We start from the raw sequence: 128,949 nt of genomic DNA, 5'->3' as shown, positions 1-128,949 counted from the left end.
ACTTGTCTCTTCTCTGCCTTTATAACCCAAGGATATTATAAAGATCCTTCTGAAACTTATATTTCTCTAAGAAACCTCCTACAGAGTAGTTTATAACATCGAACTTTAACAGTTTAGCAACGTTTTTCGAAATAAAATATAAGATTGTGAAGTAAAGTGTAGGCTCCAGTATAATACATGTATAATCTGAATATTAATGTGAAGTAAAGTGTAGGCTCCAGTATAATACATGTATAATCTGAATATTAATGTGAAGTAAAGTGTAGGCCCCAGTATAATACATGTATAATCCGAATATTATTTTCACTCAAATACTCATTAAGGGTCAAATATTCTTTTTATCACTTTTAGAATATATGAAATATTATTTGATGTGATCTTATGGATGAACTCTGTTCATTAACAACTATTTAATAGATTATAGATCGGCTTTCCACCATGTAACATGATTTGAACTGTTACAAATGTCTAAAATTTACAATGATAAAATCAGGGATTCGATTCTCCTTAGTGGACTCAGCAGATAGCCCGATGTGGCTTTGCTATAAGAAAACACACACATAGTATTACAAAGGTTTCACAAAGTTAAAACCAACAATATCTTCACGTAACTAATAATAATTTAAAGTATGCCAGGTAAGAATTGTTACCCCTCTTCGTTGATTGTTATCTGTAGATTCTCGTTTTAATTATTCTAGATAAATAGCAGCTAAGTACGAACATAACAAAAACTAACACATTTAACTAGTGTAAATGTAAATAAATCAAAGGTACAATTCACCTGTATAAATAACACGGATCCGTAAATTTTACACTATTATATATACATATTACAATATTATACATACATACAATATATCTATATCCAAAATATGTTATTATTTTATCCAAAACCTGTAATAAACTGGAAGAATAATAACAGTAGCATCAGATCATTGATTTTATGAAAGTGATTTGTTTCTATTATGCAAAAGATTGCAGTTTAGGTACAAATTTGAGATGGGACACAGTAGAAGTAATGAAAACTTGCTGTATCGGTGTGTATCTGTAGTTGCTGAATCCTAGTTTTCTACGTATCCTAAATTTAGTTTTGAGAGCTCTTCATATCCAAAGGATTCTGTTTTTTGTCATTAGTTTAGTTCTGAGTCATCACAGAATAATAAAGGAGAACATAAGGAAGTTTGAAACTACTTTTATGCACTTTTTAAACAAACATAAAAATCGGATTTGTATAAACCCCGTCGACTGCTCAGCCGTCAGTGCAAGAAGTTATGACACTGACAGCGTACATAGGAAAACACGGATAAGTCATTGTATCGCTTTACGTCTAACAATAAACGAACAAATAAGCAAAGTTATAAAGCAAACATTCGTTTTTGTATGTCACACCTTCAAATTAACAACTTAACAACTATTCAGTTTTGTTTTTTAAGCTTGGATAAGCTTGTTTCAAACAATGGAGGCGCATATAAAATGATACAAATTATTCTTTATATTATATCTGGCGTAAAAGGTAGGTCCAGTTACTGTGATCACTACACAAAACTAAATATTTTCTTCCATTTTTTGTACATTTTATTTTTATTTCAGATAATGTAAGAATATACGATAAATCTTATACAAAATTGTATAGCTTATATTATGCAGCAATCTGTTTATGCACGGTAAAATTCATACATTCACAATGCACAGAACAGAAATACAAATTGTCAGAGAAAAACTGTCTTGTGACTAATTTTGGCATTAACATGAGTTGCCATCCAGATATATCATTTACCATTGTTTTAATTGTCGTTTAAAAAAAACGACACAAAACAGTTTAAATAACACACTAACAAATATTATAAAATCACTATTCTGGAATCCTAATGGTATGGGCACAAGAAACCTTTAGGTTAGAAGCTGAACAGAATACAATAGATGTTAGAACGTTTTTAGTTTTGTTTTTTCTATATTTATAAACCAAGCAGTTTTCGACTGTAACTTTATTGTGTTACAATCCAGCTTAAAGATAAAATAAGTACAGATAAAAACTAAAGCTACAAATATATACGATTAGTGTTGATCTCTCTCAAATATACAACCATTATGGTTGAGTTATAGCTTTTTCACTTGTCATCAGCTTGTCATTAGGTTGGCTAATATTGCAAAACTATACAACGAGCTCTCTGCATTCTGTCCACCGCGAGGACCTGAACCTCGGATATTTTTCATTGTAGGTCCGTAGACTTGTTACTGATCGACCAGGTAACTTTGGTTCGCATGTAAAGATAATTTATTTAAAATATTTGGGTTAAGTGATTCACAGTTTTAATGTTGTTGGGTTATGATGATTTATAAATTAAATTTTAGTGTGAAGATAGCATATAGGTTTTAAATAAAAATCAGTATAGATTAATATACATGTTTACCTATCTTTTATAGTATTTTTTGTTTAAATCTGTTTTGAGTACAAGTGCAAAGCCACGGTAATGGTTGTTATATTTGCATATTGTTAAGAACAAAGCTACACATTGAGCTACCAGTGTTCTGCTCACCGTAAGTATCAAAACCCGATTTTTAGTGTTATAAATCTTTAAACTTCCGGCTGAGCCACTAGAAGGTCAGAGTAATTGTATAGAAGGAAAAGTCTACACCCTTCTTGTTGTTTTTTTTGTGATGTCTATTAAAGTAAATTTTAGTCAATGAAAAAATAAAAAGTGCCACAAAAAGAAATTATACGTTTTCTAAATTGCATATTTACACACAAAACCATTTGAAGGGAAAATGCTCGTTTATAGTCTTGTTAGCTTGTATATCGTTGTTTACAGAACTGTAGATGCATAACTGGCGTAAAATGTAGAACCAACCAAAGCTCTTTCCATTTTTACACTCTTTATTTCTATTTTAGACAGTAGTTAACCTATTGCCTTTATATACTGTTTACACAAGTAAATATAACAAATTTGTACGTCGCAAGTATCCACCCTTCCTGTCACGTGACCAAACATTGAGGTATGCCAAATTCTATCTTTTTTCTTTAATTCTGCTACAATATTATACTATAAGCACATGCCCGAGAGTCACATAACGACAGAGAAACGCTAGCTATAAATAATCTGTGGAAACTCATAGGTATTATTTTTAATATGTTGTGTACCTTCATTTAACTTATGGTTTTTCTAAAATTACTTGAAATAAAGTAAATCCACGCTATACTATAACAACCGAAAAATCAAACAATATTAATTTTTAAACTTAGGTTTTTCCTTGGGTTTATCTGTAGGACCTCAACGTGTTATCGTAGAGATAGTTTTCCTTTGCCATGCTGCTACTGAGCGTTAAGCTTTAAAGTTAATAACGACAAAAATAAAGGCTCTATTCCTGCAAAGATATATATGGTAGCTAACCTATATACAGCTTTGCACTTATGAATAAAACTATTTTTTGTATTTAAAAATAACTGATAACTATCTGTCACTGTTTGCACACGTTTCTTATAATTATTAATCAGTTGTCAGTTGCAAACAAAAAACAAACCTACTCAGCGAATTGAATATGACCGTGGACTTCTTTCGAGTAAAATGGTAAACAGTATGAATAATTTATATATAAGATTCAGCTGGTAATGTTTTCTTCATGGAGTTTCCTTAAATGGTAGTTTACATGTGAATTCTATAGAACAGAAATACTCACCTTGAATACAAAAGTTTACTTTTAAAAAAAATGTGAGGAAAACTGTCTGAGCACAGAGATTGAAACAAGGGGAGCGTAAAGAAACACCGCCGAGCAAACTATCAGGTTACTCAGAAAACGTGACTCCTAGTCCTTAATTCGCTTGTTGATACACACCTTATGAATGAAAAATAGTATCCTACTATATAATAAATGGAAACAAGAAATACCGATTTTCTTATAAGTATAAAATACGGACATGGGACAGCCAAGATGGGGGATGCTATTAGTTATTGAACATCATCAATAACAAAAGCTTTAATTAACCTGATATGTAAACATGTGGAATATTTTATTAAAGAGTTACTTTTGTTTGCTTTCTTCTAATTGTCTTGAATACTTTCCTGGTGTTAAAAGTCCTGGTCTAATAACACCCTGAAAGTCTGCTCTCAAAAATATCAGTTTATAATTTTGAAAACACTTACATCATTCACTTGTGTGATCACGAGCTACACAACTTTTTCTTTTGTTCTCTATGTATATATATATACCTAGATACTGTTAGTAAAAAGTACAATTTTATGCCTAAAGTAAATGGAAAAAAAAACTATTTTTCTCTTCAAACTTTGCTTTTGTGACCTGGGATCGTATAATATAAACATGATGGGAGGCTATATTTGTGGTTTGATAGATGAAAGTATTTACATTACAGTCGCGAATCTCGAAAAACTACTTACTTCTAAACATTTTTGTATAACTTTAGTATAAATACATGTAGATCTTGATTCATATGTTGTTTTATTCAGACCTTATGTAAATGAAAATGTGCAAATTTGTCTATTTTTACACAGAAAATAGGTTAATTTCTAAATTTCGTTATCCAAATCACAAAAGCAAATTTTGAAGGAAATAATGGCCATTTTCTGTACTTTTACAACATAAGCAATTAAAAAATAACACATACTATCCAGGAACAAAATTTGTGTTACATAGTGTTATAGGCAATGACTGAAATCAAACTGCATTTGAAGCAAGTGTGGTCCACGGTGCCAAACTGTAGAACTGAAAAGCTGGTAATTCTTAAACTTCTCCTTCCATATTATACTCATGCTATTTGCTATTAGTGTCGTAACTTTAGAGAGTCTGAAAATTCTAAATAATAGTATTCATAAACTGTGTGTGTGTGTGTGTGTTGGTGACGTCACTATCTCCAAGCTTTACTTTAAATGTTGTCACGAATAACTGTCTATATTGAAGACATCAGATACGGGTTTTGGAGTTTTATGAACTTAGAAATGACATATAGATATTTGTATCTGTGATAAATAGTCTAAAAGTTCTGGTATTTTAAATTTTAATTGACAATAACTCATTCACTTAGCTGTATGGTGATTATTGGTTAGGTATGATTTGTGAAACAATGTCCTAAAGAACATCAAAAGAAGCTATGAACAGTTTAGAAATGCATTCCATACTTTCACAAGTGTTTGGTGTGTGTTTAGAGGTGGTCAATGGTTATATAGAAAATGGATGAATACGGTATCTTAATCATTTATTATTAGTGGTAAATATAATGATTTTTAACATAATTAAATCTAGACATTCATGACTGTTTCTCTCAGTGTATATTTGCTAAATTCTTATGGTATTTATAGTGATTACTATATGTGAAAGTCCGCCTTTGTAAAACATGAAATAAATTATTTTATTACGAATTAGAAAATTTTTTATTGAATAATAAAATTTTTATTAAAGACGTAAAATATTGTATAAAATATAGTATTTAATTATTGTATGATATTGCTTCTTTAGGGCGATCTAAGCGTATATTCATGTATTGTATTTGTCAGGCTAAGTAAGATATAGTTCTTTGAAGATAGGAATTGTAATAATTTAATGTTGAAATATTTAATCACTCGATTGAGTAGGTTTTAATTATTGTTCTAGTATTAATTAATGATAAAGAAATATAATGTCCTTTTTAGGGATCTGTCTTTGAAAAACATGAGATAAAGTAACACATATAACCTATTTTTTCACAAATTAGTAATAGTGTTATTTCTCAATAAACGTTTTATTCACGATCTAAATTATTGTTTAAAGTCAAATTAATAAAACTATAAGTTTTAATTATTGTATTATATTGCTCTTTTTAAGGTGATTTAAACATATAGTCGTGTGTTGTATGTGTGGTAGAAATGTAATTAGGTGAGGTTAGATAATGTATCAAATAATTGAAAAACACTTGCTTGATAAATAAAACAGTATGTCTTAATTAAGATATCATTCTTCTAGGACAGGAAATTTAATTAGCTAATTAATTTGTGTTGAGATTCCTTTTTAACGAATTAATTATAATTGATTTAGTTATAAATAATTAGCATTAAAAATCCTTTTGAGGACGAACTAATTATACATGAATTAGTTTTAACTGTCATTTTTATGATGATTAAGTTATAAATGACTTACGCAACTACTGAATTGGTTATTAATTATATTGTTGTAAGACTTGTACTATATGAGTTATGGTTGCCTAGAAACTTGTGCTCTACTTTGTGATAGGATGATTTAATTATTAATTAAGTAATGAATTAGCGTTCAATATCATTTATACGTCTATTTAATTATAAATGAATGAATTAATTAATTGTAAATTATTTAGCATTAAGCTTCCTTTTTAAGACGAATTAATGTTAAATATACTTTTAAAAAAATATTACAAATGAGTTAATGTTAAAACATCCACTTTAGGATAATTTAATTAATTAATTATCTATATGATAAGACATGCATTACTATGAGTCATGGCTTCCTAAACAACACGTTCTCTACTTAGTGATGTAATCATCCATCATGGCCAGCAGTCATGACAGACTAGCAATAGATCTCAGTGTGACTCACACTCTGTTAACATCGTTTAGAACTATGGCCTCTTCATAACTGATGACATCACTCCTCTACTCCCCTCCTCTGAGGCAGCCAATCAGTGCGTATGTCTGAAGTGCATCCCTCATTACTAATATTTGCCTTCCTTCTAGTCCAGCTTATCCCAAACCTCCTCAGTTTATGACATCCTTAGTGTCTCAGCAGTTTTTTCACGGAGCTCCTAGGCAAAAAAAAAACCTAACAGTTCCATTTATAAAGTAGTTAGTCCAAACAACTTAATACTTAATAAGTATTTATGTTCTCACAACTTAGTAGTCATTTGAAAAAATAATATACGTATATTAAAAGTAAAAACAACATTTCAATTTTTTTAAATAACCACAATTACTGATGAGATGTGTACACTTGTTAGGTACTGCAAAGCTTCTTAAACCTTGGAATCAGATTGGACACTGCCACCCTTATTTCCTGTTCCACATTGATTTTTGCGTGGAACTTGGTTTTTATTGCAGCAGCCACCGAAAACCCAGCAGCACAGAGATATGACGTCGGAAATGGAATTAGGATTCACTGAACTTTAGCTCTTAGCAGTGCTTAGCTTTTACTGATATTCTAAACTCAGATAGCTCCATGTTGCCAAATTTAGTTTTTAAAGTCTTGTCACAAGACAGCTCAATAAGATGTTCTTTTTCTGCAGAGGTAAATTCAGAGGGGCCTTATCCTTGAATGGGTCTTCGATCCATGCAAACTTCTCCATAACTTCTGGAAAGCAATTTTCGTACCAATCACTGAGCTGTGTCAGGTGGTCCTCAAAAACAGATTTTAGTTCGTGGGTCAAATAAACTTCATTGGATGTAACAAACTGCTGCCACAGGAGGAAACAGTCTTTGCCACTATCTTCATTCATTTTTTTCTCCATACTAGTAACTTTTTCTCAAGGCTGAAACCTTCTATGCAAGTTTCGGAATGTGCGTGTTGCTTCCATGCAGAGAGAGATTCAACACATTCAGTTTTTCGAAGAGATCACACAAGTGTGCTAATTTTCACAAAAAAAGTCAGTATCTAAGAAGTTATTAGCACATTCCTATTTTTCTTCTTCAAGATAAGAATAGAGTTCCTGTCGTAATTTAAAGACACGTGGCAGTAGATCCCCACGGGAAAGCCATCTCGAGCTACAGTAGTACAACAAAGATGTGTGCTCCAATCCCATATCCTCACACAGTTTTTTGAAAACTCTCACCCTCTGTGACCGAGTTTCAACATACTTTTCAGAACTAGGTTCAGTGAAGAACTCAGGTGCTTTGATGCAAGAGCTTCCCTGTGGATTATGCAGTGGATCTACAGTTCATCAAGAGCTTTGCTTCGTATGAATGTCTGCAATCCTCTGTAACAGCCGGATAGAGAGCGACCACCATCGGTACAGACGCCAATGCACTTAGTCCAGTCTAACTTGTTTTCACATAAAGTGTTAAGAATCTCAAACAAGTCTTGAGCTTCTGTACCTGCAGTGATACTTTTACAAAAGAGAAGGTTTTCCACAATTTTGTCACCATCCACGAACCGTATGTAGCAAATCAAATGAGTATTACTATCCATCGCCTCATCTAACTGTAACCCAAATTCCTTCCCTTTCTTTTATTCAGTCAACTGATCGTTGAGATCATCGGTCATGTGTTGGGTTCTACAACTGATAGTATTGTTGGATAAAGGCACTTTGAAAGCAATCTTCTTGCAAATTCACCAACAATAATGTTCACATTATCCACTGCAGCCTGTAAAATCAGTTCTTCTGCGATAGTGTGAGGCTTTTCACATTTCACAACTCTATATGCCACCTACTAGGATGTTAACAAAGCATTGCTTGGTATTGATGCTTGTTTCAAAAATGTACCTTTTTGTTCTTTCATTTCTTTTAACTTTCTGGTAAAACAATCACTGGATTTACTAGCCATGTTAGGATGATTGGTCTCTAAGTGGTGTTTTAGTTTACTTGAAAGCATGCATTCTGGAGCCAAAACATTTATACACAATACACACTGCGGACACACTTTATGATTGTCATCTACCGAAGTAAAACCAAAATCTAAATAACTATCGTCATATTTTTAATATCTCCGTTTTATCACAACATTGCCACTGGTCTGTGGTTCACCATTCTTTTCTTCACTCCCACACTTCTTACTAATGTTCAAAAATCTTTCTATTTTTGTGCATAAGGACTAAAATCAAGAAAATAATTCACTGAACTTCGCTTGACCTCGCAGACACTTGATCACAACACCTTTCAGTTATTTCAATTACTGACGGGCCTAGAGATGTTTATATACAAAATCTAAAAAACGAGAAAGTTTGAGAAGTTATTGGCGTAGCTGAAATTACAAGTGAACAAAATCATATTTCAAACATTTAAGAACGTCAACGAAAGGAATGTAGCGCGAACTGATGATAAAACTGTGAACTACTTCGAGCTAGTAGTTCGTGCGGTGTACGACAGATGTCGATATCTCTGTAATTCCCTTGAAAATTTTAAATTTCCCGCGGCATACAATTTGGGAACCACTGTTCTAGTCTATTAATTTATAATTTCTTGACGACTTAGGAAATCCCTCTTGTAGTTTTGAGCGACGTCCGGCAATCCAAACAACTTTCCTTTTGTTCCTGTTATTTTAAAATTTTGTTATATAAAACTAAGTGTGGGAATTTCTCACAATTTGTCTTCTACTGACGAAGTTAAAACTATGTCGAATACCTTAAGTATTAATTAGCTTCAAAGAACTTAAGTAAGAGTATTTCCTTAAATTAGAATCGCTGAATTTATTAAATTTTAGACCATATTGCTTTAATGATGCAATATATAAAATTTTAATAAGAACAACTTCTCACAAATTGGGCCAGCGAGGTGTACATGCTCTCTCTACGTAAATTTACGTACAAATGAAACATATACTAGAGATAACAACAATTTTCAACCCAAATTGAAATACTTAATTGAATCTCTTGTAGCTAGTTGAAAATGAATGTGCAATGATAAACCTCTTTCTGTAATAAAAGAGGAAGATGCATCAATATTCTAACGATTTTTCAGACAAGCGTGAAATGCAAATGTTTCTTCAACATGATGTGTTTCATCACAGATAAAATGCATTGGGCAGGCGATTCCTAATAAGACATATATGAAAAGATTTCATATCTTTTCGATTCTTATGAAGTCTCATACAATTAGTTTCAAATGTTAAACAAGTTTGTCTTTTATTTGTAATTTAATAATACACTTATTTTGCAATATTCTTATATTTCACATTAAAGTAATTATTATATTTCTGGTTTTAGACAATATGTTCATTCTACGAAATTTTGGACAAAACTTTTTAACCAGCTTTTAAGATAGTAAAGTAACCACTCAAAGTGTGAGTGAAAATAATTCTTCCAGTACCCTTTATTATAGATATTAAATTATTGTTGTTATCACTCTAACATTTCTACAACAAGATACCTCAGATGTTCGTTTGCGAAAATGTTATTAGATGAAAATCTACACCGTGTTAAAGATTATTATATAACCAGATTGATACTTTATTCAATTACAGTTGTCTTCCGTTCTTGTTTAATCTATAACGTTTCATATAAGTTAATTTTTAGAATAATAATCATGCTATTCCATACATAATCTAGTTTTCTTTTTGAAACAACAATAATCAACTAATTTAATGTAACATAATGAGTGACAAAAATAAAGTGTTTGAATTTCATTTACAAGAATAAATACTCTGTGTATTGGTTAGGACTCTCTTTGATAAAGAACAAAAGCCGTTTATGTATTCACTACAGTAACAAGAAAAATCAACTTTTCCAGATAACATTAAAATTTCATACACTTATTTCTTACTGTAGAATTAAGCTAGAATTATAATGTTAAAGTTTGATCACTTTTGGAACTTGAAGAATGACTAAACAAACTTAGATTTGATGACTTTTGTAACTTGAAGAATGACTAAACAAACTGTTAGATTTGATGACTTTTGTAACTTGAAGAATGACTAAAAAAATGTTAGATTAGATTACTTTTGTAACTTGAAGAATGACTAAACAAACTGTTAGATTTTATAACTTTAACAACGACTAAACAAACTGTTACATTTTGACTTTTGTAAGTTGAAGAATGACTAAACAAACTGTTAGATTTTATAACATTTGTAAATTGGGGAATGAATAAAACCAGTTTGATTTCATTACTTTTGTAACTTGAAGAATGACTAAACAAAATGTTAGATTTTATAAATTTTGTAACTTGTAGAATGATTAAAAAACTGTTAGATATTGTAACTTGGGGAATGACTAAACAAACTGTTTGATTTGATGACTTTTGTAACTTGAAAAATGACTAAACAAACTGTTAGATTTTATAAATTTTGTAACTTGAAGAATGACTAAACAAACTGTTAGATATAATGACTTTTGCAACTTGAGGTATGACTAAACAAACTGTTAGATATTATGGATTTTGTAACTTGAAGAATGACTAAACAAACTGTTACATTTTATAAATTTTGTAACTTGAGAAATGACGAAACAAAGTGTTAGATTTGATGACTTTTGTAACTTAAAGAACGACTAAGAAAACTGTTACATTTTGATTTTGTAAATTAAAGAATGACTAAACAAACTGTTATATTTTATTACTTTTGTAACTTGAAAAATGACTAAACAAACTGTTAAATTTTATAAACTTTGTAACTTGAGAAATGACTAAACATACTGTTAGATTTTATAAATTTTGTAACTTGAGAAATGACTAAAAAAAGTGTTAGATTTGATGACTTTTCTAACTTGAAGAACGACTAAACAAACTTTTATATTTTGACTTTTGTAAATTGAAGAATGACTAAAAAAAGTGTTAGATTTAATGACTTTTCTAACTTGAAGAACGACTAAACAAACTTTTATATTTTGACTTTTGTAAATTGAAGAATGACTAAACAAACTGGTAGATTTTATAACTTTTGTAACTTGAAGAATGATTAAACCAACTGTTAAATTTCATAACTTTTGAATTTGAAGAATGACTAAACAAACTGTTAAATTTTATAAATTTTGTAACTTGAAGAATGATTAAACAAACTGTTACGTTTAATAAATTTTGTAACTTGAAGAATGACTAAACAAACTGTTAGATATAATGACTTTTGCAACTTGAGGAATGACTAAACAAACTGTTAGATATTGTGGTTTTTGTAACTTGAAGAATGACTAAACAAACTGTTACATTTTATAAATTTTGTAACTTGAGAAATGACTAAACAAAGTGTTAGATTTGATAACTTTTGTAACTTAAAGAACGACTAAGAAAACTGTTACATTTTGATTTTGTAACTTCAAAAATGACTAAACAAACTGTTAAATTTTATAAACTTTGTAACTTGAAGAACGACTAAACAAATTTTTATATTTTGACTTTTGTAACTTGAAGAATGACTAAAAAAAGTAATAGATTTGATGACTTTTCTAACTTGAAGAACGACTAAACAAACTTTTATATTTTGACTTTTGTAAATTGAAGAATGACTAAACAAACTGTTAAGTTTTATTACTTTTGTAACGTGAAGAATGACTAAACAAACTGGTAGATTTTATAACTTTTGTAACTTGAAGAATGATTAAACCAACTGTTAAATTTCCTAACTTTTGAATTTAAGAATGACTAAACAAACTGTTAAATTTTATAAATTTTGTAACTTGAAGAATGATTAAACAAACTGTTAGATTTTATAAATTTTGTAACTTGAGGAATAACTAAACAAACTGTTAGATTTTGACTTTTCTAAATTGGAGAATGACTCATCAAACTGTTAGGTTTTATTACTTTTGTAATTTGAAGAAAGACTAAACAAACTGTTAGGTTTTATTACTTTTGAACTTGACAAATGACTAAACAAACTGTTAGATTTGATGACTTTTGTAACTTGAAGAATGACTAAACAAACTGTTACGTTTTATAAATTTTGTAACTTCAAAAATGATTAAACAAACTGTTAGGTTTTATAATTTTTGTAACTTAGAGAATGACTAAACAACCTGTTTGATTAGATGACTTTTGTGACTTGAAGAATGACTAAACAAACTCTTCTATATTATGACTTTTGTAACTTGAAGAACGTCTAAATAAAGTGTTATTTATTATGATTTTTGTAATTTAAAGAATGACTAAACAAACTGTTAGATATTATGACTATTGTAACTAGAAGAATGACTAAACAACCTGTTAGATTTTATGACTTTTGTATCTTGAAGAATAACTAAACAAACTGTTACATTTTAACTTTTGTAACTTGAAGAATGACTAAACAAACTGTTAGGTTTTATTACTTTTGTAACTTGAAGAATTACTAAACAACCTGTTTGATTTCATTACTTTTGTAACTTGAAGAATGACTAAACAAACTGTTAGATTTTATAAATTTTGTAACTTGTAGAATGATTAAAAAATTGTTAGATTTTGTAACTTGAAGAATGACTAAACAAACTGTTGTATATTATGACTTTTGTAACTTGAAGAATGTCTAAATAAAGTGTTAGATTTTATAAGTTTTGTAACTTGAAGAATGACTAAACAAACTGTTATATATTATGACTTTTGTAACTTGAAGAATGTCTAAATAAAGTGTTATTTATTATGATTTTTGTAATTTAAAGAATGACTAAACAAACTGTTAGATATTATGACTATTGTACCCTGAAGAATGACTAAACAACCTGTTAGATTTTATGACTTTTGTATCTTGAAGAATGACTAAACAAACTGTTTTATATTATGACTTTTGTAACTTGAAGAATGACTAAACAAACTGTTTGATTTTATAAGTTTTGTAACTTGAAGAATGACTAAACAAACTGTTTGATTTTATAAGTTTTGTAACTAGAAGAATGACTAAACAAACTGTTTGATTTTATAAGTTTTGTAACTTGAAAATGACTAAACAAACTGTTAGATATTATAAATTTTGTAACTTGTAGAATGATTAAAAACTGTTAGATTTTGTAACTTAGGGAATGACTAAACAAACTGTTTGATTTGATGACTTTTGAAACTTGAAGAATGACCAAACAAACTGTTAGATAAAATAAATTTTGTAACTTGTAAAATGATTAAACAAACTGTTTGATTTTGTAACTTGAAGAATGACTAAACAAACTGTAAGATATTATAACTTTTTTAACTTAAAGAATGACTAAACAAATTGTTAGAATTTATAAATTTTGTATCTTGAGGAATGACTAAACAAAGTGTTAGATTTGATGACTTTGTAACTTGAAGAGCGACTAAACAAACTTTTATATTTTGACTTTTGTAAATTGAAGAATGACTAAAGAAACTACTAAGTTATATTACATTTTAACGTGAAGAATGACTAAACAAACTGGTAGATTTTATAACTTTTGTAACTTGAAGAATGATTAAACCAACTGTTAAATTTCATAACTTTTGAATTTGAAGAATGACTAAACAAACTGTTAAATTTTATAAATTTTGTAACTTGAGGAATAACTAAACAAATTGTTAGATATTATGATTTTTGTAACTTAAAGAATGACTTAACAAACTGTTACATTTTGACTTTTCTAAATTGGAGAATAACTCATCAAACTGTTAGATTTTATTACTTTTAAAACTTGAAGAATGACTCAAAAAACTGTTAGATTTTAAAAATTTTGTAACTTGTAGAATGATTAAAAAACTGTTAGATTTTGTAACTTGGGGAATGACTAAACAAACTGTTTGATTTGATGACCTTGTAACTTGAAGAATGACTTAACAAACTGTAAGATATTATGACCTTTGTAACTTGAGGAATGACTAAACAAACTGTTAGATATTATGGCTTTTGTAACTCGAAGAATGACTAAACAAACTGTTAGATTTTATGACTTTTGTATATTGAAGAATGACTAAACAAACTGTTATATATTATGACTTTTGTAACTTGAAAAATTACTAAACAAACTGTTAAATTTTGACATTTGTAACTTGAGGAATGACTAAACAAACGGTTTTATTTTATAAGTTTTGTAACTTGAAGAATGACTAAACAAACTGTTTGATTTTATCAGATTTGTAACTTGAAGAATGACTAAACAAACTGTTAGATTTTATAACTTTAATAACTTGAAGAACGACTAAATAAACTGTTGCATTTAGACTTTTGTAACTTGAAGAATGACTAAACAAACTGTTAAGTTTTATTACTTTTGTAACGTGAAGAATGACTAAACAAACTGGTAGATTTTATAACTTTTGTAACTTGAAGAATGATTAAACCAACTGTTAAATTTCGTAACTTTTGAATTTGAAGAATGACTAAACAAACTGTTAAATTTTATAAATTTTGTAACTTGAAGAATGATTAAACAAACTGTTAGATTTTATAAATTTTGTAACTTGAGGAATAACTAAACAAACTGTTAGATTTTGACTTTTCTAAATTGGAGAATGACTCATCAAACTGTTAGGTTTTATTACTTTTGTAATTTGAAGAAAGACTAAACAAACTGTTAGGTTTTATTACTTTTGAACTTGAAAAATGACTAAACAAACTGTTAGATTTGATGACTTTTGTAACTTGAAGAATGACTAAACAAACTGTTACGTTTTATAAATTTTGTAACTTGAAAATGATTAAACAAACTGTTAGGTTTTATAATTTTTGTAACTTAGAGAATGACTAAACAACCTGTTTGATTTGATGACTTTTGTGACTTGAAGAATGACTAAACAAACTCTTCTATATTATGACTTTTGTAACTTGAAGAACGTCTAAATAAAGTGTTATTTATTATGATTTTTGTAATTTAAAGAATGACTAAACAAACTGTTAGATATTATGACTATTGTAACTTGAAGAATGACTAAACAACCTGTTAGATTTTATGACTTTGTATCTTGAAGAATAACTAAACAAACTGTTACATTTTAACTTTTGTAACTTGAAGAATGACTAAACAAACTGTTAGGTTTTATCACTTTTGTAACTTGAAGAATTACTAAACAACCTGTTTGATTTCATTACTTTTGTAACTTGAAGAATGACTAAACAAACTGTTAGATTTTATAAATTTTGTAACTTGTAGAATGATTAAAAAATTGTTAGATTTTGTAACTTGAAGAATGACTAAACAAACTGTTGTATATTATGACTTTTGTAACTTGAAGAATGTCTAAATAAAGTGTTAGATTTTATAAGTTTTGTAACTTGAAGAATGACTAAACAAACTGTTATATATTATGACTTTTGTAACTTGAAGAATGTCTAAATAAAGTGTTATTTATTATGATTTTTGTAATTTAAAGAATGACTAAACAAACTGTTAGATATTATGACTATTGTACCCTGAAGAATGACTAAACAACCTGTTAGATTTTATGACTTTTGTATCTTGAAGAATGACTAAACAAACTGTTTTATATTATGACTTTTGTAACTTGAAGAATGACTAAACAAACTGTTTGATTTTATAAGTTTTGTAACTTGAAGAATGACTAAACAAACTGTTTGATTTTATAAGTTTTGTAACTAGAAGAATGACTAAACAAACTGTTTGATTTTATAAGTTTTGTAACTTGAAAAATGACTAAACAAACTGTTAGATATTATAAATTTTGTAACTTGTAGAATGATTAAAAACTGTTAGATTTTGTAACTTGGGAATGACTAAACAAACTGTTTGATTTGATGACTTTTGAAACTTGAAGAATGACCAAACAAACTGTTAGATAAAATAAATTTTGTAACTTGTAAAATGATTAAACAAACTGTTTGATTTTGTAACTTGAAGAATGACTAAACAAACTGTAAGATATTATAACTTTTTTAACTTAAAGAATGACTAAACAAATTGTTAGAATTTATAAATTTTGTATCTTGAGGAATGACTAAACAAAGTGTTAGATTTGATGACTTTTGTAACTTGAAGAGCGACTAAACAAACTTTTATATTTTGACTTTTGTAAATTGAAGAATGACTAAAGAAACTACTAAGTTATATTACATTTTAACGTGAAGAATGACTAAACAAACTGGTAGATTTTATAACTTTTGTAACTTGAAGAATGATTAAACCAACTGTTAAATTTCATAACTTTTGAATTTGAAGAATGACTAAACAAACTGTTAAATTTTATAAATTTTGTAACTTGAGGAATAACTAAACAAATTGTTAGATATTATGATTTTTGTAACTTAAAGAATGACTTAACAAACTGTTACATTTTGACTTTTCTAAATTGGAGAATAACTCATCAAACTGTTAGATTTTATTACTTTTAAAACTTGAAGAATGACTCAAAAACTGTTAGATTTTAAAAATTTTGTAACTTGTAGAATGATTAAAAAACTGTTAGATTTTGTAACTTGGGGAATGACTAAACAAACTGTTTGATTTGATGACCTTTGTAACTTGAAGAATGACTTAACAAACTGTAAGATATTATGACCTTTGTAACTTGAGGAATGACTAAACAAACTGTTAGATATTATGGCTTTTGTAACTCGAAGAATGACTAAACAAACTGTTAGATTTTATGACTTTTGTATATTGAAGAATGACTAAACAAACTGTTATATATTATGACTTTGTAACTTGAAAAATTACTAAACAAACTGTTAAATTTTGACATTTGTAACTTGAGGAATGACTAAACAAACGGTTTTATTTTATAAGTTTTGTAACTTGAAGAATGACTAAACAAACTGTTTGATTTTATCAGATTTGTAACTTGAAGAATGACTAAACAAACTGTTAGATTTTATAACTTTAATAACTTGAAGAACGACTAAATAAACTGTTGCATTTAGACTTTTGTAACTTGAAGAATGACTAAACAAACTGTTAAGTTTTATTACTTTTGTAACGTGAAGAATGACTAAACAAACTGGTAGATTTTATAACTTTTGTAACTTGAAGAATGATTAAACCAACTGTTAAATTTCGTAACTTTTGAATTTGAAGAATGACTAAACAAACTGTTAAATTTTATAAATTTTGTAACTTGAAGAATGATTAAACAAACTGTTAGATTTTATAAATTTTGTAACTTGAGGAATAACTAAACAAACTGTTAGATTTTGACTTTTCTAAATTGGAGAATGACTCATCAAACTGTTAGGTTTTATTACTTTTGTAATTTGAAGAAAGACTAAACAAACTGTTAGGTTTTATTACTTTTGAACTTGAAAAATGACTAAACAAACTGTTAGATTTGATGACTTTTGTAACTTGAAGAATGACTAAACAAACTGTTACGTTTTATAAATTTTGTAACTTGAAAAATGATTAAACAAACTGTTAGGTTTTATAATTTTTGTAACTTAGAGAATGACTAAACAACCTGTTTGATTTGATGACTTTGTGACTTGAAGAATGACTAAACAAACTCTTCTATATTATGACTTTTGTAACTTGAAGAACGTCTAAATAAAGTGTTATTTATTATGATTTTTGTAATTTAAAGAATGACTAAACAAACTGTTAGATATTATGACTATTGTAACTTGAAGAATGACTAAACAACCTGTTAGATTTTATGACTTTTGTATCTTGAAGAATAACTAAACAAACTGTTACATTTTAACTTTTGTAACTTGAAGAATGACTAAACAAACTGTTAGGTTTTATCACTTTTGTAACTTGAAGAATTACTAAACAACCTGTTTGATTTCATTACTTTTGTAACTTGAAGAATGACTAAACAAACTGTTAGATTTTATAAATTTTGTAACTTGTAGAATGATTAAACAAATTGTTAGATATTATGGCTTTTGTAACTTGAAGAATGACTAAACAAACTGTTGTATATTATGACTTTTGTAACTTGAAGAATGTCTAAATAAAGTGTTAGATTTTATAAGTTTTGTAACTTGAAGAATGACTAAACAAACTGTTATATATTATGACTTTTGTAACTTGAAGAATGTCTAAATAAAGTGTTATTTATTATGATTTTTGTAATTTAAAGAATGACTAAACAAACTGTTAGATATTATGACTATTGTACCCTGAAGAATGACTAAACAACCTGTTAGATTTTATGACTTTGTATCTTGAAGAATGACTAAACAAACTGTTTTATATTATGACTTTTGTAACTTGAAGAATGACTAAACAAACTGTTTGATTTTATAAGTTTTGTAACTTGAAGAATGACTAAACAAACTGTTTGATTTTATAAGTTTTGTAACTAGAAGAATGACTAAACAAACTGTTTGATTTTATAAGTTTTGTAACTTGAAAAATGACTAAACAAACTGTTAGATATTATAAATTTTGTAACTTGTAGAATGATTAAAACTGTTAGATTTTGTAACTTGGGAATGACTAAACAAACTGTTTGATTTGATGACTTTGAAACTTGAAGAATGACCAAACAAACTGTTAGATAAAATAAATTTTGTAACTTGTAAAATGATTAAACAAACTGTTTGATTTTGTAACTTGAAGAATGACTAAACAAACTGTAAGATATTATAACTTTTTTAACTTAAAGAATGACTAAACAAATTGTTAGAATTTATAAATTTTGTATCTTGAGGAATGACTAAACAAAGTGTTAGATTTGATGACTTTTGTAACTTGAAGAGCGACTAAACAAACTTTTATATTTTGACTTTTGTAAATTGAAGAATGACTAAAGAAACTACTAAGTTATATTACATTTTAACGTGAAGAATGACTAAACAAACTGGTAGATTTTATAACTTTTGTAACTTGAAGAATGATTAAACCAACTGTTAAATTTCATAACTTTTGAATTTGAAGAATGACTAAACAAACTGTTAAATTTTATAAATTTTGTAACTTGAGGAATAACTAAACAAATTGTTAGATATTATGATTTTTGTAACTTAAAGAATGACTTAACAAACTGTTACATTTTGACTTTTCTAAATTGGAGAATAACTCATCAAACTGTTAGATTTTATTACTTTTAAAACTTGAAGAATGACTCAAAAAACTGTTAGATTTTAAAAATTTTGTAACTTGTAGAATGATTAAAAAACTGTTAGATTTTGTAACTTGGGGAATGACTAAACAAACTGTTTGATTTGATGACCTTTGTAACTTGAAGAATGACTTAACAAACTGTAAGATATTATGACCTTTGTAACTTGAGGAATGACTAAACAAACTGTTAGATATTATGGCTTTTGTAACTCGAAGAATGACTAAACAAACTGTTAGATTTTATGACTTTTGTATATTGAAGAATGACTAAACAAACTGTTATATATTATGACTTTTGTAACTTGAAAAATTACTAAACAAACTGTTAAATTTTGACTTTGTAACTTGAGGAATGACTAAACAAACGGTTTTATTTTATAAGTTTTGTAACTTGAAGAATGACTAAACAAACTGTTTGATTTTATCAGTTTTGTAACTTGAAGAATGACTAAACAAACTGTTAGATTTTATAACTTTAATAACTTGAAGAACGACTAAATAAACTGTTGCATTTAGACTTTTGTAACTTGAAGAATGACTAAACAAACTGTTAAGTTTTATTACTTTTGTAACGTGAAGAATGACTAAACAAACTGGTAGATTTTATAACTTTTGTAACTTGAAGAATGATTAAACCAACTGTTAAATTTCGTAACTTTTGAATTTGAAGAATGACTAAACAAACTGTTAAATTTTATAAATTTTGTAACTTGAAGAATGATTAAACAAACTGTTAGATTTTATAAATTTTGTAACTTGAGGAATAACTAAACAAACTGTTAGATTTTGACTTTTCTAAATTGGAGAATGACTCATCAAACTGTTAGGTTTTATTACTTTTGTAATTTGAAGAAAGACTAAACAAACTGTTAGGTTTTATTACTTTTGAACTTGAAAAATGACTAAACAAACTGTTAGATTTGATGACTTTTGTAACTTGAAGAATGACTAAACAAACTGTTACGTTTTATAAATTTTGTAACTTGAAAATGATTAAACAAACTGTTAGGTTTTATAACTTTTGTAACTTAGAGAATGACTAAACAACCTGTTTGATTTGATGACTTTTGTGACTTGAAGAATGACTAAACAAACTGTTCTATATTGTGACTTTTGTAACTTGAAGAACGTCTAAATAAAGTGTTATTTATTATGATTTTTGTAATTTAAAGAATGACTAAACAAACTGTTAGATATTATGACTATTGTAACTTGAAGAATGACTAAACAACCTGTTAGATTTTATGACTTTTGTATCTTGAAGAATGACTAAACAAACTGTTACATTTTGACTTTTGTAACTTGAAGAATGATTAAACAAACTGTTAGGTTTTATTACTTTTGTAACTTGAAGAATTACTAAACAACCTGTTTGATTTCATTACTTTTGTAACTTGAAGAATGACTAAACAAACTGTTAGATTTTATAAATTTTGTAACTTGTAGAATGATTAAAAAACTGTTAGATTTTGTAACTTCAAGAATGACTAAACAAACTGTTAGATATTATAAGTTTTGTAACTTGAAGAATGACTAAACAAACTGTTGTATATTATGACTTTTGTAACTTGAAGAATGTCTAAATAAAGTGTTAGATGTTATAAGTTTTGTAACTTGAAGAATGACTAAACAAACTGTTATATATTATGACTTTTGTAACTTGAAGAATGTCTAAATAAAGTGTTATTTATTATGATTTTTGTAATTTAAAGAATGACTAAACAAACTGTTAGATATTATGACTATTGTACCCTGAAGAATGACTAAACAACCTCTTAGATTTTATGACTTTTGTATCTTGAAGAATGACTAAACAAACTGTTATATATTATGACTTTTGTAACTTGAAGAATGACTAAACAAACTGTTTGATTTTATAAGTTTTGTAACTAGAAGAATGACTAAACAAACTGTTAGATTTTCTAAGTTTTCTAACTTGGGGAATGACTAAACAACCTGTTTGATTTGATTACTTTTGTAACTTGAAGAATGACCAAACAAACTGTTAGATTTTATAAATTTTGTAACTTGTAGAATGATTAAAAAACTGTTAGATTTTGTAACTTGGGGAATGACTAAACAAACTGTTTGATTTGATGACTTTTGAAACTTGAACAATGACCAAACAAACTGTTAGATAAAATAAATTTTGTAACTTGTAAAATGATTAAACAAACTGTTTGATTTTGTAACTTGAAGAATGACTAAACAAACTGTAAGATATTGTAACTTTTTTAACTTAAAGAATGACTAAACAAATTGTTAGAATTTATAAATTTTGTATCTTGAGAAATGACTAAACAAAGTGTTAGATTTGATGACTTTTGTAACTTGAAGAACGACTAAACAAACTTTTATATTTTGACTTTTGTAAATTGAAGAATGACTAAACAAACTACTAAGTTATATTACATTTTAACGTGAAGAATGACTAAACAAACTGGTAGATTTTATAACTCTTGTAACTTGAAGAATGATTAAACCAACTGTTAAATTTCATAACTTTTGAATTTGAAGAATGACTAAACAAACTGTTAAATTTTATAAATTTTGTAACTTGAGGAATAGCTAAACAAACTGTTAGATATTATGATTTTTGTAACTTGAAGAATGACTTAACAAACTGTTACATTTTGACTTTTCTAAATTGGAGAATAACTCATCAAACTGTTAGATTTTATTACTTTTAAAACTTGAAGAATGACTCAAAAAACTGTTAGATTTTAAAAATTTTGTAACTTGTAGAATGATTAAAAAAACTGTTAGATTTTGTAACTTGGGGAATGACTAAACAAACTGTTTGATTTGATGACCTTTGTAACTTGAAGAATGACTTAACAAACTGTAAGATATTATCACCTTTGTAACTTGAGGAATGACTAAACAAACTGTTAGATATTATGGCTTTTGTAAGTCGAAGAATGACTAAACAAACTGTTAGATTTTATGACTTTTGTATATTGAAGAATGACTAAACAAACTGTTATATATTATGACTTTTGTAACTTGAAGAATTACTAAACAAACTGTTAAATTTTGACTTTTGTAACTTGAGGAATGACTAAACAAACGGTTTTATTTTATAAGTTTTGTAACTTGAAGAATGACTAAACAAACTGTTTGATTTTATAAGTTTTGTAACTTGAAGAATGACTAAACAAACTGTTAGATTTTATAACTTTAATAACTTGAAGAACGACTAAATAAACTGTTGCATTTAGACTTTGTAACTTGAAGAATGACTAAACAAACTGTTAAGTTTTATTACTTTTGTAACGTGAAGAATGACTAAACACACTGGTAGATTTTATAACTTTTGTAACTTGAAGAATGATTAAACCATCTGTTAAATTTCATAACTTTTGAATTTGAAGAATGACTAAACAAACTGTTAAATTTTATAAATTTTGTAACTTGAAGAATGATTAAACAAACTGTTAGATTTTATAAATTTTGTAACTTGAGGAATAACTAAACAAACTGTTAGATTTTGACTTTTCTAAATTGGAGAATGACTCATCAAACTGTTAGGTTTTATTACTTTTGTAATTTGAAGAAAGACTAAACAAACTGTTAGGTTTTATTACTTTTGAACTTGACAAATGACTAAACAAACTGTTAGATTTGATGACTTTTGTAACTTGAAGAATGACTAAACAAACTGTTACGTTTTATAAATTTTGTAACTTGAAAAATGATTAAACAAACTGTTAGATTTTATAACTTTTGTAACTTAGAGAATGACTAAACAACCTGTTTGATTTGATGACTTTTGTAACTTGAAGAATGACTAAACAAACTGTTACGTTTTATAAATTTTGTAACTTGAAAAATGATTAAACAAACTGTTAGGTTTTATCACTTTTGTAACTTGAAGAATTACTAAACAACCTGTTTGATTTCATTACTTTTGTAACTTGAAGAATGACTAAACAAACTGTTAGATTTTATAAATTTTGTAACTTGTAGAATGATTAAAAAATTGTTAGATTTTGTAACTTGAAGAATGACTAAACAAACTGTTGTATATTATGACTTTTGTAACTTGAAGAATGTCTAAATAAAGTGTTAGATTTTATAAGTTTTGTAACTTGAAGAATGACTAAACAAACTGTTATATATTATGACTTTTGTAACTTGAAGAATGTCTAAATAAAGTGTTATTTATTATGATTTTTGTAATTTAAAGAATGACTAAACAAACTGTTAGATATTATGACTATTGTACCCTGAAGAATGACTAAACAACCTGTTAGATTTTATGACTTTTGTATCTTGAAGAATGACTAAACAAACTGTTTTATATTATGACTTTTGTAACTTGAAGAATGACTAAACAAACTGTTTGATTTTATAAGTTTTGTAACTTGAAGAATGACTAAACAAACTGTTTGATTTTATAAGTTTTGTAACTAGAAGAATGACTAAACAAACTGTTTGATTTTATAAGTTTTGTAACTTGAAAAATGACTAAACAAACTGTTAGATATTATAAATTTTGTAACTTGTAGAATGATTAAAAACTGTTAGATTTTGTAACTTGGGGAATGACTAAACAAACTGTTTGATTTGATGACTTTTGAAACTTGAAGAATGACCAAACAAACTGTTAGATAAAATAAATTTTGTAACTTGTAAAATGATTAAACAAACTGTTTGATTTTGTAACTTGAAGAATGACTAAACAAACTGTAAGATATTATAACTTTTTTAACTTAAAGAATGACTAAACAAATTGTTAGAATTTATAAATTTTGTATCTTGAGGAATGACTAAACAAAGTGTTAGATTTGATGACTTTTGTAACTTGAAGAGCGACTAAACAAACTTTTATATTTTGACTTTTGTAAATTGAAGAATGACTAAAGAAACTACTAAGTTATATTACATTTTAACGTGAAGAATGACTAAACAAACTGGTAGATTTTATAACTTTTGTAACTTGAAGAATGATTAAACCAACTGTTAAATTTCATAACTTTTGAATTTGAAGAATGACTAAACAAACTGTTAAATTTTATAAATTTTGTAACTTGAGGAATAACTAAACAAATTGTTAGATATTATGATTTTTGTAACTTAAAGAATGACTTAACAAACTGTTACATTTTGACTTTTCTAAATTGGAGAATAACTCATCAAACTGTTAGATTTTATTACTTTTAAAACTTGAAGAATGACTCAAAAAACTGTTAGATTTTAAAAATTTTGTAACTTGTAGAATGATTAAAAAACTGTTAGATTTTGTAACTTGGGGAATGACTAAACAAACTGTTTGATTTGATGACCTTTGTAACTTGAAGAATGACTTAACAAACTGTAAGATATTATGACCTTTGTAACTTGAGGAATGACTAAACAAACTGTTAGATATTATGGCTTTTGTAACTCGAAGAATGACTAAACAAACTGTTAGATTTTATGACTTTTGTATATTGAAGAATGACTAAACAAACTGTTATATATTATGACTTTTGTAACTTGAAAAATTACTAAACAAACTGTTAAATTTTGACTTTTGTAACTTGAGGAATGACTAAACAAACGGTTTTATTTTATAAGTTTTGTAACTTGAAGAATGACTAAACAAACTGTTTGATTTTATCAGTTTTGTAACTTGAAGAATGACTAAACAAACTGTTAGATTTTATAACTTTAATAACTTGAAGAACGACTAAATAAACTGTTGCATTTAGACTTTTGTAACTTGAAGAATGACTAAACAAACTGTTAAGTTTTATTACTTTTGTAACGTGAAGAATGACTAAACAAACTGGTAGATTTTATAACTTTTGTAACTTGAAGAATGATTAAACCAACTGTTAAATTTCGTAACTTTTGAATTTGAAGAATGACTAAACAAACTGTTAAATTTTATAAATTTTGTAACTTGAAGAATGATTAAACAAACTGTTAGATTTTATAAATTTTGTAACTTGAGGAATAACTAAACAAACTGTTAGATTTTGACTTTTCTAAATTGGAGAATGACTCATCAAACTGTTAGGTTTTATTACTTTTGTAATTTGAAGAAAGACTAAACAAACTGTTAGGTTTTATTACTTTTGAACTTGAAAAATGACTAAACAAACTGTTAGATTTGATGACTTTTGTAACTTGAAGAATGACTAAACAAACTGTTACGTTTTATAAATTTTGTAACTTGAAAAATGATTAAACAAACTGTTAGGTTTTATAACTTTTGTAACTTAGAGAATGACTAAACAACCTGTTTGATTTGATGACTTTTGTGACTTGAAGAATGACTAAACAAACTGTTCTATATTGTGACTTTTGTAACTTGAAGAACGTCTAAATAAAGTGTTATTTATTATGATTTTTGTAATTTAAAGAATGACTAAACAAACTGTTAGATATTATGACTATTGTAACTTGAAGAATGACTAAACAACCTGTTAGATTTTATGACTTTTGTATCTTGAAGAATGACTAAACAAACTGTTACATTTTGACTTTTGTAACTTGAAGAATGACTAAACAAACTGTTAGGTTTTATTACTTTTGTAACTTGAAGAATTACTAAACAACCTGTTTGATTTCATTACTTTTGTAACTTGAAGAATGACTAAACAAACTGTTAGATTTTATAAATTTTGTAACATGTAGAATGATTAAAAAACTGTTAGATTTTGTAACTTCAAGAATGACTAAACAAACTGTTAGATATTATAAGTTTTGTAACTTGAAGAATGACTAAACAAACTGTTGTATATTATGACTTTGTAACTTGAAGAATGTCTAAATAAAGTGTTAGATGTTATAAGTTTTGTAACTTGAAGAATGACTAAACAAACTGTTATATATTATGACTTTTGTAACTTGAAGAATGTCTAAATAAAGTGTTATTTATTATGATTTTTGTAATTTAAAGAATGACTAAACAAACTGTTAGATATTATGACTATTGTACCCTGAAGAATGACTAAACAACCTCTTAGATTTTATGACTTTTGTATCTTGAAGAATGACTAAACAAACTGTTATATATTATGACTTTTGTAACTTGAAGAATGACTAAACAAACTGTTTGATTTTATAAGTTTTGTAACTAGAAGAATGACTAAACAAACTGTTAGATTTTCTAAGTTTTCTTACTTGGGGAATGACTAAACAACCTGTTTGATTTGATTACTTTTGTAACTTGAAGAATGACCAAACAAACTGTTAGATTTTATAAATTTTGTAACTTGTAGAATGATTAAAAAACTGTTAGATTTTGTAACTTGGGGAATGACTAAACAAACTGTTTGATTTGATGACTTTTGAAACTTGAACAATGACCAAACAAACTGTTATATAAAATAAATTTTGTAACTTGTAAAATGATTAAACAAACTGTTTGATTTTGTAACTTGAAGAATGACTAAACAAACTGTAAGATATTGTAACTTTTTTAACTTAAAGAATGACTAAACAAATTGTTAGAATTTATAAATTTTGTATCTTGAGAAATGACTAAACAAAGTGTTAGATTTGATGACTTTTGTAACTTGAAGAACGACTAAACAAACTTTTATATTTTGACTTTTGTAAATTGAAGAATGACTAAAGAAACTACTAAGTTATATTACATTTTAACGTGAAGAATGACTAAACAAACTGGTAGATTTTATAACTTTTGTAACTTGAAGAATGATTAAACCAACTGTTAAATTTCATAACTTTTGAATTTGAAGAATGACTAAACAAACTGTTAAATTTTATAAATTTTGTAACTTGAGGAATAACTAAACAAACTGTTAGATATTATGATTTTTGTAACTTGAAGAATGACTTAACAAACTGTTACATTTTGACTTTTCTAAATTGGAGAATAACTCATCAAACTGTTAGATTTTATTACTTTTAAAACTTGAAGAATGACTCAAAAAACTGTTAGATTTTAAAAATTTTGTAACTTGTAGAATGATTAAAAAACTGTTAGATTTTGTAACTTGGGGAATGACTAAACAAACTGTTTGATTTGATGACCTTTGTAACTTGAAGAATGACTTAACAAACTGTAAGATATTATCACCTTTGTAACTTGAGGAATGACTAAACAAACTGTTAGATATTATGGCTTTTGTAACTCGAAGAATGACTAAACAAACTGTTAGATTTTATGACTTTTGTATATTGAAGAATGACTAAACAAACTGTTATATATTATGACTTTTGTAACTTGAAGAATTACTAAACAAACTGTTAAATTTTGACTTTTGTAACTTGAGGAATGACTAAACAAACGGTTTTATTTTATAAGTTTTGTAACTTGAAGAATGACTAAACAAACTGTTTGATTTTATAAGTTTTGTAACTTGAAGAATGACTAAACAAACTGTTAGATTTTATAACTTTAATAACTTGAAGAACGACTAAATAAACTGTTGCATTTAGACTTTTGTAACTTGAAGAATGACTAAACAAACTGTTAAGTTTAATTACTTTTGTAACGTGAAGAATGACTAAACACACTGGTAGATTTTATAACTTTTGTAACTTGAAGAATGATTAAACCATCTGTTAAATTTCATAACTTTTGAATTTGAAGAATGACTAAACAAACTGTTAAATTTTATAAATTTTGTAACTTGAAGAATGATTAAACAAACTGTTAGATTTTATAAATTTTGTAACTTGAGGAATAACTAAACAAACTGTTAGATTTTGACTTTTCTAAATTGGAGAATGACTCATCAAACTGTTAGGTTTTATTACTTTTGTAATTTGAAGAAAGACTAAACAAACTGTTAGGTTTTATTACTTTTGAACTTGACAAATGACTAAACAAACTGTTAGATTTGATGACTTTTGTAACTTGAAGAATGACTAAACAAACTGTTACGTTTTATAAATTTTGTAACTTGAAAAATGATTAAACAAACTGTTAGATTTTATAACTTTTGTAACTTAGAGAATGACTAAACAACCTGTTTGATTTGATGACTTTTGTAACTTGAAGAATGACTAAACAAACTGTTACGTTTTATAAATTTTGTAACTTGAAAAATGTTTAAACAAACTGTTAGGTTTTATAACTTTTGTAACTTAGAGAATGACTAAACAACCTGTTTGATTAGAAGACTTTTGTGACTTGAAGAATGACTAAACAAACTGTTCTATATTGTGACTTTTGTAACTTGAAGAACGTCTAAATAAAGTGTTATTTATTATGATTTTTGTAATTTAAAGAATGACTAAACAAACTGTTAGATATTATGACTATTGTTACTTGAAGAATGACTAAACAACCTGTTAGATTTTATGACTTTTGTATCTTGAAGAATGACTAAACAAACTGTTACATTTTGACTTTTGTAACTTGAAGAATGACTAAACAAACTGTTAGGTTTTATTACTTTTGTAACTTGAAGAATGACTAAACAAACTGTTTGATTTGATTACTTTTGTAACTTGAAGAATGACCAAACAAACTGTTAGATTTTATAAATTTTGTAACTTGTAGAATGATTAAAAAACTGTTAGATTTTGTAACTTGGGGAATGACTAAACAAACTGTTTGATTTGATGACTTTTGAAACTTGAACAATGACCAAACAAACTGTTAGATAAAATAAATTTTGTAACTTGTAAAATGATTAAACAAACTGTTTGATTTTGTAACTTGAAGAATGACTAAACAAACTGTAAGATATTATAACTTTTTTAACTTAAAGAATGACTAAACAAATTGTTAGAATTTATAAATTTTGTATCTTGAGAAATGACTAAACAAAGTGTTAGATTTGATGACTTTTGTAACTTGAAGAACGACTAAACAAACTTTTATATTTTGACTTTGTAAATTGAAGAATGACTAAAGAAACTACTAAGTTATATTACATTTTAACGTGAAGAATGACTAAACAAACTGGTAGATTTTATAACTTTTGTAACTTGAAGAATGATTAAACCAACTGTTAAATTTCATAACTTTTGAATTTGAAGAATGACTAAACAACCTGTTTGATTTCATTACTTTTGTAACTTGAAGAATGATTAAACCAACTGTTAAATTTCATAACTTTTGAATTTGAAGAATGACTAAACAAACTGTTAAATTTTATAAATTTTGTAACTTGAGGAATAACTAAACAAACTGTTACATTTTGACTTTTCTAAATTGGAGAATAACTCATCAAACTGTTTGATTTTATTACTTTTAAAACTTGAAGAATGACTCAAAAAAACTGTTAGATTTTAAAATTTTGTAACTTGTAGAATGATTAAAAAACTGTTAGATTTTGTAACTTGGGAATGACTAAACAAACTGTTTGATTTGATGACCTTTAACTTGAAGAATGACTAAACAAACTGTTAGATTTTATAAATTTTGTAACTTGTAGAATGATTAAAACTGTTAGATTTTGGCACTTGAAGAATGACTAAACAAACTGTAAGATATTATGACCTTTGTAACTTGAGGAATGACTAAACAAACTGTTAGATATTATGGCTTTTGTAACACGAAGAATAACTAAACAAACTGTTAGATTTTATGACTTTTGTATATTGAGGAATGACTAAACAAACTGTTATATATTATGACTTTTGTAACTTGAAGAATTATTAAACAAACTGTTAAATTTTGACTTTTGTAACTTGAGGAATGACTAAACAAACTGTTTTATTTTATAAGTTTTGTAACTTGAAGAATGACTAAACAAACTGTTTGATTTTATAAGTTTTGTAACTTGAAGAATGACTAAACAAACTGTTAGATTTTATAACTTTAATAACTTGAAGAACGACTAAATAAACTGTTGCATTTAGACTTTTGTAACTTGAAGAATGACCAAACAAACTGTTATATTTTATAAATTTTGTAACTTGTAGAATGATTAAAAAACTGTTAGGTTTTGTAACTTGGGTAATGACTAAACAAACTGTTTGATTTGATGACTTTTGAAACTTGAAGAATGACTAAACAAACTGTTAGATTTTATAAATTTTGTAACTTGTAGAATGATTAAAAACTGTTAGATTTTGGCACTTGAAGAATGACTAAACAAACTGTAAGATATTATAACTTTTGTAACTTGAAGAATGACTAAACAAACTGTTAGATATAATGACTTTTGTAACTTGAAGAATGACTAAACTAACTGTCAGATATTAGACTTTTGTAACTTGAAGAATGACTAAACAAACTGTTAAGTTTAATTACTTTTGTAACGTGAAGAATGACTAAACACACTGGTAGATTTTATAACTTTTGTAACTTGAAGAATGATTAAACCATCTGTTAAATTTCATAACTTTTGAATTTGAAGAATGACTAAACAAACTGTTAAATTTTATAAATTTTGTAACTTGAAGAATGATTAAACAAACTGTTAGATTTTATAAATTTTGTAACTTGAGGAATAACTAAACAAACTGTTAGATTTTGACTTTTCTAAATTGGAGAATGACTCATCAAACTGTTAGGTTTTATTACTTTTGTAATTTGAAGAAAGACTAAACAAACTGTTAGGTTTTATTACTTTTGAACTTGACAAATGACTAAACAAACTGTTAGATTTGATGACTTTTGTAACTTGAAGAATGACTAAACAAACTGTTACGTTTTATAAATTTTGTAACTTGAAAAATGATTAAACAAACTGTTAGATTTTATAACTTTTGTAACTTAGAGAATGACTAAACAACCTGTTTGATTTGATGACTTTTGTAACTTGAAGAATGACTAAACAAACTGTTACGTTTTATAAATTTTGTAACTTGAAAAATGTTTAAACAAACTGTTAGGTTTTATAACTTTTGTAACTTAGAGAATGACTAAACAACCTGTTTGATTAGAAGACTTTTGTGACTTGAAGAATGACTAAACAAACTGTTCTATATTGTGACTTTTGTAACTTGAAGAACGTCTAAATAAAGTGTTATTTATTATGATTTTTGTAATTTAAAGAATGACTAAACAAACTGTTAGATATTATGACTATTGTTACTTGAAGAATGACTAAACAACCTGTTAGATTTTATGACTTTTGTATCTTGAAGAATGACTAAACAAACTGTTACATTTTGACTTTTGTAACTTGAAGAATGACTAAACAAACTGTTAGGTTTTATTACTTTTGTAACTTGAAGAATGACTAAACAAACTGTTTGATTTGATTACTTTTGTAACTTGAAGAATGACCAAACAAACTGTTAGATTTTATAAATTTTGTAACTTGTAGAATGATTAAAAAACTGTTAGATTTTGTAACTTGGGGAATGACTAAACAAACTGTTTGATTTGATGACTTTTGAAACTTGAACAATGACCAAACAAACTGTTAGATAAAATAAATTTTGTAACTTGTAAAATGATTAAACAAACTGTTTGATTTTGTAACTTGAAGAATGACTAAACAAACTGTAAGATATTATAACTTTTTAACTTAAAGAATGACTAAACAAATTGTTAGAATTTATAAATTTTGTATCTTGAGAAATGACTAAACAAAGTGTTAGATTTGATGACTTTTGTAACTTGAAGAACGACTAAACAAACTTTTATATTTTGACTTTTGTAAATTGAAGAATGACTAAAGAAACTACTAAGTTATATTACATTTTAACGTGAAGAATGACTAAACAAACTGGTAGATTTTATAACTTTTGTAACTTGAAGAATGATTAAACCAACTGTTAAATTTCATAACTTTTGAATTTGAAGAATGACTAAACAACCTGTTTGATTTCATTACTTTTGTAACTTGAAGAATGATTAAACCAACTGTTAAATTTCATAACTTTTGAATTTGAAGAATGACTAAACAAACTGTTAAATTTTATAAATTTTGTAACTTGAGGAATAACTAAACAAACTGTTACATTTTGACTTTTCTAAATTGGAGAATAACTCATCAAACTGTTTGATTTTATTACTTTTAAAACTTGAAGAATGACTCAAAAAACTGTTAGATTTTAAAAATTTTGTAACTTGTAGAATGATTAAAAAAACTGTTAGATTTTGTAACTTGGGGAATGACTAAACAAACTGTTTGATTTGATGACCTTTGTAACTTGAAGAATGACTAAACAAACTGTTAGATTTTATAAATTTTGTAACTTGTAGAATGATTAAAAACTGTTAGATTTTGGCACTTGAAGAATGACTAAACAAACTGTAAGATATTATGACCTTTGTAACTTGAGGAATGACTAAACAAACTGTTAGATATTATGGCTTTTGTAACACGAAGAATAACTAAACAAACTGTTAGATTTTATGACTTTTGTATATTGAGGAATGACTAAACAAACTGTTATATATTATGACTTTTGTAACTTGAAGAATTATTAAACAAACTGTTAAATTTTGACTTTTGTAACTTGAGGAATGACTAAACAAACTGTTTTATTTTATAAGTTTTGTAACTTGAAGAATGACTAAACAAACTGTTTGATTTTATAAGTTTTGTAACTTGAAGAATGACTAAACAAACTGTTAGATTTTATAACTTTAATAACTTGAAGAACGACTAAATAAACTGTTGCATTTAGACTTTTGTAACTTGAAGAATGACCAAACAAACTGTTATATTTTATAAATTTTGTAACTTGTAGAATGATTAAAAAACTGTTAGGTTTTGTAACTTGGGTAATGACTAAACAAACTGTTTGATTTGATGACTTTTGAAACTTGAAGAATGACTAAACAAACTGTTAGATTTTATAAATTTTGTAACTTGTAGAATGATTAAAAACTGTTAGATTTTGGCACTTGAAGAATGACTAAACAAACTGTAAGATATTATAACTTTTGTAACTTGAAGAATGACTAAACAAACTGTTAGTTATAATGACTTTTGTAACTTGAAGAATGACTAAACTAACTGTCAGATATTATGGCTTTTGTAACTTGAAGAATGACTGAACAAATTGTTAGAATTTATAAATTTTGTAACTTGAGAAATGACTAAACAAAGTGTTAGATTTAATGGCTTTTGTAACTTAAAGAACGACTAAGAAAACTGTTACATTTTGACTTTTGTAAATTAAAGAATGACTAAAGAAACTGTTATATTTTATTACATTTGTAACGTGAAGAATAACTAAACAAACTAGTAGATTTTATAACTTTTGTAACTTCAAGAATGACTAAACAAACTGTTAGATTTTATAAATTTTGTAACTTGAGAAATGACTAAACAAACTGTTAAATTTTATAATTTTTGTAACTTAAAGAAACACAAAACAAACTGTTAGGTTTTATTACTTTTGTAATTTGAAGAATGACTAAACAACCTGTTTGACTTGATGACTTTTGTAACTTGAAGAATGACTAAACAAACTGTTAGATTTTATAAGTTTTGTAACTTGAAGAATGACTAAACAAACTGTTATATATTATGACTTTTGTAACTTGAAGAATGTCTAAATAAAGTGTTATTTATTATGATTTTTGTAATTTAAAGAATGACTAAACAAACTGTTAGATATTATGACTATTGTACCCTGAAGAATGACTAAACAACCTGTTAGATTTTATGACTTTTGTATCTTGAAGAATGACTTAACAAACTGTTATATATTATGACTTTTGTAACTTGAAGAATGACTAAACAAACTGTTTGATTTTATAAGTTTTGTAACTTGAAGAATGACTAAACAAACTGTTTGATTTTATAAGTTTTGTAACTAGAAGAATGACTAAACAAACTGTTTGATTTGATGACTTTTGAAACTTGAAGAATGACCAAACAAACTGTTAGATAAAATAAATTTTGTAACTTGTAAAATGATTAAACAAACTGTTTGATTTTGTAACTTGAAGAATGACTAAACAAACTGTAAGATATTATAACTTTTTTAACTTAAAGAATGACTAAACAAATTGTTAGAATTTATAAATTTTGTATCTTGAGAAATGACTAAACAAAGTGTTAGATTTGATGACTTTTGTAACTTGAAGAACAACTAAACAAACTTTTATATTTTGACTTTTGTAAATTGAAGAATGACTAAAGAAACTACTAAGTTATATTACATTTTAACGTGAAGAATGACTAAACAAACTGGTAGATTTTATAACTTTTGTAACTTGAAGAATGATTAAACCAACTGTTAAATTTCATAACTTTTGAATTTGAAGATTGACTAAACAACCTGTTTGATTTCATTACTTTTGTAACTTGAAGAATGATTAAACCAACTGTTAAATTTCATAACTTTTGAATTTGAAGAATGACTAAACAAACTGTTAAATTTTATAAATTTTGTAACTTGAGGAATAACTAAACAAACTGTTAGATATTATGATTTTTGTAACTTGAAGAATGACGTAACAAACTGTTACATTTTGACTTTTCTAAATTGGAGAATAACTCATCAAACTGTTAGATTTTATTACTTTTAAAACTTGAAAAATGACTCAAAAAACTGTTAGATTTTAAAAATTTTGTAACTTGTAGAATGATTAAAAAAACTGTTAGATTTTGTAACTTGGGGAATGACTAAACAAACTGTTTGATTTGATGACCTTTGTAACTTGAGGAAAGACTAAACAAACTGTTTTATTTTATAAGTTTTGTAACTTGAAGAATGACTAAACAAACTGTTTGATTTTATAAGTTTTGTAACTTGAAGAATGACTAAAACAAACTGTTTGATTTTATAAGTTTTGTAGCTTGAAGAATGACTAAACAAATTGTTAGATTTTATAACTTTAATAACTTGAAGAACGACTAAATAAACTGTTACATTTTGACTTTTGTAACTTGAAGAATGACTAAACAAACTGTTAGATTTTATAAATTTTGTAACTTGTAGAATGATTAAAAAACTGTTAGATTTTGTAACTTGGGGAATGACTAAACAAACTGTTTGATTTGATGACTTTTGAAATTTGAAGAATGACTAAACAAACTGTTAGATTTTATAAATTTTGTAACTTGTAGAATGATTAAACAAACTTTTAGATTTTGTAACTTGGGGAATGACTAAACAAACTGTTTGATTTGATGACTATTGAAACTTGAAGAATGACTAAACAAACTGTTAGATTTTATAAATTTTGTAACTTGTAGAATGATTAAAAACTGTTAGATTTTGTAACTTGAAGAATGACTAAACAAACTGTAAGATATTATAACTTTTGTAACTTGAAGAATGACTAAACAAACTGTTACATTTTGACTTTTGTAAATTAAAGAATGACTAAAGAAACTGTTATATTTTATTACTTTTGTAACGTGAAGAATAACTAAACAAACTAGTAGATTTTATAACTTTTGTAACTTCAAGAATGACTAAACAAACTGTTAGATTTTATAAATTTTGTAACTTGAGAAATGACTAAACAAACTGTTAAATTTTATAATTTTTGTAACTTAAAGAAACACAAAACAAACTGTTAGGTTTTATATATTTTGTAACTTAGGGAATGACTAAACAAACTGTTAGATTTTATAACTTTTGAACTTGAAGAATGACTAAACAAACTGTTAGATATTATGAATTTTGTCACTTGAAGAATGACTCAACAAACTGTTACATTTTGACTTTTCTAAATTGGAGAATGACTCATCAAACTGTTAGGTTTTATTACTTTTGTAATTTGAAGAATGACTAAACAACCTGTTAGATTTTATGACTTTTGTAACTTGAAGAATGACTAAACAAACTGTTAGATTTTATAAGTTTTGTAACTTGAAGAATGGCTAAACAAACTGTTAAATATTATGACTTTTGTAACTTGAAGAATGACTAAACAACCTGTTATATATTATGACTTTTGTAATTTTCAGAATGACTAAACAAACTGTTTGATTTTATAAGTTTTGTAACTTGAAGAATGGCTAAACAAACTGTTAAATATTATGACTTTTGTAACTTGAAGAATGAGTAAATAATCTCTTATATATTATGATTTTTATAACTTGAAGAATGACTAAACAAACTATTAGATTTTACAACTTTTGTAACTTGTTGAATGACTAAACAAACTGTTAGATGTTTTTGCACTGTTACACATTATTCATTCTTCCACTTCTTTTATAAGATCTTCTACTAGAAACAAAAACTCAAGTACTTGTCATGGTATTGAATTTACTCTACAGTTTTATGTCTTTGTCTTAGGAAAAATGTAACACGATAAAGAGAATTTCTTCCTGCGTGTTAACCAAATGTATTTATTTCCTCCCTCTTAACAATTGGAATGTTTTTTTCCTGTCTTCAAGTTTACTTCTTAGTTTAAAAAGTTTGTAAACATTAAACTATGCTTCAAAAAAAACAATTTTTGTTGTTGTTTTTTAAAATTTTATCGCTCATTCTCAAGTTGATCGGCTCGGTGCCTCACTGGATGTGATTTATGACACTCCGAAAAAAGTAGTGACCTGAGAGATGTATTTTGTCTGGTACCAGGAAGACATTATATTATCAAACAGTTACACCTCAGGCTCAGTTAACACTTTTTCAGAAAAAATAGACAAACAGTTTGAGATAGAATAAACGGCCAATATATAAACAATTTGCTTGAGGCATTTGAGTTAAAATAAATTAGTTTTAATATTAGATGACTGTATCGAATACGTGGACTTTATACTGCAATACTTCGAACGTTAACTCAGTAGCACTGGCAGCTACTGTTTAAAAATGTAGTGCGTGAATGAGAAAAATGTGAGAATTAATCAGTGAATTCAAAAATATTAAATTACCTTCAGCCTCATGGTAAGATGCATAACTCATTTTAGATTATGTTAGAGTTCAAATAGTTCAGATCTTACACTATGTAAACAACACAGTTATAACGAAGTGATAAAACATAACATAAATATGTTGGCTTATGCATTATCTGTGTGTTGCATTTTATACAGTTCAAATACACGAAATAAAATGTGATTTAACTATATAATAATGTGTTAGTTAAACACAATTTAGAATTAAAACTACACGTCATTTGTACTGACAGAAAACACATACAATGTGTTTGGGTATATTGCTACAGTAGTCAACTGCGAACTTTACACACTGAGGTTTAGCTGATTATATTAAAATGTCTCTCAAAATGCAAATAACCAAGCCACATGACAACCACAGCTGTTGTAACGTTATGGTAGATCTTCACGTATCACTTCATTTTGAATTGTTTGGTGTGATGCCATAAAAAATTATCGCTTACTGGAAGAACATGTAACAACTTTTTCTGATATTCATAAAAATGTGTTAAGATGTAGATTTAAAATTTCCATTACTGTTTGTATAGGTTAATGGCATTGTGCAACAAACATGGATCAGTTTAAGGTAACAAGACTAATCAGGAAGTGCCCTGTAATAAGTCGCAACTCAGCTTTGGTAAGCAAAGTGAGATATTTTGTAAAATTTAAGAATCGACAAACAGAGATTAGTGATAAAAGTAATCCATATTTCCAAGCAGCATTTCACAGTGTAATCAAGAAGAAATCTCTGTATGAAAATGTGAAACAATTCAGATGTACTCAGGTTGCTTCTTTGGTACATGTGTTCAACCCGTTGCATACCTCAAGCAGTTGAAAATTGAAAGGGGTATTCATGATATTCAATGAGAAGACGTAGCAGTTAAATTGTCGGATGCAACGACTGTGGATTTTTATGTGACTACAATGTTGAATTGCGTAGTGGAAAGTCATTGTCCTCTTACACTTGATGGTTTACGGAAATCATCAATGAAACTATGGCGCCATACGACGGAACCTTTTGTAATAGAAACTACAGGGTTAATGCCGAGATACATGATGGTAAGACAGAGCTTGAATATTAGTGGTGTAATCTAGATTAAAACGACGTAGTGAAGCTCCAAAATCGTTTTAGTGTAATGAATTTGACTCTGTGGCTTACGTAAGTTTGTGTGAAGAACATTTTAGTTGTGTATTACTCTCCAGATAAAATGTTATGAATTAACCTGCTATTGAAACCGTGAAGAAAAATAACCATTTTAATTAAATTAAGTACAACAGATTTGGGTAGAAAATAATCATATAAAGTTAGAAACATATCAGGTCTAGACATGGCTTTCAAACTTTGATAATTATTATTCATTTTACTTCAGTTTTTGCTGTACTTGCCAGGAAAGAGAGAAAAATTGTCCAAACATTTTTCAAACATTAAGACTGATTGATCCCACAGTCAATTCAACACATCAATAAAATTAGAAGAATAAAACTGTTCTTTCCCCTTAATACAAAGAAAGAAATTTTTCTGCAAACAAACATTCACCAGCTATTAATGCAAAACTCTTTAACAACGCTGCATTCATGTAGATGTTCCCTCTAGGAATAATATACCAGATTTCAGCAGTATTCACACATGGTCTTTGACCATTTGTTTTGTCTTAACTTGCGTAGTAAAGCTGCTGAACCTTTAAATGAATGGTTATGACCAAGAAGTTATCCCAGAAGCAGTTAGGGAAAAATAAGAATCTAGCACTTATAGATGTGTGTTACCATCAGTACCACCTCCAGAAAACTGAAAATATTTCTGTATAAGAAACTATAACAGCATTTACTATTAATGTGTTTTAAGATCATGCGTGTAGGGTGAACACTATTACTGAAAGCTATAACGTAGATATCATTTAATGCAGAAATGTCTTATGTTCATCACCAATAGTATACAATAGCGACACTGAAATGTGCACACACACTCACGAAGAAACACATAATACATGTTCTTATATGCAACAAAACATGATCTTAACTTAAAAATATCCCTACTGTTCACATTGAAGTTGTTGTTTTAGCCTTGGCTCTATTAACAAAAGATTTGTTACTGATACAAGACTTTTGGAATGTGCAAAAAATTAAATATATTATGGATTCAAAATCGCTAATCAGTTGAACCACAAAACATTTATGCGCAATTTAACAACACTATCTTTTACCCATTGTGATGTCATGTGAAACCAGTCCGAGATACGTGAATGGTATTTCCTGAAATAACCACTGGTATTTTAGAAGCAACATTATACACAGTAATTTTAATTGGATGGTATGAAGCACTTTGTGGTTTTAGGGAACCTCAGAACCAGTGAGAGAACAAAGTAAATCAAAGAAACATGTCTAATATTGTGTACTGACCTAATAGTCGTCATCTGCATTTCTGGGGCTTGGCAGAGATTGAAACTAAGGGGGAACCTTTGTGAATGACATTTCAACGATAACATAGTTCTTAATGAGAGTTAGTTCATAAAGTAGGTTTGTACAGGATCCAAATGTTACCAAATAAGCACTGTATGGTGACATTATGACAAAAACTGTTAATAACTAGGACTTCTGAGCTACGAGATATTGACATTGCTGTACGTATTATGTATGACCTCCAAATTTACTTTTGGGAAATTAATAATTCAGCTGTACCAACACTTCTTAATACTAATTAGTATTAATTGGAAACTAGAATAATAGTTAGCGACTTGTAATTCGTTTAATTATCAAAATACTTCGCTCAGTGTTATAGTCTTTAAAAGTATTTATTATATGCAAATTATAAGTTAAACTTTGTAAAGGCCGATGTTTCCTATTTCTCTTTTACTTGTTAATATTGGCACTAGATGACGATTTAATAGTATAATTTGACTGGATTCCAAGAATATACCTTTTACTTTCTCCCATCACAAATAAATACTAAGTAACAATCTTTTACCAATATGTGTTTATTGAATCTTTGAGATCACACAGTTACCGAAGCCGATATAGGATATAAATTACTTTCTTTATCTTGACTTTGCATACTTCGCGCTAGTTCAAACATTAATCATACCATATATAGCTTAAACAGTCTTGTTAAAACTAACATTCTTGAAATTTTATGCAAATTTTATAGCAGTGTTTTCGGCCCTTATTCCAAAAACACCAGAAAAGGCTATGCCTGCTTGGTGAAATAACGAAGCATCAAAGCAGAATTGTCACATTTACCACAAATAAGAAATTTGGTCAAGGCAGACATTACTATTTAAGAAATTTAATATTATATATTGTTTGTTTGTTTCTGAATTTTGCGCAAAGCTACAAGAGAGCAAACTGCGCTAGCCGCTCCTAAGGCAGCTAGTCATCACCACCCATTACCAACTCTTGGGGCTGCTTTTTTACCAATGAATAATAGGATTGATTATCACGTTATAATGCCCGTACGGATGAAAGGAAAACATGTTTGGTATGACGGGAATTGAATCCGCGACACTAAGATTATAATTATATATATATATATATATGTGAATATCAATAAACTCGTGATTTGTGACATTTTTTGTGCTGTTACCAGATACTCATACGCTTTGAGTATAGACTTAACATAGAAATCAATTTTGTTCTTTTTCAGGAGACTTAAGTCATTTTCACTTTTACATACCAAGTGAAATGAATGGCTCTCGAGTTGCACTGTCTTATAGCAGCCAGTTAAGAAAAACACACTGATAAACCATATATAATCTGTTGGCAGAAACTGGATTTTATCAATAGCCAATCCCTCGCTGGTACAACGGTAAGTCTACAGACTTACAATGCTAAAATCAGTGGTTCGATTCCCCTCGGTGGACTCAGCAGAGAGCCCAATGTGGCTTTGCTATGAGAAAACACACAACACTTGATAGCCAACTTTTTTTTAAATAATTATGACCATCGTTTATAATAGACTTGAATATTCATAAACTTGTTTGAACTATCCATTAACAAAACATGTTATAGCCGTTTAATATTAATGGTTAACATTAAAATTCACTGGTATTTTGACAGTTGGTCACCGCTAATTTTGAAATCTTGCTACAATGAAAGACGTATCTGATCTATGTCCGTAACAGATTATTATTTGATCACAAGTTTGAATCTAATGGTCAGAGTCTAATGTAATAATGCTTCGTTGGGTACAAAAGGCAGAAACAGAACAAAAATCATTGAAGTGTGTGCTAACGGATAAGCGGAGAGATTCTGCAAAGAACACACTAGTGTAAGACTGGACTCAGTCCATGATCCACAGTGTCCCAATTTTATATCGTACTATCGTTGTTACAGCGTGTAATAGTTAATCAGTGATATTAGGTTTTACTTTTCTATGTGTTCAGTATGCGTTTTCATGTCACTCGATAGTAGCAGCTTATAGTTTGGTGAAATTAGCTATGAACGTACGTCGTGTAGACAGTCTAGATGGAAATAAATGCAATGAGTTATCCTAGTACACACTAAAGGCACACATAGTTTTCGAATTTGAGTTGTCTATATTGCTATTGTCATAAAATTAATTTTGTTGTATGGCTGGCCACCTTACATATCTGTTAATATATAAATTCATGTGAAATGTATACCTTAAACATGTGAAGTATTCTGTGGATACCATATATACTGGAATATAAAAAAAACATCACGTTCAATTGGAATTGTTCCTCTTATGTAAATATTACCAAGTTCAGCAAGCAGCCAGAAAATTTTTACTATGTTAATGTACTAAAGGTGTTATTTCTGATATGTTAAATCATGTTATTCATAAACCCTGCAAACATTTGATGGATTACCTGTACAACATATTCAGCCATCAGATTACAGTTTGGTACTTGTTCTAAATAAATTTTTTTAAGAACCTGAATCATGACACATACATATCAACTAACAATACTGTTGTTAACCAATGGGTTAGCTTAGTCCAACATGCCAGTTACATTATTGTTCTTAGTAATTTTATATAAAGACACGTAGACTTCTTTGACACTTTATACTGACATGGCGGACGTTTTATCTGAACAGAACACAGTAGATTTTTGCATTATCTCTTAATCAACCAACAATAATGTGATCAACAAACTTCTTTCACACGTTAGTACTCAAGCAGGAAATGTCTGAATGTCTACCAGAACTTGCATTATACAAAGTCAAAGATTTACCTTGCTTTAAAACTCTATGAACAACTGGTCGAATTAGAGATCAAATATTACATAGGCGTTTCATAGCAACATATCATTCTGCACTCACAACTACTTTTCGAAATGTCTTAGATTTTGTAGACTGTTCTGGAAAGATCATTGTTTTCCTTCCAGTACAGTAACTACTGTTCATATGAAATCCGAGTTCTTGAAACTGTTCTTTCTAAACATCCTGATTAATAAATTGTTTAATCTAACAACCATGAAATCATCACTGTTTACACGGTTTATTGTCAATAAGTTTACAAGGTTTTTATTTTACAATTGTACAATGTCCAGTGTTTGAACATTAAATAAATGGAAACTATCATTATCTGGTAAGATAATTAACTTTGAATGCTGAAAAAATTCTTTCCCCCGTGTATTCCAACTTGCCAGTAACTGAACGCTAGGCCTAGGATTTTGAACAAACTATAGTATTCCTACACACTTAATCAGTTGTCTGTTTGCTGCAACAGAAAGGTATGAATGTACGCCTACTTAAAGTCAACAGTTCGCCCTCCTGAATGTTTTAAGGTATATCAGGGATCACCAATCGCTTCACAAGACACCTATCACTCACCCTTATGATAATAAAGCTTCTATTAGCATATTTTATATTGCAGGAGGTTATTAAATCATATCTTGTTGATTAACTTAAATCAGCAATCTATTACATCAATACTTGTTGGAAAGCACCTTGAAGTCCAAATAAGGGCCAAAGGTGAATGGATAGCACTCTTGATTTTCTAAAGCAAAAACAAAAACACGATCAAACCTCGGCTCCTGCGATCGCATACTTTTTTTTTTTTTTTAGAGATCGAATCAAACCAGCCGACATGTAAAATATAGACTTATTGATGATTAGTATCTAATGAGGAGACGAATAAGAACTACTGACTATACTCTGATAGTCTTATAGCATTCTAACCATGAAAACAAAAAATAGTAATGTTTATGTGCAAAATGATGCGAATTAGCAATAAGTCTATTCATCTAAACTTTTAATAGAGTTAGCAGTTTTCAAACTGTGTTTTAGATAATGGTTTTGTGTATTGCCAGAACACATTACGTGAAGTGTTATTTGTTGTTTTATATTGAATTTCATTTTCGATAAAAGATCGTAAGCAGAGATATTATGTAAAGTGGTACTTCTCTAAAATCATGCCACCAACTAACAGCTACACGTATGTGGAGTTGGGCTATCTAATCCGTAAAGAAACTAAGGTGTTGCCACTTGAACTAAATATTTTGAAAGCTTTATTAATGGTCGTCTTGTGTTTGAAATAAAATAAGTTTAACCAAAAAATTGAATATTATAAAATACGACAAACTATGCTAATAAAGTAACTCTTACGTTATCACAAAATATTTGTAGTCTTAGAAGTTACACATTATAGTACCAACTACTATATTGCTAATGCATTCTAATCAAAAGTAAATAATGTAAAGGTCCTTAAATCTTAAAAGAAACTGTAAATGACACTTAGGTTTAGAACTACATATCTCTTGTATATGATAACATACCCCACGACGTGCATGTCTTAGCAGATTTTTAATAATCAAATAATACTTACCAATGTATCATATGGTAATAACAGCAGGATATTTAAGAACTTCTTATATGTATGATTTACCTAAACATCGTTTATTCAGATAGCTACAAAGTGTTCTGTTGATAACGTAAGTAAGAAATATATTTTAAACAAATCTTTAATGTTGCTAATTTTTGTGCAAAGTTTAATAAATATTACATATTTTGTATACACGATGGAACACAATTTTAACCAAGTTTTCTGTAAAATTACTTAGTGCAAGACTTTTAGAGTTAAAATACAAACCGGTAAATTATTTATAGTATATTTCACAAAATGTCATTTTTATTTTAAATCAATGTATCGAGAAATTAGAGTTTATCTTCTTAGTGTTCAACAATGAATTGTACACGGTCACGTTTGATCTTCATGATACTCAAGAAATTAAAATACTTGACCAAGTTTCTAACAACGGTAATTTTATCAACTACATACCAACGGTATAGTGGTACAGTCGTACGTCTATGGACTTATAACACTAGAAACCTTGGTTTCGATAAGTGGGCAGAGCAAAGATAGTGCAATATGTAAATTTGTACTTAATTTTGAACCAATAAAATTTGAAATTTCCTGAAATCGTTTGATTGGTGATATTTTAAACAACGCTGTGTTAAACCTAAATCCATTCAGAAATGTTGAAACATTATAATATTCTAAAACTGAATTACATGTACAACGTTGAACGAATGTAAACGTTTGAGAATACTTTCTCTATTTTATTAATATATCCCGCAGTGACACAGCAGTATTTCTGCGGACTTGCAAATGTTAGCAATACGCTTTTGTTACCTGTGATGCGTATAGCACATATAGTCTATTGTGTAACTTAATTGGAAACAAACAAGTTTTTAAAGTTCCTGTTTCTCAGTTCTTTTAAACAATATTATAAAATTCAAAATGAACAAGTTAAAGAAACAATTCTTGAAATCGTTTACACGAAAATCTATAGAAACATTCATTCTGTTAGAGAACCAAGTAAGTTTTTCTCTTCTTTACATTTCATACATTTCACTGCAGCACAAAAGTCTTATACAGTATCACAAAAACAAACTGATTAAGCTAACCTACTCAAGATAGTAGTAAGTAACAACTGTTGTATACAACAATCTGACAGTAGTTAGGGCCTCACTCTGGACGCGTAAGCTTATTGGTTGCCTCAGAGAATGGGTGACGTCATTAAAGTTTATGAGGTCATGTTACAGCATTTCGCCACAGAAGGCGGGTCGTTAGGGAGGCGATGCTATACCGCCATGAAAGACACCCAGTTACCACCAGTTATGGGGATGCGTTGCTAGGCGACCACAATATCAAAATTTAAATCTAGAGGGAATGTTATTATAGATGTTGATTACGTCCCTGCCCTTTGTACACAGCTCTTTCTTGGTTCAGTGGGTGGTGGTGCATGGCCGTTCTGAGTTGGTGGAGCGATTTGTCTGGTTAATTCCGATAACGAACGAGACTCTAGCCTATTAAATAGACGATTGATCACACGTGTCGGTCGATCTTCTTAGAGGGACAAGCGGCGTTTAGCCGCACGAGATAGAGCAATAACAGGTCTGTGATGCCCTTAGATGTCCGGGGCCGCACGCGCGCTACACTGAAGGAATCAGCGTGTGATTGCCCCTGTCTGGTAGGACTGGGCAGCCCGTTGAACCTCCTTCGTAATAGGGATAGGGGCTTGTAATTATTCCCCTTGAACGAAGAATTCCCTCACACCATTCCCAGCCTTGACACCGAGCTAGTCAGACGTGTTTTTTCTCCTCTTGCTACACCAGAATGACATTCTCACTACCTGGTCCTGCTGAGCCGATTTCGCCAACGGTCCCGCCTGTAATTGTCGACGGCCTATCACCCCACCTCTCGCCTCTCCAAATCGCCACGTTCATCGCGCAGGCTAAGCCTGGCGCTTCCCTTGACCCTTTCAGAACGCGAATTCTTCGCCGAGGGGGAATTCTCCTCCAACCGTCAACGCCTGCTAATCTATCCTATATCTGCGAACCTTGGGATTCCCAATCTAATATTAAATGTTCACCTACCAAGAGCCCTACTAACATTTTCACTCTTTTCCTGCGAGGAATTCACCATTCTATTCAACGAAGTGAAATTAAACACGCCATTGAGAGCCAAACACAGTCCGAGATTTACGCCGTGCACCGGATTTTCTCGAAAACCACCAAGCAAGCTACCAGCTACGTGAAAATTGTTACGACCACTAAACAGCATGCCGATACCATCCTGCGTAATGGGTGCTATTACCACATTTTAGTGCTGAACGTTCCCATCGTTGTTGCTCATATAATCCTAGACTACCCAAGCAACCAGAACCTGTTTTGCCACCCATTGTTTCACCTAAACTACGCTTCCACCCCCACAGCCTATTGTTAGTTCATTTCCTGTAAAACCGCCTTCCCACTCAACCCAAATCCACACCAATTAGATCCATAACTTCACTCAGACAACCGATGATATATCTACTGTCCAAGCAACGAACAAATCACAGTATCTCAACAAATTCACTCAGACGTTATCTATTCCACTTCGTCCGAAAACGAAAACGCTGTCCCAGATACAAACTACTCAAGTTACCTATGCGGACAAATCAACCACAACAGACAAGCCCTCTACCATCTTGCAAGCTGCTCAAGCCAAAGTACCCAGAAGACATAAATTTTCCCAAACAATAGAGGAATACCCTGATAACCTACCTATACAAGTTCAGACATCTCATTCGCCGCAACCATGTTCATCGCAGACCTATGAAATTGACCAAGACTTCAGTTCATGGTATGAAGAAATACGTCAGTCCCCTTTGGCAAGAATGTTTCATTCGAAACTCGCTGATAGACTAGAGAGCCAAAGTTGCTCACCCAAACTTAGAAAGTTATCTGCTAGACTCCGACAAGAGCAGCCCCTCTCCAATGAAGAGTGGCCACGTCTAACCCCTCCATAATCATTTGATGCAAATTTCCCTGCTATCTAAGGCACGGTTAGGGTAGATTATTCGGCGCCCTGACCGTGAAAGTGGATTTTCTCGGGGCACTCCCGTTTCCCTCCACATCAAAATTATTGGGTATGTCTATACCCAGGCCCTGAAACGAGGTGCGTTATCCTGTCTTGTACTATCCTTATATCTTTCTACACTCCTTTACTTCATGCGTCGTCCCTCCCTTTCTCCTCCGACTTCGTTTGTCTCCTACACGACTATAACCAACCAACCGCAAGACATTCTTCAGAAACTATCCAAATATCCAATTTGCTCATCAAGAGGTCTTTAACCCTCAGCCATGTGCGGGGCTGAAGAGAAACAAAAGTTTCTGAGCGCCCCTGGTTTGCCTTAGAGGTCTCCCTGAGGTCTTTATAACCAAAATTACTGCCAAGTCTAAAATAATATTATAGATGTATTACTAGGTCGTAATGACAAATAGCCACGATGGATGATTATGTAAAAGTAGCACAAAGTGAAGAATATGTTTCTATACAACTGTGACTCATACAATGCATGTTTCAAAATGAACATAATTAATCATTAATTCGATAGTTAATTTAAATATTTATAATAAATCAATCTTAAACAAAATGCTTAGCACTAATTAATTAAATCATTTATAATCAATTTGTTATAAAATATACTTATTTTAAATTATTTACATTTTTATACTACTTGAAAATCCTAAAAGGACAAGATCTTGATCAAAATTTATTATTTAAATATAAATCGAGTATTTAAAGATTTTCTGTACTAATTTATTCGTTAACTACATTTTTTGTCCTGAAAATATGACCTGGAATGGCCAGGTGGTTAAGGCACGCCACTCGTAATCCGAGGGTCGTGGCTTCGTATCCTCATCACACCAAACATGCTCGTCCTTTCAGCCGTGGGACCGTTATAATGTAACTATCAATCCCACTATTCGTCGGTAAAAGAGTAGCCCGAGAGTTGGCAGTGGGTTTTGATGACTAGTTGCTTTCCCTTTTGTCTAAATTACAAACAGCTAGCACAGACAGTCCTCGTGTAGCTTTGAGCGAAATTCAAAACAAACCTAAAAAGTGATTAAAGATTTGCAGTAACATCAATGTAATAAAAATTTTGGACACAATAACTATTTTTAGTAATTTATTCATTTTTTGAGTATTGCTATTTGATCTATATTCACGTCTATTAAGGACGTAGTTATATCAAAATTAATTGGAATTAATTTAATAACTGTCCATTTTAACAAATCAGAGTGTATTGTGTGACCACTCACAAAACAGAATACATATTGCTAGGTCACCATGACAGAGAACCATGATACACAATATAAGTTTAAATCACTCTAAGAACGGGAGATATAATATATTAATTACAACTTATAGTTTTACTAATTTCACATTATGCAACAATTCACACTGTCAATAAAACATTTATTATGTCATAACCCATTTACTAATTGGGCTTTGTCACTTGACATAATATTTTATAAGTGTTACTTTATCTAACACGAGTTTTACAAAGGCAGACTTCCACATATGAATAATACCAAAATCGTAATTTAACGTAAAATGTTAACATCTATTTAAATAAAATCAAAACTTACATTTTCATTACATATGATTAACTACTATTACAGAATAATAACACTTACCATGTACATTTGAGAACCACATTAGTCAGATAACATGTTCAAAACACACTTTCAAACAGAATCTTGAAATGTCTGAGTTTTCTAAATGCCTTCATTATCACTACCATACAATACACGAAACACACACAAATGTCTACATGTCGTTTTTCCACTTTATATTATTAGTTCACAAATAACAAACCCGTATGATCTTGAACTGATACAAATTGTTGTCTTGATACTGTCTAACTTTATTTCACATGCATACATTTGGACACAGATTTTTAAGAACTACAAAGGTCACCAAATAGACACACACAGAGAGTACGCAAAATGACAATGAAAATACTGACGTCATTACTGTCAACGCTTCAAACAACCTAAGAAGAGAGGATTGTCACAGTATTGGATATTCAAGGCCACTGACTTTCTTAGTCAAGAAATGTATAACAACATTAGATTAGAATGACCAAGTTTATTTCACAATGGCAGGCTAGCTAGAGATCGAAATTTGTTGATGACATGAATTATTAAACTCAATGTTTATCATATGTTATCAAACATGCAAAACATAAGTTGCTACGATTATTAATTAATAAGATTAATATCTACATTTACAGGTTGCTAAGTATATTTCATTAGACCATAATTATAATATCTATCTATCAATACATAATATATTTAATAATGATCTATACATATGTATACCACACTTTAATTAGTTTTACTGAAATTTAAAAGTCAGTAAACATGGTTTTTTACATAACATTAAAATTAGTATTTCATCGCTCAGTACAAATTACTGCATACTAGAACGTTATCGCTTAGAATAAAACTAAAGTTCTATTCTACAGGGTAGCCCGTAAGTCCCTACCCATCCTTAGATCTTATGTATCCAGTGTATCTGTGTGGTGTTACCAGTATTCTTGCGCTCATGTATCCACGTACTTGTCACAATACGCTCTTCAAGTGTAAATGGGCTTACTTCGGCCATATTTCTCTGAAAAAAAACAAATTTATAATACATGCGTAATTGAATATAACATAATAACATATGGATGGATAGGGACTTAAGGGGCACCCTGTACTTAAACCTGTGACATTTACCGTATACTTAAAATAGATGGCTCACTTTACAAAACTATAAATATGCACTGAAACATAATACTTAAATATAATTTTTGTATTTAATTAAACTGCACGTTTTAAAACGCAATTATTAACGATGAAACATTTGTCGCTACGTAAGTAAGTAAAATACAAAGTCATATAAAACATAAGTTTTCAGTATTTGATGGATTATCATATAATTATTGTATACTGTGTTCAACATACAGCGAATGATCAGACTGTATCAATTTCTTTAAAATAAAATGAAAGATCTATTCTACTTATTCTATTATTATTTTAACTATTTCGTGTTTAGAAATATTGTTGCTACATATTAGATTAAGCTTTGAAATCGTTGACAATGGTTAGTTTTCATTTACCTAACAGCAGTGATAAGTTTATTTTACGACATATTTTTAAATCATAGACGAGACAAATGTTTTGTTTTTGTAAATATTTTTGTCAGGATTTATTACACTGCCAATCAGTGTCATAAGAATTACATACAGAACATACTAATTGTCTAAAATATCTTGGAGAAAACCAACCATTATGTTAATAATACAAAATTCAACATACAATTTCACCTTTATGTCATTTGTCTAGTAATTCATCTCTGCTACGACTAAAAATAATAAATAAATGACTGACTATTTATTCCCATATTTTATATTAAAAATCACGAAACATTGAAACTAATTCATAGGATCATACAGTTTGAAGTTTTATGAAAAATAATTACATAACCATACCATACACTTCTGCCGTAAGCCGAGAATAATAATACCATTGTTTCAATATGTCATCAGTAGTTAGAAAGAAGAAGCTGTCACCATCTTAGTGGTCGTCACATATTGTTCTTCAGGCAATTAGTTACTAACACTTAAATCATACCGTACAAATGAAACTCATAAAACTTTCCAGCCATCTTTCTATGTCACTGAAGGCCATGAAATAAGAATTAAATGCAAAAGCTTTGTTTAATCAGTAACATTTAAGTTAAACTTTGACACTGTTCTTTCTTAGGTGGTTGTTACGTAGTCAATGATGCATAAGAATTGAAGGGTAGGTTACTTTTTACTTCTTTACTTGCCAGGTGGTTAAGGCACTTGACTCGTAATCTGAGGGTCGCGGGTTCGAATCCCCTTCACATAAAACACGCTTGCCATTTCAGCCGTGAGGGCGTTATAATGTAATGGTTAATCTCACTATTCGTTGGTAAAAGAGTAGCCCAAGAGTTGGCGGTTGGTAGTGATGACTAGCTGCCTTCCCTTTAGTTTTACACTACAAAATTAGGAACGGCTAGCGCAGATAGCCCTCGTGTAGCTTTTCGAGAAATTCAAAAACAAACAGTACCAAACGAATAGTACAAACTACATAGTAACTTTTGCCACGCTAAAAATATCCTATCCAAAGGACTTTTACATTTTTGCTCCCTTATTTTCTCACTTGTTATTCAAAATGTGTACGTACAAAACTGTGTCAATATTTAAGTAAACAAAAACCTGGATATTTCCAAATGAGGAAAGAAACTCGTGACACATTACTCATAAAGCGTTTAAACCTTTAATGACCATAGCATTTGTTTACTTGCAGTACCAAAATATTTATTTCTGTTTTAACAATCCGGAAGTGTGTTGAAGGTTTTATGATCGTTAAAGGATATGCTTATGTTTGTCGTGAGTATTTGTACACCTGTTTTTATCTTTTTTTATTCCATTATTTTTACAATCAATATACATACTCGTTAACGGTTTTAGTTCATGTAAATGTATAAACAAACGAAAAAGTTGGTATCAAAACGCTTCTAATGTTCTTTGAGTCTTTCGTTTGTAGTTTTTATTACACCGTTTGTAGTTTTTATTTACACCATCCATACAGGTATTTTCGTCTGTTAAATTCAATATCAGTTTATTACTTTATTAACTAATGTTGTTTACAGAGGTACCAAACTTCTAGTGTCTGTAAATGGATGCTAAATCTTATTGAGTACTGATGCTGATATTATTCTCATCATAGATTGTTACCCAACTTGCCTAGATCTCATTTTGTGTTACTGCTGCTTCACATGTGGCGAGTCAAACACCTATACTTTGTGCAATGAGTCAGTGTTAATGTGAATGGTGCTTTAAAAAGTAGGGCAAACAATTTAAGATATAAAGATGGTTAGAATGATAATACTTCACTGAGTTTCAACTTCCTAAATTTTAATGTCCGGGTATTCAAAGAACTCTTTAAAATGAGCACGTATAAAAATTTATTACATAAAACTTGTCATAATTCTTATATATTAAGTTAAGCATTTTATAAATGGTGTGTCATTTCAGCAATATGTATAATACGGTATTTATTTTATGAATGTTTACTGGCATATGATTGCTACTATATAAAAGACAGTTGCTGGTTAAGAAACACAGGGTAGATAGACATAACAGTCACAACAACATATCAGTTGACGTCTTTGTAAATCCCATCTCTACCCAACGGCCTTAGGTTTAGTAAGTCGTTATCTCGAGTAACAAAGATAGTATCTTCTGATTTTTGTATTTGTAATGGCCACATCTGTAGTGTACACCTGTATCTCGTTCATAAGGTTTTCCTCCCTTTCGAAGTATCTCTCCAACAGATTGGCATGTTATATCTTGGTCATCCAATTTATATGTCCCTTATAGTGCATACTGCATTCTCTTCACTATTTTCTGTTGTGGAAAGGGTTCTTTACACTGCAAAATAGGTTTGTTGTTGTCTGTGAGCAGCAAAACTAAATCCTTCTGTCCAACCTTGAAACGTCCCTCTTGGCCATCTTGTTCCTCACTGTCAGTGATGATTTGGTTGTCCCAGCAGAACTGTTGTTCAATACTTCTTTCTGGTTTTCTGTTTTGTCAGTCTATTTCTTCTTTGTCTTGAACTCGATTTTTTCTTGGACACGGTCCCGAAATGTCTGCATTTCTTTCAGCTCTCATAAACACTTAGGATGTAACGTTTCAAGATTTTAGGAGATTTACTATCTTGAAATTTTTGGACATTCCAGTTACACTCCTTCCATATACTGTTCTGCCGTCTTGATCATCTCGTCCAAATGTTTTGGTGCTCTCTCTTTCAGGAATAGTGACATATCAGTTGAACATGTGGTAATGAGAGGTTTACCATCAATAGATTTGCCACTACCTCAAAACTATTTTCAGAATTGGTCATCTCAGTTTATCTGGTGAAGTACTTCCGTATACATGCCATAAACTGAAATACACTTTTTCCAGTTTTAGGTTTGACTTCTCTGAACTTGAGATAAAAACACTTTTACAGTACGTTCGTATTCTTTCAGTAATACCACTTTTAATTTTTTATATTCCCTTGCATCATCTAATATCATGCCTGCCTATACCTGTAGGCCTTTTCCTGTGAGAAGTGGTCTGAAACCGACTGATATTCGCCTTCGTACCAGTTCTGACTCTGAGAAAATATTTCATATTTCTCTAGGTAAGCATCCATTTCATCTTTCTGTTCATCAACTTTGGGCAGTTTCGGTTGGGTGGTCCTGACTTCATTGACATTCTTGGGTTTTTTTCTTTCAATTGGGTGAACTTGGCAATCTTAGTTTGTACTTTTATTCTCTCTATATCTAGTCTCTTCTCTCTTTCTCTTTATTCTTTCTCAGTTTGTGCTCTGTTCTTTACCTCTCTATTCCAATATTCCTTTTCTCTCATTGTTTCTCTGTTCTGTTAGCCCTTCTTTCTGGCTTTTCCGCATCTCCTGCTCTGTCTTCTAATGCCGTTCTTCTCTCTCTAGTTCTTGCTGTTGTTTAAAACAAACTATCATAGTGCACTGTCTTTTGAACCAAGATGCTCTTCTCTTTCTATTCGTTCATCAAAATCAGTTGACATTTTAATAAAGTTTGATTGTAATCTCCACACTATTGTAGCTACCACTACATTTATGTATATCTATTTATTGCTGTTGTCGTTCACGTTTTCTCCTACTGCCATCTATCATTATATAGTTCCGGATGACTCGCAAAATATCTGAATTTTGTGTATATGTCTGCTGTTCGTTTTCTGTTGGCTTGGCATGACTAGGTGATTAAAGCACTCGACTCGTAATCTGAGGGTCACGAATTCGAATCCCCGTCACACCAAACATGCTCGTTCTTTCACCCGTCGGGGCGTCATAATATGATAATCAATCCCACTATTCGTTAGTAAAGAGTAGCTCAAGAGTTGGCGGTGGGTGGTGATGACAAGCTGCCTTCCTTCTTGTCTTACATCACAAAAGTAGGAACGGATAACGCAAATAGCCCTTGTGTAGCTTTGCGCGAAATTCAAAACAAACCAAACTAAAATTGTTCATTGTCGAAGTGATCACCAGTAAGAGACAGACATCTACTCTAGAAGAATCCTAAGTTTACACTACATATTTAGAACCCTGACAGTTCTTAATAAAGTTAATAGATATGGTGAGACTGAAGAAGTACTCTATATATTATTATTTATCACTGTTGGCTTTCAATCTATTTATATTCTGCCTTACGCACATATGTACATTTCTGTAACAGTACTCTCAGCTTAATACGCCTGCTCATTTTATGACTTGCCCTTTGTCTGCTGGTGTTGTTTTTTTTTTCATTTTTCAGTTGTAACACACTAAATGCGACTTTAAATTTATTAACTGAAATAAACTATTGAGTTACTCTGAAGGATTTTAATAGAAATAATACATCATAAATTTGACTAGAGACAAAGACAATGGGCTATCTGTGCTCTGCCCACTACGGGTATCGAAACCTAGTTTCTAGTGTTCTGCGTGTGTACACATACCATTGTGCTACTGAGAGTCAATATTTAGTAAAGATTTTAATAGCAACAAGATTTGATAAGAATTTTAATAGAAGCAATATTCGGTCTATGGATATAGCTTCTTTTATTTTTTTAGTAAACTAATTAAAAATAAAGAAAACTCAGTGAGTAGTTTGTTAAATGAAAAGTTATTTTGTTTCATATTTAGGAAATTTAAGTTTTATAATTATAACTTCGAATATGCAAATATTAATAAATAAACTTTTGTTTCTTTGCTTTAAAAACTGTCTGTAAATTTTATATCCGTTTTTTTTCTCCAAAATAAACTAACCATGAAGAATATTTCATTATTACATAAACTTTTTTTTCTTTGGTTAGAACGTACTCCTACTTTTATACTGAGGAATTTAAAATAGAGTTACATTGTATAGTTCTTACTTCAACATTTATACTGAGCAATCTAAAGGTAAATAAAGATTGTACTGTATAGTTCTCACTTCTGACTTTATATAGAACAAACTCTGAGAAGATATTATATAGTATAGATCGTAATTTTATCGTTATACTGAGACAGCCTAGTTTTATTTGGGTTGTTTCTGTGACTTACCAGTTAATCTCTAAATCAATTTCTGCAAAACTCTCTGCACTAATTTTGCTCGTAGCAACTAATAAGTAAAAACCAAAAATCCGTGTAGTTCTTTGTCACCGCGTTCTCAGAAATATTAAATCTTATATTATTTATGGTTGATGAAAATTCTAATGTTATTTAATATGTATCCATGTATTTGCGCTTTCGTTTTTATTTTTATTTATGTTCCTTTCTTTGTAATTTTATTTAATAAAAAAGTAAAACCGCAAAGCATATAAGTTGCTGTTGTTTTGAATTAAACACAAAGCTACACAATGATCTATCTGTGCTCTGCCCACCACGGGTATCAAAACCCGGTTTTTAGCGGTGTAAGTCCGTAGACATACCGCTGAACCACTGGGGGGCAGAAAATAATTGAAAATAAAAACTTTACTTGAGACTGATAGCTTTTCAGACAATTTGACGTAAGATTGCAACTAAAAATATATTTTGCTATAAAGTCATCGAAATTTATCGTTTTGTGTCATTGTACCGTTACTTAGAATGTCAGCAATACGTTTCTGTTTTTAATTACTTAAAAAAGGGAAATTGTAATTTTAAAATGTATATAGCTGGTTTTTATACGAAAATGTTCATTTATCTTCATAATCTTTAATATAGTTTCTGCTATAAATCGGGAGGTACCAGTAGTGGCTTATTTCCTTGCGGTGACCTGTGAGGCGACAGTTAGGCTTATTTCAAGTATTAGATTCTATGGCTTTCTTAAATCTAATTAATGTTATTAACAGATTCTTAGGTATTTTTTTCGGCAGTAACCTATACCATTTTATACCCTAGTGACACAGCGGTATTTTTTGGACTTACTGTTAGAAACCGAGTTTCGATACCTGTGGTGGGCAGAGCACAGATAGCTAGCTCATTGTGGAACTTTGTGCTTAATTCCAAAACAAAAAAAAACTATGCGATTATATCTTTGTTTATGTTTCATTACTGTTCAAGACAGTGACAACATTCCAACGGATTAAATATCTTATCAGCATATTATCCATCATATATGTCAAAATCTTCGAATATACTAATATATCAAACATTCCATCTTAGTTTTTAATCTTAGCCAATGACATAATGATTTGGTTTCTAAAAATCTACACGATGTTATTCCTTTCCTTTAACGTAAGTTCAGAAAACATACTTATGTAACGAACTTAAAAATCATTAATAAGTTTAAATGGCTAGATATAATAAATACAGCAACCATGAAATCACTTTTAAAAAGCTTTTATTGATAACAACTACTATTCAAATTCAGTTTAAGCAGGGGTTAAAGAGAGTGGACCAAGTCAGTCACTCATAGAGATGGTGAGAACAAAGATAGGAGTAAATGTTGACTTGTAAACTCGCTTAACGATAGAGGACAAACGATTCTTCACATGGTTGGAAAACGACGCTGTTGGAGGTACACAAAGATCTGTATGCATTCCCACTGTAGCAGTGTAATATAATGCAGCAGCATATGTCCGATATAGAGTTAGGGACAATAACGTTAGAGCCTAGGGATAAAAAATGTTATTAACTATTTTCAAATACTGCGCTTATTTCTCCTCAACCCGTCTTTGACAAGATCAAAAGTAAGAGGAGTGGTAGCCATAACAGTTATTGCAGTGAGGTTCCAGTTCACACTCATAAGTGTTGTTGGTTTTGCCACCATAAGAACCACGCTTAAATATCCGAAATACTGGGACTGGAATCATCGGAGTCAGTTAGGAAAGTATACCCAAATCTTACAATTTGGATAACTTGCCTGAACATGGTGGATATGGTTATTTATGTAAACGTCAAAATTAAGACATTGGTCAGCAGCATAACTCCGTCCTTGCGAATGGAGATATGGTGCATAGCAGGAATACCTTGGCTGGAGAAACCAGCGAGGATCTCTGACTCGCAGGTGTTCTTCAAATACCTCTCAACGATCACTTTTCAGAGTCGCATGTTTTCAGAATCTCACTGTGTTTTGGGATAGATTTCTCTACCTTGATGTTCCCAGAATCTATGATAGACATGGAAGAGTAATGAAGACCCTCTAATCCTTTTTGAATGACAAAGGGAGATATATGCCCCAAGGATTTGTCTGATAAGGAGTGGAAATTTAAAAATCGTAGGATAGGTTCTGCTTGTGGTGGTGATATTGTAACATAGTCGTATATGCGTGGTCGCTTACCAGTTAGCTGTATTTATTTTTTTATTTTTTCAAGGACTGGGGAATCCATACTACATAGACGAAGATTCAGTGCCCACAGACCCTATCCGCCATGTAGTCACACAAGAGGATCCACTACAATACCAATCAAGAACACAGCAGCAACGTCATAGTTTCGTGAGCATTACACCCAAACACAAGCGTCAAACATAATGTCCACCACACCCGTTGAGAACGCCCAACACTGGTATTCATTTATCCTAGCTCAACAGGACCAGCCGATTGACCATAGGGGGACACCAAAGGCCAACAGTTACAGGCAAGAGTGGTGTGTTGAAGTTAAGCCCCTCAATTACCAGGATTCTCTCTTTTCCATCATGGGTTGCCAAGCACAGCAAATGCGTAGATGGACGTTCAGATCCAGCGGAAGTGTATACTGAGACAGAACTTTCTCTGGCAGATCTCTCACCACGTACAGAAATTCACACCGATGTGTGAAGTCTCCTCTGCTTTGCAAGCATATGAAGTGTCTTTATTTTTAAGAATCTTCTTTGTACTGTATCATAAGCATATCTAGACGCGTGAGAGTCCAAATTTTGTCAATATTCGTTGAAATTACTTAAAACTACAGAGATTCTGTAATAAGGTACTTGTCGAATCCCCCTAGTTTTTCGGGTCCCTGTAAGCTAATCACAGGGAATGAGAGCAATCTGGGAATGCTACACTGTTTTTTTTACGAAAATCATCTTAATCCCTAAACATTATAATATTTTATGTTGTATGAACACATATTATATAGTTCATGCTAATATAGTTCTGGGCAAGCAGCTCTTCACGTATGCATGATAAATGAAATTATGTGACTTAAATCCATGCAGAACGGTAAAGGTATGACGTCTTAGAATCTTGTTCTTTTCATGAAAAATGACTCCAAAATGCTGTGACTTTCATACTCTTTAGGAATACATACGTAATAGAAGATGATACATTTCTGAAGCAAACCTTTCTTCATATCTTTGTATTTTACCCCTTTCTAAACAATTACATATCACTCGACAAGTAAGTCTGTACATTGTCAAAGAATATCAGCAATTACTACAAAATAAACTACATAATATTTAAAGCTCTGTTGTTTCCTTACTGTTTATTGGTATATTCAGTAAACCTATAATAGACCAACAAACTTTTGTTTTCAAATGTGATCATTTTATTTTAACAATTAACATGTTTACAAAAATAATATGTTGTATCTGTCCTACAAAATATTATAATGACAATAAATGTTTCGCGAATATAAAGTATCCATTAAGAGGGAAGTTAGGATCTCATATTTTATACAAAGTACACGTAGATAAGAAGATCATACAAAGTATACTTGGATAAGAAGATCATGCGAAGTACACATGAATAAGAAGATCATACGAAGTACACGTGGATAAGAAGATCATACAAAGTACACTTGGGTAAGAAGATCATACGAAGTACACGTGGATAAGAAGATCATACGAAGTACACGTGGATAAAAAAATCATGCGAAGTACACATGGATGAGAATATCATACGAAGTACACGTGGATAAGAAGATCATACAAAGTACACGTGAATAAGAAGACCATATGAAGTACACGTGGATAAAAAATCATGCGAAGTACACGTGGATAAAAAAAATCATGCGAAGTACACATGGATGAGAATGTCATACGAAGTACATGTGGATAAGAAGATCATATAAAGTACACGTGGATAAAAAGATCATACGAAGTACACATGGATAAGAAGATTATCATCGTTTCGTTACTGCGATCATTTAAAATTAAAACTATATAAACATCTGCACACGTTGATAAATGTCTACAGATTCATTTGAGGTACAAATATTTTGGATTGAGATCGCATTTTCAATGATTACCTATTTGTCCATAAATATTAATATGTTTTGGAGACAAAGCGTTCTCGATGACGGAGAACTTTTAACGGTCCACACATTTACTAATCTGTTAGTACGATACATGTATTATGTATCAAACACGTGCTCATAAAGTACACAAAAGTTACAATATATTTAGGGCAAGGTAGGTTTGCAAAAAAAGACTAAATCCTAAAACATCATAAATTTACCATTCTGCACAATATCAACCATGTTGTTTAGTTACTCCCTATAGATATGAAGAACGGCTGAACTAGAAATATAACACATTATCTATTAAATTTGTATGTACAAAATATGGTAAATGTACAATATTTCTAAAGCGAGACGGTTTTCTAAGAAACAACAGAATCGAAAATCATTGTTACAGCACACTTTACTCAGCTGTAAACACACACACATATATACGTTAAATAAGACTAGGTTTTGTTTATAAATGTTAATAGCTTCAGACGACCACAATATTTAACTACTTGGCACAGATTATTTGTTTTCAACTTTTATTTTAATTATTTAATTGCTATAATATGTGAGATCAGTTTATTTATTCATATATGAAGAGAGAGAGAACAAAAATACATTTATAATGTTGTCATGTTAGGATACTAAACCTACTTATAATTTAACATGAATAAAGCTAATTCACATGATTTCTTGGTGAAAAAAAGTCAGTAATAAAGTTTACATATTTCACATCCGAGTCAAACCAAGTATTTTGTAATACAGCGTTTAAAGAAACAGATCCCAGTCGATAAAAAGTAAAATTTCAAATAAAATTCAGGCACTTTCCAGTGTTTTTCCTCTGACTTACAGCTAAACTTCAGAACGGTCTTCAACAAAAGAGTATGCGATAGAGGTGATTTATTATTTACTAAGCCTTTAACGTAATAAATCAAACTTCAAAATATTCCAAATCATATTGATTAACTTATTGCTATCAGGAATCGTACTTTTACTTCAAGTGTAGGTTTTAGGTACTAGCTTTGTTCTTTTACATCAAAACCACATTTTAGAAAAAAGTTTCTTTAATATAAGTGCCAGTTTTCTAAAGTAAATTATTAATATTCTTAAGATGTAGCCTTGTTAAGGTGCAAAGAAAATAGTCACTGTCCAGAATTATTTATAAAATTAATTAATATATATTCCACAGAAGATTATTTGCCTAAACACACATGTTGTTTTCCCTCTAGTTTTCTGTATTATGACTTTTATCTCACCAATAAATCAAGGCAAGTTATATAATATCGAGAACAACTTCTTCGGAGATATTCATTTGCAATAATAGTCGAAACTTCTTGTAGTATGTTGAAGGCGGGGTTTAAGAAGTGCGCCATGTGCTGTCTTGAAACGAGCAGTTCGACCTCCTCTGCGTTCGTGATATAAACATGTTCATTTTGTGCATAATATACCTTTATGGAGCCACATCTGTTGGTAGATTTGAATCATTGATTACTTGATAATGTGTGGCCCTACAAATACGGTCACTATGGAAACCCATGTACTGCAGAGCTCCCATCACGTAACAAATTAGTAGAGCGAACAGCACGAACCATGGTCGGCGGCCTTCCCAATATAGGTGGGATGGACGGCGACAGATACCGTGGAATGTCTTCTAGGGTTCGCAAGGCTCGTATGATTACCTTCTACAAGAACGGGGATCCTTTCCATTCGGGCACAAAAGTTTCTATTACACCAGGTAAGGACTTCAAGAGCTTGGAGAACTTGTGCGATTTCCTTACCCAGCGGACTAAGATCCCCCACGGAGCCCGTTTCATTTTTACACTTAATGGGAAGCGAGTTTATGACTTGGAAGAATTACAAGATGGACAGTCTTACGTTGTGTCTGGCTCCAGAAACTTTCAGGAGCTGGCCTACGGCCAGGCAGCAAGAATGAGGACGGCACATACTGCCTACCGTCCCAATGCTGTTCCTCTCAGGGAAGACGACCTGCGTCTTCTCCGGCCTGTTGATCAACAAAAACGGAAAAGCTCAGAAGTTTCTTCAGGCAGTCAGTCCCTGCCTGCGTCTCTCCCTGGGTCACGAGAAGGAAGGGTGATCACGGTGGTTAACAGGAATGATCAAAACGTTCACAACCGTGTTCTTCTCAACATGAGGACGCCACAACCTTTTGAAGAAGTACTTGTAGATTTAGGTCAGGCCATCAAAATGAAACATGCGAAACGAATGTTTACTTTATGGGGCCAAGAGGTAAGAATTTTTAGGTTTATTCCTGTTTTATAAATAAATAGTGGTGTTTGTATTTATCATACTATAGCTAGTTGTCGCCGTTCATAGTTTTAATTTACTGACCAGAGGGAAAACATGGAGTCAATAGCTCCATATCAGTAGCAATCCACACTAAGTTATTAATTGTGACGCTTATAAAGCCCTCAGGGCTTAAAATCTAGGAAAATATTCTGTAGTGTTGCACGGGTTTGAGTCAGTATCGCCACTAAATAAATACACTACGACATTGGGTACAAATAGGAATAAGTGTTTATTTGTTTTCATTGTATTGAATAAATCTTAGAACAAATTAATAAGTTTTTTAAATCTCTAAGATAACATTTGAAATCAAATTAATGTCGATTAAACCTTGTTTAAATACTGATAATAATTTACAACACATATGAACTAACAACACATACAATTGTTGTACCACAGCCTTTAGATAAACAACACAAGTCTTCCAATCTATAGTAACGTAAATAAACATTAATTCATGAGATTAAAACAACAACAAATGTTTCAACGTAACCACACCGTTTTTTTTTTATTTCAAGTCTCATTTAAGACCCAGTTATAATAGGTTTTTGCTATTAAATATCGGTGGCCCAGCATGGCAAGGTGGTTAAGGTGCTCGACTCGTAATCCGAGGGTTGCGGGTTCGAATCACTGTCACACAAAGCATGCTTGTCCTATCGGCTGTGGGGGCGTTATAATGTGACAGTCAATCCCACTATTCTTTGGTAAAAGAGTAGCCTTCCCTGTAAAAAAGTTTCCTTCCCTGTAGTCTTACGTTGCTAAATTAGGGACGACAAGCGAAGATAGCCCTCGTGTAGTTTTGCGCGAAATGCAAAACAAATACTGACAAATTAAATACCATTTGTTTATTTTCGAAATACCACACAAAATTTATTTGCTATTACCTACTCAACAACACAAGGTTGTGCTATATATTGTACATGTAAGGAGTAATTTGGCTGTGAATAGAGTACTATGATAATTTTTGATATTGTAACCTGTATCATATTACCAGAAACGATGTTTACCTGTGTTAAGTGCAATAAGAATTTTGTAGTAGTATCAGTAGGCCTAAAAGTCAATAATATTTTTTATTCTCTCTGGGATCTGTTATGTATATACATATACATTAAAAAAATGTATTAATAAACAGCTGAGATAAAACTTTAATGTATTTTGAATAACTGTGAAATCGTTGTCTAACAACAGTGTGAATAATACTGACTTCAGCATACAATATCCATATATTTATCTGTTTCTACATGGCTACGATCGTTACAGGTCATTTTCTAAATCTTTCTGGTGTGCAACGGAGATTGGTTCTCAATGTTTACGATAAACGTCAAACCCACTCCATGGAAACCAAATCATCGCCGGTCGAAATATGACTTTTATGATATAATCCTATTTCTGTTCCTATCAGCAACGTTAACTCTGTTTAGTTTTTACCCTTAAATAAGAAAACGAACTGAACATGAATTAAGACAAACTAATAATAATAAAGAATATTCGTCTGCATTAAACAACATTAATTAAGTGACGTCTGTGTTAAGTAAAAATATCTTAATAAAAGATCGGTTACAAACCTATGAACTCGCCCAATAAAGAATTGATAGCTTTGTTTCAGAAACATTCCTTTTATATTTATTCAGAAGCTTTATAAAGGTTGTGACAGACATGTTTTCTATTTATTTTGTTTTCAATTTTTTACTAGTGTCGTAAATTAGTAACTTTGTTTTTTAAATTTTGCGCAAAGCCACTCGAGGGCTGTCTGCGCTAGCCGTCCCTAATTTAGCAGTTCAAGACTAGAGGGAAGGCAGCTCTTGAGCTACTCTTTTACCAACGAATAGTGGGATTGACCCTCACATTATAACGTCCCCACGGATGAAAGGGGCGAGTATGTTTGGTGCGACCGGGATTCGAACCCGTGACCCTCGGATTACGAGTCGAGAGCCTTAACCACCTGGCCATGCTGGGCCTCAGTGACGTTTTCATGAAGGAATTTCTTATTCAGGACTCCAATCACGGTATTGCATTTAAAGGAAGTCCAAAGATTTCATTCAAGCTCATTTCACTTATGAATAAAGAATGTTTAGAAACGTTAAATACATTGATTTTTTGTTCGTTCTGTGGATAAGAGGCTGTGGAATAATTTGAAAGACTCCAAAATAAATTCCATCTTTCTTACGAAATTAAAATAAGACATATAGGAGACGACTGGTTTTCAGCCTTATTATAAGACACATAGACACTTTACAGACAAACATTACCTATTACATACTAATACGCAATGTCTACTTTTAAAATGTGATAACTGTCAATTTCATGAAATAGCTGCTCATTCTAATTATTTCGTTTTGTTTATAATTTTAATATGATTATGTTAAAAGATTATCTGAAAGATCATAAATCACCAACCTATGAATTTTGTTTATATTTAGCTCTTCATCAATGTTGCCAGGCAACGAACGTCACAGACTCATACGAAGAAATAAACTGAGTGAAGTTTCCATCATTACTCAACCATAGGTTGGCTTAGAACAAATGTTGATTCAATTTGTAACTTTTTAAAACGTCACCCATAAATCAGAGGATACGATGTTATCAATATATCACCCATAAATCAGAGGATACGTTGTTATCAATATATCACCCATAAATCAGAGGATACGTTGTTATCAATATATCACCCATAAATCAAAGGATACGTTGTTATCAATATATCACCCATAAATCAGAGGATACGTTGTTATGAATACATCATATTTTTGTTTGGAATATATTTGTTATCCCCCAACCAGTGACACAGCGGTGCGGTATGTTTGTAGACCTACGACGCTAGAAACCGGGTTTCAATGTCAGTGATGGTCAGAGCACAGATAACCCATTGTATAGTTTTACGCTTAACTTCAAACAAATAAACTGTTCGTTATTTGAAAATAAAAAAGAATTTACAGATAAACAGCTTTGATTATCATAATAACTTTTGGTAGTTGATCTAATGATACAATAGCATGCACGAATAAACATTGTGAAAATATAATATCTTAGCAAAAATCAACGTAATATAGTAATTCCATGTGCAACAAATTGTCATGAGTAGCTGACTGTAATAACAAAGGTATGTGCGTTAAGAAGGAAACTATTATTCACGATTTACTTGTCTATTTTGTGCGTACAGAAAGAAAAAAAACATTAGGAAAAGTTAGACGCTACAGACTACACAGCTTTCTCCTATTTGAAACAGAGTTTAAAACAAAACTGGGCTGATCAATGGCTAGTATTCGAAAGTGTTTCCAGTGGTTGACTCAGTAAGAAGGTTTTTAATAATGAAATACTGTATCACCTTAAAAGCCCATTCCTTTGTTTTCATCTGGATATAAGGGTTATAAGTATTTTCACTATCATTGTTGGTAAACTATATAATGGTGATGAATACGCAGTAACGTTAGTAAAAAAGATCCGATGCCCTTAGTGGTTTAGTAGATGAAAATATAGATAATTAATAGTATAACACGTTTGTTTTGTTTTGAATTTCACGCAAGGCTACACAGGGATATCTGCGCTAGCCGTCCCTAATTTAGCAGTGTAAGAGTAGAGGGAAAGCAGCTAGTCATCACACCCACCGCCAACTCTTGGGCTATTCTTTTACCAACGAATAGTGGGATTGACCGTCACATTATAAAGTCCTCACAGCTAAAAGGGCGAGCATGTTTGATGTAACGAAGGGGGGAGTTTTACAAGTAAACTCTATATTATTTTATCTCTTCTGTACTACTGTAATCCAAATTAAAAGTAATGTGTAACTGGAAAACATTTCTGAGTAAGAACTGAGCTTGGAATATAGCTGACAAATTTTTAATGTCTGATTTATTTTTACTATAAAATTTAAGACAAGTAAGAGTTCAACATTATGAACAGACTATTATACTATATTTTTATCAATTTCCTAAACTTGCAGAATAGTCTATTAATTTGAAAACATCCCATAATAATTCCCGTTATGTGTTTATAAGTTAATTTTTTTGCGAACTTCTCCCATAGTATTTTGGAACAGGAAAACCCAACTTGGCAGACAGACTCGAATCAGCGCAAAGAATATCCTTATCTGTATGGCATGACCCATTAAAGGTTTGGGATACGAATAGAAGTTAAAACGCATGGCTGCTGAAATCGAAAATGGTATAAGATTTTATGTTTCTGGCCTCCCTTGAAATTCTGGGTTGCCATCTTTGAAACTGTATTTATACTACCCATCCCCCTCTCACAAATAAGCGAAATAAAATTTGGAACACATATTCATGTACAAAGAACAAATGTTCTAGCTTGTGTGTGTATGTTTTTTTTCTATGATTAGACCCCCTTGAAGTGGCTTTAGAAATAATTGGGGATAATGGAAGAGTCTGATCGATATATCATAAGGGGGTCTTAAAACCAGAAGTAACTACGTCAACATAAAAGTATAATATTTTGTGAAGCGAATACTGAAAAAAATGTACATTATTTTTAACTGCCATAAAACACTAAAATAACTTCGATTTTTGTTAATGTTACAAAAAATATATACAGAAAGCTCATGAAATTGAATAAGAGAAAATCAAATTAGCAGTAATTGTTGATGTGTTATGTACCAGTATCTGATGGAAAGAAAACAACAGAAAATCTTCCGTACGTCTGATGTACCTTTTTCTTTCGAAGTAACTCCTTCGATTAAACCAGTTTCGAGGAAGATAATCCTTCATAAGTAATTCTGGGCTTGGCTGAAACGGAAAGGGGAAAATATAATCGTTTCGAGTTTCTGATGTTCTGTTTACAAAAGTATGAAAATATTGTAAAATTTGGTTTGTTTTTCTTTGCATTTTGGGAAAAGCTACATTGTAAGACTAGAGGAGGGCAGCTAGTCAACATCACCCATCGTCAGCTATTGGGCTACTCTTTTACTAACGAATAGTAAGGTTGACTGTCACATTATAACGCCCCCATGACTGAAAAGGCGAGCATGTTGGGTGTGACGGGGATTCGAATCCGCAACCCTCAAATTACGAGTCGAACGTCTTAACCATCTGGCCATGCCAGGCCTGTAAAACTTGGAACCCAATTTTACAGAGACAAATTTTATTTACATAACTTTTATCTAAAATATTTCATTACAATTTTATTAAATCACTTATCTTCCTCAAGTGACTGCAAGTCATGAATAGTTGTTTATTTAGGTACAGATACGCTATTGACGTAACGACACTTCCATATTAGCTAATTACGTCATTATTTCCTATCACATATAAAACTCGTAAAGAAATATTAACTCTCTTAAGTGATGTATATCAATCACTGAATTCGTTTCATTTCTGCAAATACCTCCCTCACTGACATACCTTCTATAGTACTATAGTTATATTTACAGGTAACATACGAAGTTGTAGTTGTTTTTGTTAGATTATTTGTCTGTCATTTATATTCTTTCAATTGACATACACAACTGCTGTCGATTTACTCTCTTCCTAGTTCAAGCTAATGTAAATGAGGTGTTTTATTTGTCTATACGTATAACACAGGATTCAATAACGTTAAACGCATGGTAATGAAACGTCCATCTAAAGTGGGTGGATGTAGACAGGTGTCAGCGGTCGTCGTATCGCACATAAAAGCATCCTTTTTCCTCAACTATAGACATATCATGCAATTAATCTTTAGTTAATATTAACACTCCTTTCAGTATACAGCGGGGTGTCTTGTGGATTATCACAACAGTGGCGCCGTTCGTGTAATTTCAATAGCACGACTACGTTGGAAAGATAATAATCCTTTAACGTATCACTTACTAGCTGTTTGCTTATACTTATAAAAAACGTCGGTCGCAGATCAAGATGAAGGTACAGTAAAAATAAGTGTATTTTGATTTTAAAATGATTTATAAAATAAGGATTCTAAAATGGTTTGACTGCACAAAGCAAAAACAGAGTTATAGCATTTACAAAACTGTATTAAAAAGTTTCCCTCAATTCCATGCAGTGTCAGTCCAATAAAATTACCTTGGTGATGTCTGTGTTGTGTTGACTGTGACTTGCATGCTGACGTCTATCTTCTATACCGTCGATCACATTACGACAAATGTGTTGTATACTGTGGATTACCTCATCAATTCATTTCGGAAGTATAACCAAGTAAGTCTATTTAGCTCACAACAACTGATCACCTCTAAAACCAAACTGAAGAATGTTATTGAAATAATATTTGAATATACCACATATTAATGAAAAACAAGTACGATTTAAATGCATCTTCAAAAAGCGTGATTTTTTAACTGTTACATTAGCTGATCATTATATTCGCTTATATCAACTTAGTTGGTCAGAGATTGGACACACGACTGGCCTATTACAAGTTAATCCCTACTTTTTTAGGTGCACTGTGAGTTTTGTCGTTGTTTTAGGAACATCATGTTGTATATTATAGATTAAGAGAGACCCAACATCTTGAGGAATGTTTCAATTAATGGTCAACTGTTGGTCTTATTGTCTGACTATCTTCACTATTCATCATATTCCACGTTGTACTATTAACTTTCTGGGAAACATATTCGACTCCTGATATCAGATGTTTCCGACATTCTACTGAATCTCTCCTCACAACAGTGTTATCGTTCCTGTATTACCAGTAGCGACATCTTCAGTGTAAAGATAATTAATATTCTCGCTCATATCACGTGCTACTTTCTTTTGTTTAAATTAAGACAATGTCGATCGCAAAATAAAACTAGTCTGCGTATTATTAAATGATCAAAGTCTGTAGCGTGGACAGTGTAATATATCACAATTCGTTTTATTGTGACTAGGTGCGGTATGGCTAAATAGTTTGGGTGCTAGAGTTGCACTCTGACGGTCACGATGTTCAAATCAACGTCACACCAAATATGATCGCCCTTTCAACGGGGGGAGCTTTGTAATATGATGTTCAATTGCTCTATTCATTGATTAAAAGGTAGACCAAGAGTTAGAGGTGGAAGGTGATAACAGGCTACCTTTTTTCTAGTCTTACTCTGCAACATTAGGGAGTGCTAATGTAAATAACTCTCGTGTAACCTTTAGCGAAATTCAAACAAACAATGTGACTAGGAACATCACTGTCGGTTCAGTGAGTGTTTGATAGAACATTCAAAGGAACACATCCGAGTTGATGTCTGATTTGTTTTTAAAGATATCACTTCTTGTTGCTTATGTTTTGTGAAGCGTGTACTCTTCTTTAAAATGACAAGTAGGACAACAATGATTGTCAATAATCCGTACTGCAGAAATTTTCCGAGATTTTGCTTTCTTAGTCAGTAACCTATATACTAAAAGCACAATAAGAAACATCTACTACAATATCTACAGTATTTTTTAGAAACATAGATGAAAAATATACAAAAACTTTACCTTAGATCCTACAACTTACTGGCTCGGCATGGCCATGTGGTTAAGGCACTCGACTCGTAATCTGGGGGTCACGGGTTTGAATCCCTGTTACACCAAATATACTCGCCCCTTTCATCCGTGGGGACGTTATAATGTGACGGTCAATCACACTAATCGTTAGGAAAAGAGTAGCCCAAGAGTTGGCGGTGGATGGTGATGACTAGCTCCTTTCCCTCTAGTCTTACACTGCTAAATTAGGGACGGCTAGCGCATACAGCTCTTGAAATTTAAAAGAAAACAAACCTATAATTTACCTAAATTGCGTAAACCAGAGATCCTTCTCAGATACATTGTAGCACCAACAGATTCAACCAACCAGCAAATTGCGCGCATATTTGTTAATTAATATCATATTTCTATTGCCTAAGAAAACTAAAACCCTTTTAAGCAATTGCGTGAAATTTTGAAAAAAAAATTGCATTCAGTCATACAATAATAAGAAAATTTATGATTATTTTCTATTTACATTTTTACCCATGTTTCAATAGCGAAGTGATGCATATTATAAAACCAAATTTACAGATAAGAAAACTTTGTCAAACAAAGACCACTTTCAGTTTCTCCAGCAAAGGAATCATGTGGTAATTCTTGGGTTAGTATTTATAACTCACGCATTCTGCTTACAGTAACATACTTTAAAACATCTTCTTAGCTTCGCGATTTCTTTTTTTGTACTGTTTCTGGCTTAACTGTAAAACTAGCTACCTACAGTCTGCCCACCGCAGGGCTCGAACCGCGAGATTTAGCGTTATTAACTATCAAGCTTTCCATTGAGCTATTACAATCACACAGTTTCTAACTTAAGAGAGCAAAGTCTATACCTTGTTTACTTCTCTGTTGTCCACATTATATGGAGCCGTTCCTACGCTTTATTTCACACATAACCAGTCCATATATAAGGAAAACTAACAGCATCAAATTTTAAGTGCTGTGTTTGTGCTCCATTAAATACAAGCTTGCGTGACATGTAAAATTCATACACACTAGTACAATTATACAGGGTGTGGGTGTTGCAAGACATAAGCTTCTTTCACTAGTGAAGTGGTAGGATTAAACGACTCGAAGGCGACATATAATCGACCAGGCACATGCTTTTATTCCTTGTTTTATAAATAAACTAATAGATTATTTGCCCTTTAGTTTTATTCACTTTGCTTGTTTGTTTTTGTTTTTGAATTTCGCACAAAGCTACTCGAGGGCTATCTGTGCTAGCCGTTCCTAAATTAGCAGTGTAAGGAAAGGCAGCTAGTCATCACCACCCACCGCGAACTCTTGGGCTACTCTTTTAACAACGAATAGTGGGATTGACCGTCACATTATAACGCCCCCACAGCTGAAAGGGCGAGCATGTTTGGTGCGACCGGGATTCGAACCCGCAGCTCTCGGATTACGAGTCGAACGCCTTAACACACTTGGCCATGCCGGGCCTATTTACCTTGCAAATATACAATTGGTCATTACAACTAGAAAGGACACTGTTAAAGGCATTCATGTTTAATGTTAATTAATTAATTTCGTCCAGTATTTAATCTAAATTTTTTATCGGTCACGTTCATGTATTTAACTATATATGTAATTGTGGAACTCCTAAAAAACTGATTTTCCGTTCAGAATAAATACTATTTCGCTAACAACTTCACGTTCGATCGAACATTCGTGTAAGAATTAAGCTGAATTTCTCTAGCGTTAACTAATTTTGAAGCAAAAAACGTCTAAACACAAAGGAAAACTAAGTAAAAGCAATAGTTATTGAAAGGAAAGACAACCAAAGTGACTAATTCACCTCACTTTTAGATGGGTGTTTCGAAAGAGATCTGTGTCTAACTTCTTATTAACTGGCTTTCTATCCCAGACTTAGAAAGCACAGTATTATAAACCAAATTATATAGTGCCATCCCTAACATATGTTGCTTGTGTCGTTGTTCTTCATTCCAATAAAAGAACCGAGAAAATCTATTATCATTGTAGTATCACCTAAAGGTTACTGTCTACCACCATCTTCGTGGTGCGTTCCGCCATATATATCCACAGTAACATTTGCCATGAGAAAGCATCTGTGATACCAGAGGGGAATGGCTAAAAACTACATGCAGCTTGAGTGAAAGTGACATATCGACGTTTTATAATTAGTGTTCTAGCTGGAAACTTGTATGTTCGGAAATGTTTTGATATTCTTGGTGAACATGAAATCTCCATGTGAATAAATTAAAATACACACAAAACACTAACTATGTACTAAGTATAGTATAGTAAGAAATTACAGGCTTTTCACCACTTTTTATACATGAAAATAAGTAATGATGATTTCTTGGTCAAATTCGAAGATAAAGGTTACTGGAAGTTATCAAGACCATATTCAGCGAATTCAAACTGTAATTTATTTTCATAATATTCTTATGCTCTTAAAATACTCAAAAACAAAGCACATGCTATGTTCATGAAAGACTGGTATATTTTTATAGTGACAATAATATTAGAGTTCTATATTCTAAAGCCCTTCTCTGAATATGTTAAATAATTTATAAACTTTGTAATGTGATCTTTAAACTTACTGCTCACAGACATTTTAATTTTTCCAACATGTCAGCACAGTGTTAGGATATATTATTGAAGAAATTGACCCCAATGAGCCAGTAGTAAGTTTATGGATTTAAGACTAAAATACAGTGTTTTGATTCTCCTGTGTGAGCAGAAGGTAGTGATTTTATTGTGTAGAGGTTTCTGCTAAACCCAAAAAAATTATAAAATATTTGATCATTTTCAGCTGTTGCAAATGTTTATATGTTTATTAGTGCACCTTGTTTCTTTTAGTTTTAATAGAGAAATAAGCATATTCTTTTATAAGATTTTCATCATATCAGAAGGTTTATTTTTTAAAACCCTTTTGATTATCCAGAAATATCCATATATTTATTTTTACTTAACTTTTGATACATTTTAACATGTCTTCATGTTTACTTCTCTAAGATTTTATTGTCTTCAAATGTCTGTGGGATCGGATATGGCCTGGGGATTACGGTGTTCAATTTGCAATCTACGTGATTTCGAATCTCACCACCAAATATATTCGTTGTTATAGTCTTGGGAGCGCTATAATTTGATTATCAGTTACATCATTTGATTAGAGATACCCAAGAATTAGCAGTGGGTGGTGTTGACTAGTTGTCTTCCCTCTGGTCTGTCACTTCTAAATTATGGAGGTTTAGCGCAGATTCCATTCGAGTTTTACACTAACTTCAACAAGCGATCAAAATGGCCCACAACCTAGTTACTTAACAAAAGTTTTAAATATTTTCGGCAGGCATATGGTTTTATATTTTCCAGTGGTTTTGATATCTTTTGACAGATATACAGGGTTTTTGTTCACAAAAATGGTGATCATTCTCAACAGGTAAGAAGTTTCTCGCAGCTAAAAAAAGATTATAGAGACATTGAAACATTTTATTTGGACAACGGAGACACACGGATACGTCCTGTTAGCAAAGTCATCAAAAGTTCAAAATCAGTCGAATCTCTGGAGGCTCTTCCTAGAATACGGTCAACAAAAAGTGTTCGGCTACTTCGCTACGACAGTGTTCCTGATCTGGATGGTGAGTTTTAAATTTTTTTATACTAATAAAAAATACAGTCTTAGAATCCAAACTAAACAATCGAATAAATAATTTTGTTATGGCATAATTATTATGCTACACCCTAAATTACAACGTAAATTTTATTGAGATAACTGGTAAAATGTTTGTTATTACTCTTAATCTGTTAAAAGTTACAGGGCATTCAAGAAATATATATATTATAAACAAATTCAAGGGTTTCTTCATAACACAACTGTTTTTTGGTTTCTTGAATCATTTTGCCGCCAGACGTCAAACATGAAACTGACTCTGACCACATAATTTTAACAGAAAACTCTTGACAACTCCTTACTCTTTGTCTCATTAACACAAAAGACGTCCATATATATATATATGATGATTACCTGCTTAATTTCCATCTGTGTACTTACAGTTTTGGTACTAACGATTAACTTAAATAGTAGACAGTTTTTTAATGGATGTGCATCGTTCGTTTATACAATCAGAATTTGATTGCTTTACATTTTTTTATTTTTGTTGAAAACAAAATAAAACGTTTTAAGTACATTTCAATAAATAGTTCTAGGGTTAAAAGTATATAATGATAAACTTTGTTGAGGGCTTGTATTGAAAAGAACTTAAGAATATGAAGTATGTTACTTAGAGAACAGATTTTATCCCCAACTATAGTTGTGAAACAAAGAGAATGGAAAATAATCATAAAATCTGACAAAGCTTGAGGTTTCTTTTGAATTATCATGTTATTCTTTCAAGCCATTGTAACAAGCATTCCTATAGTTCAAGGTTCCCCCTTTCTAGTGGATCAACTGTAGTCTTGAAAGATTTTAACTCTAAAGTTCGGTGTTCAATCTCTGTAGTGCGTGTACATCACAGCCTCGTTGTGTGTTTGGAAAATAATGCATTCGTTCTGGAGATGCAAGTTATTGAAAACTTATCAAGATATTAAAACCTTTTCAACAGAAATTCTGTTCCAATTTTAAACAAAACATGCTCAGCCGACAACAGCAACTCGTGTCAAAGAATATATATATGTAGGAGAATTTACTTTCTATTAATTCGCCTTTAAAGAAAAAAGGTAGAACAACTAAACTTTATCCATGTGAGAAATAATCACTTTGCCTTAGTTTTACTGAGATCATGAAACCTCTTATCAGTCGTAGCAAACGCTAGCAAGTAAAACACTTTACTTGTAACAGGACTTTCGAAACATAACATTTAAAACGAGTTCCTTGTTTTGTAGTATAGACATGAATTCACGAAAATTGTTACACGCGTGCTACATTAGGTTAAAAATGCTAAAAGACACGAACAGGAAAAATTTTACCTCTTCATTAAACACCACTATTTTTTTCAGAGGCTTCAAGGAAAGCAGCAACATTATCGCAATCTAACTCATTAAGACTCTTGGGTGTGCTACTTTTATTATTTACATTTACCTTCCATATCTACCGCTGAGCGTTGCAGGGAGATACTGTTACCATTCCCAAGTTAGCTGAGAGGCCTAAGTCAGTTAAGGTTGCGTTTATTCACAGTCTCACTTACCCCATCAATCTTTCCTCTCGTGGGTCGCCCTTTGCATCTTGTTATTTTCATATTGATGGGCAACATTCTCACTATGTGGCCAAACCATTTAATTCTATCTTTCTCAATATATTCGCTGATTAGGGCTGTTTCCTCCTAACCTTCATATTTCTCATCTTCTCTGTGGTTATATTTGCAGTTTTCCGTAAATATCTCATCTCGCAAGTGATAATGTTTCATTCTTATTTGTTTGGTTATTGCTAAAAGTCCAGGTTTTACATTCGTAATATGGAGTTGGTACAAAGATTGTGGTTATTAATTTGCACTTTATTTCTACTTGGGTATTTGGGTGTTCGAAAATAAATATTAGCTGGCAGTTCACATAGTTAGCGTTTTGTATTCTTGTTCGATTTCTCTATTCTTACGTAGTTGGTAATTCCCAAAATCAGCTGAACACAGAAAGTTCTATGAGATGCAGATCATCACGTGTTTAATTAGATTTCTATATTCCCACAAAATAGCGAAGCAAACAGCATTAAAATACTAACATTGTGGTTTCTTACCACAAACAATTCTTCTCAGGATTGCTTTGAAGAAAACATCATATCAGTAACAAAAAGCTTAACAATAAAACGTAGGAAAAAATTATCATTTAAACTTAGAAATACTAACCGTAACAGCGATTAATAAATATTATTAAAACCCTTTATCGTTGGCCTGTTTTTTCCTTTAAATTTTAAATATGGCTGTATTATTTTCTATTTCTAGCAGCAGCACTGCAAGGCACCAATGATGAACAGAACACAAACAAATTTTGTTCAGTTAGGTCAGACTTATCTCTTTTGGATCATACGAAAAGAGAGCAAGTAAAAAAGCGTGGATATTAAAGATAAAAATATTTTTTTGAATTAAAAACTGGAAAGAAATACAATATAAGAATCCATTCCAAGCGGAAACTAAAACCGTTACTTCTAGGCCTGAAGAATAATTAATAATATGTTCAGTGTGTGTTTAATGTATAAAATGTACTTACTAAAACTATATAGAGCATGAGATACAGTGAAGTACAATTTTTTACTAAAATAAAGAAAAGGGTTTAAAACTGTTTGAACAATCCTTCCAGAATAAAATAAAAATTCTAATTTTACAAAAAGAAACTTTTCTTTGTAGAAAAAAGTAATGAACTATCAGGAAGAGCATAACAAACAAGACAATGTTATTTGTTAAAATGAGTTGCTTGTTTTGCTGTTACATCCATTTATTTATTTTTTCTATAGGGAAAAGCTTTGTTCGTTAAATTACAGTGTATATGTATATACATGATATATGGCAAGGAGTGACTTGTAAATTACCATTACAATCGTTGCATGCACATAAATGTCCTCACATTATTTTCCAATGAGAGCTCTAATTTTACCCCGTGTTATTTTATTACATGCAACTACAAACAGTAAATTAATCTACTTATGAGAATCAAATTACTGAGAGAAATTAGCTAGATGGCATTCAATCAAAATCACGTGACGTTCCCTTACTTTGGTTACCAATAGCAACAAGTTTGAAACACTACTTTTAGGGTTGACTTTGACTTCTTATCTCACATTTCACAACAAACAATTTTGTGTCATTAGCAGATGACTATGAGATTCCATAATTTTAAGCATTTCAGTACTAGTACTGGATAATGAAGGATTTTTATCATGCAACTTATGTTTAACATACTGCAACTTGCAAAATGAATTAGGTGCATAAAGAGTAGTTTGGAACAGGTAAACAATAGATTGTAACAAGATATCACACTAAATAATAATCCAAACCAATTGAAACCTGTTTGATTACCTGTTTGAAAACGTTTCGTTACACATTTGACTCCCTCTTATAGAAGATAAGTTTGAGTCTCAAGCGACCTCTACCTCTTGGTTCTTTTGTGACATTCCTGTAATCTTACTCTTCCTTGTCAAATATCCCTAGAGACTTTACTACCAATCTGCTTGACTTGCATTACTAATTGCTGAAAACTTCTATGTGCTTATAATAATATCGTAATCTTGTAAGCTCAGACAGTTGGCTAATCTTGAACATAAATAGACTAATCATTCATCGTACTCTGATGTGAAAACGCAATTTACTTCATTACCGTCTTCTGTAACAGTCGATATTTAATCTATACTTTATTCTTGGACAAGCTGGAATCCCTGGTACTGCATAAGGTGACAGAATTCTTAAGCTAAGTCTTTCTTATCTATATACTTCTATAAACATTCCTTTTAGTATTGGTGTTTATTTTGGTCAATTCAACAAACTGCTTATTCCTAACTGGCGGGATAGCGGTAAGCCTTCTGGTTCACAGTGTTAAAATCAGGAGTTTGATTCCCCTCGGTAGACACATCATATAGTCATAAGTGTCTTTGCTATAACAAAACACACACGCACACCCCTAATTGTATACAACTTTGGTAAAACTCATCCATTGTTCCTCATTCTAACTTAAAGAATAGATGAAATATATCTTGGTTACTACTTGAACTTATCATGTGAAACGTACCCTAAATAAATCACTCTGAGCAGACTCTATTTACTCTTCTATTTTTCTTCAGGTAAATCCTTGGTAGAAACAATAAAACATTTTACTTCTGTTAATTATTCTTGTCATACCTTTGATGTTCATACTAAAGTTATCCTATAATAGTTCATTACCTTTTCTTCACTATGTGACTCTCACGTACCAGTATTTTTTTTTGAAATATCATCATATGTAAATAGAATCTTAGCTTTCATCATTATACTTTTCCTTTAATTTACCTTAGAATGTTACTTTTATCACTATTTTACAATATAATAACATTTTATAATTGGAAATTCTGGTTCTATTTGTTTTGTCAGCCAGAAAACTAGTAATAGTAAGCAGACAAGTCATAACGACAAATAAATATTGAAACTTTTTGGAGTGATATTCTCTTTCATCCATTCCTTTAACAGGTGTCTGAACTTTACCGCTGTCTCTAAATCACGTTGTAATAGACACATTAGCTCTAGAGGAATATGGTTATCATGTTGTAGTAGACACGTTAGCTCGATATAATGGTTATCATGTGATCCTAAAAAGTGTGCTTTTGTTCCTGAACAGAATCATCTACATCTGTAATGAAAAACTAAATATCAATATTTGTTGTTGAATAAATGCTCCAAAAACGCAGTGGACTGTTTTAGTCACACCCTACTTAGATAATACTTCATAGGCGATTAAGAAAAAAAATTATTAAACATTGATATCCATAAGTTCAGTTAAAACGTTTGTTTAAAGCAGAGTCTAAAGGAAAAGAGCTGTTTAACTTTAAGGATAAACACCATAAGTTGAATACCGTGCTAGTGGTATATGACTTCACGTGTTTGAAGTGCAAAAAGGGATATATTGGATCAATTACTAAAAGTCTCCCCAGTCGAATAAAAGAATCCCGTTACGCTTTAACTTGCAAAACCAGCAGTTTTACAGCTGCTATATAAATGAATCTAAGGTTGTGCCAACCTCCAGCCATGTCAGCTTCATTCTATATTCTAGGAGAAAATTCCACAGAATATCTTATCACTAGCCTAAGAAAAACAACTCTTAACTAATAGATGAGTGCTTTACGTGTTGCATCCTTAATTGTGAGAATGTAAAGAAAAATAACATAGCATAAATTTTGGTTGTTGAATTCATTTCAAATAGCCCACGATTCTGTGCAGAGCCCAAAAATTATCTTCAATAACTGTCAGAAAGTTTCCTAAACAAATTACTAAGTGTTTCACCATGTCCTGCTGCAAATTTTAACTGGGTCATGCATAGATAATATACAAGGATTCTTTTGTAATGTAGATCTTCAAGGTCTTTAATTTGATTCTTGTGAAACAAAATTGACGTAGTGCACTTTTAAACAACGATCGGTACAAACAAACGTTTCTCAAGGTATACAATTACAATAAGTCTCTTACATGTTTATTATTTGTTTTGCATTAGCTAAAGTAAATAAGCCTCTCTCAAAACATTAAATTGTTGCGTTATGGGTTGAATGGTTCAGGGTTCGTAACGTTGCTAAACACGCTTGAGGTCTTTAGTTGTTGATACAATGTAAAAGTGATGGTCGCTTTCGATATTTGATATAAATAACCAGGTAAGGCTCTTTGGGCAGTGGATGTTACTGACTTAATATCTTTCTGATGATTACTAGTTCAAAAGTAGAGATGAGTAAAACCTGGATTCTGGGGTTCTCTGACCTGACTGTTTAGCTCATTTGCGTATAAATTGTTGTCTATGTGAAAACTGCAATTTATTTCAATCTTAACATGGATATGAATATTGATGTAAGGGCAAGAACTCTTTTGTATACTTTAAATAAAAGTCGAGACGCACAACCTTCTGAGTTCATTATTTTGTTCTTTAACTTTATATTAAAAACGCTTAGACCACTCGTGTGATTATTAGCAGGTTTACTGTCATCTATACACCGCTGGCCAAAATCTTAAGGTTAATGAACAATAAAGACAAAATATGCATTTTGCGTTGTTAGACTCAACCAATTATTTGAGTAGAACTTTGAAAGATGAAAATAAGAAAGGGGAAAATAAAAATAAAAAACTTTTGTAGCATTTAATAGGGAAAATGTGTATATGACAAAGTACCTCATTACCACCACGAGAGTAGTCAAAAAGTTGTTAGAAAGTTTAAAAAATAATACTCCACTCAAAAATCTGTGGTTCTCTACCTTTATTCATAAATATACAGATTTAAATGCGTTATATTAAAACAATTTTTATATGAAATATCAGAAAATCTCATGACAAATACAGCCGTTATAAAGTAGCGATGAAAAGAAATGTATCAGATCTATATCGCGACATTGTTGGTCAGTTCGTAGTTGGAGCGATGTCTTCAAAAATATAATCATTTTGAGAATGGTATGTAAGAAAACTTTCCTAAATAAAATATCCTTACATTAAAATCACATAAATCAATTATTTATAATATTCAAGAGGTAATATATCTTAAAGTTAATGGGACTGAACACAAATGAATATTAATGAGCTTGGGGTATCAGGACCATCCTAAAACAGACATGTAACAAGTCTCACTACGGCCATGGTGAGCAAAGTGCACGTGTCGTGACAGATGAAAATTGAGAAACACAAAAATCGGTGGCAAAATTCGTCTATACTATATGTGCTCTCGACAATAAAAACAGTATGATTCAGAAAGATAATCATCTGGAAAAGTGACAGAAATCTCATGTACACAAATTACTTTCATATTATGTCCATCAATAATCAGATATGTCAAGCAGCTGGTGAATAAGACGAATATCCATGTCATTCCATAAGATGTATTAACTGAAGAGTTTACGGATTTTTTCGTGCGTTCAGATTGTTAAAACTAATAGTGGGAAATCGTTATTGTCGTAAATGATATAAATTATGGAAAGACTGCATTGAACCAGTTACCTGTTTCTAATATAGTTAGCCAAACCCATATCAAGACGTTTACAATCTGTTATAGTCAAATAAATTAGTTGTAAGTTACTATTATAAACAGACTAGCCTTTCGTTTGTTTTAAATAAATTTGAGCCTTATTCTTTCATTTTTTATAGTTTAATTAAAATGATCCAATAATGAATTATAATGGATTTGAAGCCTAAAACATATTGTACCATTTAATTAAAAAAGGATTTACAAGCTCTTTATTCATATTCTAATTATATCTGTACCGGGGTTCCATGTTAGTACAGCGGTAAGTCAACGGTTCGATTCCCATCGTTGGGTTCAGCAGATAGCCCCGTGTGGCTTTGCATTAAGAAAACACACATTTGTAGGAAAAAACGCATTCCTAATTGCATCAAATAATTAATAAGAGTATAACTTTTTCTCAAAGTAATGTTTTCTGTAAAATCAGTTACTACTTTATTCATTTACTTTTGAGAACAATACGTTTTTGACCCAAACCTAAAGAATATGACATTGGAAAATGCCCAGGTCAAAGGTAATCTATCTTAACAACAGAAAAAAACAGCTTAATATTATTTCTGTCTAGTATTATATAAACAATTAAAAACAAGGGATAAAAAAACAATAAAATACATTTCTCGCCTTTATCGTTCTGCTGTGTTTAAAGTGTATGGGATACTTCATTTTGGCCTTTTATTGTTTTGAAATGTTACCAAATAGCGAGGTTTAAATTTTAAAATCGAACTTCATGTTCAGAAATCCTACCAAAATTTTAAACAAGATGAATTATCTAATGCCGAAGAACTAAATAAAGCCTGCGTTAAACATCATTGGGAAAATAGGGTTAATATTTTATTATGATAAAGAAACATCATTTGTAATACAACTAGGAAAAGATAAGTAATTATAACTTGGCCCGGCATGGCCAGGTGGTTAAGGCACCCGACTCGTAATCTGAGGGTCGCGGGTTTGAATCCCCGTCGCACCATACCTGTTCGCCCTTTCAGCCGTAGGAGCGTTATAATATGATAGTCAATTCCACTATTCGGTGGTAAAAGAGTAGCCCAAGAGTTAGCGGTAGATGGTGATGACTAGTTGCTCTCCCTCTAGTCTTATACTGATAAATTAGGAACGGCTAGCGCAGGTAGCCCTCGAATAGATTTGCACGAAGTTCAAAACCAACAAACAATTATAACTTATTGAAGATAGTGGGGATCTCAGATTACAGACAATTTGCTACTCGTGAGTGCTTAAAGATTTCAATGATTATATTATTTATTCTTTTGTGTTTTTTATTCATCTAATACCGATTATTTGATATTGAATGTTCTTGCAGAGAATAAGTGGGACAAAGGTGACTTCACTAAGAATGGAGTCGCTAAGCCTATAAGGAGGAAAATAAACGGAATAAAGACAGACAGTCAAGAATTATCACGATGGAGTCCACCAAACTACAGTCGTCCTGAGAAAGAACTGAAACTGGAATGGGCGTATCCTTTCACGAATTATAGAATTATCTTTATCCAATAGAAGGTGTCTTCCAGTAATGTTATTATTTAACGTTAACATAGTTTAATAAAATATCAGTGTAAAAAATTACAACTACCTTTCTGGCATGTCTAATTAAAGACTTTTTTTCAATTGTCATATACAAATAATAACATCCATTACTAACAGTTACACTCCCACAGTGACACAGTGATAGGTTTGCGGACGTACAATGCTAGAATCCGGCTTTTGATACCCGTGGTGGGCAGAGCACAGACAGCTCATTGTGTTGCTTTGTGCTTAAGTTCAAACAATTGACAGTTACAGGTTCTTTGATGTACATTAAACGTTCAAATTTATAATTGCTGTGATTTCAGTTTGTATGATCTTCTCATAAGAAATGAAAAATGAAATCTTGTAATTATTTTGAAACTTGTGATCAAGTGTCGCTTTTAACAAAAACAAATAAATAATAAATAATTTTAAGCGGGATTAAAAAATAACTATGTATGCTGGTTTAAAACTAACCCTTACAGTCTTGTTGTACTTTAATGACAAATTAGGCCCGAATTATTTCTATAATTTGCATGTGAGGTGGCACATCACATCAGGGCTCATAATAATTTTAAACATTTCATCATAAATTAGCACGCAATAATATCTGCACAAAAACTAACGTTCATAATAGCACACTTCAGTTAAATTTGCGTTCTAGGAGACTGCCGGAAAAATTACAACACAAATAATCTTCATGGAAATTATTTTAATAATACTTTCGTGCTTTCTCCTCCATACAAGTATTGTGCAATGTATTTGTTATAATTTTTTTATGTATTCAAACAAATCTCAAAGAGTGCATTAAGATTCACCATAACAGGGTTATGAAAATATAAATAAAATTCCCTTAGGAACAACAGTCTCTTCTTTAAACGGATCACCGCGAAACATAAACAAATATTGTTGACAAGTGATCAGTTTTCGGATCTCAGTTCCAGTCACGGTGTAAAAAACACACAAAGATTATTTGTTTAATAATTGATAGAATTTTCGTAAGTCGCTCATAGCACGAAAGAGGGTATTAACAACTGAACAAAATAATAGCAGTTTTCATGTACTGTAAACATTAATCGTATTTTAAACAGCTGGCACATACATATCATGTTAGTCACTAACAGTTCACATGGCCGTTTAGTATTTACTGTAAAAAAATTGATGCAACAGAAACAGGTTCATAAGTGAATGTGCAATATAAAATAATAATAATGATTTCTGTATTTTTCTGCTACAGGGTTAGAAAATAAAGCACGAGTTAAAACACTAGAGACTGGTTATGAATGTATTGTTTCTCTTCTTGATGACGAGAAACCCACTTGAAATAAAAATGTATCTCAGAACGGCTGGTGTGGGTATTAACACTTTTATTGATAAGGAGAGAACAAAGTTTCGACTTTCCTAGGTCAACTTCAGGTTAAAGATTTTCGCTGATGTCGAGAACATATGGTGTGCAGCAGTATAAGGTTTTGTAGTTTGTTGTATCTTGGGATGTATTGTTGTTTGTTTGTTGGTCTAGGTGTGTGCGTATAATTTTTTCTACGGTAGAAAAAAACATATATTAAGTAGGGAGATAAAAATAAACAAACGCAAAATCAAAGAAGCCCTACTTATACAATAACTAAAACTAAAATTAAACCAACATAAAGAAATACATTTATATCTGTACTAATCAATAACCTAGCATCTACCTGCCACGCCCCCTACAATCCCATACTCGTTTATACTCTCGTTCCTAAGACGTGTGTCCGGCAATGGTCATTTTCAAACTCTCTTTCATAACCTGAATATAACCTAGAAAGGTTGAAACGTTGTTCTCTCCTTATCAATAAAAGTGTTAATACCCATACCAGCCGTTCAGAAATACAAATGTGTTGTTTATAAATAACGTATAGGTCGAGAAGTTTGTGTGCGTAATAAGAAAAAACATTTTATATTAAAACAGAAAAAATCAAAAGATATTTTCATTATACAGGGTGTTCGTAAAGTCACTGTGCACTTATATATACTCTTCAAAAAAATAAACGCAAAAGGCAAAATTTGAGACAAATTGTTAACAAGTTTATTCCGGGTAGTTCTGTATGACATGTGTGAAACTTTGCACATTCACTGCTGAACATCCAAAGTCTGCAAAGACGAATTCTACGCTCACTAGTTGAAGTTTTACGTCACTCAACGTCAATAACGAGTATGCCCCTCGTGAGCATCAATAACTGCTTGGCATCTCCTGCCCATGGAAGCGATGAGATGACGAATCACATCCTGTGGAATGGCTGTCCACTCAGCCTGCAAATCTGCTGCAAGCTGAGGTAGAGTCTGCGGTTGAGGTTGTCGCCGTCGCAGACGTCGGTCCAACTCGTCCCAAAGATGTTCGATGGGGTTTAAATCTGGTGATCTGGAGGGCCAGGGAAGAACGTTGATGTTGTGGTGTCTCAAGAAGACAGTGGTGAGTCGGGCTGTGTGAAGACGGGCGTTGTCATGTTGAAAAACGTCGTTGACGTTCATCATGATGGGTTGCATATGGGGCCTAGGAATCTCGTCGACGGTTGCGTACGGTCTAATCAGAAATCCTACGCAGCCCTGGTATGGTTGAGGCAGTAGACGTCGCAGTGGTGGTCCTATCCCGAAGGTGACGTAACCGGATGTAGCGATCTTGTGCGGGCGTGGACACACGAGGTCTGCCAGATCGTGGACGGTCACAAGTTGATCCATGTTGTTGGTGACGATTCCATAGCCTTGTGATGGTGCTTGGGTGGACATTCACAGCTGTGGCAACATCTGATCGAGATTCGCCTGCTTCCAAGTGACCAATGGCGTTGTTGCGTTGTGCTTCAGTCAGTCTTGGCGTAACTGTATTGCGTGTCGGTGGCTTAACACTGAGCTATGGAAACCGAGAACCCGTCACTTTTATAGGGATTTTGCACATGTTGCACTTGCAGAACATGCAGATCTCTCAAACAAATTTATTGGACACGAATGCGTTTTGGCGAAAAATCCGTTGTTTTCCTCGGTTTTCAAAGTGCACAACTTTTATTGTCATTTTGGTCTGACAATCAGTGCCTTAACACGTGTAACATCACATATTTTGAGCTTGTAACGTTATTACATATATTTCTCTTTAAAATAAAAAAAAATATCCCTTTTGTGTTTCTTTTTTTGAAGAGTATATTTATTAACAGACATGTTTCAATACAGAATACAGGAGGTAAATATGAATGACAATAATAAATACTGTTGAAAGTGACCCCAGTGGGCATCAATACAGGCCTGGATCCTTCTTATTTTCTTTCTAAACACCGCTATCAGTTGCTGGTTTGAAATAGACTGAATGAATGCTGTTATCGCTGCTTTCAAAACTGCACAGTGACTTTCTGAACAACCTGTATTTGTCAATATGGAATTTTATAACAAATGAAAGTTGGCGTTCATTATTTGAAATTTTATTTGGTGTTACATAAAAATGTTGTACATTTCGACAACTAAATGTTTTACCAAATAACTAAATATTTTTTTACAGTTGTCGTTTGATTTTAAGAGCAAAGCCATGCAATGAGCTCATTGTCCTGTGTCCATATCGTGTATGTAAAATCAATCTTTAGAATTATAAACACTCAGACTTATCGCTAACCAACCGGTGACGTTTTACTGAAAAGATAAGTCGTAACTTATTTAGTTTGCTGAATGAAGCGCTCGATATTTCAGACTTACATTAGCAAATGAAGGAAAATCTTGCTTTCATGTTGGCCAGTCTGAATGAGTTCAGCCCTATATTATCAGCGTAAAGAATGTGTATAATTCGAGTTTGTTGTAACATTTATGTACTTAAAGCAATTTATTTTGTAACGTTGTTTTTCGAAATAAATACTTATCAAAAATAACGTACTTGAACTATATATATTCGTCAAGGTTAAAACACGTATGCAACTTGTATATCTTTGTGTAATCTAGAAATATAAATATGACAATAAAATATCATTATTATAGCTTCTGAGCGCTAAATCCCCCAGCGGGACATTGGTAATTTTATGTACTTACAACATTAAAACCCAAGACTCAATTTCCCTTGATTGGCAGGGTGCGTATAGCCCATTGTGTAGTACTGCGTTATAACAAACAAACTAATTAAGTTCTAAATACAAAATACGGAATCGTAGTTTAAGCATAATCTAAAATAGCAATTTGTTGTTAAGAATGGATCTAAATAGTGGGTTAGTTCCACTGTGGCCACTGAAGGTATCAAAACTTGATTTATACTATTATATAGACCTCAAAGTAACCATTATTTCTAACTAAAAGCAAGCAAAATGGAATAATATATTAAAATTTCATAACCAATGATGTTTAATGTGATGATTTTGAAGAATATTCTTTTATTTAAGCAATTAGTTTCAGAAATGCTGGGTGAATTTAAACTGTATACCATTCAAGTACTGGTGCCAACAATGAGAGATCATTGATTTTATGTAACAGTCTCACGAACTTTTCCTGCAAATTTTGGTTGTTTTCCAGGTTAAGTAAAACTTAATAATAATAAATCAGGAAACTTGATAGATCCGTACCAACTAAGTTATGGTGCTTGTGTGAAGACTAGCTATATTTGAAACTACGATATATAGGCTTTAGAACAAACTTTAATACAGTGCAAATAAGGAATAAGTTTTAATTGGTTTCAGCATTGTTACTTGTGACAAAGTAGTGTAATCTTCAACCTTTCATTGAAAAAAACATTTATGGCACTTTTATTCTAAGTGAGGAAAAGAACTTATCTTAATAGTTTATGTAAAGTTCTTGCTCAAGTTACATGGCACCCATCACGTAATCTGTACAGAATTTTAAGAAATTTTCCAAACATGGCCTAATAGTTAGTGTGCCTGGTTCAGGGTTTGAGACGTGATGCCGTTCAATATACTCTACACATAAAGGTGTAGGAGTGTCATGAAAGTGATAGTCAGTCACTATTTGCATCAAAGACCCTCATGGCGGTGTGTGCTGCTAGGTGGCTGCCTTTCCTCGAAACAGTAGATTAAAATTAAGGATAACTGCTTATATCCTTATTATAACACACGAACGTATGACGCGTCGATTAGGTTTAAAATATACAATCTATCTACTGCAATAATGAAAAATAAACAGTAATGTACGAAACCGACAGACAAGTAGTTTCACCAAGTAACATTTCTGTGGTTAAAAGCCTGCCACTAAAACGAAAACAGGAGATCTTGTTGTTTTAAAACGTTTCTGTAGATTAAGGTCATTTAGTAAGAATGGGTGTTTGAACACAAAACACTTAGAGAAGAGTAGATTTATTATTTTATGTTTTATCGAAGTTTTCATATCTTTTTCGCAATTTAGAAAATTGTTGTCGAGTGTTTAGTACCTTGATCTCATAAACTTCCTTAACAATGATGATATTCAGACATGGGATTCGTTCACAAGAAGGAATTGGTAACTTGCATCTGCTACCGTCTCATGAATTATTGTATCCAGTAGCAACTGTAGCTGTTATCTATGATAAACAGAACAACCGCCAACGTCACTTTACCAATCACACTGAAGACATCCAATGGTTTGTGCCAATCACACTGAAGACATCCAATGGTTTTTGGATGTTTTTCTGTTATTGTTAATTTAAATATATTGATATATATATATATATATATACCATATTTGAACGTTTGTAAAATATAGTATTATCTTTCAAATGCCATAGAAATTGTAAATAATTTAAAGCATATAACATACAGGTCCTAAACATATAAATGCATTAAAAAAATCGGAAAACATGCTCTTTATATTTTGTTTATATTATATTCATGGTATTAGACATGAAATAACTGTTTTCTTTTCTTAATGTTTAGTATAACAGTTCATAATGAATATGAAATTATTGCCACTGGTCAAGGGGCAGGACCAACCAATGCATCGCAGGTAATAAGTAATTTTGACGAAACCATTTTTATAAAAACGCATCAATTTTAATCAGTTAAGTTACATTTTTTCGTTATTCCTTTGAATTAGCTATTACCTCTAAGTAACTGAGTATTACAAGTTAATAACCAACAATCCCATCGCTGCATAACCAACAGTATTAAAACTGTAAAGCTAAGTGTTAAAGTTGTTATATGATGGTTTGGTTCCAGGCCCACGTATTAATCTGGAGAGCCGACAGCTTGCAAACAATAGCGGAGTTGGGAAACGGTCAAATAGACTCTTCTGGACTTTTGGACTTGGCTTTTTCCCCGGAGGTAGACTTATCCTTTCAGCTATAGAAAATATTGAATTTCTTGCACAGAAAATGTTTATGATAATTAGAAAGTATTTAAGATAACTAACTGATAATATTATAAAATACTATAACGATATAACAAATTATCACTCAAACGTTTTTTTGAAAACACATTAATAGGATAGAATGCTTTTCTTATGATTAAATGTTGCCAACTCACTGTTTTTTTTAAATAAATATTTATAGTGGCAAAGACATTTTGTCCAAGCTTTCCTTCGCTGTCTTCAAGTTTTCGCTTGGGGAAAAATGATGCTATCATTTGAATTTATGGTGCATTTGTAAAAGTACATTATAAAATAATAAAAACTTAAAGTGTTTATTGTTTTATAATCTATCAAATCAACCTCACATTATGATGACATTGTGGAATTATTACGATATTAAAGTGATCTAGCTTTCAGTGTTGATACTTTTGCACTGCAGCACAGTACCTTATAGAATGGCTGATTTGTTTTCAAGTAGAGACTTTTAGCATGTATCTCCATCTTTTGACTGATATGAGATCTAATTACAGCCGCAGATACTGAGGACTTTCTCTTATCTCTAAAGAAACATTTAAACGTTGTAATAGTTTTCACTAAGTGTTTTTTTTATGTTTTTGTTCTGTTTAAACTTTGCTGTCCCAGAGTGGTTGAACTGAGAATTAAGCATTGTACACTTAAGCATTAAATTTTTAAAACTCAAAACTATTAAACTAACTGTTTTACGAAATATTGGGCCTAAAACTAAAATGCTTCTCAATATAACGTTATTATAAACTGACAAGAAAATCTAGAATCAATTTACAAAACGCAACTTTTACATGTAATCAATTTAAAACACGTTTTTAAATGGAATACAATCAAGAATTGTGTTTTCTTTAGTTGACTTTAACACTAAATCATCAGCAAATAGATTTACATAAACGTAACAATTACAAAACCCAACATATTTCAATGAACCTCAAAAACGTTGATGAAACAAAAACAGCATAAAATGTTCTATAAAGACTTATCCTCTGATAATACTTCCTAAACACTTATTAAGTCACTTACAAACTCGAAAAATTCTGTACATCATTTTGTTCATTACTTTTTTTGTTTCAGAGCAAAGATACATAGAGCTATCTGCTGTGTCTCTAGACTTACCAAGAGAAATATTCGTAACTTACGCAGATAAATATTTAAGTTGCTTTCTTTGTAATATCTTATTGAAGTTTTGAAACTACCTTCTTTAATTTCGAGTCAACCAATCATTACACAGGCCTGCAATGGTTTTACTATCTAATTCTGCCTAATTTTAAAATAATAGATTCCACCTCCAACTCTTGAACTCTTTTAATAATTCAATAGTGAGATTTTCTAATCACTATTATAACATACTAAAGGCCTCAAAGTGCTGAGTGTAATTTTACAGCAATGAGACGCGAACGACTTGTACCAGAATTCATGCTGACAACTAGGCGATGCTCGTTTAACCAGTATCATAAAATTGTGCAAAAGTTTATACAATGTTCAACCAGCTTAAAGAAACTGTTGCATTATGTTTTCAAGTTTTTCGTTTCTATAATTTTAACGTAACATCAACTCTTATATAAAGAAACCTTTACTGCATATTCTATGAGAAAATCAAATCTATGAAATGTTGCAGTGTTAGATAAAAACTCCAACATCATAATTTTTATGAATACTACGAATTGAAAACAATTTAATTATTACAGAACTGTGATGGTTTCATTATGTTGAAGGTTTTACATGTATTACAGTAATTCCTATACGCTGAATCTGAAAATGATATCCATTTCATGGAGAACCATCACGTTAAGGCTTTTCACAAAATATTACATGCTATTTTACATAAGTAAATCATTTACATTGAAATCGTGCAATATTCTGTTATGCTTAAAATGTTGAAAACTACTGGCTATAGATTTCTCTAGAACAATCGCGACGTGAAAGTCTTATTGATCGTTTTAAAGCACACGAGAAATACACCGCAAATATATAAGTGGTTAACAGGCCACATGACGTGTAATTTCTAGATAGTACACTTGTTTACGCGTGCACTTTAACATTATTGTTCTTTACAGTATTAATTATTTGTTGCTATATTAATAAGAGGTTGTGTAAAAGATCCAAACATATTATGTTTCTAAATTTCTTGTAAATATGACCTATGTAAGAGGTTTTGTTTCCTTTCCGATTTACAAACAAGGCCTTACGTGATAGATAAAAAATATATATTGTTTTCGAAATCTAAGTAACTTAACTGTGGAAAGTTCATTAATAAAATCCAAAACAACTTTTACAAAATTTAAATTCGCGGACCTGTGTTACTTTCTTCTGAAGCTAGTTGTGTTAAAAGTGATCTCGTGACAATGAACTGTATAACAAAAGGAATTATTCTAGATTGTTTGTACAATTGAATAATTAATAACGTTATTGAATAAAAAGATTGCAATTTTTTAGGTTTATTTGAAGACTGAAGAGTCTATGTTCATATTATTCCTTTCTATGGTGTCTTACAGACGAATATTCAGTTTACATATTTTAAAAAGGTACTACGATCTCTTAATAATAGTTTTAGTGGTTGAGCTGTATTCACTTTACTTTAATGTTGTTGTTTCTTTGGGGGAAATTCTTTCTTCCAGGGCTCCTTACTGGCAATGTTAGAAGCAAGCGAAGACCACGAATTATGGTTGTGGGACTGGCAGAATGACTCTGTTCTTGGACGAGCTTCTGTAAGTGTTAAAATATTCAAATTATTCTTTTCAATAAATGTGTTCAGTACAATGAATCATCATGTGACTACAGACACTGTATTGAATCACTGGCTCATACGCCATATTTAATTCTACAGTTGTTATACTAGAATTAGTTTTGGAAAAAGAGCCTCTGAGCTATTTATCATATCTTTTTATGTTAGTTACATATTATATTATATGCATTAAACAATCAATAATATGTTGTTTGTTATTAGACAAAACTCAGCTAACAACGTGTTTTATTTAGTGATTTTACATTTATAATTGTTAAATTATGCACAAGATAAAATTAAATTAAATTTTCTAAAAAGAAAAAGGTATATTTATTCTTCTTTAGTTTCCTATTTTACGAAAATAATAGACAATAACTTCCAGATAAAGTCAATATGCCCTTCCCTTATAGATACCTCAGATTAACTGACTATTGGGATCAGCCTTTTAAAGTATATTATACAAACACTACTTTCCATGTCTCGTATTTTATACGTATTGAATTTAGTATTTTTGATTGATGATTTATTTTTAGACCCAAAGTGAAGAAGTAAAAGGAGTAACATTTCATCCTTCGGAAGAAGATTTGGTTGTAACATTCGGAATACAGCATCTGGCTTTTTGGAAACGCGGCCGTGACGGTTTTCTGGACAAACGATCAATTAACCCTACTGTAAGCATTTATATCCATTACTTGCATTTTTCATAGTTTTCATATTCGAAAATAAATTGATGAATAGCAATATAATTGAAGTATTATGAGCGAAAAATAAATGATGTTATACGTGGGATTCAACCATTTTCCAAAACCTGGTAACATTATCCGTTTATGTGATGTATAATTTCTCTTTGCAAAATATTACCTCTTCCAGAAAAAAAAAAAATCATATTCGTCTAGTGAAACTCGGGTTTAAGTCGAATATTGAAGATAATTGTGTTAATCGGTTTTAATACAATATAGTAAACATCACTGCAAATAAGACATTTTATGATCTATTGTTTGTTTTTTGTTTTCTTAAATTTCGCGCAAAGCTACATAAGAGCTATCTACACTAGCCGTTTCTAATTTATAAGTGTAAGACTAGAGGGAGGGTAGCTAGTCATCACCACCCACCGCCAACTCTTGGGCTATTCTCTTACCAACGAATAGTGGGATTGACCGTCACATTATAACGCCCCCACGGCTGAAAGGACGAGCATGTTTGGTGCGACGGAGATTCGAACCCGCGACCCTCATATTACGAGTCGAACGCCTTAACCCACCTGGCCATGCCAGGCCACCATTATCTAGTTGCTAAATTTAATATTGTTATAAATTAAGAACTCAGACAGGAAGCGATCATTTCATAAGATATTTGACATATAGGGTCAATCGGCCAAAACAGTGACCTGTGTCCAGTTTCTACCGGATGGCTCAATGGTGACTGGTGATAGCGGAGGCTACTTAACACTTTGGTCTCCTGGTGACGACGATGATCCTTGTACTTTTATAATTGTTAAAGAGGTCAAAGGTCACGAGGTAGGTTTATATTCAACCGTGATAACTGTTTGGTTCACAAGTTTCGTATCTAATTAGCAAGTAAACCTTTGAAATAGCTATTGTATTTTTGATAAGAAGGAATTGTAGATTAAGATGAAATACCTCAACCTCTGTTGTTGTTTTTTCTAATTTTTTAGGGTTAAGGTTTTGTTTGTATTAATGAGGTATTTCAGTAGTAAATAAATAATGAAAATAACGCTAACAATAGTGAAATGTTTATTGTTAGCTAAAAGCATCATTTGTAATTTTAAAAGGAAACTGTAATCAAGATTGGTAAATGTTATATTTTATGTGTAATTAACATTTTCATGTTATTAACTTTGTTCTTATTAGAATTGTTACTTTACGTCAGCTTTATTTGTGAAATGAACGATTAAGAAAATGAAAGGAATCACTAAAACACTGTAAACAAACTTAGAGAAATATCAACAAAACTTATCTGTTCTTAAACTGAAAATAAACTTGGCTCCGTTTTCATTTTCCAGAGGGACGTTCGTGGTCTACTGTTGTTACCAGAAGGAACACTGTTCTCGGGTGGAAGTGGAGATAGAGAAGGACATATTAAAGTTTGGAGCACTGCCAACAAATTAGCAAGAGTCGCAGCTACTAATGTGTGTATTTTACTTCAACACTGTTAGATTTTCCTTTACCTAACCACATTGGTTAATCAGGGAAGGTTCCCCCTTTGGTACAACCAAGTACATTAAAAACGTCACACAAGCACTTAGATATATATTGTGCCAAAAGTCTAGGAGTATTAAAAATGTATTTATTCCCATATAAGTTTTAAATCAATCGTAACTATTAACTATCATTGAAGATATTTAAAAATACTTGTCAAAACTTACGAAAATCAGTAGATGATACATGGAAAATTTAATAAAGTAACAATTTAATACAATAATAATTCATGCTATTTGATTCAAATGAACGATTATCCTTATAATTAAGTAACTCGTATCCGGAATAATACTCGGGGTTAATGACAGTTTCCAAATCATAGTTTATTTGTTATAATAACTATTATATTTGTATAGTTGCCACGAGGAGCTGGAGGCGTGGAAGCTCTGTGCATGCAATATCCGAGTCCAGATGGAACATTTTACGTAGCAACCAATAGGAACCAAGTATATGAAGGTTCAGCACAGCGAAAATTTCGTCCATTGATTTGCGTGAGTACTGAAACAACAGGATAATGTGAGAAATATACTACTTTTAAACTCCTTACAGTCTTGTGCGTGAGTAAGATTGTAATAAACCAAGGAAAGATTCGATTTTTCATGCAGCGCTTGCATTACAGTTACTACATATTAATTTCAAACTGAGGTTTGTTAAGTACTTCAGACTATGAATATGAGTAGCTCACACCGTTGTTTTCTCTTCGTTTTGCAGAACACGTAGTGAGTCAAAATGGGTAATTTTTTTTTTCTTATTGGCGTAGGCCAACACATATTATTGACGTCAGGCCTCAGTGTTAGTGAAGTTACTTCAACCTACCTGTGCTAATTCATTTAAAATATTATAACAGCAAATATAGATTATTTGAACAAATTAGGAACATTAAAATATTATCACTTTCCCACCCAGTATAACTCTCTTTCGACATTAATTTAATACAGCTTTACTACTAATAGGTCTTCCCGCTAGTACAACGGAATGTCTACGGATTTACAACGCTAAAATCAGCGGTTCGCTTCCCTTCGGTGGGCTCAGCAGATACCCCCATATGACTTTGCTATAAGAAAACACACACACTACTAATCGGGCTGATGAAATTTATGCGATGGCCGATGGCAAAGAGATTACTTACTTAGATACATCAAAACATCCTAAATTAGATTCAACAAAACAATTTCCTAATACAAATATAAACTTGCGCACCTGAATTAACTGGATTTTCGCAGTTAACGAGAGGTTTAAACCTCCATATCAAATATTATTCTAACTAACAAGCAATTTTCACATAACAGACATCTTGAAATGATATTTGAAAACAAGTTGTACTAGTAGATGTGCACAAAAACATTACAAAATCTACACAAAATGGATAATAGTCATAAAATACAATGTTGGTCGTAAAATGGAAGCACAAAATACCATTTATGTTTCATGCCGAAAAAGATGGTTATATTTAAAGATACTACGATTTTTTTTTTTAATTTCACACAAAGATACTCGAGGGCTATCTGTGCTAGCCGTCCCTAAAGATACTCGAGGGGGATATCTGTGCTAGCCGTCCCTAATTTAGCAGTGTACTTTTTTGTTTCATGCACGACAAGTTTTAGTGTAGAATAGTTTGAAATATTTTTATTTTACTATATAGCATTACATATACATACCTATGTCGCCATCTGATATGTCATAAAGTAGAGATAGAAAAAATAATATCATTTATTATATTCACATTTCACAGCTTATAAATGTTTCATCATTCTGAAATTTGCATAACTAGCCCTAAATTTGAGCTGCTGATTAAAGGGATGGTTACTATTCACCAGCACATCTGGCATCAAACCTTTACTCCATTAATAGTCGTTAAATGCTAACCATTGAGACTTGCCTGCTTTTTTTAAAATCAAACAATTTACTTAGACCGCGGTTTTGCCTTGTGTTAGATCACTAGAGTTCAGAGCTAATAGGCTTGGTTCGAATTTTTGCGATACCACAAAATATTCCCACACTTTCAATTGAGGATAATTTATAAGACTGATTGTTATTACCTAAGCCTAAATAAAGTACAAATGTCCTCTAGTTAGCATTCTTGTTTACTGTGGCATTGCACATAAAATTTTTTAGGGTCACGCAAGCGGAGTGAAGGCAGTGACAAATGACCCGAAAGGTGATGGTTTCTACACTGGTGGTGAAGATAAGGCAGTCTGTAAATGGAATTTTCACATCTTGGAGTGGAGAGTGTCAGTGGAGGTAAGATTCAGTTACCTAATTTATTATTACCATATTTGTATATGTAGATTTCTGAAACTCACGGTATACCATTTCGTATTTCTGTTAAGGAAACACACCGACTGCACTTGTTTTCTGCTCCATCTCTAAAACAAATTACATAAAAATGTATTAGGTGAATTACTTAAAGTTATACTTCAATAAAACCAAAAGACGTAACGTATAGCGGTGTTAAAAGAAACAACAATCCAATTAGGTATCTATGTAGATGACCAAAATGTATTATCTACAATACAAGATGGAGCTTCCGCAAGTCTCGAACATTGTATGGTAATCAAAAGACACCATCTGTAAAATTTGTTAGTTTCATATTCCAAGTATGTTTTCAGCCTTTCTTGCACTCTGTGCAGGAATCATGTATCAATACATCCTATAATATTTGTCAAACATCGCTGTGTCGCTTAACCCTAACTGTATGTAAGGAAAGCGAACACAAATTCTTTTATAATAAATTAACACACTGTAATTTCAAGCTACAAGAACCATTAAGAACGCTGTACAATAGCTATCAATTTGTATTATTAATATGAATTTTGACTTTTTGATTTTTGTTTCAAAATAATATTATGAAGTGGTCAAAATGAATTAGAGATATAAGAGTGAGTTTGAAAAACTGGCATATGTTAACTGATAAAAGTATTACTTTAATTAAACATTAGCAAATTAACATCGGCAAAAAATTGCAAACTCTAGTAAATAGAATAATATGCATTAATATAACATTTTCTAATAAATATCATAATTGTATAAGGTATCCTTTTAAATTATTTATTTATTATAGTTTAAAATATATATAATTATATAAAGTATATCTTTACTGAAATTTACCACGCATCAACTTCTTACATAAGCCTGTTACTTTCGTTAATATTTAAATTCCTGTGTTAAATTCAGTTGGTGAGATCATACATTGTTATGATCATTTTGACCGTAACTCCCATACAAAATCAGTAAACTTCGGTATATATTAACATATTTTACAGAGATACTAGTGTCCTTACTTCCCAAATGATACAAGAAATATTTACCTCAAAATTGAAAACTAACTACAGCTGTTAAGATAATAATTTGCGGCACATTTGGTTCATATCCAAATTAGTTGAAATTTAGCACACGCAACTTTTTCAATAGTAGCTTAGTGATGTCCTTAATAAATAAGTGGCACAAGGAGTACTTACTCAACCCTCCAAGAAAAATTAGAACAAAGTAAATATGATAGAGAGATCAATAGCAGTAGAGGATTGACTAGATGCAGGAAAACAGATAAATAAACCAGTATTGAATAGATACAGGCTGTGATATGAGGGCATACCTCTTCAATCACTATCAGCACTATTCCAAATAGGATTGCATCCATTGAATTCTTACAAATGAAGAATGGAGACGGCAGCTGTTCTATGAAAGCATCAGGTTTTATTGATCCTAAGTCTCGCCAGCAGACAGGTAGTGAGAACAAATAGTGATGATACGACCAATGGGGAACCCTTATACTTGCGATCACGACGCTGTTATTTATTTTTCAGTAAACAGGGTTGTATTGACCTCCACGGAACGTGCCCTGGGTCGATTGGGCAAATTTCTGTGGGAAGAATGAGACTCCAGTGACCGAGAGTGTGACCAGTTAATGATCCTACACCTTAGGATCAAAGGAGATGGACCTGAGCAGTCACTGTAAACAACGGTGTTGACAGATTCAAGAGTAAACGTTGACTTGTCAACTCGTGCAACCATGCAACCATGAAAGACAAAAAACGATTCACACAGTGTGAGAAAAAGACTGTGATTGAGGCATAGAAAGATCTGTATGTACTTCTACTGTAGTACTGGATGGAAAGCAGCAGAAAATGTCTGAAACAGAGTAGGTGGCAACAACTTCTCAATAGGAATTGTTGTTGATAGTTCTTAAATGCTGTACCTGCATTTCCTCCACTCACTCATGACAACATCTAAAGTAAGAAGGGAAAGAACCATCACATATGACACAGCGATGATCCAGTTGACACACATAAGCAACGTCAAACAACCACAATATAATGCCTTAGAATGTTTGACATGCTCACACATGAAACACCTAAGAGCGTTAGGAAAATAAAACCATACCTTACAATTCAGATAACCTATTTTGACAGTGGTAGGTAAACATGGTGATGTAAGCGTCAATATAAAAACATTGGTAGGCAGCGTAATTCCTTCTTTACGATTGTAGATACCTCAGCTGGAGAAACCAACGATTATCTGCAACTCAGGATGTTTCATCTGGTGTATAAGTAATTACTATTTATCTTGAAGATCTTATTTTATTTGCAATATTTTTACTTTATGAGTACAGGACATAGCCAGGTGGGTTAAGGCGTTCGACTCGTAATCTGAGGATCGTGGGTTTGAAACCCCATCGCATCAAACATGCTCGTCCTTTCAGCCGTGGTAGCATTATAATGTGATGGTCAATCCCACAAGAGTTGGTGGTGGGTGGTGATGACTAGCTGCCTTCCCTCTAGTTTTACACTACTAAATTAAGTACGGCTGGCGCAGATAGCCCTCATATAGCTTTGCGCGAAATTCAAAACAAACAAACAAACATATACGAACGGTTTATTTGCTTTACAGACAAATAATAGATCAGTCTTGTTTTTGTTTTTCATCGCATACAATGGAATACAATAACGGTACTTTACGTTCAACAATTCTCTTCTAATTCTACATATTTCTCTTCCCTTTGTTTTCAAATTGTGCTGAATTCTAAATTAATAGTAAGGTGTTATTAACTGAAACTATTCATAAAACAGGAACAAACGAGAAGCTACAAAAACAGGACGTTAACAAAACTACGATTTTCTTCACTGATGCAGAAATTTCGTGTTTCAATCGTGTATTGAATAGAAGTGTAGATAATTTAAATTTTCAGTCTTCAACAAATCAACTGACTCATAGCCTTGTCTCTTTAAATAGCAAACCTTTCGTTTCATTAAGAGCGAGTAAAGTATTTTCAGCTGAACTTCGCCCCCGTAAGTTTAGCTTCTACCAGTTTTCTGAAACTAGGCTGTATTTTCGTTGCATCTTTGATGTGATTACAATGCAATATTATTAGTTTATTATCATTTATTGATTCCACACTATGGCTGTTTCCAGAACGAACCAATTTTTATATGAAAATGCCATAGGACCACACGAAAAATGGAGAGCATTTCTGAATTTGACAATGTAACTGAGCCTTCTTAGTGTGTGTGAAAAATAATAATAATGGACAAAGTTTGTAAAAATGAAAATAATCTTTATTAGACAAACACACTTGTTACCTGATATAAGCTCTGGCAAAATAAACATTATCTGCTATAGAAAAGAAAAGAACTCGAAGAAAACAGTCTTAGTGACTTTATGAATGGAAAACTGCATACAAATTAACTCAATAAAAAATTATAAAAATTCCTAATGAAACAAAAAAGGGACGAAACTATGGTAACCTGGTATATCATATGTTTCTATCTGTTTTGGTTATATAGCATTTTTTTATAATTTGAATTGAATTTTAAAACCAACAACTGTTAAACTTGCACCATGGTCAAAGATCGCATTAACCTTCGTTCTTTTCTGAAACATTTAAAAAAAACACTTTAAGAATGGTTTAAATTGAAATAAAATGTTTAAAACGATCTTTCAATGTATTTAAAATGCAATACGATATAAAAATAAATTAAGAGAAAGAAACACTTTTATTCTTGTTCCAACTAAATACGGGATAATGTGGGATATGCGTTGCACGATACAAAAAACACCCACTAACAAAGTGTTTCAAGAAATGCGTTTTAACACTTATTTACGCAATGTGCAGTCACATAATCACGTTAAAAAAGTAAGGATTAGAGCAGGGGTTCCCAACCTGTGGGTCGCGACCCCCTGGGAGTCATGTTCTCAGTTGCTTGTCTTCGTGAGATACATTAATTCAGGTGGAATCAAAGACGAATTCTTATTCTGCAGTGCACTTGAAACCACAACAAAAGCTGATGATGTCATGGAAAAAGTTTCAACTTTTTTTCAAGACGAAGATCTTTAAAGGGAAAACGTGTGTGGGGTTTGTACGGATGGGGCACCGGCTATGCTGGGATCGAAATCAGGATTCCAGTCGAGAGTGAAGAAGCTAGCACCTCAAGCAAAGGGCATCCACTTCATGATTCACCGATATGCTCTCGCCAGTAAGACTCTCCCTGCCTCTCTGCAGGAAGTGCTTGAATCTGTAATCAAAATTGTAAATTATGTGAAGACTCAAGCACTCAACACTCGCCTATTCAAAGAACTATGCAAAGACATGAATGCTGACCACGAAGTCCTTCTCTTCTACACAGCAGTACGTTGGTTGTCGAAAGGAAACGTTATCGTGTCTTTGAAATGAAAGATGAAATAAAGCTATTCCTGGAGACTCAAGAAAGGAAAGATCTTGTAGCTCACTTCGAAGATGAAGCATGGAATAAAAGGGTTGCGTACCTAGCCGACATTTTTGACCAGCTGAACAAGCTCAATTTGAAGCTTCAAGGAAGGGAAACACGTGTTCTCCTTTTTCAAGATAGTCTTCAGGCCTTTGTTTCCAAACTGCAGAACTGGCGTCGGAAAACCAATCTTGGAAACATCGCTATGTTTGAAAAACTTTGTGGAGTGACGGATGAGTCTCAGATCCAACTGGATCAGTTCCTCAAGGATGAGATTACCGAACATCTTCAGTCTCTAGAAAAGGAAGTCGAGCGTTACTTCCCTGAGCTATCACAGGAACAGGAGGCCCTGGTAAGGAACCCATTTTGTACTGAAACTATTGTATCCAGCATCCCAGATGATATTCAAGATGAATTTCTGGATATAAGGAACGACTCTTCAGCTCGTGATCTCTTCAAGGTGAAATCCGTGACTCAGTTCTGGTGCGCTATGTATCAGTCATACTCCAAAGTCAGCATGAAAGCTTTACGTGTCCTTGTTTCATTTGCTTCTACCTACTTGAGTGAGGCAGGATTTTCCACTCTTGTCAATATAAAAACAAAGAATAGGAACAGATTGGATGTTGGAGATGACATGAGACTGGCTCTAACAAACGCTCAGCCACGAATTTCAAAGCTTGCAGCTGAAATGCAACATCAGGCATCTCACTAGCTGGGTTGGATAGCTGTTCAAACCGATGTTAATATTATTTTAAGAAATATATGTTCTTTTTGTGAATTCAGGTTGGACCAAAGTGATTTAATTTGCTAATAAATAATTACAGAATTTTTAAATATTTTTTTAGATGTTTCTTTCCCTCTCCTTCACAGAAAATAAAAGAAAAATTAAGCTGCTGATAGTAAGCCCTAAGTAGGGGGTCACATGGGTTTCAAACTTTTAGGTAAGGGGTCGCGAGTGCCAAAAGGTTGGGAACACCTGGATTAGAGAAAATGTAGCCGCACAGTGTCCATTTTAAACAAACTAACACAATGTACGGCATATGATAATCACTACCCTAGAACGTTATCTAAATACAATATATAAACTTAGTGACAGAAAAATAATGGGAAACCGACATTAACTCCATAAAGGAAGCAAAACGCACAAACTAAAACACATTGAAAACTATGTTACCATATCATGGCCTTGTGACCGAAAACATCGTAAACATTTGGAAACATGTATCAAAAAAATATAAACAGTAAAATTATTTTTATTAAAAAACCGAACATTAAATTCAAAAATCATGTAAGAAAAGTTTATTGTGGCAGCTTCAACGACAGGATTAATTATAAATATCAATGTGATAACATGAATTATATAGGTCAAAAAACGGGACGTTGTACGAACATTAGAGACAAAGAATATATCAATCCACCACACGTTTAAGAACACAGTACAACGATTCACCATCTTATTAGCATTAGTAAATTTAAAATATTACGTAATGAGAAAACATTGGTAGAAAATATAAAAGAAACATTAATTATTCGTAATCTAAAACCCAATTCAAATTAAGACACGGTTGTCACCCTATGTGTCTTCCAAATTGGAATAAAATTGTTCGTGTAGTATTTCATGCAATAAATAACAATTACCTGATAATGGTTGTCGAAACGTCGTAACAAAGCTTAAAAAATAAAATATAAATAATACACTGAAAAGCTACACGTCAAGATTTTTATTATTATTATTATAAGGAATTTTTGTTATTAAACGCAAACTACAAGATGGTCTATCTGTGCTGTAACCACTACAGATATCGAACTCTATTTTTAGCGTTATATATCTTCAGACTTACCGGGGGGCATTTTTCATGTTATATATATTAAATTATAGTAGATAAAATAGAATAATCATAATTATAATTTAAGTCGAACAAGGTGATTGTGATATAATTCGTATCGAATACATTTCTCATTCCAGGCTGAATGTTTGTCTCTGGCGGTACATAATGAAGCCTTGGTCGTAGCAGCTGGAATGAGCAATGGCCACGTAACTCTCATCAATACCCAAAACGGGCTGATCGTATCGACGGTGACAATGACGAACAGTGCTTTGAACGCTCTTACCTATTCACCAGGTAAGATGGACACCTGTAAGGTTTACTGATGTATTCACAATAATATATCTACAGTAAGTATATTGCAGTATTATTACCATGCGTTTATTTATAATACCCAAATCTTGTGAAGATAAGTTTATAATAATAAAGTAAAGACTTACTGTGTACTAGAGGGCTAATTATAATTTATGGACAGTACACCCTTCATTTAAGCTCCAATAGTCAAGTTGAATATAAGTAACTTGTTTTGAATAATGTAGGGTTTCGATTGGTCTTAGGTTCCAAGTAATATTTCGATGTTAAAATTATTCGTATTTCTTACAGTTGTTATGAAATTTAAAACGAAATGTTGCTTTTGTAGGTGTAAAAACTCCTAATATATATATTATTTATCAAATTCGTACTTTGTTGTTTCAAGATTGATTAACTGTTAAAAACGTTATATATGTTTTTACCACATTGGAGTTGATGGTTGCTGCACTCACAAGCCTGAACTGTGGCGAAAGTAACACTTGAAAAAAATTAAAAACAAAAGTGGTAAAGTTTTAAAGAAAATCAAAACATTAGTTTTCACAAAGTTCTGTACCTAAACCTAAGCACTTTTACAACATCTCAGAAAATCAAAGGGTAAAAAAAAAAAAATACAGATAACAGAAATTAAAAGAATCTTTATGTTTCATACAAGTGAAGTAAAGTGAAAAAATTAAGAACGTCCATGTGCTTTTACTTGAATGATGGGCCTGTCATGGCCAGGTGGTTAAGGCCCTCGACTCGTAATCCAAGGGTCGCGGGTTCGAATCCCTTTCAGGCATGGGGGCGTTATAATGTGTCAGTCAATCCCACTATTCGTTGATAAAAGAGTAGCCCAAGAGTTGGCGGTCGGTGATGATGACTAACTGCCTTTCCTCTAGTCTTACACTGTTAAATTAGGGACGGCTAGCGCAGATAGCCCTCGAGTAGCTTTGAGTGAAATTCAAAAACAAACAAACAAACAATCTTGGATGATGTAAAAGGATTATCACTGAAGCTCCGACATTGGTCATTTCGTGAGGGTCAAGATACTCCTGAGCAAACTTGAGTGAACAGAGCTAAAAACTTAAGGTAAAATAATGCTGTGACATTTTACATTTCTATAGCATATATACTTTTAAATATTTTGCAAATATATCTAAGAGATATACGAGATTCACATTTTATACGTTCACACTCGGTATATTCCAATCACAGTTGATTTTATGGAAGATACTGGGCCAGTAAATACCACAAAACTAATAAATTTACTGTATTATATGTATTTTTCAACCAACTCTCGTTAAATCTGTCTGTTGGTACTGTAGACAATTTATTGTGTTATCACTTGAGATAAAAACGTAACCCGTATAACTTTCATGGGTTGTTTTAATTAATTTCACTCCCTTTGCCTACCACATTGGGTCATCTGTCTTCTTTTCAAGTCATAAAATTGAATCTTTAAAAAGCAGTTATTTAGCACTCAAATATTAATTTTATCCATTAACAATTATGGATGAATCTACTGCCAGTTTCTAAAGTCAAATTCGTAAAAAACATTTACATCCTTTAAATATCTTGCGTGTATATATTGTATATTGTAGTCAAATTATAAATTTCTGACTCTCTCTTTTAATAACATGATTTTGTGACAATAGTTATTACTAATGAATCTAGATAGCGAAATGTTAGCTGCTGGAGGACAGGACGGTAATATGTACATCTACCAGTCACGTGATCATGGGTATGTGCTAAGAAAAGGTGGAACGATTAAGGTAAGAGGTTCGGTTACATTAATTAATGTACCCCTAACACAGCATTGCGAATTTAACATATAAAACTTAGACGACTTTTTTTTATGACTACAAGAGATCAGACAATGTTAATAGGTAGAAAATAATTCAATAATGTTATCCAGATGTAGCAGTGAGGAATATAAACGACAGGTCATGTGTTTGCGTCCTTGTGTTTTTTTTATAGCAAAGCCTCATCGGGCTATCTGCTGTGTCCACCCAGGGTGATCCAAATCCTGATCTTAGCGTTGTAAATTCGTAGACTTACCGCTGTCCCAATGTGGAACAAACGACAGAACAAGTGATACAATAAAGGTTCAGATCAGTGATTCAGTCTTTGTAATACACATAGGGGCTAACGATGTAGGGAATGGTGGATCAAAGGAGCTTATTGTTTAGTAAAAGACATTCAAATAAAAGGGCCATAATAAATTATCTTATGTGGGGTTGAAATAATGAGTCAATCACTAGGGCTGATTGCTAAATTTAAGTTGATGTGTAAGGACAAGCAAGTTGACTTGGTAGGTTTATTAGATTAACCCAGTGGAAAAAGGGAGATTTTGAAATTGGTCATTTATATCTAAATGCAGTAGAGGCTGGCTTATTTGGAAGGGCTATTAACTGTAAAAACAACATTAAAGTGAGACTAGACATTAGAAAGAGTCAGAATAATAAAGAAAAAAATAAGATTTTGAAGGAGTATAGCATGATAAAAGGTACAAAACTAATTTAATGGTAGGTTAAAGTTGTAATGTTAGAAGTATAAGAGTGAGAAAAGGAATGACTTTAGAACAATGGTCGGAATAAAAGATTTTTATATAATAACAATAACTGAAACTCATCTAAATATATATATATATACATATTTGATGACAGTAAGTTCTTTAAAATACACGTTTATAGCCTGTTTAATAGAGATAGAGTAGTAAAACAGGATTAGAAATAGCTTTTTATGTAATATATGAGTTTCATCCTGCTCAAGATGAGGATATCAATGCTAATAAGAATGAGGTTAAATCAGTTTATGTTTTTGTTAGTGGTTATAGGTGAAGAATACTTAGTTATAAAACTGCCAGAGGAAAATAATGAAATTAATTTGAAATCATGAGGGAAACAGATTTTCTTGACCTGGCATAATCAGTCCTGAGTACAGGTTTTCTTAACCCGGCATAATCAGTCCTGAGTACAGGTTTTCTTAACCCGGCATAATCAGTCGTGAGTACAGGTTTTCTTAACCCGGCATGATCAGTCGTGAGTCCATATCCCCATCCCACCAAACATGCTCGTCCTTCCAACTGTGGGGGTATTATAATGTGATGGCCAATACAACTATTCATTCATAAAAAGTAGCTAAAGAGTTAGCGGTAGGTGGTGATGTCTAGCTGCCTTCTCATTAACCTTTCAGTACTAAATTGTGCAGACTGCCCTCGTGTAGTTTTGCGCGATATTCGAACCAAAGAAACAAATAGGATTTGATAAACTGTTAAGAGTGGTTTTCTTCAACAGCTGGTGTTCCCTGTTACTCAGCAGAAAGTGTGATAGCTTAAAAATAAATAAAAATTAGGAATTTAGAAACACGCAAATAGAGATCGTAAAAGTAAGCAATCAAGGCTAAAGAAACTGTAGTCATTATTTACTCAAAATACAAATCCCTATTTTGACTTCACCAAATTAACGATATAAATTATTAGATAGTAAAGATAAGCATGTTCCTTATAGAAGGTTTTGATTTAGTTTGTTTTGAATTTTACGCAAAGCTACACGAGAATAAACTAAGCCAATACAGTTTGCTTATGTTCATGAATAGTATACAGGTGCTAGAAAAAATGGAGATTGGCTAACGGTTAGCTTATCAATGGATATTATAAAAATTGCCCCTGTAGTTGTAGGCCTATTAATCTTACATCAGTGATAAGTCAAGTTTGTTTGTTTTTTTAAGTTTGATAAGAGATGCATTGCAAAGTCATTTATAAAAGTTTAAAATTTTGTCGGATAGTCAAACGGAATGAAATATTGTTTTATTAACCTTTTTATATTCTTTAAAGATGTTACTTATTATGTTATATGAGGATAGAATGTGGATTTGGTATTTCTGTATTTTAAGAAAGCTATCGACAAGGTGCCACATAAAATGCATGTTAAAAGTAACCTTGTGTATGTGAGGGATAGTTTGGTTCATTGTATAGAAAAGTAACTTGCTGGAAGAAATCAGAGGCTTGTTAAACAGAATTAATGTCACAAGTGGGGTACCTTTGGTCATTCTTTTATCTGCATCAATAACAAAGATGACGGAATAGTCAATAGAGTATTTAAATTCACTGATGACATTAAAGTGTTAGATGTTTCTTTATGAGAAGAGAAGAAAAATGCTATACGATAGGATTAAGATTATTTCGTGAATTGGGCATGTTATGCATTATAATTTATTTCATATGGGTCTCCGATTTATTATGCTACATACGTTACGTATTACTATTTCAAATAACCGAAAATTTGAATTTGAATTTGAAAGTTAATTTAATGTTAATATGTATTAAATTTATTATATGTATTAACAAGATTGAAACATAGTTTTCTTCTTTAGCACAAATATATTTTGATATACAAGCAAGCAAACAAACAAAAATACAGTTTATAATAGCGGTTATTACTAGTAGTTAGTACAAATGATGGTTTATATAGAACAGTTTTACAAACTTACCAACAATACTGAGTCTTTTATCAACGTTCATGGAGAACAAATTCATTCTTTGTTCATACACATATATACTTCTTTTGATCAAACGTATAACAGTAAATCCATAACAGATCAAATGGCAAGTGGCTCTTAATTCTAATAAATCCAGAGTATTACATGTGTGATATCACAATTTATATTATGGGTATAATTTTGATGTGAATAACCTTAACAGTTTTCTAGAAGAAAAGTATTTTGGTGTTAATCAGTCTTTTAAACCAACTAAGTAATGTGCTATTGATAAAGGAGAAGCAAATGAGATTTAAAGTTATGTCTACAAGAATATTAAATAAAGTCTAAAGTACTATAATGTTATTATATATGTCATTGGTTAAGTCAAGTTTGTGGTACAGTGTTTGTTCTTGAGCTTCCTACCTGAGAGAAACGTCAAATTTTAGAGAAATACCAGTAGGATGAGACCTACTAGGATAGACTCAGACATTTGAAATGACTTTTTCAAGAGAAAAATAATAGTTATATGTGATCTATTTGAGATGATTAAGATTGGTAAGGTAATTTTTAGTGTTGATGCATTATTTTTTTCGTATTTGATGGTGAGAAGGATGTTAAGTCTAGGGGACACAAATATAAATTTTGGCAGGGTAGGACTCATCTGATCTAAAACAACTTTATTTTTACAGCAAACGGATTGGTATTTGGAATGGTTGCAGTTAATCTAATAAAGTTTGAAGGGAAGCTTGATAAATGTTTGAATTATAAGAGTTGTTTTTACTTTTAAGTGTTTAATTTAATAAGACAACTCAAGAGGATCAAATTATCCCTTGTTGTCCTTTATTGTTATAACCAGTATAAAGTTGATGACCTTTATTTTTAAAATGGGAATATTTTCTATGTCATGTGCTTTTGTTCTTAATCCCTTGCTGTAATATAATAATTTCTGCTTGTGTGGGAAACTCTTTAGAAGATTGTGTAAAGGAAATCTTAAGGTTAAACGAAGTTAATATGGTATAATAAAAGTTCCACAGTTGATACAACCACTAACTTCATCCTCCCACACAAGCCAAATATATATATATGTCTTTACTAGCAAAATCATTGCCGTGAATAAATGATGTATTTGTGAAACGTACAAATGTCTCGTTTTTCCTCAATTTTGCAACTGTTTTTACCTTTAAGTATATTCTATATTTTTACATAGTTAATTTAGTTAATAACTTTCTTACAAGTAGACGTGAATATTTCGTCTTTTGTTAATTCTCTAATTTTGAAAAATATTAAATTACCACCATGATTCTTCAACAGGGCTTACACTTATTTCATTTTGCGTCCGTTTCATTCTCTTTTGTAATAAGGTCATACTCACTTCGAGGGTTAATACAAAGACATGAAACATTTGTTACAAGCCGAACTTTATCTTATTTAAACATATGTAACGAAACTATTCACTGAGGTAGATAATTTACAATTGTGGAATATCGTACTACGACTTATGACTGACCTGACAATGTTAATATTATTATTGATGCTTCTACCTTCATCTCGTGCAGACATTTTGTTTTCTTCTTCTCTAGTACCAATATAAGATAAACCTCCGTCTTCTATTAATAGAAGTTTTCTGCTGTTTCTACATCAGTTATTTACTTGTTCTTCTTTGCTGATTAATTTTCGAAATTATTTATTTGTATAATTGGAGAATCTGACGTATTGCGGATAGTTATAAATTGATTTGGAACATTGGTTTATTTGAATAACACACAATAAATGTAGAAAAGAAATTTAAGAAAACGGTAGAAAAAGAGTGAGGGAAATAATTAATTGTAGGGAAAATTACAAAACACCAATTAATTAAAGAGGAATTGAACTTCTTACGGTGTTATTGTTATTATTGTTTCACCTCAAAGCTACTACACAATTAGCCACTTGTACCTTGTTTCACTGCGTGGAATCGAACTCTGGACTTTACATTATAAATCCATAAGCTTACTACTTACACACAGGCAGGAGAGGAACAAACCTCCAAAACTCCATTGTACATTAAAATTTGAATTGGAAGATTTTTATTTGTTTTATTAAAGGGTTTAATGGATAACTGTTAGTAGTTTTCTCTTATGTATTACCGGTAATATCATACTATTAAATAAATTTAAATGTTGGAAAGATATGGAAATTAAGTTATTAAGTAAACACTTAATAGGTAAAACTTGGTTTTTTTATTGAGAAGTTTAGTTAAGTCTATAAATCAAATGATCTACCTATTTCAATTGTAAAAATATAAGGGTTTATTTAAATATGAATTAAAAATCTAAAAATGCATGATTCTTTCAATGAGACTTAATTAATTTTGTACAGGGTCGTCAACCCATTCTAAGCATTGATTGGTCGTCTGACGGAAAGCAGCTTCAAACTGTTACAAGCGATAACGAATTCCAGGAGCTCGTTTTGTGTAAGTAGACGGTTTAACAAACAATACGAAATTATTTATGTCTTTTTTATAAAGGTTTCCTGTTTAGAAAGAGCACTAACTTAATGCCATAGAAGTGTTTATCAAGTTAAAAAGTATATTATCAAGTACATTAACGAGTAAAAAAGAATATATATATATATACACTGCTGGTCAAAATCTTAAGGCTAATGAACATATGCCTTTTGCGTTGTTAGACTCAACCACTTATTTGAGTAGAGCTTCGAAAGATGAAAACAAGAAATGGGAAAATAAAAATAAAAAACTTTTTTCGCATTTATTAGGGAAAATGAACACTATAAAATTAGCCTAAATACTAGCTGGTAAAAAGTTTAAGACCATACTGAAACGAAGTGTTAATCAGTAAGCACCTAACGAAATTTAGGCATTTGTGTTCAAGCATTAGCATTGTCAACATCTCCCACTGACATCCCCTGTGTTACATTGGATAAAAACATGACAAAAGTTAAAAAGTTGACAGAGTTTGAACGTGGCGGAATTGTCGAGATGCAAAAGCAAGGTCTCTCTCAACGTGCCAAAGCTGGTGAGATTGGGTGTAGTAAAACTGCTGTTGCAATTTTCTTAAAAGACCCTAAGAGATACGGAACGAGAATTCCAAGTGGTGGGCCCAATAAAATTTCGCCAGCATTGAGTTTGTTTTTCTTATAGCAAAGCCACAAAAGGCTATCTACTCAGCCCACCGAGGGGAATCGAACCCCTGATTTTAGCGTTTTAAATCCGGAAACATACCGCTGTACTAGCGGGGGACTCGCCAGCATTGAACAGGAGGTTTCGACAGATTGTCCGGCAAGACACCAGCCGATCGTTGAACCAGATTAAGGTCCTTACGGACGCAGAATGCAGCTCAAGAACAATAAGACGGCATCTACGAGAGAAAGGGTTTAAAAACTGTAAACGTTTCCAAAGACCACGCCTCCTTGCACACCACGAAACAGATCTGTTAAACTTTGCTGAGAAGCGCCAAACATGGAACGTAAAAAAGTGGAAGAAGGTTTTGTTCTCTCATGAAAAAAAAATATCCCACCGGAGATATTTTCTACACGACACAGTGAAGGAAGTTCCATCATGATCTGGGGTGCTTTACCCTTCCATGGAACAACGGAGCTCCAGGTAAAACAGGGGCGTCAAACAGCAGCTGGCTACATTGGCATGTTGGAGAGAGCATCCTTATTGACTGAAGGCCCTCGCTTGTGTGGAAATGACTGGATCTTTCAGCAGCACAATGCTGTAATCCACAATGCCCGCAGGACAAAAGACTTTTTCATGACAAATAACGTAATTCTTTTGGACCATCCAGCGTGTTCGCTCGAAATGAACCCCATTGAAAATGTTTGGGGGTGGATGGCAAGGGAAGTCTACAGAAATGGACGTCAATTCCAAACAGTGAAGCCATCTTCACCACTTGAAATAACATTGCAGCCAGCCTTCTGCAAACGCTTATATCGACCATGCCAAAGCGAAATTTTGAAGTTATTCGCAATGACGGCCGTGCAACTCACTACTGAAACCTTTTGTTGGGCATTTCCTACCCTGTTTAGGACTTCTTTTTGGTATGATCTTAAACTTTTGACCAGCTAGTATTTAGGCTAATTTCATAGTCTTTACATTTTCCCTATTAAATGCTACAAAAGTTTTTTTATTTTTATTTTCTCTTTTCTTATTTTCATCTTTCGAAGCTCTACTCAAATAAGTCTAACAACGCAAAATGCATATTTTTTTTCTTTATGTTCATTGGCCTTAAGATTTTGGCCAGCAGTGTATATATATGTAATTACACGCATCCAGTTGAATGGACAGAAGTGGAATAAATTATATTTATAATATAAAATGCTTACTTACAATTTGTCATAATCATTTAAATGAGTACATTGTGCAGTATGAACTTGTACTTTTCAGTTAAAACAGTGTCAGACTAGCAGCAAAAAATATGTTTTAATAATTTAATGATAAACTTTTATATTTAACCAATTAATTGTAAAAACTGACGTCTCACTAGTAGTGGTATTAAATCAGCAAATTTTGAAATTACGTGCGTTTGAAAAAATTAGATTATGTCAAACTTGAATAGTCTCGTTCTACACTTAGACCTTAGTTCAGATTCTTTCTGTAGTAACATATATATATATATAATAAATATATAATATATCATTGCAGTATAATAAAATGAAGTTTATATTGGCTTCATTATTTCATGAAAGTGTATTACGCCTTATACTTGTGCAATATATAATTCTAACCTTCTAGCCTCTTAAATAGGAACGATTCTAGAATGTGCCCAGGAATTCGTCTTTGAAACATGTTAACGCTGAATGAGGTTCATACATAGTTGATTTATAATTTTTACAAATTAGTGTAAGCATTGTTTTGAGTGAAACACTTCTGTAGCACTTCGGTTGCTAATGTCTCATCCTAATGGCTGATTTTACTCTCAAATGTATCTCCTTTTTCATCTCTTGATCTTTAAATACTGAAATAAGTATGGATACTTTTGAGATCACCATATATATGTGTTATACAGAGTTTGGTATATACTCGCTGATTTGCATCATTGGTGTTCTTGGAACCTATTAATATTTGTAATGATTTTTCATCATGCATACTTAATTCGTTTTTTGGACGACATTTTGTATGTAATAGCTTAACCAGGAACGGAATTATAGAGGCATTGATTATCGTATTGGAAAACTAAAATATCGTCTGGTTTAAACGCAAACGTATCTAGTAGACGTTTGTAACAAGCAGGGATGAGTTTATTAAAAAACGATCTTAAATATGTAGCAAGTTACGTAACATTCACAGCCAATATGAAATCCTGATAAAAGGACGTGCAACAGACGAACATTTTGACAATTTTTTGGCGTTTTTATGAATAATTTGATGCCAAAAATGATAGTTTTGGAGAGCAATACATAACAGACCTTTTGACGAAAAACATTCATACACTCAGATCATAAAGATATTTTGAGATCGAGAATTTAGAACTTTCAAAACGGAAATTACCCTCACTCAATGGTATTGCAAAATGAAAGAATTTATATAACCTTGGGTACTAAGAACACTAACAGATCTCCAATGAGTCTTATTCCAACTGTGTTAAGCAGAGTTCAGGGTCTAGTAATAAGTAAGAATCAGGTTACAAAGATCAGTGCAAAAAGCTATCCTTGTACCCCAAGCAACAGTACAACAAAATAACAAAAAACAACCTCTATGCAGAAGATTGTCACAAATTACGTGTACAGAAGCTGCTTCTACGACATGTTTGTTCAAATGTCTTATTTCTTACGCAGCTTGTAATGAAACGTTTTCCTGGTATTCGATGTGAAGACATACCGGGTTGTCAAACGCAGTGCCTATGGATTTGTGAATGATCGGGCAATCTGTCGTCCTCGTACACTACATTAAATCGATTATGTTAAATACACAGGAAGGTGCGACTTACTTTAGGTATGGTTGTAGCAAAAAGGAGCTTTTCGCAATGAAAAATACGCTTCAGGGCCATTTTCGTTTTTTCTTTCGTTATTGAAATTGCTGTTGTTTGAAACGTATAATAAACATGCGCGAGTCTCATGCAAATTCTCTTTAAATTCTATGGTATATAAAAGCGCAAAAAGAAAATTAGGATTAATGATAAAAATCATTATAAAATTTAGCATAGCTTATATATTTAATCATCAAATTTGTATTTAATATTTGTTTCAACACTCGACACTTATTCAACCAGTATATATCGCTCGTGTTCTTTAATGTGAATAATTATTTCGCATAGACTACTTTCTCCAAGTAGGTGCACGGTTATTACCTAAGTGTTTATCTCTCAAAGCAAAATTTTACAAAGATAAATAATTTTCTCTTTCGGAACTGCAAATCGTTTTAATTCTGCGTTTTTCGATTATGGATATTTAGCTTACGATAGAAACACAAATTCAAAAATCTGAAGGTTAAACAAAAATGTTACTTTACTTTGAAAGCATATATACTCTTCAAAAAAAGAAACGCAAAATGGATATTTTTGTTATTTTAAAGAGAAATATATGTAATAACGTTACAAGCTCAGAGTATGTGATATTACACGTGTTGAGGCACTGATTATCAGACCAAAACGACAATAAAAGTTGTGCACTTTGAAAACGGAGGAAAACATCGGATTTTTCGCCAAAACGTATTCGTATCCAACAAATTTGTTTGAGAGATCTGCATGTTCTGCAAGTGCAACATGTGCAAATTCCCTATAAAATGACGGGTTCTCGGTTTCCATAGCTCAGTTTTAAGCCACCGACACGCAATACAGTTACGCCAAGATTGACTGAAGCACAACACAACAACGCCATTGATCGATTGAAAGCAGGCGAATCTCGATTAGATGTTGCCAGAGTTGTAAATGTCCACCCAAGCACCATCACAAGGCTATGGAATCGTCACCAACAACATGGATCAACTTGTGACCGTCCACGATCTGGCACGCCCGCACAAGATCGCTACACCCGGTTACGTCACCTTCGGGATAGGACCACCACTGCGACGTCTACTGCCTCAACCATACCAGGGCTGCGTAGGATTTCCGATCAGACAGTACGCAACCGTCGACGAGATTCTTAGGCCCCATGTACAACCCATCATGGTGAACATCAACGACGTTTTTCAACATGACAACGCCCATCTTCACACAGCCCGACTCACCACTGTCTTCTTGAGACACCACAACATCAACGTTCTTCCCTGGCCCTTCAGATTACCAGATTTAAACCCCATTAAACATCTTTGGGACGAGTTGGACCGACGTCTGCGATGGCGACAACCTCAACCGCAGACTCTACCTCAGCTTGCAGCAGCTTTGCAGGCTGAGTGGACAGCCATTCCACAGGATGTGATTCGTCATCTCATCGCTTCCATGGGCAGGAGATGCCAAGCAGTTATTGATGCTCACGGGGAGCATACTCGTTATTGACGTTGAATGACGTTAAACTTCAACTAGTGAGCGTGGACTTCGCCTTTGCAGACTTTGGATGTTCAGCAGTGAATGTGCAAAGTTTCACACGTGTCATACAGACCTACCCGGAATAAACTTGTTAACAATATGTCTCAAATTTTGCCTTTTGCGTTTCTTTTTTTGAAGAGTATATATCTCAAAATAATATTCAACATAAAAGCAACAAAAGATATGAAACTATAATCCACGTGTAATTTAAGCTTTGTTTTTTTTAGTTCAGTGCCACCTATTAATATTTCAATGAATCGATTGGTTTTATAATCTGATAAATACAGTTTTAATTAATCAGATTTTTACATACAAGGGATGGTATAGGCTTATAATGAATTCAATAACTCTATTACTGATATTAGGGGATGTGCATAACCTTGAACGACAAGGAAGTCCTAGGGGCATAAAAGACCTCGAGTGGTACGACCTGACATCCACTTTGGGTCATAACCTTCTTGGTAAGCATCCTAATGTTGAACTGTACGAAAAATATAAGTATAATATAAATATAATATATATATAGTAATGTTTTTTTTCTGTTTCAGAAATACTCGCAAATTTACAGCAAGCTAACTTCTCATATCCGTCCCTAATTGTTAAATTGATTGATTAGAGCGTAAGCTTTATAATAAGGACAGTTTTTTCTGATTATAATAAATATTTTAATTTTAAAATACACTAGACAAGTCATTCATACTGTGCTAGATGTTTTAGCAATGAACAGTTTGGTCTCATTGTGTTATATGTTTTAATATTATAATACTTGAAAGCTCACTCTGATGATGCTAGAATTTTTGGTGTCATCATAGTTAACAATTCGGTTACGTTATAATATTATGATACTTGTCAGTTCCAAATTATTGTTTTAAATGTTTTGTACAATTCTGTATGATTATTTGTTTGTTTGTTTGTTTTGGAATTTCGCACAAAGCTACTCGAGGGCTATCTGTGCTAGCCGTCCCTAATTTAGCAGTGTAAGACTAGAGGGAAAGCAGCTAGTCATCACCACCCCCCGCTAACTCTTGGGCTACTCTTTTATCAACGAATAATGAGATTGACCGTCACATTATACGCCCCACGGCTGGGAGGGCGAGCATGTTTAGCGCGACGCGAGCGCGAACCCGCGACCCTCGGATTACGAGTCGCACGCCTTACGCGCTTGGCCATGCCAGGCCCTCTATGATTATATTAAATTATTCAATATTTATGGCAGTATTCAGTGCAGTCTGTTTATAGTAGATATTATTGTAATAGTAAAGAGTTCAACTTAACTACGCTAGTTGTTTTAATATTGTGACACTAGGCAGCTCAATCTATTTATAAAAAAAAAATGTTTTCTTATTATAGTACTTGACAGATCAGTGTGACTACACTAAATGATATAATGTCTCGCAAGCGGTAGCACTGCCTGTATAAGATGTTCCGGATTATTTATCGAAACGGAATTTTAGGTATATCCTCTATACATCATCTCAACTTCACAATACTATACAGTGTTTTCTGTTATAATAATATTTATGTAATGATTGAGTCACGAGTTTTGATAATATATGTAAATATCAAATATCTTCTTTCTTCTGCTTCTTTTTTATTCGCTTTTATAAGTATTATTAATAATTAGTAATAATTAAAATATCATAATTCCAGTGTAAAAAAAATGTTTATCATTACCTCTTGAAGTTAGCTTTCTTGGTATAACTTTGAAAAGTTTAAGTATAGAGTGAAATAGGACTTACCAGTCATTAATATGTAAGCAATAAATATTACAGTTGGAACCTCATTGTATTTAGAACATGGTTGTAAATATGCACTTCCTATGTCTGTTGAAACACTGCATTAAAAATTCAAAGCAAACAATAAAGAAAACATTTATCTTATTTTTGTCTGTTAAATTCCACTGCACTGTGCGTCTATGCTGTTGTATAGATATGATGCAAACACCATCTCTGCTATTTTTTCCATTATATTTGAAAGATTGATATTAGTTATCCCTACACATATTTTCCTGTTATGAAAAGTTTATCTGTACTTGTTTTTCATAATGAGGTATTTCAATAGACGTAGGAAGGTTGTATTTATAACCAAGTTCTAAATACAAAAATATTCCAACAGTATTATTTATTCTTTATCTATTATTGGCTGGTTATTCCTGTTTCATCTTATACTTAAGGTTTTCAAAGGAGCATCAAATCTTTGTAAGAAAGCTAATTTCAAGGGGTAATGATAACATCCTTATACTAGAATTATGAGTTTTTAAAAATTATTACAAATTAATAACACTTATGAATGTGGTACTCCATTTGAAACTATGTTACCTCAGTAAAACCGGTTGACACCATTGATTTAGTTTTATATTACCGACATTCCCAGAACTTTTGATTCAGTCATTACATAGATATCATTTTTAAAGGAAATACTGTATAGTGTTGCAAAGTTCTGATGACTTGTTGAAGATATATTTAAAATACCATTTCGAAACAATCCTAACGATTCAGTCTAGCTGTTAGATGTTTTAGTATTATTATAACAAAACGTTCAATCTCAATTTGCTATATAATGTAATATTAGACTGTTTTGTTTAACTAGACTAGATGTTTTAGTATTGTTATAATAGAACATTATGATATCAAACTGTTTTTATTAATTGAGCTAAGTGTTTTCGTATTGTTATAATAGAATATTGTAATATTAGACTGTTTTTATTGATTTGGCTAGGTGTTTTGATATTTTTATAATTCAACATTATAATATCAGACCGTTCTGTTTAATTGGACTGGGTGTTTTCGTATTGTTATAATAGAACATTGAAATATTAGACCGTTTTTATTAATTAGGCTCGGTGTTTTAGTATTGCTATGATATAACGTTATAATATTAGACTGTTTTGTTTGATTAGGCTCGGTGTTTTAGTATTGTTATAATATAACGTTATAATATGAGACTGTTTTGTTTGATAAGGCTCGAAGTTTTAGTATTGTTATAATATAACGTCATAATATGGGACTGTTTTGTTTGATAAGGCTTGTTTTAGTATTGTTATAATATAACGTCATAATATGAGACTGTTTTGTTTGATAAGGCTCGAAGTTTTAGTATTGTTATAATATAACGTCATAATATGAGACTGTTTTGTTTGATAAGGCTCGGTGTTTTAGTATTGTTATAATATAACGTCATAATATGAGACTGTTTTGTTTGATAAGGCTCGGTGTTTTAGTATTGTTATAATATAACGTCATAATATGAGACTGTTTTGTTTGATAAGGCTCGGTGTTTTAGTATTGTTATAATATAACGTTATAATATGAGACTGTTTTGTTTGATAAGGCTCGGTGTTTTAGTATTGTTATAATATTAGACTGTTTTGTTTACTTAGGCTAGGTATTTTAATGTTAAAATACTTAACAGCTCAATCTTCTTATTATCTATGCTAAATTATGCTAAATGTTTCAATATTTTGATAGTACAAAGCTCACTCTCATATGTCAAAACCTTTAATATTTTAACAATTCAACTTTATTGTTCTAATTTATTACTTACTTAACTACTATAATAATAGATATTTTATTATAATTATATTAAATGCTTTAATAACATAGTAGTACAGAATTCAATCTTATGATGTTATATATAATGCTATAATAGTAGTAAGTTCAATCTTATTATGTTATATATAATGCTATAATAGTAGTAAGTTCAATCTTATTATGTTATATTTCTTAGTATTATAATAGAAAACACTTCAGTCTGACAATGCTTGATGTTTAGTTTTAATGGTACAGCTCAGTCTCGTTGTCTTAAATATTTTGACATTGCAACACTCGAAATTTCCTTCCATTAAACTATACGTTTTAGAATTATAACAGTAGATAGTTCAATCTTATACTGCTATATATTTTAATATTATAGTACTAGATATTACGATCTTATTATGTTAGATTTTTTTTAGTGTATGAACAGTACACATTTCAGTCATATTATGCTAGCCGTTTCATTGTTATAACAGTTTACAATTGAGCTTTATTGTTCAAGATACTTCAGGCTGTATGTCAGAAATTTATTACTACAATCGCACAATTCAGTACGGTTGTACTAGATACTTACTACAGTAAGAAGTTCCGTCTCAATTTGCTATATATTTTAATATTAAAACAATAAATACTTCAGTTCGATTAAATTCGATACTATAATATATTATTAAATACATTGACGTTATATGCTTTAATGCTATAATATTGGACAGTTTTGTCAGATTATACTAGACGCTATAGTTTTAGGATAGCATACAGTTTTTTTCTTATAGTTCTAGATGTTTCAGTATTGTAATGTGACACAGTTTAACCTTGTGTTCTAGATAGTTTATTATTGTAATATGAGACACTTTAGCCTAATCGCTCCAGATATTTTAGTATCGTAATAGGAGACAGTTTAGCCGTATTGTACTGTATATTTTAGTATTATTATAACAGGGTGTTCAGAATTATTATGATACATGTTTAGTATAATAATGATACACAGCTCCATTTGGTTGTGCTAGATATTACAATATTGTAATAGTTGACAATTCAACCTGCTGAAGCTAAGTATTGTAATGTCATAATGCTAAACAGTAACATCTGCTTATCTTAAATATTTAAGTTTTATAATAGTACATTTAATTACATTGCTGATATTTTCATATTATAACACCCGAAACTTTAGTTTTATTATGCTAGGTTGTTTAGAATTATAATAATAAATACTTTAGTCTCATTATGCTATATTCTATAACATTATAATAGCAAAGAATCCACCTCGTTGTATGTGATATTTATGTTATAATAATATTGTAAACTGTGGTGTCTGTACGAGTGTTCATCTATTTCCCGTTTATGACGGCCATTACTTACACTGCGTTTGAAAAGCTGTGCACGCAGACAAAATTCAACATTTACTTTTGAAATGACGGGATAACAATCAGGAATAATCTTGACTCAAAATGTTATTTTACAAGTTGGATATTATACACTAAATTGCTAGTAATAAATCACACTATCATTGGCATTTCAAAATGTGATGTAACTTAAAGAACAAAAATGTAAATTTACAGTATGTTATTGCTGAGCAGCTCTTTGCGTGACTGAAATGTGTAACACTTACTTTTCTCAAAGCTTTGGCCCAGAATGAAATTAAGAATGCAACACAATTAACCTTTCTAAAGTCCATGAAATAATTTACATCCATTGATTAATTTAAATTTCTCCCATCACTAGAGACGGGTACTTTTGCTTGTCTTAGATGACTTAGTATTGTAACAGTAGAAAATTCAATGTGAATATGCTAGATTGTTTATTATTATACTAGTAGACACCTTCGTCTTATTGTGCATGATATTGTAAGAAATGTTACAACATTATAATAATTGACAGTTTACTCATATTAAACGATTTAGTATTATAATAGCAGAACGTTCAGCCTGATTATCTGAAATGTTTTAGTATTGTATTAATAGACAGATCATTCTGATTATAATAGATAGTTTATTATAAGCAAGTTCAATATGAACGTCTGAATTGTTTTAAGATTATTATCGTAATACAGAGTTCAGACTGATTAGGCTAAACGAGTGTAAAGAATGCCATAAATTTACTACCAAGAATTATAGGAAGAAAGAATCATACACTATAATTCACTAGTATAAATGTCTGTCAAAACTGAGAGTAAACCAGTGTTTAATAATTAACGAAAATTATTTAATTTAATTATAACTAATATGTACCTCGAAAATGCACAAATGAACCTAATCTTCACTTATTTCATCAGTACTGAAGTTAACTGTTTAAAACTATGCAGAAAAGTGAAATGTTATCGTGAACAAAAGTACGTGTCTACTGTACAACAGAAAATGAGATATTTGGTTGTAACAAACGTTTACTTTTATTTTAGGGCCAATTGGATAATGTTGTGTTAAAATACCTAAAGAATATTTATTAATTAACATTTATTCACCACTTAAAACTTTTTCAACACTGACTCTGTATCCTTAGTAATTGTAGGCCTATTTTAGTCTAATTCAATAAATAAGGCTTAGTTGAAACTCTACTTGTTAAATTTTATTTTGCTTTTGGCTGACAATTCAATGTCGTAAGTCTTCAGAATTAAATTATTTTGCTGTTATATCCAGTAGCGGCGCCAAGGGGGAGCTTTGGGTGAGTTGAGCCCCCCTCAGCCCCCCAATATTGTTACCTACATATATTCATAAAATATGGAAAACACAATCGTCATTGTTGCTTAACAATTGACATCAAAGAGACATAGATCTGTAGAACTCAACGTCTTCATTAAGACGGAAGTATGTGTCATGCATCCCATAGCAACGTACTGAATGCACTGAAACTCATGCGCTGTATTGCCGCTCACTGTGTAATGCCATTCTATCTTGAGTTTTGACGAAGATTAGACAACCACGTTGATTTCAAGTTACAACAGATCATCAGGGATTTTACTTGATAAACCAAAGGTTTCACAGGTATTATCCAATAATTTCATATATCTTTTATTGAAAAGTGAAACATAGAATGCATGTATAAGTGTATTGTGTATAGGTAAAAACTATGAAGCATTCAGCCGGTGTTGTGTCCTCTGTAAGATCATTTTGCATTGTGTATCAGCCATCCAAAATTTGCTGCCAATCACCAAAACAGGCGCATTGTTTTGAAGTAATATTGACTACAAACACAACATGATGAAAGATAGTTAGCCTGATAGTGACCTTACTTTTCCTCAGAGTGTATTAACTTCACATTGGGATAATTCGTTTCTGCTATGTAAACTATGTCTTTATGTTATATTTCTTTTGATTTGTAGCTTTACTCTTAATGGTATATTAAATGTTCAAACTGAGCTAATCTTGATTTTTTTATTATTATGTATTACCTTGAGTGGAAATAGGTAAACTTCCTCTTTTACATATACGCATATTTTCATAAACAGATTATTTCTAATTTGTAATAACGAATTATTAATCAGAGTATGAGTTTCCAATGAAAACTGCATTGAAAACGCAGTTCAAAGTAGCACACCTTTCTGAAATGTACCTTGGTATTTACATTATTATAATTCACCATATATACTTCATATTGATGGCATTTTTGGAAGCCCCTCCACAGTTTACCTCAGCCCCCCCCACAACAAAAATATCCTGACGCTGCCACTGATTATATCACCGAAGTTATATAAATAAAGGACAAAGAACCTTTTTAAAAAATCAACATAAGTATTGTACATTCAACATAAACACTATAGTTGGCTTAAGAACAATCAGGTATAGCTTTTTTGCTAAGCAACAATGTATATTTTCGAGCATTATCTACAAACGAGAAGAGAAAATGTTCTTTATAAGTTGACAAATGAAACAAGCCTTTTAGCTATCGATAACGTAATAGTAACAGGTCAGTTTTAAAACGTGACGAGAGCAGGATGGATTTCAAGATTTATTTAAAACCAATGGAAGATGATACGAAGTGAAAAAGTAGCTTTATTTGATTAAGATTACACTCTTAATAGTTCTTTAATCGTGTAATTTAAATACTAAGCGTTCACACTTATACAAATGCAGCTAAATGTTATCTGACTCTAACTTTAGTAATAGTAGGTCTTTTTGTAGTCTAATTTAAGCATTAACCCTAATACAATAAACGTAATATAACATTTTAGCTAAAACTACTTCATTAAAATCCTTAGTAAATTTTATTTCTAAAAATTTAAGATGTGTATTAAACATTCGTCATAAACACCATGGTTTGCCTAATAGCAATATAAAAAAATGGAAAACACAAAGCGAAAAAAATATATTTTAATATTTACAATGTTTCACACTCGAACTACTTTTGTCTAGTGATTTTAAACAGTAATGGAATAGAATGTTTGACATCACAAGACTGAAACGTGTACTATAATAATTATTGATATGTATAATAAGCAGTTTCTGTCTTCGTGTCCTGCTTCTTTCTCGACAAAGATCTGCAGTTCACAACGTTGCTTTTGTTAACACCAAACATTCTATTCCTTCACGGTTTAAAATCGCCAGACGAAGGGCGTCCCAGCCCGAAACGTAGTGAATATTAACTCTTTTTTTTTTCGTGGCATAAATTTCCTTTTTTTTTTTTTTTTGCTTTTGATTATATCGTATCACAGTGATGTTTTTAACCCACCTTAACAACATTATCTGTAAGTACTTTTATTGCTAAGTGATGAAGCAAATTGTAGGCCATTACCAAGAAAGGAGCGTGACACAAAGACAGAAATGGTTTATTATATATATATGTATTTCAGTAATAAGTCTTATTATACATTTCAGTTTTATTATGCAAAATTATTTTTTTACTCTAATGACACAGTTAGATGTCATTCTTCAGTTTGTTAACGATCTATATTTTGCGTTATTGTAGTAGCACTTTAGTGTTATATGTTTTACTTTCATCACAGTAAACAATTCGGGTATAGTTTCAGAGCAACGACCCTTTAATTTGAATTTTCTAGATGTTTTAGTTTGATAGTTAAATATTTCATTCTGAATGCTCTCAATATTTTAGCTTTACCTTAAATGTCATAGGTGATTTATTTTTATAATACTATGAACCCCAATCTTATTTTAATAAATGCTTTAATTTGAAAGTTAACTTCAGTTCCCTTAAACTAAATGCCTTAACATATCGCTATACCATTCAGACTGATTGTTAAGTGTTTTAATTTGATAACACTAAATACTTATGACACTGGACACTTCAGTACGATCGTTAAGTTTTCATTTGTCAATAATATACTATTTAATTTGATTAATAATATAATTACTAGATACGTCAGCTAGTTTCACAAAGATGTGTCAGTGTCAAAATTCTACCCATTTAAGCTTTGTTCATAATGTACACTTTATTGTGATCGCGCTGCAATAACTTTCATAACATTGGACTTTTCATACAGTTAGTACTCTAGTGTTTTATACTCATAATAATAGACATTTCAGTTCGTTCTAGTCCGAGTTTAGTTCAATAATAACAGATATGCTGATTCATTCTAGTTGTAATTTACTTCAATAATACTAGATACTTCAGTGTTATTATGCTAGATGTGTGAGTTTATAACAGTTATTTGTAGACTTATGATTAAATCATACATCTCTTAAACATGCCGAATCTCTAAAAAATAATATTAGGATTACGGCTAAAAATATCGTTAGCAAAGAGGGTCACCAGATGATGCATTACCAATACATCTTAATCTTTATATGTTTTATATGTAAATGAAGAAAATCGAAACGTTGTTCGCTCCTCTACATAAAAATTTCCTCAACCCATACCAGCCGTTTTAACATATATATTTTTCTCTACAAGTGGGTTTTCTGGTCATCACGGATTTATATGTTTTAGGCTTTCTTCTATTATTATGTTTTGACTAATGACATTAAGTGTCTCGAATTGGCTTCATTAACTTATAAGTTGCTCTAAGTTCTCATCTGCAAAGTTCGCTTTCTTTATATCGCAAGTCATTATTAATTTTAGTGTGATATTACAGTCGCTCTCCTTCCAGATATGATTGATATGATACTATTGTTCCCCGATGGGGCAACGGTAAGATAACACTAAAATCCTAAGCTGACTCCCCGCGGTGGGGACAGCAGATAGCCTAATTCGGCTCTGCTCTTGAACAAAAAATTAATTGTGATAAGAGTTAGTACTTTAATGTAACATCGCACTTCATTGTTTACGTCTTAATGTTATTCTACCTGGAGCTTTGGAGTAGACCTTGCTTAGCTTGGTGATTAGGACGCTCGACTCGTAATCTGAGCGTTGTGGGTTCGAATCCCACTAACACCAAACATGCTTGCCCTTTCAGCCTTGGGGTCATTATTATGTTATAGTAACATTCCTACTATTCGTTGGTAAAAGTATAACCCAAGAGTTGTCGATGGGTAGTGATGACTATCTGCCTCCCCTCTCGTCTTACATTCCTAAATTAGGGACAGATAGCCTGCGTGTAGCTTTGCGCAAAATTCAAAATGGCAAACAAGCTTTAGAGTAAAAAGTATTACTAAAAACGAAGTTTGGTTTACGAAACTTAGTTAGTTGTGCGTTTCGTTACATTCAATGTTATGTTTTATTTTATATTAACCATTTACTGATCAAAATCGTCACGAATTTACCACACGCGTGCAAGTATTTATTCACCAAACTTCATCCATAACGCAAAATGTTGTAGCCATTGGTGGCTCACGCTAAAAAACAAGTATTATGACACTAAACTTCGGGTTTCGACACATGAAGTGAGCACCAGCACAAATGGTTCACTATACCAATAAAAACAAACATGACATTCAACATCATTATTGTGCAAATTGATTTATCAAAACACTACTATCGAGACATCACGTGGAAGCAGCACACTATGAAATATTTAGTTTTTTTTTCGTGGACAATAACATAAAATATATTCTATTAAATAAATAACAATTCCTTTACGCACTGACTATTAATTTATACAGGTATGTGGGAGAACGAAGATTTGAGGGAAGTGGTCAATCTAACGTCACATCGGTCAAACTCCAAACAACTGATAGCAGCAGGTGATCAAGAGGGTTTCGTACGCTTATTTAGATATCCTTGTCCAAGTACTAAGGTAGGCATTTCAAATAAATAAAAACTTACACATGCCTCTGTACAGAGCAACTTACTTCTTCTATAACGATGTTTCAATTCTATGTCAATGAGAACACTTCTTATAAACAATTTTACTATTTTCAATACTACATTTGATATTTCCTTTACAGAGACACCCAGTCCCAATACCACAGTAATATTCCTTTATAAATATAACCTGTAACAGTACCATAATAATGTTTTTATAAAAATAAACCTATCTCAAACCAAAATTAATATTTCTTTGCAAACAAAAAACCAAAAAAAGGTGTCGAAATATCCAAGTTAATGGTTCTTATACAAAAATATTCAGGTACCCATGACTCGATTCCTTTACTAAGGTAAAGAAATCCTTGTTATGGTTCCAATATATATCCATAAAGGTAAATATGTCCCATTATTATGGTAAATATTCTTCTTAGATTAATTTATTGCTATACATTTGTTTTATCATTGTGCCCCTTAATCCAAATAGAAAGGTATATATTAGTTTTGTGTTCTAGAACCAAACTACGGATGCCTTGAATAAGCATTAGTCTTAGGACTAAGGTTAGCATGTCCAATATCTGGGGTATCCTAACACTGATACTAAAACTAGCATGTTCAATACTGAGGCTACCTAACCTTTGTACGAAATTTAGCATGTCCTATCTCTGGAGTGCCCTAGTCTTGGTACTGATAATGACATCAAGACAGACAGTAGTGTATCATGCGGCCAAAACACCCTACGGGACACTCTGTGTGTTATTAACAGGCATGATAGTTTTTTAAGAGATTCTTTACCTTCTATAGCTCGGACTTTCATAACCTAAAGTATCACATATTTTCAGTGGGTGTGCTATACTAGACTTTTACTTCACATATCAAATTTCAAGGCAATCCATTAAGTTCACGAGATATAAAACCTACAACGTTCATTTAAATTATTTCCCTATTTTAGTATTTTTTTCTTCCCACTTAAAGAAAATTTTATTTTGTAGAAAAACTTACTTAACTATAACGTATTTTTAAAAATATGTGATACAGTGACAGAGCTTCACAACCCACAGTTAACTGTCAAGTTTGATCTACGTATAAACCGCATGTGCAGAGTTACTATAAAGGAAGTTATTAAACACTGATTTAAAGATGAAAAAGTACTATCCTATACTTTAACGGATCTGGTGGTTCTGTAAATTATTGGTCTATTCCGAATAATAGAGTTGCGATCCTAAAGCTAATGTTGGTTACTTTGTATGTGGTTTGTTGATGTATTTTGCAAAAAGTCATGACATTTAATTAAAACCTTAGATGTAACAAAAAATAGTTACGACCCAAAAAGACTGAACGTACGACTTAAAGAAATGAAATCAAAATTGGTGACCAAATTTATAAGACATTTGCAAAAATTATTCATCTATTAGTTAGCTAGGTCGCCTGTTTTGTTTTACCCACTATAATGTTCCAAGTCAAGTTGAACAAAAAACGCGGCCTGGCTAATTAATGAATGAATATTTGCGGTATAGTTCTTGTCAGTGTTGTAGGTGTAACTACCAGTTTCATACTGTAGGTGTAGCTATCAGTTTCATACTGTAGGTGTAGATACCAATTTCACCACCAATTTTGATTTCATTCTTAATTCTTTTTTGGCAGCACCTTTTTTGTTTTCTGACGCCTAAGGTGTTTTAGATTAAATATTCTGTATTTTGGTTACTATAGTCTTGGTGCAAAGTTTAGTATATCATATACTTGTAGTTCCCTTATCTTGATACCTGTTTTTATATATTATGTACCTTCGAGTTCCTGGTCCTTTGCGCCGAGTGTTATACATTATTTATGTTGACTTTCCTAGTCTATTGTGACGACTTTTATATACTATGTATTTTGGATTCCCAGTTCTTTTCTACCGAGTTTGATATATGTATTATGTATATTGGTCTAACAGCTCTACTATGAAATTCTATGGTGGATAAATTTAGCACAACAGTATTTATAACTATGGATTAGATATCTTGCATATTAAATATTGCTCATAATGATGTTCTAATTGAAAGACAAACTAATGATTGGCAGCGAGTTCTTATCCAAGTGTAGAAAATTTTTTAACGAACGCTTACTCTTGTTCGCACGTGAAATTATCCATTGTGCACCTACTTCTTTTGTTTTTATTTTATTTTTATTTGTTTAAAACTACGACCACAGCATTCATATTTCTGTCCTTATTACAGGCAGCTTTTCGGGAGTATAAACATGGCAGTTCAGGAACAACAGTTGTGAAATTTTTACGAGGTGACAGAAATTTGGTGTCGGCAGGGGGCTCTGATGGCGCTATCCTGGTGTGGCGACTGGTTGCGGCTGGCCATTAGTAGACCTGTTGTTAAGTTTAGGACAGGAAATTATTCTACTGTTTTATTTACACAGCCGAAGTCAAGTATATATGTTTTACAGCAACGTTATTACTTCAACAACTTGACGCGCTTGCATTAAGATATAGATACAATAATAACAACAACAACTAAGTTAGCCTTTGTATATACTGTTGTTTTCTTTTCAACATACCGATGACAGTAATATAGTACACAATATCATAGCGGTTATTAAACTCGTTAGGCCTACACAGTGCACCGATTCTAACAGTTGATAACTCTGGTAGCCACAAAATCAACCTGTTAAAACATCAAGTTATAATTTTACTTCTTTATTAAAATTAAAACACTGCGTTTGATTAAATCGAAAAAAAATTATATATTTGTTTTAAATTATTTTCGCTGTTTTTCTAATTTAATCGATGGTGATATTTTACCTTAGATAAAAATAATTTTTGTATTTTAATGTTAATTAAAGTTTACTAATTAAAACTTTATTCTAATTACCTCAAAGTATTATATACATTTTTAAGGGTATATATTCCTTACCCAAAAATATATAACATTTTGAATCGGCGAGGGAACTAATCATAAAATGATGGTATTTTTCTTGTAAAGAAAATTTTATAACAAATCAATAAACACTTCATAAGTATAAGCATTCCAAATATTTTACAATGTATTTTAGTGACTTCGATAAATGTTTAGTGAAACCTCTGCATCTGTTTTAGTTTGGTTTCTTAAGGTTACTGTTCCATTGTTATTTAGTATTGTTAATACTAGCAAGTCTTTCCTGTACAGTTATTTAGTAAAGGTAAAATAATTTCTGAATTAACGTTAAAATCCTTAGCTTGTGAAAATTAGAATTGTAATAAAACACTGTAATGGATTTTTTTTTCACGCAATTGTTCATCTATTTACTACTCTATAGATTGTTAGCTGTACGTTGTATTTGTTTTGTATACATGGAACATATATTAAAAAGAGGGATGCATTGAAATATTCCTATTACAATAACACCTATATTTGTAATTATTTCGGGCGGATATTCTCTGGTTTCTAGCGTAGGCTCGAACCAATGATATGTTGCTGATACTCCATATTTTTCAGCTGTAAACGTATCATAAAACGTGACTGACAATCCAATTATTCGGTTAATTAAGACAGCATTATAGGCAGTGAATGCTGCTGATTAGTTGCTTTCCTTCTTGATGGTAGTTCAAAACTAGAAGTTGTGAAAACTATGCCTGAACTTTCGGGTCTTTGACTTGGTCCTTTAGTATATTACTATTTACTGCATAAAGTACCGTTCACATTAAAGATACTTTATGCGATTATTTAGTTCTTAAATTAAGATATTTATGTATGATTTTCTTAAGTATTTTTATAGAGTTAGGAGTGTTATATATTTATAAATATTGTATGTTCTTAGGTTTAATGTTTACTTCAGTTAGTAAAAGCTTAACGTGTCTGTAAAATAGGGGTGGTTAAAATACAAGATAGTATTAAATTATTGTTTTGAATAATGAAAAAATATTGTGATTGCTGTTTAGCGCAAAGCTGTACAATAATTTAGCAGAACTGTTTACCACTTGGAATCAAACCTTGAATTTTAGCGTTGTAAGTTTAAAAACTTACGGCTGATCCGATGAGGAAGATACAAACAGTTTGCTAGCTTTATCCATTGAAAATTTAACAAAGAAACTTGTGCATAGTAAAACTCGTTTAAAACCTTGGATTTTATCGTTGTAAGTCTGGAAACTTATAGCTGATCCAGTAAGGATTATCTACAGAAAAGTGTACAAAGAAAATTATGTACAGTAAAATTCGTTTAATAGATTTATTCCTATAATACAGAAAATGGCTGAAATAACAAAACTTAAAATTGTATTGTAACTTCTAATACAGTATAGTTACGTATGAATGATGTGAGACAATCATATTAGAGGTGATATTCAGTTATCAAAACATCCGAAATATGTTTAATGTAAAACATTTTAAGCTGTACTTTGTTGAACTTTCGCTCATAATGTACAATAAATCTATAACATCTGAGAGTAAAACGTAAGATATTTAAAAATAATATGATTAACATTTTTTTATTTATTTATTTATTGTTTTGATACGTAAAACTGCCAAACTGTTAACAGCCCTGATCACAGTGAATAAGCTAGTTCACATAACATTCATGAATGAGTGTTCTTTCGCAAGACGTGAGCGAAAAACTTGGGTAAGTGGTAACATAGAATAAATTAGAATGCCTAAATGAAAACTTTTTCTAGTTAATTTTGTGAGAGTTTGAGGAGACACCCTTCGTCATGCAGCAAAGACCATGTCACAGTAGAATTAGGTTCAGCCCAGGGAATTTCTTTACAATTGTCACCTAGCGTCAAAACTTCTTTTTTGTTTCATTTATTAATGCTAAGTAAGTAAAAAAACTTCTTTTTTGTTTCATTTATTAATGCTAAGTAAGTCTGACTGTTTAAAATATTTTTTACAGATATATTATAAGAAGATGGATAAATAATAATAAATAATGCTTATTCTAGTTCTTATTTTTATTATTTTTTTCGGATTCCTGAAACTCCAGAACCCAAAGAATCTCCTTTGTGGTTACTTTTCCGTTTGTAAAACAGTTTAAAAAAAAACACCTTAAAACTGTGGATCGGTGGTAAGTCTTAGGACGTAACGCTAAAATACGGGATTCGATTACAAGCAGTCAACAGAACGCAGATAACGCATTCTGTAGCTTTATGCTGCATATAATTCAGTCATCAACTCTCAAACCTGTTATAACCATAAAACTACTTTATGTTAGAGTTAAGATAAATCAAACAAGATATTGCAAGAATATCATATATTGCACGTGTAATAATCGTCAACATGTT

The 128,949-nt window shown here is 31.5% G+C and overlaps 1 protein-coding gene across 1 annotated transcript; it reads left to right on the top strand.

The window, feature by feature from the left end:
* The first annotated feature begins 60,629 nt into the window (after positions 1–60,629).
* LOC143223016 (echinoderm microtubule-associated protein-like CG42247) lies at positions 60,630–128,467 on the top strand. The gene is made up of 18 exons (XM_076450369.1): positions 60,630–61,417; positions 72,299–72,497; positions 80,834–80,987; positions 86,453–86,602; positions 86,895–86,964; positions 87,177–87,281; positions 89,952–90,041; positions 90,592–90,729; positions 91,423–91,575; positions 92,082–92,207; positions 92,634–92,768; positions 94,393–94,518; positions 100,945–101,101; positions 102,770–102,867; positions 107,933–108,026; positions 113,406–113,501; positions 123,563–123,696; positions 125,924–128,467. The coding sequence occupies exons 1-18, from the start codon at positions 60,761–60,763 to the stop codon at positions 126,059–126,061; spliced, it is 2,820 nt and encodes a 939-aa protein (XP_076306484.1). The 5' UTR covers positions 60,630–60,760; the 3' UTR covers positions 126,062–128,467.
* Positions 128,468–128,949: the final 482 nt, after the last annotated feature.

This window comes from Tachypleus tridentatus, chromosome 8, assembly GCF_004210375.1.
Source record: "Tachypleus tridentatus isolate NWPU-2018 chromosome 8, ASM421037v1, whole genome shotgun sequence".
NCBI lineage: Eukaryota > Metazoa > Arthropoda > Merostomata > Xiphosura > Limulidae > Tachypleus > Tachypleus tridentatus.
Note: the sequence above shows the minus strand (reverse complement) of the source record. Positions and strands in the feature narration are given on the sequence as shown.

Coding starts and splice junctions, on each gene's coding strand:
- LOC143223016 (XM_076450369.1), top strand. CDS start 60,761: ATGGTCGGCGGCCTTCCCAATATAGGTGGGATGGACGGCGACAGATAC. Junction 61,418..72,298: donor TTACTTTATGGGGCCAAGAG/GTAAGAATTTTT, acceptor CATTCTCAACAG/GTAAGAAGTTTCTCGCAGCT. Junction 108,027..113,405: donor ATTCCAGGAGCTCGTTTTGT/GTAAGTAGACGG, acceptor TACTGATATTAG/GGGATGTGCATAACCTTGAA.